The sequence below is a fragment of the Lepidochelys kempii genome, chromosome 1 (genome assembly GCF_965140265.1).
Source record: "Lepidochelys kempii isolate rLepKem1 chromosome 1, rLepKem1.hap2, whole genome shotgun sequence".
NCBI lineage: Eukaryota > Metazoa > Chordata > Testudines > Cheloniidae > Lepidochelys > Lepidochelys kempii.
The window spans coordinates 118,200,030-118,344,208 of NC_133256.1; the positions used below are offsets into that span (position 1 = coordinate 118,200,030).

Here is a 144,179-nt window from a genome sequence, read left to right on the forward strand (position 1 = left end):
TGCAAAAATCACACACCCAATTCCCACCACTGAAGTATTAGTGCAGTACACTGGGAAACTGACATACACATGATATTAGTATAGGACAGTAAGACTCACATGCAACATAAGATGAATAAAGCCCCACTTTGTCACAGCCCCTTTCCTCTCCCCCAAACTCCTTCTTAGCTGCTGTGATGGGTGTTGGCAACCATTTCCCTTTCTCTTAGTATTTTATTGTATAGAGTTGGCACTCGTTAATAGCTCTATGAGGCTTTGTGTATTTTTCTACTAGTAGGATTCCTTTTGTATCTGTGCACACTTTGGTTCCTGCCAGTTTTGGGTATCAACACCTGGGGTCAGGGATGCCTCTGTTTCACTCCTGCCAATACATGCAAGAAACCGAAGCTGGTCAGTGACTTGCCTCAAAGGGCCTAGAAGCTCACATCAGAGAGGTGCCAAATCTGCAGGGACTTTAACCCCAGAACTAAAATCAGGAAGGTCAGACTGAAGCTCCTTTGTATGAAGGTGGCTCTGCACCCACCCTGGGAGCCTTCCTATTCGAGGCAGGCCCCATCCCCCGCTATTTTGGTGGGGCACGCTGCCGCTGTCATTCTGTGTTGATCTGCTCTGGTACTGAAGCGGCAGCACTGGATATAGAGTCGCATTGCCTAAGAGATCAAGGTCCCTGCCCCTGAAATCCACCAGTCAAGCTGGGAAGGAGGGTGGGGTGCTAGGGCTCTCCCCTGTGCCGATACTGCCTGGGGGAGGGGAGGAGGGCATCAACCCCCATTGCTGTTGAACCTGACCTCTACGATGCTCTCATCTTTGGCTCAGCAAGAGCAGCTCTTGATGTACATCTCTTGCTGCAGTCAATACCTGGCATGTGAGCTGAGTGCCGGCTTTGCCAGCAGCCCAAGCAATATCTCGCCCAGTATGGACAGATACGCTCTAGCACAGATTTGCCAGCTGCTAGCATTCAGCACATGGTACCTCAGATGGTCTTCACCTGTTAGTCTGCTAGGAGGGAGCTGAGAGGGGGAAGAAATTGGGCTCCAGTGCCATATCTATAGCTGTATTGGAACCTGTGGGGGTTTCTCCCTGTCTCCAGATTGCCTCTGCACCCACCCCACTACATCCTCTAGTAGACATCACCAACTGCAGGGCAAGAGTTGCAGGAAGCCCAGTACTGCACATGGGTTGTCTACCTCAGTGAATCCCCTATTGAGCAAACTGGGGGAAACGCCAGCTCAGCCATCCTTAGTTCCACCGCCTCAGTGCCGGACAAGGGTGGGCAAACTTTATGGCCTGTAGGCCACAAAAATTGTGTGGTGGGCCATGAATACTCACAGAATTGGGGGTAGGGGTGTGGGAGGGCATGAGGGCCAGAAATAAGGCGTTCAGGGTGTGGGAGGGGGCTCCAGGTTAGGCTGGAGATGAGGGGGTTGGGGCGCAGGAGATGGCTCCGGGCTGGGACCAATGGGTTCAGAGGATAGGAGGGGGATCAGGCAGGCTGTTTTGGGGGAGGGGGGCTTTGGGGATGAGGGGCCTGGAGTACAATAGGGGTCTCTGGGGTGGGTGGCAGGGGGAGCAGGGCATGGGGGGTGGGGCTCAGGGCTGCATGCTCTGGGCAGTGCTTACCGCAAGCAGCTCCCGGAAGCATGTCCCCCACTCTGGCTCCAAAGTGTGACCAGGTGGCTCCATGTGCTGTCCCAGCTGGCAGGAGCTGAGGGCCAGATGTGGCCCACCGGCCATAGTTGGCCCACCCCTGCAGTAGGGGGTTGGTGTTTCCTCATCTCCCCCAGATGACTACAGGGTCCATGAAGACATCTTAAAGAGGGCAGCTTATTAGCTAGGTGGAACTAATTCAGTCAAGTTTATACAGATTGGTTGAGAGCTTCCGCTCTGTGGGGGCCATCTCCAGTGACACTCCTCATAATTGAGGCTAGACTCAAGCCAAAAGAAGTATTGTGGCAAATGCCAGCTTCCCTGCCTCCTACAACTGAATGGACGGAGTGGAGGTATATCTCCCTGTACGGGTTTTTTTTTTTTTTTTAAAACCATCTTGGGGTTCTTGTAGGTGCCAGAGTCAGCAGGTATCAACACCTAAATCAAAAGATGCAAAGCACAATCGTATTGGCAGGAAAGTTTATTCAACAGCTGAACTACAACTCTGGATTTCTCATCAGCAGGCATTGGGGAGACGTTAGTTCATCCTCTGTGACCATGTTTTTAAATTTGCAGACAAGCTGCAAGAGGCCATCCTGTAGTCTATGAGGGAAAGTTGGTAGCCAGGACCTTACCTCAGGTTGTACTGGACATGGCAGATTCTGCTGCATGAGCCACAGCATCAGCCATTGCACTGCATAGGTGATTATGGCTCCAGTTACCAGGTCTTCCTCAAGAGGTCCAACAGACCATTCAGGAGCTTCCTTTTGAAGGATCGACTTTTTGCAGAAGTCTGATAAGCTTCACAGTCTTAGGAAGTCTAGGGCTACACTCAAGTCTTTGGGTATTTACAGTCCTCTTCCAAAGAAGCAGCAGATCTGAACACAGTAGTACCCCCATTAGCCGCCTTTTACACCTCAACACCATGACTAATCAAGAAGGAAAGGGAAAAACTACAGGAAGGCATCACATCTGATTCACTCTTCAGCCACTGTGAGCTTATACAGATGCCCTGGGAACACCAAGCAGCCAGTTTGATGCTCTCCTCGAGGCCATAGTACCAGTTTGTCACCATCTCTTGGCCATTTTTTCCTACTTCCCAAGTGCTTGGACCCACAGCACTACTGCCAAGCATGGTGGAATTGGGATACATGCTTAAGTTTATTTCTAACTCCCCTTCCTTTCCCCTCCATTTTTAGGGACTATACTCACAAGTTCTTGCTCCTTCAGAAGGAGCAATATCACCTTCTATAGGGGAGTCATAGAGAAATTTCCTCCTTGACAGAAGAAAGGGGTTTTATTCTCGCTAAAAGCAAAAGGCAGTCACGTACATAAAGAAAATAAAGTGGCACTGGCTACCATTAGCCCTAGAGCCTGCCACCTGGTATGCTGCCCTTGACTTAAAGGACAAGTATTTGCCTGTGGTAATACACCAAAGCCACAGGCAAGTCCTCATATTTATGGTCGATTCCCTCCTACTATCAGTTTGGAGTCCTGCCATTTGGCTGACCTGTGCTCCTATGTTCTGACAAAGCTCATGGTGGTGGGGCTGCACTGCTGAGGAAATGAGGCATTCAAGCGTCTACATACCTCAACAGCTGGTTGGTGAGAGGCCAATCCAAGAGCCAGGTGCTGTCCAGTGTGGCCAAGAGCCAATCAGCCTTTGGTGCACTGGGATTGCTGATCAGTGAAGCCAAGTCACACCTCTCAGACTAGAGTTTATAGGAGCGGTCTCGGACTTTATGCCAGCCAGGGCTATCCTTCATCAAAACAGGTCCAGGTATTGCTGGCTGTTTCGTTAGCCATGCAGGCTCATCCTAGCACAACAGCACAGCTTGGCTCAGGGGCACATGGCGCATGTACTTAACACGGCTAGTCATGTTCGGCTGCATCTCAACAATGGCTGAGCTCAGCGTACAGCCCGATTCATCATGCCCTGGATACGCTGGTGCGAGGGCCCCCAGGAGTCTTAGGCCTCGTCGACGCTGGCAAGCTTCCGGGCCATAAAGCAGCTTTCTGTGCCGTCACTCCTGAGGCGTCCACACTGCCAAGCCACTTAGTGCGCAGAAACTGCACAGTTGCAGTGCTTTAAAAAACAAACACACCCCACCGAGAGGCGTACGGGCTTTCTGCTACATTAGGAGAGTGTTAGCATTTTATTTGGATAGGACTAAACCCTTTACATTATCCTCACAATTGTTTTTGATGGATGAAGTTGACTTTCATGAATTTCATTGTGGATTTCCTCTTGTATAGGTGTGCGCGCTACTACTCCCTAGCCAATTTAACTCTGCTGACCAAGGTGCTAGCTCATTTAAAAAGATCACAGCTTCTGCAGCCTTTCTGGCTCAAGCACCTTATACCAGACCCCTGTAGAGCTACAACTTGATCTTCAGGACCTACTTTTGCTTCTCATTATGCCATCTCCCAACAATCTAGAAGGGATGCCAGCTCTGCATGGGTGTTCTTTCCATCTTTATTCAGATAGAGGCCAATCCCACCCAAGGCGACTCACATGCAGGTCAGTCCAGAAGTGGAATGGACGTAGAATAGAATATCAGAGTTGGAAGGGACCTCAGGAGGTCATCTAGTCCAACCCCCTGCTCAAAGCAGGACCAATCCCCCATTTTGCCCCAGAACCTCCTAAATGGCCCCCTCAAGGATTGAACTCTCAACCTTGGGTTTAGCAGGCCAGTGCTCAAACCACTGAGCTACCCTCCCCCCATATGCAACCACTCAAAATAAAAATGGTTACTAACCTGTAACTGTGTTTTGGGCTGTTGCACGTGTCCATTCAATGACGCACCCTCCTTCCTACGCATATCTAAGGCTGTCTGGTAAGAAGAAACAGAGGGATCCACTCCTTCACAGCATTGCAGAGCAGTACCAGGTGCATTCACTGCCCTTACAGGTACCACTGAGGGAAAAATCTCCTATGCTAGGGTACTAGGCATGCGCACACCCCAAGAGTGGAATGGACAGGCAGCAACACATCTCAAAGAACCAGGCTTACAGAACAGATTAGTAACAGGCTCCTCTTCCTCCCCCATGTACAGGTCAGTCTATTCTCATCTTTATGAAAAGACACCCGACGTCATCAATTGAGAACGCCTGGATTGAGGGGTGGATAGATCTTTAATTTTACCAAGCTCAGACCATAATGAAACATAGCCCTTTCCAGAAGTGAGCTTGAAAGTCCTGAAAGTCTTTTTTGTTGGTGTTGTTGCACTTTTAATTATTAAAAGGTGCTTGCTTCTGGGTCCACTCATCAAGAATGCATTTTTGTTCAAGCCGCCATAGTCCAAAATAATCCGTCAGGGAACAGTAGTTAAACCAAGATGCCCTGTAATGGGAGTTCCTCCAACCCCTAAAAAAAAAAAAAAAAAAAAGGCAGGGGGCGGGGGCGGGAAGAGGGCAATCCAGCCAGAGCTCGCTATCTTCATAAGACAGCTACGCTAGCAAAAATAATACAAGAGTGGCTTATAATACTTTGATCCAAAATTGCAGTTAAAAAGCAAAAGATGGCTTTGAACTACGTTACTGCCACCAGAATTCGTTTATCCAGGTTAACAGTTGATTACATAGCACCTTTCCTCTGAACCGTGAATTTCAAACAGGAATGTGGGATTCCATATTTCAAGTTAGTTTTAGGGATGTGCAAGTCACATTCTCATGTTTGCTTTATTTCCATTTATAAGCTTTTAACTGATCGGAGTGTTTCTGACACCACACAAAGGCTATATACTCAGCAACAGCTGAAAAAGAAATTCTAGCTGATCTAGGCTGGATCTAACAATCTGAGCTGAGTGTCCTTTTTAAGGGGGAAAAAATCAAGGCTACCCACAATACAGACTTATTTCCATCTACCACACAGTCAAAATTAGCTGGCCCGTTTTGCACTGGGTGAATCTGCCATCAAGTGCCCAGCTGTTGAACCAGTCAATAACTTTGCTGCAATACCTAAAAGTTTGGCTCAGCCGCTGGAGATAAAGCACGTTTGCTTTGTCTGCCTATCAGAACATGTTATGCCTACTTAGCACCATTCTGAATAATGGCAAGACAACAGAATTTCTATTCAAACTTATTTCTACCAGAGCTCCTCTGGCATTACAGCACACTGTGTGGTGCTTTTAATATCGGAGTCCCAAACCTAAACCATGAATGTGTTATTGGACCACAATTTTTTCTTCTTGGCTGGTAGGGGTTGGCAGCACAGCAGGAGAGAGGGGTTTGGTGGTTTCCCTCTTTAAAACGATGGACCTGTAAAATTCTGTTACCTTATCTGCTGGTACTACAGATGTAAACTTCACTTTTACAGAACAGCCTATCAGATGCTTTATTTATTGAAACGAGTTATAACAAAAGGGCTAATGTGTCCATTTCCTTTATTTGTGGCTCTGCTTTGTAATGATTACAGATTAAGTTGACTTTCATGAACTGTACAAGCAATTAAAGGTGGCCAACTATGTTTTACATCATTGTTTCACACAAAGCAAATACAGAAATATCTGATTACCTAATCTTCTATTTTAAAAAATTCCTATAGGCACAAAGCAGAAGAATGGGGGTGGAGGGGAAGAAATCAAGGGGGGAGAGAGGTATGCATAAATAAAGAAGTATTTCTTACATCAAACATGTCCGAGAACCAAAGTCTGCAAAAGCTTGGTTAATCAAATACTGCAGTACTGATATCAATATAAAAGTGAAAGCTTTAGATCTGTAATAAAAATTCAATTTTTATTTATTTGTTGATTAGGAGGGTGGGGAAGGGCAAACTTTAAAACAGCAGCCACGAAAAGGGAAGGGCCGTGGGAGAGGTGAACAGGCACAGTGGAACCGTGGGGACATGTAAATTGACCACTGTCAAACCAGTGTAAGTTTCTTGGTTTCTCATGGAAAACATTTTATCCACATATTTTCCTCCCAAACATAAGTCCAACAGTCTCTTCAATACTCTGACTTTGTTGGCGATTTTTAGAACAGGAATAGTGAGTAATATTCCAGCCTGCCCATTGCTTTTTAAAAAAAAAACAAAAAACCAAAAACCTAAATTATTTCAAACACTTTCTTCAGTTCTACAATAAGCTGCCAGTCAGACTTCTGCATTTCATCTCTGAACCAGTTCTTCAGGGCATCAATGGACTGACGACTAATCTGCAAATACACAACATATGAATATTAGAAACAAGTGTTTTAATGAAATTATTCCCCAAATATATTGAAGGTAGTGTGGTTTAGTGTGAGGAAATCAGGGGTTTAATACCAACTTTGCCCCGACCTGCTATCTACCTGGACAATCCACTTTGCCTATCTTATCTAGATTGTAAACTCTTTGGAGCAAAGACTGTCTCACTACATTTGCATAGTGCCTAAACCAATGGGGCTTTGTACTTACTGTAATACAAATAAAGTAGTTTTAAAAATCTGAGATTAGAGTAAATGAATCATCAGTGTTTATATCTTGCCCCCCGTAACAGACAAACTGCAGCGGCTAGATTTTAACGTCCTGTAAAGTCTTGAGGCATGGCAGTTCTGTCCAGAGTGCTAACTGGGCAAAGTTGTACACAGAAAGGGACGCACTACAGAACGCTGTATATATTCATTCACCACACTGAACAGACTCCCCTACAGTCCTTTGCCCTTGGCTAACTTACTTCCTCAGTCTCAGAAGGAAGGGTGATGCAAGATGTACTTAGTTCCAGTGTTTCATCCCTTTGGTGATGAAAGTTTGCCTTCTTAATAGCACGACTGCAAGGGTCAATGTCAGCGCCACTAACATCGGTCAGGAAATGCAGATTTCCGCAAGAAGGGGAGCTGTACTACCCGTGCCATGCAATGTGTGCACTCCACTAGCCCGGGGGTACAGTGCTGAGAATTTTAGAATTCCTCAGGCTTTCCCGTCCAACCTCCACTTCAAGTCACGTTACCAACATGCCACCAGCCTTTTTTAAAAAAAAAAGGGGGGGGGGGCAAATCTCTGCTAGGAAAATTTTACCTTACTGACTAGGATATCTGTCGCTTCAAAGTGTCGTCCATACATTTTAGGCGATTCACCAGGAATAGGTTCTATCTTCACACAGACTTCTTGGCCTTTTTTTGCAACATCCACTTGTTTGTGGTTCACTTCGATACTTGTAACTATTCCAATTTCAACAAACTGTAACACAACGTAGAAGCTGTTACACATCCCAAAGGAACTTCTGTCCACACGGCTTTCCCCAAATCCCACCTCCATTCTGGGGCTTCTCACAGATGCACTGAATACAGAAAAGGTACTTTCAAGACTGCTACTGTAATACGTCCCTCCAGCAGCTCTTTCAGAGTTTTACTACCGTGAGATAGCAACACATATTTACATTCATCTTCTGAACACCTGAAGTATCAAAGACCGGATTTTAAAACGGATTTGGAAGACGTAACTTAGTTGCTTAAGAAAAAAAAAGAGTAAGGGGGAGTTTACTTTCTCCCCCTGCTAGCTGCCAAGAACTCAACTGTGGTGACTACAATGTAATGCTGCACCACAGGAACGGCGCTGGGGGAGCACTCCAGTCATGCAGCCTCTCAACCTGCTGCTTAGCCTCATGCTGTTTGTTTTCTCCGCTACAACCCAAGGGTACATCATCCAGCACAGGCACATATGTTCACTCCAGGCCATGCTCCAACACTGGCCTATCATGAGAAAAAAGGATGATTTTAGGGGAGAGAGCAGCTCCTACAGAGATCCTGTCCTTTTGGGATGCATATATAGCAGCTTTAGCAGGAACTGAATGTTGTCCTGCCAACTTCATCGGGCCAAAAAACTCTTATTATGCTCATAGTAGAAAGATGAGAACGCTTACTTACATTTTTGCTAGGTACACACATGAGAGTCCCCTGCTTTACTTGGCCTGCTTCCACCACTACACCCATCACTATTGGGTCACGGGAGTTGAAAATAAACTGAGGGAGTATTTTCATCTTGCAAGGAAATACTGCTATATGCCTAAGAAATGACAGGGAAGAGGCATTTTGAAATAATGCATATAATGCAGTTAGTTTTGGACATTCTCTCACACACACACACACTTTAGACACATTTATAATTATTTTAGAGGAGAATATTCACTGAATGTGAACAAATTCTGAACAATTCTAGTTGAAGCAGATCATATAGGAAAGTAGCTCGGGCGAGCTTTATTTTGACTAGCTTTAACAACCATTTAAGAACAAATGAAAGTAATTACAAGAATACCAATTTAAAAAAAAAAGTAGAAGTAACATTGCAAGGGTCTCACATTTGTCACGACCCCCAGATCAAATTTACTCATTAGACAAATTAAAAACAACCCATCTTTTTAACTGTGAGCCCTGGAAACTTGATCTAAGAGGCAAGCTGGGTTCCTGCTTGTTTGCACAACACCAGCAATATGGATTCTGCAGGTCAAATGCTGCCCTCAGGTCACCTCTACAAGCTTTGGATGGGGCCATATTTGTTTAACCAAGGTCAGAAATAGTCCTAAAAACTGGAACTTGGTTAACAAGTGCATAAAATGTGCAAGAATAAAACAAAATCCAGTTCACTCAGCCATTGCTTCCCTGAATCTGCAAGACTAACCAGAAAGAATAGTTAAATTGTTTTTCTCACTTAAGCAAGCAGAAAGGATTTCAAAACCCCATACTCCTGATAGATCACCCTGCAGCCCCCTCCCCTCATTCTGGGACGGACTCAGCAGTGAGGCTATACCCTGACACAGTACAAGGGCTGGGCCTGCCCCAGAGTCCGTGCCTTTGTGCCCATGTTGCAGTGTGATCTCCCAACTCTGTACAGCCATTGGCCTGTACTCTCCACTACCATGTTGGAGCCTCCACATTTGACAAATAAAATTGGCAGAATCTTGCAGAATTTTAAAATATCGTGCACAGAATTCTTAATTTTCTGGGCAGAATTCCCTCAGGAGTAGCAGCTGAAGCAACTCACCAGGGTTAGCAGCCCTGCGACAGGCACACCAGGTGTGGGGAAGGCAGGCTAAGCCCAACAGGATCCAAGTGTGGAGGGGCTTAGCGTGGGGGACCCAGGTGTGGGTTGAGAGGGTTCTGTGGGGGGCACTCTGGGTGCGGGGGGCTCAGTGAGCTGCTCCCCATACAATGACCCCCTCCCCCTGTGTCTGAGGGATGATGGGGACAGGAAGTGAGGGGGTAGGTTGCAGAGCCAGGGGAGGTTTCTGGAGGTGGTTCTGACCCAGACCTGGGCCCTGATCCCAGCCACTCCATGCAGGGGAAGTGCACTCCTTTCCCAGCCCAGCCGGGACTAGCAGCTGAGTCCAGTGCAGATTATGAGCCACGATGAGCGGTGGGGCTGGGGATGGCTGGGAGGTTCCGGATGCAGGGACGGAGCTCGGCAGGGCAGGGGGCGAGGCTCAGCAGTATGGTCTGGGGTGGTCCAGATGCATGGGGGTTGTACAGATGGGGGCTGGATCTGGATGGGTCTGACCTGGCACCCGCGGGGGCATCCTCAGCCCCCCTTCCTGCAGTGATTTAACCCTCCGTCAGCTGCTCTGGGCACCTGAAATGACATGCCCACACTGCTGGGGAGGACAGCATGACCACTCTTGTGGCTTCCCCACCAAAGTCATTTTTCTTCAGGGAAGCAGAGAAATCTGTGTGGGACAAGATTCTGCACATGCAGTGGTGCAAAATTCTCCCAGGAGTAAACCCATCGCAGATCTGAGTAAGATGATGACGTTACTCTCTTTGTGCAGTAACGACAGTTCTTCGAGATGTGTCCCTATGGGTGCTTCACTGCAGGCGTCCTTGCCTCCCTGCGCTGCTGACTGGAGTACTTTGGAAGCAGTGTCTGTTGGGGCCGCCCATGCACTGTCTCTTCTCGTGCTGCACCACAAGGCTAGTCAGCGTTGGATGGGTACTGTCACTCTGAGTGCTTCACTGTTGGTGATTCATGAGCTGTACCCCTTCTGGAGGGCCGGGACTTCGCAGTTGGGGCAGTTACAGATGACAGAATTGTGGAGTCAAGATGGCATCGGAGGTGTTGTCCTCAGTGACTGCATAGTATTCTGCCAAAGTGTGGACTGACGCCCATGTCACCGCTCTACAGGGCTCTGAGATAGGGACACCCTTGAAGAAGGCAACACATGAGGAGATCAACTTTGTGGTGTGTACACGAACAGGGCCTGGAAGGATCATGTTGCGAGGTCTCTGGAATGACGGGATTCTGCTGGTACCAATCATTCTGGCATTGGTGGTGGTGCCAGGATGGGGGGCAGAGACCTTGTCTGCACCTGTCTTTCAAGTGCCATGTGAGCTGTCGCTGGCTGGACTCATGTACTGAGAGAGTCTTTTTTAGAACATTTACTCTTGTCCTTCAGTACCGTGTCCATCCAGTCCATGGGCCTGGCAGCGGTACCAGCAGCCACCAGTTTTCGTGAGGCATGACTGCTGCACTGAGATGGTCTCAGTGCCAATGGTGCTGAAGATGCTGGACGAGATGGTGATCACTTATGGCTATCTCGGGGCTCACTAAGGGGACTTCCAACTCTCTTCTTGGATTACTTGCAAGTGGGGTCCACAGCCTGTTTCTTCAACTCACATTACTTAGATGTGTGAGGTTGTGGGGAACACTCATGTCTACTAGGTGACTGCTATCACAGAGCTGCCTCCATGAAGATGATCTTCTGGAGGAGCTCTGTCTTTGCGGGATCCTGGATGGAGTTGTTGGCAAAGTTCGCCTATCAGCAGCTCAGAGATGCAAGCACCTCTACAGTGGATCACCCATGGGGACACTACTCAAAGAGGAAGCTCCATTTTATATAGTCACTTCAGGCTAGATTTTATGATGGTGGTTTTGTAACTGGAAGAGTCCTAGTAAATCTGCTCCTGAGTGAAAAAAGTTTCGCTGCTCTGTGCTGGGACTGTAGAATTCTTGAGGTTTCAATAAAAAAATAAATTGAAAACCCCACTAGAACGTCATGAGAAGAACTCCATGATTAACAGAAATATGCATTCAATCGTATACTTTGCATTTCATTAGGGATTACACAAGTTTGAAAGCCTCCAAATAAGGACAACTCTCACTTACTTGAACTCTTCCTGTTTCTGTTTTTTGTAGTCTTGCCTGTATTTCGTAAAGGCGTCAAATAGGTGATAAATTATTTCTGCACTAAAAATTCGGACTCCTAAACTATCAGCCATTTCCTGGGCATCTCGTTCAATCCTCACATCAAACGCCAGAATTACTGCATATCTGCAAGTTTAAAAAAAAAAAAGAGAGTCAGCTGTGAAGTAGCCTACAGAACAAGTAAAAGTTGGAAACTTTACCATACATCCTAATGAGCACAGCAGCATAAGAAAAAGTTACTTACTGAGGATCATGTTCCAGCATAACTGATGCCTTCATAACATCCTTTTTATGGACAGGACCTATGTTAATTCCAGCATACTGTTGGGAAAAAGCAATCAATGGCTACCCGTTCTTCAGTTAGATGAACACAGTTATGGTATGAAACACACTAATTTTTTGTTTTATCAAGTACTTACTGGCACTTCTGATGTCTTAAGAAATTCAAGTAGTGCCTCCAAAGAGCCTAATGTAGAGGCCTGGACATAAACACCTTTCTCTTCTAACTTGATAGCATTCAGCGTTTGCTTCAATTCATGTATTAACTCATCCTTTAAAAAGAAAAGCCAGTTTTAGCAATCTTACCAAACTACAATAGCCTGCTAAGCTTCTAAACTCCTCTATCCATCCATGGTCTTCTAAAGAACCAATCAATATGGTATCTGGACACCATGTGCCAACTTATATAATTGGCCTTCTGTTCCACCACTCCATGGTTAAAGTAACCGTCAGTATAGGGAGAAGTTTCTTCTCTCCCTCCAATATAGCTAGAAGAATTTCTGGACCATGAAGTCCTACCAAATCACTTGAAGATTTTGCAAAAAGATAGGTTTTGCATTATTATTGACAGAGCTTATCCTCTTCCAGTGGTTGCAGACATGTGTTCCACTCAGATGTGTGCACGCCCAGCGCACCAAAGCTGGAGAATTTTGCCTAGCAGTACCTTTAGGGGCAGTGCTTGCTTCCCTCCCCTCGTAAGCCCTCTACTGACTATACGATGGCAACACCACCCCAACCCCCCTCAGTTCTTTTTCACCACTCACAGCTAGCATCTGAACACTTAGTGTTCTTTCCTTCACACTTGTCTTCACAGCGTTTTGCATCTTCTTTGTATATAGTTATTGTTAGTACCCTTAATCAGTCAATAATAGGAAGCAGTTAGGTATTCTCCCCCAGTGGGATACCCTCATCAGGGTTTAAATATTGCCCTCTGCATGGGGCAGCTATCTCCAATACTGATCCCCACACCAGAAGTGTATTGTGTCTTGGGGAAGGGCACTTTAAAGAAAGGTACTCTATATGTAAGTCCTTTAAAAAGAGGACACAGGTAGCTATAGACTTAGGATTAAAACAGCACCTTCTCAAGCAGGCAACGAGGCCTGCCTCAATGCGGGTCTGCTGTGGAGAATCAGACCCCTCAATGAGTGCTGCAGCCAGTATGGACCGGTGCTTCTTGACCAAGCTTGGAGTACTCGCCCAGAAAAAATAAAGGGACTGCTCCCCTTCATCGGGACCCCTGAGAAAAAGAACCCACAAAACAGATTGTGGTTGTTTCAGAGGTCAGTGAGAGCATCTGCTCCACCTAAAAGAAGTACTGAGTAGGACCCAATCTCTGGTTCTGAGGTGGGATCAGGATGAATCTGTACCGTTGACTCCAGTTCCACCTCGGGGGCGCCCTCTGAGTCTGGTACCCTTGACAGAGATGACAGCACAGTCAGTTTCCACTCTGACAGCCTATCAGATTTGCTGTGCCTGTCTGTCCCTGTTCCACTGCTTATTCAGGATCATCCAGCTACAGTGACATCATCTGCCGAGTCCTCAGCTCTTCTGGGTTTGGTGGCAGTTTCCTGCTGAAACTGAGCGTATCATTGACATGGATAGAATCCTTGGTACCGATACAGACTATGACGCGGCCTGCATCTGCTAGCCTGGGAACAGCTTCATTTTTGACACCTATGCCCCTTTTGGGGACCAGTATGACTTCAGAGCTGATCCCAGTATTCAAAAATCCATCAACTGTTCCTTTCATACAAATGCCACTGTGGGGTTGGGCCATGGATGGTGCGGGACGCTTGGTAGCTCAGTCAGGAGTGGCCCCACCGCCACTATCAAGCTATTTAGAGGGAGCCTCACAAGTGAGCACAGAGGCGCCTTCCCCATCTGGTTCTCGAAGGTTGTTCAAACACTGCAGGAGTCCTAGTCAGGATTGGTACTGTTGCCACAGAAGAGAAAAGGGACCCTGGCCTATTTCTAACTTTCCCCCAATGCTGAATATCCTTATCCACAGTGGCTTCCCTAGAAAGTCCCTCGCTCGGTGAAGTCCCAGTCTGCTCACCCTAGAACAGGGCTGGGCAAACTTTTTGGCCCAAGGGCCACATCTGGGTATGGAAATTGTATGGTGGGCCATGAACGCTCATGAAATTGGGGGTAGGGTGGAGGGCTCCGGGTGGGGGTGCGGGCTCTGGGCGGGGCTGGAGATGAGGGGTTCGGGGTGCAGAAAGGTACTCCAGGCTGGGACTGAGGAGTTCAGAGGGCAGGAAGGGGATCAAGGCTGGGGCAGGGAGTTGGGGAATGGGAGAAGGTCAGGGGTGCAGGCTCCGGGTGGTGCTTACCTCAAGCAGCAGCATGTCCCCCCTCTGGCTCCTAAATGGAGGCGCGGCCAGGCAGCTCTGCGCGCTGCCCTGTCTGCAGGTGCCACCCCTGTAGCTTCTGGAAGCAGCAGCATATCCCGCCTCCTGTGTGAAGGCACAGCCCCGTCCGCAGGTGCCACCCTTGCAGCTCCCATTGGCTGCAGTTCCAGCCCAATGGGAGCTGCAGGGGTGGCGCTTGGGGCAGGGGCAGTGTGTGGAGCCCCCTGGCTGCCCCTATGCATAGGAGCCAGAAGGGGGACATGCCTCTGCTTCCGGGAGCCACATGGAGTCACAGCACATGCAGAGTGGGTCAAGCCCCTGACCCTGCTCCCTGGCTAGAGCGCCGGAGCAGGGCAAGCTCCAGACTGTGCTCCCCAGCGGAAGCTCAAGGGCCAGATTTAAACATCTGATGGGCCGGACGCGGCCCGTAGTTTGCCCACTCCTGCTCTAGAATGACAACACCTGTACCTCCAGTAGGCTCCCCACTGAAACTACCTGTCCTGCAGCCAACAGCAGAGGGAGCACCCTCTGCATGAGGGCACCCTGAACCTTTGGGATAGTCAGAAGTCATTCCACAAAGGATTCCATTTGCTCCAGCTACCTCGTCCTCTTCAGCACCAATGACACAGTGGTACCTTAGTCCCCATCTCCAGTACCAGAGGATTGCAGATCGCATCAGCATCTGCTTAGATGCATGGCGACGGCCTGAGGTATTCAGTTCAAGTTTATGCAGGAAAATACCCATACGTTGGTAGATATCCTCCAGTCACTGGTTTCTGGAAGAGTTGCCCTCCCGACAATGAAGCAATGTTAGAGCCTGCTAAATCTTACAGAATACCCTGGCTTTGTTAATGCCCACAGCAAAGTGCACTGACGAGAGATTATGTCCCAATGCAGGACTTCAAATCCTATTTCACCCATCCAGGTCACAATTCCCTGGTTGTGGCAGCAGCAAATGAGTGAGACTGAAGAAATACATCTATGCCTCAAGAGTCCAAAAGGCTAGATTTGATGGGGAGAGAGCTATTTGACTTCCCCCTTGCACATGCGTATTGCAAACCAGCAGACAATTACCATGTCCAAATTTGTAGAAGAGTTACCAGAATTCTCCAGGGAGAAGTTCAAGGCCTTTCTTAGGGAATGTCATTTAGTGGCCAAAACTTCTTTGCAATCAGTCCTAGATATAGCAGATGATACAGCCAAGGCCATAACCCTGGATGAAACTATGAGAAGAATCTCATGGTTACAAAACTCTGGCATAGTACCTTAGATCTGGCAAAGCATATAGTGGACTTGCCATTTGATGGTAACCTCCTACCCTCAGAGAAAACGGAGGAGACATTACCTTCTTCCAAAGACTCTTGGGGAACCCTATGCTCTTTGGGAATTTATACCCAGGTCACACAGGTGGCATTTTGGGAACCAAAAGCAATATCATTCTGAGCAATATTTCCATCAGCCTTCCTACCCTGCAAGGCAGCAAGCTTTCTCCTAAAAGGGGCATAAGTCACTGAGGAGGAAACCTTTTTGGTCTACTTTTAGTCAAATGGCCTGTCCTTTTCCTTCTTCAGCCAGATAGTCCGTTTGACCACTGTTTTGAGAGCAGCACCTCAGTTCTCAATGTCATACCTATGCCCCAGATATCGGAGGACAGGCTGTCTCACTTCTACAGTGCTTGGGAGATTACAACTATGGACAGATGAGTTCTAAGCACTGTGAAACTGGGTTATGCCATTTAGTTGCTAGCCAGCCAGCCATTCTCCCCTCCCCTCCCTCTACCCCATCCTCCAGGGACCTCTCTCACAAATCACTGCTGTTACAGCAGGTACAAATCCTGTGTACTCTAGGGAAGCTGTTCTCAAACACATTTCTCTCCCCCACCCAAAGCTTCTCAAACCTCACCCCTCTTCTCAGCCCTCACATGACTGGTTTGCTGCTCTTGATCTTCAGGACACTTATTTGCAAATGACAATCTTCCCAGGCCACAGGAAGTTCCTCAGCTTCCTGGTCACTGGCCATCACTACCAGGGCATGGTTCTCCCCTTTGGACTGTTCCAAGTGAATAACTGTTTGCATTACCACAGCTTATGAAGTTGCTCAGATGATGCCTCCACAGTCATTGCGGGCTCATTCAACAAGAGCTCAGGTGACAGGGCTGCATTTCTTCTTAGCAATGTCTCAGTAGTAGATACCAGCAGGGCTACGATGTGGTCTTCTGTACATACTTTTGCTAGACATGCTGTTATCACCATGGCATCAAGATCTGATGCCAACTTTGGGAATGCAGTTCTGCACTCACTATTTAAACAGACTCCAAGCCCATCTCCTGCTGGAACTGCTTGTGAATCACCTGAGTGGAATACATGCCTGCAACCATTCAAAGAAGAGGAGACAGTTACTTACCTGTATTGTAACTTCTACTCTTCGAGATGTGGATGCAGACATGTATTCCACAACCCATGCTCCACCCCTCTGCATCGGAGTCTCCAGCTGGGGATTTTGGTTCAAAGTAACTTAGAGGAGGTGGGGTGGTGCCTTTATATAGCCATGAGAGGGGGGAGAGCGAGCACTGCCCATACAGGTACTGCTAAGCAAAATTGTCCAGTTTTGGTGCACTGGCATGTGCATCCCTGAGTGGAATACATGTCTGCCCTCACATCTCAAGGGACAACAGTTACGATACGGACAAGTAAACTTTTCTTCAATCCATTGCTCTCTCCTTCCTAATACAGTAATAGTCTCTACTGTTGAGATTGATGAAGCTCTGGTCAGTCAATATAGGCAGAACGTGACTGTCAGATATGTGCAGTGTCTTCACTAGCGTAAGAGAACAAAGCTGCTCCTTTCTGATCAGCCACAAAAGCAGAGACCCCTAAAATCTTGTACAGTAGATATTTTTTAAATGCCCTTTGTGGTACAGTGTACTGAGCAAACAAATAACAAATTACATAAAACGGACTGGAAGAGACTAGCATACAGACCTCATTACATTCACAGCAAAATACTCACTCCTGCCAAGGCTTCCCACAATATTAAAGATGCAGTCCAGTTCCTTGACAAACACAAACTTTCTATTCCCTTAATTTTGGTAAGTGCTCAGATGGTCACCGTATGGAAGTTCTTCTATATCCATACATGCCAGTCAGAATTTTATGACTTTATGGAATATGAATTTAACATTTGTTTTTAAACTAATATTAAGTGGACAGTTCTGGCAATTGCGTGATTAAATCACTGAGGCAGTCCATTTATACCATTTGATGGGATGAAGTTTTTAAAAAGTGAATTTTTGATTCAGACAATTAAAAGCTCATCCAGAACTGTAGTACATCTATATTAGTACAAGGATATGGAACAATTAAACATGCATAGGAAAAAGTCCTCACTAAGTTACTCTTGTGTAGTACTTCTTAACAAATGCTGAAGCCAGTTCTGTAAATTCAAGTATTCTGATCTCACTAATTTAAACAAATTTATATTTTGGGCTAATCACTAATTTTAATAAAATAGGTCCAGATTACTACAGGTCCCAAAACAATAATTATACATACAAACTGGAATACTGGGTAGTTTGGTTTTTAATAACTATCTCACAAGCTCCAGTAAGCTAATTTTCTACCTGGTAATAAATGAGTCACGGAAACACTAACAAATTCCACTATACTAGAGTTCAGGTTACAGTGTTAACAGAAAACTATCACACATTACGAAATTGTTTTAGATACAACAAAAATGGCTATGTTTCCTGCATGCTGAAGTTTCAACATTTTAACAGATTAAAAATTCCAGTTTAAAAGTAAAAATGAAAATCTTTTTATCATTCAGTGGATTTCATGTTACTTGGCATTCCATTATAGAGCCTACTGGAATTGTATATGTTCAGCAAATGCCTCACCTTAAGAACTGGGATCTCATCCTCTTTATGAGCCACAAGCAGGGGCAAACCAGCCAATGTTTTCTCCAAGTCTTTCCCAAGAATCTTTACACCCTGGGCTGCCATAACTTCTTTGTGTTTTTCATACTGGTTCTGAAGAAGAAAGAAAAATGTTCATTTAAGAGTTCACATGGATGTTCCTTAGCAGCACACAGCAGAGGTTAGCTACTCAGCAGATCACCTGGTCATATGTCCCTCTTTCCCTATGCTACCAATAAAGAGACAGTCAAAGATGCCTAATTTTATGGCTGCACAAGCAAACAAGGAGGCACAGACTCTGACAATCAAGCCCTGTAGCACAAAGGCGGCTCAGGTCTGTTCCCACTTCTTCCAGTTTTTTTAACCTTCAATTCCCTGAAGCAGGGAGCGTGTGCCTCAGTCTGCATGCCCAGCTGCTCTCTCCTTAATTCTTCCTCTTGCGTCTCTCTTACACCCAGAACTAAAGAAGAGGCTCAAGAGAGAAAGAAAAGGAAACCCAGAAAAAAGCAGACAGAAAACAGAGCAGCAGAGAGTCTGTCAGCAAGTCCCCTGCTTCTGGCATACATTTAGCTTTTTTTTGTTTTTGGGGGTGGGGGAGAGAGGAGGGAGGTACAGCAGACAGCACTCTACAAAGAGTCTACAAGGGCTCTGAGGCCGGACTGCCTCTGCCCCCCACCCCCACACATTCAGCATGACTGGAGAGTAGGTGGTCTTGGAGGAGGAGAGTAGGCAGCCCTTCCTAATGGCCTCTTTCCTGATGGCAATACACCGGTATCTCCCCCTCTCTAATCTCACTGAAGCTCCAGCACTGTTCCTCCACAGCCTAGGGGAATCTTGCAGATTCCTCTCCTACCCAGACTCTCCCTACAGAAAGACATTTCACAGTTTCAGCTTGAAGATACTGTCAAGTCAGTGTCTGGATCCATTTCCTCTGGACAGTCTCTACCTTCCCTGGAGATTCCAGTATAGCTCCTTAACCCCTCAAACACCCCACCCTTTCAAGCTCTCTGGAGGCACCCAAATTCATCTCCTGTCTCAAGGGTGATGAAGTTTCTTTAAGTGACCCTAACCTGCTAAAGGAGCCCATTTCCCATTGGACCCCTCAGGAAGTGACAAGAACTAAGGAGCCCAGACTCTCAGTAAGATTCAAGCTCTTAAGCGCACTCTGAAAATGGGACAGAGGCAAAATTTTACCCTTGACTTTAAACATAAGGGAGCATGTGCACAGATGTGCCTTCAGTTCACACTCCCATTGTAAGCGGGTACCCAGCAACTGCAGATGAATCAAACAGGACCTTGCCCTGAGAATGACAAAGAGAAGCCTTAGTATCCAGTCTCTAGCCCTTACAGGCCAACAGCAGTACCACTGGACACCAAGGACAGGAAAGCTAACCTAGTACTTCATAGGGCCCCCAAGAGTTGTCATTGTCGCCATCTGCATTGCCACTCAATCCGCATGGGTGTCCAGGTGAACCTTGACAAGGTGCCCGATCTCCTTACTAGAACTAGACCCAAAAGGCCCTATTAGTGTTGTCAGATTCCACTAAGCCCTCTTCCTTCCTCTGCAGCACCATTTTCAATTCAGCCAGGATTGTGTGGTCACCACAGTAGGGCATCATCATGCAAGACCGAAAATGGAATGCCAAGGTGATTGCTAAAATCAATTTACCATCTTGCCCCATTATAGTGTCCAATTCTGTGAAGCCCCAAGGATCATAGAGCCCTGCAAGGACATACTTCCCCAACAAATGAAAAGATGGTCTTATTGTTAAGCTTTTGGGCTGGGACTTGAGATCTGAATTTTAATCTGAGAAATGTTTATGATCTCTGTTATGCAAAAGGGCAGACTAGTGAGTCATAATGGTTCCTCTGGCCTTAGGACTAGGAAATGCTCCAGACCTTACTCTACTTCAAATGAAGGCAGTAACAGAGAAAAGCTCTTCTGCTCCTCATCAGGTTCTAGCTTCTCCTCTCATAAATTAACTTTTCACTTCTGTGGCTCTCCTCCTCCTTTCAGGATGATCCAGAAGTCAATATTCTAACCTCCCTGTCTACTTCCTAGCTACACAACCCTAGTGAGATCAGGCTGGCCCAGTCTTCTATCCCTCCTCAAGCAGGCTGCAGCACTGTGCAAGGGTTTCATTCCCCTTGTCTCAGGACACCTGGCACCAAACATCATAAAGTACTGATTCATTGGTTCAGTAATTTCACTTTATATTTGAATCTTGTTTTTTTTTAAAGAAGTGTTTCTATGGGTTTTGTAAAAAGAAAAGGAGCTGTAGCTCACGAAAGCTTATGCTCAAATAAATTGGTTAGTCTCTAAGGTGCCACAAGTACTCCTTTTCTTTTTGCGAATACAGACTAACACGGCTGTTACTCTGAAACCTATGGGTTTTGTATTCATTTTACAAGATCTCTCCCTTCCATGTCTATGCATTATACATAAACCTGGATAACCAGAATAAATATACCTTGATGCTTGTTAATATACATTGGTGTGGTTATTCTTTGATCCTTGTCCTGAACCACTTCCACAATTAGACACATCTGTGGGAGTATGGATGTGTTGTAACCTGCAACTTCTTCCATTTATTCCCCCTCCTCACTTTAATTTGATCATCTTTGGATACTTGCTTCTATGATGTAAAGTGTATTGAATACTTCTCTGGGTTTCCCCCTTATTCTAATCTTTTGTTCTAATTCTTAAGACTTCCCTAAAATGCCACCTCCACATGCTGTTCCCATACCTTAACTCGTAGTTCCTTCATAGGGGGAGGTAGCAGAAGACCTCGAATCTGAGTTACTATAGGACCTTCTACTCCAGGGACAATAATGGTATCACCCTCCTTCAGACGTCCATTAATCAAAATTACATCTATGGTAGTTCCCATGCCTGGAAGTGCTTTGACCTAAGAGATATGAGAAAGAGAAAGAAAAAAAAAGTTAAACACATGCATTTCAACTCAGTTTATCAGCCACAAAAAGGAAAAAAAAAGTTTGCTAAACAAATATTCTAAAAAGCATGGACACTGACTTACCTCCATAACCTGAGCTCTCAGTTCCTCACATTGGGCCAGTCTCTTATTCAGCATGGTTTGCGTCAAATCAACAAGAAGAGCTATCAGACTCCCCATGCCATCCCCAGTGTGAGCAGAGGTAGGTACCAGAGAAACAAAAGTGCGGGGATCCTTATTCTCAAAAAACAAAGCAGCATTCAAGCCCTAGAACCAGGAACAGTACAGTTGCATGGAAAATTACCACATCAACACTAACAGCATGTAACATCACATTTTTCAAATCCTGAATTCAAGTCCTAGCTCCATTTCAGTAACATCTTAATAATGCAACCTCAAATTTCACACTTTAAAGCACAAAAAAGAGGGCAACAGACAACAGCTCAAAATATGAGTAAACCCTATAAATCTAGTTACTATATTTTAGCTTATAGGCAGTTTCTGTGCGACCAGAGAGAGGCTGTGAAAACTAAGTATTGCTGGAACACAATCACACTAGTTTGAAGAAAAAAGGGATGAGATGGTTTCTCTCAGGTGATTCAAATGAGGGGAGAATGTGTAAAAAACCCAGTCTGTTTTTGCTGGCGCTACTGATGCTGCATTCTCAACAAAGTGACCCAGGACTGGAATGGGGGTAGAGAAAGCTGTCTCTCACCAAAATAAAGCAGATTTTCTACTTTAGTTTCAATTTATGTAAAATGATTAACACACTGATAAAGGGTCAGAAAATACAGTGTGATATTCATACCATAAGAAATCTCTCTTTGGCTTTCAAAAGTTGTCCACCTATTTTCACTTCTGTTAACAGAAAAAAGTTAATAATCCAACCTACCTGTTGTGCAAATTCCACAATGATAGCTTTTGCACGTTCCTCAAATTCATCTTTTGTGTTTTTCTTCTGTTTCTTTAACGTGGTAGCTACATCTGTATCAGGGCTTTTTTTCCAGTCATATAACCTATCAATCTTGAAAATACAATTTTAATACCGTTATGTCATGCTTTGCTCTGTTCAGAAGTGCATTCCTGGGATATGCCTACAGAAGTCAACTGTCATTTATGACCTGCCTCACATATGAATAACTTATAAGAAATATTTAAGTTATAAGTATTAATCACCATAGTATCTAGATGCCAATTTATCCTAGTGACCATGTGTATGGTTCAAATATAAAAAGATTTCCTACATACATATATCCTGTATTGTAATGGAAAAAACAAACAGTACTGGAGAATATTTCCTGAGTGCAATAATTACTTTTTTTTAAAACCTCAGACTGTTGAATTGTGTCTTTTGATACATGTGCAAAGTGTTTTTTATACTGAAGAGGTAGTTTAATTACATGTATTGCATCAAGTTTAAGACAAAACAAGTGGGAAAAGATTTTAGTCTTCCTAGTTCCCGAGAACATGACTCTCTCAAGTCATGAGTTTTTTTTTTTAAATAAAATAATGTTCTTGGTGTTTATATACAGTAAAGAAAGGATACACAAAGCCCTTGCTGAAAGGATATTTAACTGTTTATAAAGCTTATGGGTGAGGTTGGAATTCCTTTCCTGCAACAGCACAACAGAAATTAAGTCAATATCAACAGCAATTTGTTTTTTTAAAGAAGGTGTGTTTAGAATGGGTGTCAAAAACAATAAAAAGACATTACAGAATGTATGGTAATTCCCAAAGTACGTTTTAAAGTAGGTCACGTTTAGTGCAAGGCATTATGGTCATTTCATTCAAATCCCTACTTAAAACTTGCTTCTTTCACAATGCTCATAAAAGGTACATAAATTAAGACCTTTTTAACTGGGCCATAAAGTAGTACACATACCTACACTGTGTAACATGATTTTATTGCTGTGACTGTCATCTTCATCACTCCTTACCTTTCTTAACCCTCGCACATTGCATCACATCTAAAAGTTAGACTATGGAGCTCACTGAGACAAGGTCTATGTCCGGAGGCACTTTACAGAACAGACACAACATGGAGGTGTTTAAAAAGTAAAACAATAAGATTTGAGGGCCTCTGTAATTAAGGTTTAAGACACTTTCAAGGTCAAACTGCCCCTCCCTCCCCCCACCAGTAGACAAGAGTCCTTTAAGTAATTGCACAAAGGTTTCTCAACTCCCTGCCACCCTTAATTCTGAATATTTACTAAATACTTTGAAAGTGTAATGCAGTTCTTTTGCAATATGCATTAACACCCATTAAAAAGAAAAATAAGACTGCTGGTGTGTCACATAACATATGGCAAAGCTATCTGAACACAACTTAGTTTTCTTAGCACCATTTATATAACCCACTTTAAAATGTACATGATCGCTGTAACATCAGGATTTCTGTAGTGTCTTAGTTTTTCCTTTCATACAAATATTTCATTGAAACTTACAAAATAAAGATTAAAAATATTTTACTATGTAAGAAATCAAAATGCCTATCAGCATACCTGAAAATGCTGGCCAACTACTCAATTTTAAAAAAGACAAACTAATTACACATATTTTTCCTCTACACTTTGTCACCTAATGTTGTAGTACTTGAAACCAGTCCTTACAATGTATTTAAATTTGCTCAGTGCTCTGCTAGGACACTGAAACCTGTCTCAAACAACTAACATCTGTTGTTAGTTTAGAACAGTGGTCTCCAAACCTTTTGGCTCGCACACCCCAGGGTGAAGACCGGAAGACCTGCCGCACCGCCAACGGAACAGGCCCAAAAGACCCGTCGCAGGGGGTCCACCTGAGGGGAACACCAGCAGTGGACATGCAGAGCTGCCGCCGAAGAAAAAAAGGCAGAGTGTTCCTGCTGCCGCGCACCCCCTGGGATCATCTCGCACAAGGGGTGCGTGCACCTCAGTTTGGAGACCAGTGGTTTAGAAGACCCACCTCAGAAGATGCCATTGGTTGGCTAAACTACTATGCACACACTAAATAAATAGTTAAAAGGGGAGCAGAATCGTACTACACCTTTGAATTTTACAACGTAAAAAAGAAAAAGGTATCACCCAACAAATTCATTTAAGTATATTACAGAATGATTGAAGAACAACTTCCAGTAATGTGAACCACACAGAAGAGCTATGAGATTAACTGAATAATAAACATTTCTTTAAGGAGACTCCTTAAACTGCTCTGCAAAGTCTATCATATACTTAATCTCAGTTTCATTTACAGAAAAAGATGCAAGTCAACAGAAAGACAACTAAGAACCATGGCTTCAGCTCTTACAATGGGTTGATGGCACTGTTCATAAACACAATTCAATTAACAGACAAAATAGTACAGTACATATTTGATACTGAATTTTCTAAATACATCTTTGAAAGGCCATCTTACCTTGTTGAGCGCTACAATAAAGGGACATTTCTTGGATTTCAGCAGGTTTATCGATTCAATTGTCTGGGGCTCCAAACCATGCATAATATCAACTACTAGAATAGCAATATCACAAAGTGAGCTTCCTCGATTTCTTAGGTTGCTGTGGCATTGGGAAAGAAAGAATGTCATTCATACAGTAATCTGAATATTCCATAATGTTTTTTTATTAGAAATGGGTTTTTTTTGTTTTTTTTACATCAGGGTCAACTGATGTTTGCCCAGCAAAAAGTGAAAATCTTGTGATTTGCATTAAGATACTGCCACATTACTCACTCTTCCCAAGAGACAGGAAAACTGATTAAATGACATGCCAGCTATATACTATTAATAGAAGATCACTTCCAAAAATGTATGAGAGTGTTTCTATAAGTCCAAGTCCATTAACAAAAGAACACATTTGTGAAAGACTTTGTAGGCAAACCTCTTAGGAGGTGTAATACTCAACCAGCAAACATTAGGTATCACACTGTTTCTAACTTGCCCTTTCTGAGAAAGATTATTAAGAAGGTGATGAAAATTGCTCTAAAGGTCCTAAATCAGATCACTGTAATTCAGTTTTGAATCTAAGTATGGACAGAGACTGCACTGATCGTACTCCTTAATGCCCTAGCAATAAACAAAGTTCGGGTAATCCATGCAGATTTATTATATCTTCAGTCTCTAACCATGTTAACCAAGAGGTCAACGCCTCCTACTTCCCTCAGAAAGTTAACACACTGCACAATTAACTTAGCCACATGTCGACACTGTTTACTCATGTTCCTGAGTTTATAACTGAGGTTATGTTATACACTGTGTTATCTGGCAGAAGGAAGTTTGTTATGAAGATGCCGAATTTGTCATCATCTACAGGAATGGGCTGCGTCAGTATTAGAGTACAGCTAAAAGGTGTCTTATAACCTGGCATTTCATTGCCTGTAAGGGTGTTGTTGGAGAATGTCACATTTAACCAACCGTAATTCCTTTTATGTTAAGTTTTCATTAGGATCCTGAATTAATAAGTAAAATGTATAGGAGACTTAAGAAAGTTAGCTTTCATAATCTCCAATGTCCAGACTCATTTAGGCTCTATAACAAGCCAAAATTTAGGTCATTGACTACTTATCTAGAGACTAAGATGGGAAAAGACTTTTCCCTAAGCACTTAAGTTACATTTCACAGATAAGCACGGTTTTCTCCCAGTTAAGTTTTTATATTCACTATCCAAAGTGAAAGATTGCCTTTACATGCTCTTCTAGATATAACAGTTTGACCACGGATGGGAAAATTATATACACCTTTCATCCACAAGTGATTAGCTAGATACAAAATGCAAATGTAAATCAAGCATACCCACAATACAAATGTAAATCAAGCATATCCCTTGTCAGATACAAAAATGATTTTTTTTTAGAAGTTTAAAGATATACAGTAAATAGCAGATTCATCCTAAATTCTATAACTCAGTTAAGTACCTATGCCTATATTAACAGGCAAGTCTTACGATCAGTTATTAACAAGACCCTTCACATCACAACAATAAAAAAAAGTTACCTGAAAGACTCATGTCCTGGAGTATCAATTATCAGCATTCCTGGAATTTTTATGTTCTCTCTGTCAAACTAACATTTTCAAATATTAGCCATCTTGAGAAAATTATGTAAGAAAATAAACTTAAATTTAGAGCCTCAGCAGTAGTCATAAATTTCAAATATCCAACTAAGTATTTTAGGAAGGACCAACACCCTTACCCTAACAACAGCTCTTAAGAATGCCATCACACCACAATAAAAGCACAGCCAGTTAGGTAAGGGATGCTCAAAATGACGACACGACATGAGGAGGGGTTACTTGCCTTGTACAGTAACTAGAGGTCTTTGAGAGGTGTCCTATTCTGTGTGCCTACTTCAGGGTGCGTGTGCACAATGCACTCTTACCAGAGATTGTGTCAGCAGGTCCGTGCCTGTGCCCTAGATAGCCTCATGCTCTGGTACAAGGGTACATGGTGGGCAGAGGGGGGCAGATCTGCTGCCACTAAAGTTCCTTCTGAACCACAAAAGCCCAGCAAGAAGACTATGGCAGAAGGGAAGGAGGGTAGCTAATGGAGTGCCCATAGGGACACACATCTCAAAGAACTCCAGTCACTCTACAAGGGAAGTAACCTTCCCTTCTTCAAGTAGCGTCCCTATGGATGCTCCACTTCAGGAGATTCCCGAACAGTACCTCAGTTACAGAGGAAGGTACCAAGGAGGCATATCCAGTACAGACGATAAAACAGCACCACCAAAAGGTGTACTAGCACTGGAAGCAAGCATAAAAGCGCAGTGCTGGGAAAATTTGTGCAGCAAAGACCAGGTGGCTGCTCTGCCGATGTCTGAGACAGGTATATTTTCAGTAGGGTCACAGAGGTAGACTGAGCCCTGGTGGAATGGGCAATCAACGTAGAAGAGGGACAAGTCCTTGCAGTTTTATAACAGGTTAAGATGCTTCTTGAAACCCATTTGGACAGTCTTTGGGTAGAGATTGGGGGCCCTTTCATTCATTCCACAACAGATATAAAAAGCCTAGGAGAAGTCCTAAAGGACTTAGTTCTGTCAAGGTAAAAGGTGACAGCCCTTCTTACATCCAGTCTATGGAGGCTCGTTTCATCTCTTGAAGAGTGACGCTTGGGCTAAAACACTGGTAGAATCTCCTGATTAAATGTGGAATTCTCAAAGAACATTAGACAAGAAGTGACGATGTTAACATAGTGTCACTTTATCATGACAGATCATCATGTACAGTGGGTCAGCCATCAGGGTTCCTACCCTTCTGGCTCAAATGAATATGAGGAACAAGGTCTCGAGGGACAAATGGAGGAGGGAACAGTGCCCCATATGTTCAAATGGAGGCTAAGTTGAGGTCCTACGGTGAAGCTGGCTCCTTGACAGGAGGGAAAAGATTGAACAGGCCTATAATAAATCTGGTGGTGGAAGGGTGAGTGAAGACTGATAACCCCTCGATGAGGGACAATGAAAATCAGCGATGGCAGCTTGGTGAACCTCAATTAAACTCGGCAACAATTCCTGTGGTTTTAAAATTTAACAGGCAATCAAGAATGCGTGCCAGGCAGGACACGAAAGTAGGTATACAAAGTGGCTGTACCAAGCTAGGAAGTGTTTCCACTTCTGCAAGTTTTCCTTGTTGAGGGTTTTAAGCTATTAAGCAGTACTGTTTATCACTGAGGAGCGGTCTTGTTCTATACCAGAGAGCCATTTAGCAGGCTGTTCTTGAGGTGAAGTGCCAAGAGGTTGGAGAGGGTGATGGATCTTGACTCCTCAGTGAGAAGATCTGCTGCTACCAGGAGGGGGAGAAGCAGCTGTCAAGACATGCACACATGCTCTGGTAACCACACCTCTCTCTGCCACAGCAGTGCTATGAGGATGGCTACTAATTTCTCCTGTTTCAATTTGTTTAGGACCTTGAGCAGTAATGGCCTTGAGGGATAAGTGTATAGCAACATTCGAGGCCAAGGGATGACTAGAGCATCTCCTGTTGATTTGCGGCTGTGCCCTCCTCTTGAACAGAATCATCTACACTTTGTATTGGATGGTGTCGCAGAGATAGCCATCTCCAGATCAATCAAGGTAAAACATATCCTTCAGAATATGTTGCTGTTCAGCTCCCACTCAGGACGGAGATGAAATGCCAGCAGAGGGAGTCCGCCACTGCATTCTGCAGTCCTGGTAGATAAACTGCTGATATCTATTTGTGGTTGATATACAGCAATTATATTCTGATGGGGCAGCCCCTGATGTGGGTCAGGAAGTGCTGGCAAGCATAACAGACCACTCTGAGCTTGATAAGATGAAGGATCACTTCCTTCAGAGTTCATTTGTCCTGAGCTGTGAAGTTCTGAAAGTGCACATCATTGGGAGGCATCTGTAGTGATGATCCTCATGGGATGAGGATGCAAGAACATAAAGTCCCATACACACCTTTTGTGGATCCTTCCACCAATTCAGAGAATCGAGGACCCTTCGAGGTACGGACACCCATTTGGACAGACTGTGCATGGTGTAGACCAGGGACAGGCAAACTTTTTGGCCTGAGGGCCACATCAGGTTTCCAAAATTGTATGGAGGGCCGGTTAGGGGAGGCTGTGTCCCCCCAACAGCCAGGCGTGACCCAGCCCCCGCCTCCTATCTGACCCTCCCGCTTCTTGCCCCCTGATGGATCCCCTGGGACTCCTGCCCCATCCAATCCCCCCCACCATTCCTGACTGTCCTCCCCAGGACCCCTGCCCCATCCAACCCCCCTGTTCCCCATCCTCTGACCTCCCCGACCCCACCTTTGAACTCCCCTGTCTTCTATCCAACCCGCCCCCCGCTCCCTTACGGCGCTGCCTGGAGCGCTGACGGCTGGCAGCACTACAACCATGCTGCCCAGAGCCACAGGTCAGGCTGCAGCTCTGCAACTGCGCTGCCCGGCTGCCCAGAGCATTGCGCCGGCAGCACGGCACGCTGAGGCTGCGGGGAAGGGGGGAGGGAGGGGCCAGGAGATACAGCCTCCTGGGCCAGGAGCTCAGGGGCCGGGCAGGAGGGTCCCGCAGACTGGATGTGGCCCGCGGGCCGTAGTTTGCCCACCTCTGGTGTAGCCCATTCTCAATCAGGTTCAAAGACACCAGGAGTGTAGTCCTGCTAAGAGTGCCACAAAACGTACAGACTGCCATATGGCTCAGGAGTTGGAGGAAAGCCCTTGCTGCGGTTTGTGGGCTCTGTTGTATTTAATCCAGCGTTGTGTTTAAACTGAATTGTTTGGCAACGCCAATTAAAGGAGTAAACTGTTGTATATACACTGACCCCTTACAGGGGCAATTGACCTCTAGTATCTCAACTGTCCAGTGGAGTGCTGGACAGTGCAGAACACACATTTTGGCAGGGTGGGGGTGGGGGAGGAGAGTGGGACTGGGAGTGTGTTGCGGTCACCCTGCAAGTGGCAAGCAAAGCTAGTGGAAGCCAGAGTGTTGACTAGAGCATGCTGGCAGCTAAACACAGACATTCACCTTGTTACTAGCATGCTGTTTGGCTGTTGGTGAGGAGCCCAAGTTGGGAGTTACAGCAGCAAAGCATTATGAGGCACACAAGGTTACAGAGCAGGTGGTGACAACCCCAGAATCTGACAGAAGCATAATAGTCTTGTCCAGGAGGGAGAAAGGTGATGCTGCTTCTTCTCCTGATGGCTCCTGTTCATCTGATTCCTCCTACAGAACAGGATCCTAGGACAGCAGTTGTTGCTTTTGACGTGTCCTCTTACATGATGGGACCCTGTAGAGCTGGTCGCTATAAAGGACCAATAAGAACATTGAAGAGGGACATAAGGGAAGGGGACAGGATCCCAGGCTTGTTCTTGCCAGGTTTGCTGGGTATATGTCCAGCAGGGAGTATCTTCATCAGGCTGCACTGCAATGAGGAAGGCTGAAATGGGAAAACAGAAGGGCTTGTATAGACACCTCATAATCAGATGAGTTGTCATGTACCAAGTCCATTGGAGGGGCAAGTGGTGCTGGTACCGGCAGTCGAGTGGGTCTAATGGGAGACCAGAGGGGATCTAACAACTACACAGGAACTGGAGGTTGAATCTGCTTGGTAGTGAGATGGTACCAGAGAATGTGTCAATCAGAAATGCCTCTCAGTAACCACAACGGGTTTGTGTGGAATCAGACTGCATTGATCCCTGATGGTAGGTCAAATCAGTACAAGAGAAGGTCTCTTGATACCCTTGAACAACGGTGACTCAGGTTCTTCCAGGATCCAAAGATCCTTGTGGAAAAAGGAGTCTGGACAGTACTGGGTATTCCAGAGAAGGACCCCAAGCATTAGTACATTGGGTGATACTGGAGATGGTACTGAAGTACAATCTGTGTGCTCTTCTCTGCTGGCTAGGGAAGGTGGTACCAATGACATTTGTGGCTTAACCTTAGAGTCACTGTGCTTCAGAAGCACTGGGTGCAGTGCTGACTTCAGTGCCACTGCAGTTTAACAGACAGCTTCTCGGTACATGGCATGGTTCTCTCGTTGATGATGAATCAGGGGTCAGTGGTACCCTTGTCAGGACACAAGGTCTCCCAAGATCCAGACCGAAAGGGTAACTTTCCCCTTCTCTTATCCTATTCCTCAGAACAGTCTGCATGCTTCTTATGGATCCCTCGGGTCTTTGCTTACCACAGCAGCAGTGATTCAGCTGCAGGGGCTCTATGAGCAACTGAATCCAATTTACAGAGAGGTGACTTCAACCCCCTACGTCTCAGGGAACACTCCATTAACAGGAGTTTTACCTTGTCCCTCAGTTTTTCAGATGTAATTTTAAGTGGATTTTATATGGGGGGGCGGGGTGTGTGTGAAGGGAGAGCTCAAGTGTCCATCACTGTTGGGGAAAAAGACCTGTGACAGGTCTGACAGGGTTGGAAGCCAAGGATTTTGGGCATAATCCCTTACTTGAAGCTTTGGTTTAAGGTCTGAGTTTTAAAGGCCCAGAGCAGAACAAAACAAAAAAACAAAAAAGAGAAAGGGTAACCCCCACTCCCCAAAAAGCACAAAATGTGCTAAGTAACAGAAAAAGAAATACAAGATCTAAAATAATAAGAAAAAATAAGCAAAAGAGGTGGCAAACCACGCAGCTAGCTAAGGGACGCTGATGTTCCATCTAGAGCAGTGGTTCTTAACCTGGGGTGCACACATGTCTATGAGACATGCCAGATTTTTTTAGAAGGTAAATCATTGAAAACACAAATTAAGCACAGGCACGTAAGTACAACTACTTTGTTTCATCAAACCTATGTATTTAACATTATACATTTTTTAACGATTACTGTAATATACAAACAAAAATATATCTAGGTTTAAAGAACTGACCTACTTCAACCATTTTTGAGAAGGGGTGCGAGAACATACTTTGAGAACCAAAGGGGCGCAGGCTGTAGTAAAGGTTAAGAACCACTGATCTAGAGCCATAGGTGGCTGAGAAGGAACTGAAATTGTGGTAGGTCTGCCCTTCCCCCCACATATGCTCATATCAGAAAATGAGGATGTCTCGGGCACAGACAAAGACTCTGCTGATGAAAACTCCAATCTTGAAGTGGAACACCCATAAGGACACAATTTGAAGGAAAACTAAACTTTCAGAAACTATATTTGATGTAGCAAATCTTCCAGCTTTTTAGAAACCAGTATATTGCTTTGACAAGATATATGAAGTCAGGATTTCTACTGAATTAAACCCAGCTAAAGGGAACAAACTGACAGCTTTTGCCATCTCAACCATCTTGTACTTCCTACGTCAGAGAAACAAAGTTCCAGTAGATTGTTTAAATGCTTTCAAGAATAGTTTTGTATAAAACAACTTTTCTAAAAGTGATTTAATTTGCTGTTGGAGATTTCAAGAACAGTTCTCTTGCAACTTATGCTTGTTCTTCATACTGGACAAAATGTACTAGGAGTGCATTTTTTAATATTAAAAAACAGGCAGTTGAGTGGTTTTCTAGATAAAAATCAAACTGCAATATTTCATTTACGGGGAAAACTAATGTCCCTTGGAAAGTGACCTTCAATGGCAACACCAGTTTTCTAATATTGTGGATTTAAAAGTAAAGCTTGTTGCCCATTGTTAAACTTACCTTGTGAGTACATGCACTGAAATTAAACAGAAACCATTTTAAAGCTCATTGAAGAAATGTAATAAAAATATGGGTATATTTTAACTTCCAAGAGTATTCCCAATTTCTACCCAAATATCAGATTTTTGTCAACATAGTCAACATATAATGCATAAATGCACTTTCTAGAATGGAGAAGAGACAGTAGGAGGAGGGGTTTTTTTGTTTTTTTTTAAAGATGGTAATTATAAATTGTCTGGCAATGCTGTTACTCTAATTTCTGAATTAAAGTATCTCTTTCAAAAATAGTGAGAAGAATAAATTCAACCCAAATAACCAATATGTCAACTAGGTTTTTACATACACAAAAGCAGAAACAATTCTTAGAAAATATCCCACCACAACATCTAGTAAGTAAGCAGATCGCTTTATGAACTTTTGGACCTCAATCTAAGGTCTTTAAAGTGCTGTTACTTACATTTTTCACCATCTTAGCTTGTTCATTAATGGCTTCTAGAGGAACGTTAGTTGCTCCAATCTGCTGAGTGATACCACCTGCTTCACCATCTTGTACATGAGTATGACGGAGCTATAAAACCAAAGCAATAAAGGGAGTACTGAATACACAGGGAAAACAATGGAAATGGGAACCTGCTTACAGAAGGGAATTTAAAATCATATCCTGGAAGTGTCATTAATTATTTCCTTTGGGGGGGGAGAGAGAATGTGTTTAAACTATGTCTATTTAAGAGTAACAGCTGTGTTAGTCTGTATTCGCAGAAAGAAAAGGAGTACTTGTGGCACCTTAGAGACTAACCAATTTATTTGAGCATAATAAATATATTCAAAGAAAGCTTATGCTCAAATAAATTGGTTAGTCTCTAAGGTGCCACAAGTACTCCTTTTCTTTTTATGTCTATTTAGGAAGTTGTAACACGTGTAAGAACATAAGGATGGCCACACTGAGTCAGATAAATGGTCCATCTAGTCCAGTATCTTGACTTCCGACAGTGGCCAGTGCCAGAGGAAGTGCTTCAGAGGAAATTAACAAAATAGGAAATCATCAAGTGATCCATCCCGTCATCCACTCCGAGCTTCTGGCAGTCAGAGGTTTAGGAAGACCCAGACCATGGGGTTGCATCTCTGACCATTTTGGCTAATAGCCATTGATGGACCTATCCTCCATGAACTTCTCATTCTTTTTTGAACCCAGTTATACTTTTGGCCTTCACAAACAAGTTCCACGTACTGACTGTGAAGTACTTCCGTATGTTTGTTTTAAACCTGATGCCTATTAATTTAATCTGATGACCCCTGGCTCTTATGTGATATGAAGAGGCAAATAATTCCTTATTCACTTTTTCCACACCATTCGTGTTTTTATAGACTCTCTCTTTTCTAAACTGAGCAGTCCCAGTCTTTTTAATCTCTCCTCATGTGGAAGCTGTTCCATACCCTTAATTCTTTTTGTTGCCCTTCTCTGTACCTTTTCCAATTCTAATATATCTTTTTTGAAATGGGGCTACCACAACTGCACACAGTACTGAAGGTGTGGTGGTACCATGGATTTATATAGGGGCATGATTATATTCTGTTTTATTACCTATCCCTTTCCTAATAGTTCCTAACATTGCTTGCTTTTTTTAATGCCACTGCACATTGAGCAGATGTTTTCAGACAACTATTCATGATTACCCCAAAAATCTCTTTCTTGAGTGGTAACAGCTAATTTAGAAAACATTTAGCATGAATAGCTGGGATTATTTTTTCCAATGTGCATTGCGTTACACTTATCAGCATTGAATTTCATTCGCCATTTTCCTTTCCAATCACCCAGTTTTGTGAGATCCCTTTGTAACTCTTCAAAATCTGCTTTGGAGTTAACTATCTTGAGTAATTTTGCATCTCATCTGCAAATTTTGCCACCTCACTATTTACCCCCTTTTCCAGATCATTTATGAACACACTGAACAGCACAGGTCGCAGTACAGATCCTTGGAGGACCTGCAATTTACATCTCTCCGTTGTGAAAAATGATCACTTATTTCTACTCGTTTCCTGTCTTTTAACAAGTTACTGATCCATGACAGGATCTTCCCTCTTAGCCCAGGACTGCTTATTTTGCTTAAGAGCCTTTGGTGAGGGACCTTTTCAAAGGCTCTCTGGAAGTCCAAGTACACTATATCCACTGGATCACCCTTGTCCACATGCTTGTTGACCCCCTTACAGATTTCTAATAAGATTGGTGAGGCATGATTCCCCTTTACAAAAGCTGTGTTGACTCTTCCCCAACATATTGTGTTCATCTGTGTGTCTGATAATTCTGTTTTTCACTATAGTTTCAACCAATTTGCCTGGTACTGAAGTTAGGCTTACTGGCCTGCAATTGCCAGGATCACTTCTGGAACCTTTAAAAAAAAACAAAACAAAACAACCAACATTACATTAGCTACGATCCAAGAAATCTGGTACAGAGGCCGATTAAAGCAATAGGTTATATATCACAGTTCTGCAGTTTCCTATGTGAGATCCTTCAGAACTTTGGGGTGAATACCATCTGGATTCTGGTGACTTAATACTGTTTATCAATTTGTTATTCTAAAACCTATTGGACACCTCAATCTGGGACAATGCCTCAGATTTGTGACAAAAAGAATGGCTCACATGTGGGAATCTCCCTCACATCCTCTACAGTGAAGCCCAATGCAAAGAATTCATTTAACTTCTCTGCAACAGCTTTGTCTTCTCTGAATGCACCTTTAGCACCTTGATCATCTAGTGGCCCTACTGGTGTTCGGCAGGGTTCCTACTTCTGATCTACTTCATAAATTGCTGCTAGTCTTTGTGTCTTTTGCTAGTTGCTCTTCAAATTTTCTTGCCCTGCCTAATTATATTTTCACACTTTACTTGCCAAAGTTTATGCTCCTTTATTTTCTACACTAGGATTCGACTTTAAATTTTTAAAGGATGCCTTTTTGCTGCTGTTATTTAGCCATAGTGGCATTTTTTGGGTTCTCACACTCTTTTTATTATTTTATTTGGGGTATATATTTAGTTTGAGCCTTGACTGTGGTGTTTTTAAAAACTGACAGGTTTCAGAGTAACAGCCGTGTTAGTCTGTCTTTGCAAAAAGAAAAGGAGTACTTGTGGCACTTTAGAGACTAAATAAATTGGTTAGTCTCTAAGGTGCCACAAGTACTCCTTTTCTTTTTTTAAAAATTGTTTTCTGTACAGCTTGCATTGTATTGCATTTCACTCTTGTGACTGTTCATTTCCATTTAACTAGCTTCCTTGTTTTTGTGAAGTGCCCCTTTTTGAAGTTAAATGCTACTGTGGTGGGTTTCTTTGACATTTCCCCCCTGCAAGGATGTCAAAGTAATTACATTATGATCACTATTACTGAGTGGTTCAGATATATACACTCTTGGATCAGAGCCTAACCATGTAATGATTATTGTATAGTCTCTGAAATTTACAACAGTAACCTTTTGTTTAGAGGAACATTATACAGTAATATAATCCTGGGCCCTCTAATAGGGCGTTGCCATATTATAGAATGAGTATATTTACAATAATCATGACAAGTCATTTCTTGTGATTTTATTGAACGGAGTGGAATCTCTGATTACACATTTAACAAACCAGGCATGTCCATCAAATGCGAATATTAAAAAAAAATTGACAAGTGTGGTGGATTTTTTTTTGCAGGTGAAAGTTTTACTGGGTACATTAATTTTTCCATAACCACCAACCTCCCTCCCGAGTTGGACTACTTTTATTTTTCCAGCAGAAGGCTATCAGAAGTCTAGCTGCTAACTAGCAGACAGATTAATTCTTCATTTCGTTTTGTGTGATCATTTCTGCTAGGAAGCCCCAGCAGAATTCCAAAAGGATCATCTGACAATAAATATCAAATAATTTGTAATATTTGGTTAGGAATTGCAGCATCCCAGTGCTCTAATGACTGACCATAAAAGCATAAAATCTCCTCTTCACCACAATTTTTCCAACATTTATCTCTATTCATTCTCTCTATTTTTTAACCTGACTGGTATAAAATACCACTGAAACATCATCTTAACTAAGTTTTCCCTTTATTGCACTCTATATCGAGGTTGCTGGTACTCTTCCAGAGCAAACCCCATTCCTCTGGGGTAATCTGTCTATCCAGGTCCCTTTCTCAGCGTGTCATATATGAACTTTTTTGGTTAGGAAAGTTATCTTGAATTGTATTTTTATAAGCATTATAGGATTACAATAAGTTATTTCAAGCAGTAGTAGTTACATTACACTATGACAAATAAGCTATCACAGAAACTTGATAATGAAGATCCATCCCACTGCATCTTACCTTATCTAGAATTTTGGTCTTTCCTGTGTCTACGTGCCCAAGTACACAGATTACCGGTGCTCTTAGCTTTTCAGTGTTTACATTTTTGTTATTTTCAATACGCCGTTTCTAATAGGAGAATAAGACATGTTCAAAAGTAGAGATTAACATTTAAAGTATTACAAAAAGCAAGTGGAGATTTACCTAATGTTGTCAGCAGCACCTTAAGGGAAAAGCTGGCTGGGGTTTTGCACTCCCTCTCCAAGGTTTACTAAATACAACACTTCCATGACCATTCAATTTCCAGGGAGGGTTGGGGGGTATGCAGATTATATGGACAGAAATTTTTCTAGTCCAAGTACAAATTTCATGGTATGCATCTGGATTCAATACATGTTGGGCTCGGTTGTTTATCTCCAAGCAGAACATTTGAGGTCCTGAGATTTGCAATAAGGTTAGCTCGTCCTTTTGCCCAGCTTTTTGGTGCAGTTTAAAGATCAGAATTAAAGGTTAGCATCTTGGGAATCCAGGTCTAATTAAATTGACTGAGCTGTCTCAGTTAGATGGCTTTCATCAGATTGGTAACACTCTCAGTTCGCAATTTAAAAAGCAACAGTTTCAAGTAAGAATAACTAGTATGATAACTTATTTCATCTGCTAAAGTATGGGTTTGTTGGAGATGTATAGCAAAAGGTGTGCTTTGGGACAGGTAATAAGGCTTGTAGGTTGTTTTACTATGCATACATTTCAAAATTTCCTTACCTGTTGAAACCAATTCCTAGGCATGCATTAATGAAAGTTAGAGTTTCTAAATGTGCAATATGCCGAAGAAGGGGAAAAAGAGCCAATGCGAAATGTCAGTAATTGGAGAAAAAACAAAACAAAAAAACAAACACAAACTAATAGCGTTGAAATGCTTCATTAAAATTCTAATAGCATTTACAAAGGATGGAGCAGACAGTGATGATGCCACATACTTCCACCCTTTAAGGATGCTTTCCTCTGAAAAAAGGGTACTTTTTAGCCTTATAGAATGCAAGGAGTATAGCTTCTGTCTGCTCATACAACCCCTGTACTGTGGTTTTAAGTCAAGATAGATCTAAGTCTGCTAAATGCATTCATAAAAAAGAAGCTGTATTAAGTACGGTTACTTTTTGCATAAAAATTATTTGTAAGTCTGTAGAGCACTGACAATAAGTTCATTGCAGACCACTATGGACACTTGCACGAATATATTGTTTGCAGTGTTGTTATAGCCATGTCTGTCTCAGGATATGAGAGACAAGGTGAGTGAGGTAATATCCTTTATAGGACCAACTTCTGTTGGCGAAAGAGACAAGCTTTCGAGTTTACACAGACCTGAAAAAGAGCTCTGTAAACTCAAAAGCTTGTCTCTTTCACCAATAGAAGTGGTCCTATAAAAGATATTACTTTACCCACTCAGATTAAAAATAATACTGTGTCATAACTGCTAAGCTAATTTAGTCAAGTATGGTTGAACGTCCACTAAAATCCAAGAGTTTTCATGCCACACAGATAAGCTTCTCAAGACAAAGTGTGTCTAGATACCTCAATTCTCCGCTTAGCTTTATCGTAAACAAGCTCTTCTTTTGTACGATCATCATCAGAATCGTATTCCGAATCGGAGCTTATTTCTTTGCTTGGCTTTTTCTCTACCAATTGTTTTCCAACAGCTTGAGACTCCGTTTCTCTCTCATCTGAAGTCTTTTCATCTTCACTTCCCTCACTTTCTCCCTCTTCAGACTCTTCACTCTCTTCCTCCTCCTCCTCCTCCTCCTCTTCCTCATCTTCCTCTTCCACTTCATTGTGTTCCTTGACTTCAATGTGGACAGGTTTTCCCTCTGGCAAGAGGAGAGATAAAACTGAAGTAAAATACTCTGTCAAGATCACATCCCCAAAAACCACCATAAAGAGAAGTAGTAACTGAGATCAGGTTTCATTGTATAAACAGAACATGGACTAATTTTGGTTTAATCCATGTGAAGGAATAAGTCAGCTGCACTAAGTATGGGAATAAACTTCTAAATTTAGAGCCAGTCAAAGCAGCATATGTGAAAAATCAAAACAAAGCACTGCAATACAGTCAGTGCACCCACCAAGAATGATCCCTACTGACCTAAGGAGCCCTTTCCCAAATATCTGGAGGAATAAGATAGCTCAATTCAATTACATACCACGCACTTCACTTATAAATACACATACAGTCAATGCAGACAAGAACTACTCCTGGGGCAATTCCGCACCACTGTGCATGCGTAGAATTTATGTGTGTCCCCCCCCACAGATTTCTTTGCTTCCCTGCAGAAAAATGACTGACCGAGAAGCAAAGGGAAGCCACAAGAGTGGTCACACGACCCTCCCCAGCAGTATGTTTTGGGTGCCCGGGGCAGCTGGCAGAGAGGTAAGTCAGTCACTGAGGGGTGGGGGTGAGACTGGGGAAAACCAGTGGCTCCTACCCTGCGTCGGGCTCAGCTGCTAGTTCTGGCGGGGCAGAATGTGACTTCCTCTTTTCCTGCACAGCGTCTGAGTCTGAGTCAGACCCACCCCCGGACTTCTCCCCCAGCTGCAGGAAGCTCCGCAAACTTCCCCCTCCCCTGTTTTCTGCACCCATTGTTTCTCAACTGCAGGAGGAGGGATCCCTGTACAGAGAGCTACTCCCCCATTCACCCAACCCCCGTGCATCTAGACCCCCCTCATACCCAGACCCTCCTGCCGAGCCTCACCCCCTGGCATTTAGAACCTCCCCCTGGATCAGCCCCATTCCCCCTACACCTAGACACCCCATCAATCCTCCCATACCCTAATCCCCACCCCACCGAGCCCCAAACAGCTGCACTTGGATCCACACCCTATTGAGCCCCTCTTCCCGAGCATCTGGACCTCCCTACTGAGCCCCCCACCCCCTACTGAGCCCCAACCACCTTCATTTGGATCCCCTATAGAGTGCCATTACTGTTACACCCAGAATCCCCCAACAAGCCCCCAAGCACCCAGATCCCTCCTGTACCCTGATCCCCCACTGAGCTGCCCGCACCCAGATTGCCCCACACAGAACCCTCTCAATTCACACCTGGATCCCCCCCACACAAAGCCCCTCCACACTTGGATCCTGCCTTGCTGAGCCTTCCTGTCCACACCTGGCTTGGAGAGGCAGGGCCCTGGGGTGTTTCTGGAGCAGGCCTGGTTCTTGCGCTGTGTCAAGGTTGGAACTGCACAGTGATCTCCCACCTTTGTGCAGCCTGTGCTCCCCAATGCCATGCTGGAGTCTCCACATTTGACAAATTTCCCACAATTTTAAAATACTGTGTGCAGAATTTTTAATTTTTTGGCGCAGAATGTCCTCAGGAGTAAAGAACTAACACTCCAAATCTAACAAGTTCCATTTGGAGTCAATCAATTTTTCATTAGAAAGATGCTTTTGAAAGTTTCTATAACTCAAGGAATTTGTAATTAGTGTAGAAGGGACTACATCTTTATAAACATTGTCAAGACTGTAAAACATTTTAAAGATAGTTTAAAGAAAACATATATTTTCCAGTAGAATGCCCCAGTAAAGGGAGGTTTCTTATCAGTTACAATTTCTTTGAAAGACACTTATGTGTATTCATACTTGTGGAATATGGAACTCCCCCTTGGAGATGAACTACAGAGCTCTCTTCAAAAGCTGTGTCTGCTGAAGGGGTGTGTAAGTGTACTCGTGACACTGACATTTGAAGTCTGAGGCCGTATAAGGGAGTGCACCCCCAACCCTCTTAGTTCCTTCGCTTAAACCAGAGTCCTAAGTACATAAAGAAATCTCAGACAGAGGAGGTGGTAGGCAGGAAGTGTGGATACACAGAGGAGACTTAGAGCAACTGTTACTAGCAAGCAACCTCTTTCTTCAGGGTCCTCTGAGCTTTCCTACTCATGAGAGAAAAGCAAATAGTACTGACCAGAAGGAATCTGGGTGAGGAGTTTATCCCAAGCTATGCACTGTTGAACCATTCTCCCAAACAGACCACTGGATCATGAAGTATAAAGAGCAGTGCCTGGAGGTGGGACGCACCAAATTTTACATTGCTCTACGTAACTCCACTAGGGAATTGTGCTTAACATATTCCACACAAGCTGCAGTGTCTCTAGTCAAATAAGTCCTCAACCCTGTAAGATACTGGTCCTTTGAGTTCCATATAACCCAGATAATCTGTGTAGAAACAGGCTCTCCCTGACAGTTTTACCCACATGCCTGTCTAATGGGTTTTGTTTACCTGAGGGAAAAGACAAAGGGCTCTTTTTTCATATAAAGTAGGACAATTTATTTCCCCTCAGCGGGCACAGGGTCGGTTCATGAGCCACAAATAGCTCTTTAATGTGGCTCTTGGTAGCACATGATATTAAACCACTGTGATTTAACTATTAACCAGTCTATGTTATTACCCAATCAGGATGCTTTTACTATGTTATTAACCAACTGTAATTGATAAAATAGCCAACTCGGTCAGTCATTTTGCAAACGTAAATGTTTTCCCTGTCATACTGTTTAAATATGACTATATAGTACTATAGTCAATGAAACAATGAATTCACACTACTGTGGCTCTTTTGGGTAATGCTGATTGCTAATTTGGCTCCTGAACCTCTGAGTATCATTGGTCTAAGAACACAAGAGGAAAACATACTGGCTAAGGTGGAAGCCAGATATCACTTAAGATAGGAAGCTATCATGGAGGTCTAAGCACTACTTTCTTTGGGCACTACTGCACAGGGAGGAGTAATCACTAGAGTTCAACTCTTCTCACTGATGTGGTTGCTCTAAGGAATGCTGTTTTCTAAAGGAACATCCCTGAGAGATTCAAAGGGAGACGCCTCCCCCCTGCCCAACTTGGTGAGCAATAAATTGAAATCTAAGGAATGTGAATGTTTCTCTTGCTGGGGAAGTTATTAGTAAATCCTTTAAAAATCTGGCTACTGTAGGGTGGGAATATACTATTTTATCTCCACTGGCTGGCAACTGGCTAAGAAAACAGTAAAGTGGACTTTCAGAGAGACTAACAAGACCTTGGGACTGGAGGTACAACAAACAGTCCAGTACCACAAGGATGCCTGCCTTTGATGGAGTACGACTCTTACTGCTAAGACCACATCTTTAGGGGCTAACCGAAGGATTTAGGTATCACAGCTGAGAGGCAGGGGCTCCCCTTCTGCTCTCTCCAGTGAAAGAACTGGGATAGTTGGGGCTATGCTCCCTTTGTGCCCTCAGATGGTAAATATCATCATCAGGCACTTAAACACCCCAGCCTACCTCACCCGCAACAGATGCGGCTTTGAAGAGGGTCCCACAACTTGTTGCCAAGGGGTGCCACAGCCCCCAAAAGAAAACAAGAATTAATAGCTGTGGTTTGACTGGGACTGCTTTGGATGCTGGGAATTGTTTCCCAGTATAAAGCCTCTGCCAATGTCCCCAGGACTGGGCAGCTGAAGGCAACTCAGTAATTGCTGCATATATCACTTCTCCAGCTGCTCAGGTAACATGTGAACAGCTCGTTGCTATCCTGCTGACTGCCCACAAATATGCCAGTTCAATGCACCAAGCCAGCCACTTCATAGCGATTCTCAGTGGGAGCTCAAGATAGCTACTTCCACTGAAGCACAGAGCCCCAATGTAGGTTCCCAGGAAGATGTACTCTACACTGGTGAAAAGGTAGCCAGGTGGGGAGAATTCTGTATTTGGCAGAATCCTTCCTTCTAGATGGGAAACAAGAGAGCAATGCTACAGGGCAGAGCAAGACAGACATGATTCTTTCATTATTTATCCACAGTGGAACAGCTTCAATAGGAGAGTGAGGGAGATTCACATCAGAATCCCATAGCTCAGGGGTAAGGGCACTCACTCACCTGAGAGGTGTCAGATACCAGTTCAAATCCCTTCTCCTGCTCAGGCAGAAGGGGAACTTGAACTGGGGGTGTCTCATGCCCCAGGTGAGCACACTAACCACTAGGCTAAAAATTCTGAAGGTCATCCTCCTCCTCTCCCATTCCTGGCCTTCTTGCAAAAACAGTGTAAGCGCCTAACACCAAGAGAGGGTCTGCAACTGAGAATCTCAAGCAAAGGGAGGCACCTCCCTGAAGCCTGGACTTAGGACCCTATCTCCGAGAGGGGGCAGGGTTTAGTACACATCCCTAAGCTTGGCACCTCCCACTGGGTACCTCAGACAAGGAGCCACCAAGCTTTTGTGAATCCCATTGTGAGGTACCTGTCCATCCCCATTCATTGTATAGGGACCCTAGGCACCAAACTCACTCAGGGTTTGTGAATCACAGTTATTTTCCAGGCACAAAGACAATCAGTGTCCCCACATTTAAGTTGCTTTGTGAATCTAGACCTAAATCCCCTCACCACCACCACACACACCAATGTCTATGAAGACATTAACTGGACAGGATTTTGAATAATTTCTAAAAGTTGTCAATCATGATAAAAATCTTAAACTCACACCCTATCCACAGTTGCTTTATCTTTCATCTCCTTTTCTCCTGGCGTGGGGGAGGGAAGGACAGGAGGAAGAGAGACTAAGGTTGCACCCCATTATGCTTTATGGAAATATGCTTATGATTGTAAATAGGACATAACTGGAATATGTTTTATGCTAGATATGTCATGTAACATATCTCTGCAAAGGTTATGATCTACTGGATATATTCATCCTATTTGGATGCATTCATGCATCATTTTTGTATTCAAAGTTCTGAATATTGGCTATGTACTTGTTTGATTTTAAGTAGCCTCAGTGAAGCAGCAGTTGGTCAGCTTCTTAAGACTATTCTCAGTAAGTGCCCAATCAAGAAACACTTAAGCTAACAATGAACTCTGGGAGACACCAATCCACATCTGAGCTTTCTTGGGAATGTGTCATCCTGTAAGGAACTGAGTCGTGCATGGACATGTGACTTGCCCAGGTGACTCCAAAAACTCCATCTTGGAGCTGGATTCTGCATAGAAGAGGGGAAGGAGTTTCCACCCACAAGAGAGAGACTATATAAGTCCCTGGGGAAACCCCTCCATTTTGTCTTCAGCTGGCACAAAAAGATAGCCTCTCCACCCCAAGGAGATGCCTGAAAGAAACTGGAACAAAGGACAGTAACTACAGGGTTGTGAGTGATTGCTGGACCCAGACTAGGAGGAAGCCTAGTCTGTAAAAGAGCCTTATTTGAACATCTGAAGGTGAGATTTACCTGCATTTAGTTTTTTCTTATTATGCTTAGACTTATGTGTTTTATTTTATTTTGTTTGGTAATTTACCTTGTTCTGTCGGTTATTACTTGGAACCACTTAAATACTACTTTTTGTATTTAATAAAATCACTTTTTACTTATTAACCAACCCAGAGTATGTACTAATACCTGGGGGGTGGGGGGGGCAAACAACTGTGCATCTCTCTATCAATGTTACAGAGGGCAATCAGTTTATGAGTTTATATAAAGGTAAAGCTTATACAAGGTAAAACAGATTTAATTGCGGTTTGGACCCCATGGGGCGCTGGGTATCTGAGTGCTGGAGCCAGGAGCACTTCTTAAGCTGTTTTCAGTTAAGCCTGCAGCTTGTTGGAGATGTGGTTCAGACCTGGATCTGTCTGTGCAGCAGGCAAGCATGTCTGGCTCAAACAAGGCAAGGTACTGAAGTCCCAAGCTGGCAGGGAAAACAGGCTCAGAGGTAGTCTAGGCACATCAGGTGGCAGTTCCAAAGGGGTTTTTGTGATCCAATCCATCACAGAGACAATTCTCCGACTAGAGATCGGTAGATGGATCTGATGGTCATAATAACCAGCACATACTGTTAACTAACCATGTTAAACTTGTCCTGGATATAAAAATATTACCAAACCTCTATTTACTCTCACACACACACCTTTTTCTCTCTCTTCATCACTGACCATTGCTTCCCAGTCATCCAAACCTGCATCTGCCATTTCTTCTTCCTCCTTTTCTTCTGAAACTGAAAGAATTCCATATATGAATAAATCTTCACTAGGTTTACAATATCCATGTTATATAGAAGTGCAAGAAATATCAGATGACCAAAGTGAAATATTTGAGAGACTTCTTTTTCTTATGGCAAAATGGCAACTGAATCTTTTAAGCTCACAAAGATAGCATTACATAACTAGCATTGCAGTGTAGCTCTAGAATAGTCTAGTGTCACTGAGCTCCCCAGAGAATTCATTATGGGTTAAAGGGGAAAAAATAGACAATAAGACATGCTGGTCTATGTAGAAGTCCTCAGTAACATATTATGCCCCCAAGAAATAAATCCACTCTCCTTTTGTGAGATCATACAATCCAACATTTTGGGTAATAGATCCATCCTACTAATGCGTTTGTGATAGTCCTTATCTATTCAACAAAGCTTACTTACATCTCAGAGGACTCATCTCTAAAGGCCTCTGCTCTTTGGACAAGATTTGTTAGTTTAGTATTTGGCTGCTGTATCACATGCACCTGTGTCAAGAACTGCATGTCCTTAATAGAATAGTCCCCAATCCATAATTATCCACATGCAAGACATTCCTGGGGGAATTCTATGCCACTGCGCGTGTGCAGAATTCATGTCCCCTGCAGATTTCTTTGCTTCCCTGCAGAAAAATGGCTGTCTGTCAGGGAAGCAAAGGAAAACTGCAAAAGCAGTCATGCATCACTCCCTAGCAGCACAGGTACATCATTTCAGGCACCCAGAGCAGCTAGCAGAGAGGTAAATCACCACAGGGCTAGGGACACCACAGCCAGTATCTCCTACCCTGAGCTGGGATCAGCTGCTAGTCCCAGCTGGAGGCAGGAGAGGATGGAACTTCCTCTTCCCCTGCAAGAAGTTGCTGGGGCTGTCTCAGACCCATGCCCAGAAACCTCCTCCAGCTGCAGGAAGCTCAGCATCCTCTCCGCATCGCTCCTCAGCTGTGGAGGGAGGAATCACTGTACAGGGAGCTGCTCCCCCATCCACCCAATCTCCCATATCCAGACACCCTTGCCAAGCCTCACCTGGTACATCCAGAACCCCCATAGCCCTCCATACCTGAACCCCACCCCACTGAACCTCAACCCCTACCTCCAGACCCCCACCCCTGCACCCAGATGACCTCCCACTGAGCTCCCTGCACTCAAACCCCCACCCTGATACCCCAACCCTGCACCACCCTGAGCCCCCACATCCAGACCCCCATGTCACTAACCCCCACCAAGCTGCACCCAGACCCCCACCCCACCAAGCCTCACTTCCCCAGCAACCAGACCCCCGCTGAGCCCCAACCACCTTCACCTGGAAGCCCCTGCAGAGTCCCATTGCCCCTGCACCTGGGAAACCCCCTCCCCCCCCCCACGAGCATCTGTGCATCCAGATCTCCCCACACCTAGACTCCCACTGAGCTGGCTGCACACAGAGTCCTCTCAACCCACACTGGATCTCCCCCACACTGAGCCCCTCCACACTTAGATCCTGTCTGCCCTACACCTGGTGTGCCTGGTACAGAGGGGCAGGGCCCCAGGGTGTTTCTGGGGCAAACCCAGGCCTTGTGCTGAATCAGGGTTGGGTGCAGCCACACCACTGAGTCAGTGTCCCGGAGGTAGGAGCTACAGGGTGATCTCCCACCTTTCTGCAGCAAGTGGCCTGTCTCCCCAATACCATGCTGGAGCCTCAGCATTTATTTATTAACAAATAAAACTTGCAGAATTTTAAAATATTGTGCACAGAATTTTTATTTTTTTGGTGCAGAATGCCCAAAGAGAGGTACCAAAGAAAAGAAAAAGAAGGTTTTGGTCCCATGGTGAGTTTTGGGTTTGATTTTTCTTCTTGCGGGGGGGGAAATGCCTATTTAGATTTAAAATGGTAAAAGAAGAGATGCTTATTCAAAGTTCTGTACATCTTAAGACATTAGTTATACAACATAACAAAACCCCAGTAATATTAAAATAATCATTCCAACAGGAAATCAGCCAGACAGACACCTATAGCGATTCCTTCCCACCTTTTATTGTTATGGTAAGCTTACTTTAAGCCCTTTCCAAAAACCCTATTAAATAGACTTTTTTTTGTAGAGTGTTGTAAGGTCACCAAATTTGGGCTATTAGAAAGACATCATGGGGCTTGGGGTTTTTTGTTTTTTTTGATGTGGTGTTGTAGCTGTGTCAGTCCCAGGATGTTATTTCCTGGAACTAATACAGCTGTAACACCACTGAACACATCGAATTTGGACTATTTCAGAGCAAGAGGAGAAGCACATTTCAGAGTCTTGGAGCCCTAAAAGCCACCCCTTTTCTTTTGTGGTGAATGGGATACAGCTCAGTCTACAATTGGAGAGGGGGCAGTGAAGAAAAAAAAAAATCTCTCTGAAACTTACTCTATTCCAGATGTATAATGCACACAACATTTAAGTCAAGCTCTCACAAAGCTGAAAGTTTCTATCAGTGCCAGCCCTGTTTCAAACAAATGTATTGTTTGAACCCGAACCTCCTTTTCAAGAACCAAGGGCTTAATAAGAAACAAATATTTTTCCCAGAAGAGTACAGCTGCTCAGGTTTCTGTACAATCATAAGCAATGAAGTAGTAGCAGCACACTTAGGTGGATCTACTGGGGAGAATACTGACATTTTGGAAGAATTTCAAGAGCACATGTATCTATTGTGGAGTGGTTATAGAGCTCCTGGTCATCCACAGTTAGCAGAGAGGACCAGGATGTATTGCAGTGGGGAGCTTAATAAATGTAAGAGAACTTCCTCAGTGGGAAGTTCCATCTACTGCAAGCACGGGCCTCTGTGTTTGTTTCTTCACAACACATGGTGTCAGAACGAGGTGACTCTCTCTCCAGGAGGAGTAAAAAAAAGAAAAGACCCCCAGACTGTCAGAATGATGAGTGAATGGAGAAAGTGGAAAATCAGGGAAGAGACCTATGAAAGCTACAGCAGGAAGGAAGCAAAGCCCTGTCTCAGCGCAACAATGGAGTCCATAGCAGAAATGGCTCTGTTAAAGAAGTTTGATTTTGGCAACTCAGGCACTAGCCTTGTTAGATCAGGAAACTGGAACAATTCCAGATGGCTTTTGGCTTAACAGAGAAAGCATAAGAATACCAAGTAAACACCCTGATATTTGCCTTGGGTTGTGCTGCTGATGGTATCCTATATGTTCTACCTCCCACTGATGAGGAAAAGAAATACTTCAAAGTGTCTTCATGGGCAGACAACAGAATATATGAAAGGGCCAAATTTAATAGGAGGTGCCAGGAAGAAGGGGGAAAACAGCTGAGATTTATTACTGCAGTTCATAGTCTTGCTCCGGTGGAAAAGGAAGCTCTAGCAGCCATTGGGCCTGTGAACAGCTCAGTCCATATCTGTTTGGCTTGAATTTTAACGTAGAAACAGCCCACATTATTGGGTTCAAAATCAACAGGATGACCTTCCCGCTTTGATTCAAAGATTTCTACTACAGCTGATGTGATTTGTCTCCCCAACACTGACTGCATACCAGGGAAAGCACTGCAGCATATACTCTGTCTAGAGCCCAAACTGAGCAGTGTAACCTTTTGTAACCTTTAACAGCTTAATATTGGGAACATTTTAGCATAAAGATAATGGTGCAATAAAACTCAATTTAGTTTTGAGGTTCAAGGTTCTAGGTCAGTTACAGAAAATTTATTCAGTAAAGGACTACTAGGTGTCACTTTGAATGATACAATCAAACTTTATTAAAAGAAAAAATGGTTAAGCAAATAGGCATGCAGTTATTACTTACATAATACTACAATTATACTTACGATTAAAGATGAAGTGTATCAATGGGGTGATCAACCTATTGATAACAGAGTGAAGTATAGCCTTATAACCCTGGAAACTAATGGGCCTTTTTAAAAAAATATAAATTGGAGCTTTCCTGCAATTTAGCAACACTGCTCCTTTATATTCCATTATACTACTAATTAACATTAAACTGCCTTTACCATAATTGTATTTCTACCACCTTCTTACTGGCTCTTTACATATTAAGCCAGCTATAACCAAAACAGAACATTAACATAACCCTGGGTCATGTCCTTGCTAACTCTTATTTTCCAACAACACACTGTCTCCAACTTATCTTTAACTTCTCACACTAACAACTTCAATTTCTGATACTCCTCTAACAATTATGTTTGGGGCCTAAAATCACCTAACTTCTTATTTCTTAATTTGAACCACCTTCTAGGCTACAGCAGCCACCAAGAAGAAGAAGAAACAACAGCTTCAGAGAAAGATGTCAAAGTCTACATTGACCTTGTTCTGGCAGCAATTCCAGCACCTGCCAGCCAACTTTAGCAAAACAGAGATGAACCATTGAAGGATGAGACTTGCCAAAAAAAAAAAAAAGGGGGGGGGGGTGTTTGAAGGAGTCAACTTCCAACAGACCTAACACCATATTGGCAGGATGTAAAGGAACTTCACACATGGCTAATGGCCTGCTTCTGAAAGGACAGAGTATTCTTAGCACTATGGTACTTCAGAAAGGGATGCTCCAAAATCCATGGGGGAGAGCAAGGTATAAACAAGTGCAGGACACAAGCAAAACCATCTGTATAGAGACCTGGTCTGAACAGGGAAATTCAGACCTTTGTAGATGGCTGCGAGATGCGTAAAAAGGGGAAAAATGAAACAAAAAACACCATGCCAGAACCATTACTCTCTACTAAGACCTATGACAGACCTTGGCAGCAGATAACCACAGATTTGTTTTTCAGGAAAAAGACATACATATATGTTTGATTTGGCTATACTTATCCAGACCTCATCAGCACAGATCATCCAAAAACTAAAATCAGCTTCTGTACGACAGGGAATACCTGAAGTCCTCATGTCTGATAATGGGCCTCAATTTACCTCTGAAGCCTTCCTAGCATGAGGACTTGGATTTTGATCATCATACAGGTAGTCCACATTAGCCCCCAGAGTAACAGGGGATGGAGAAAGCAGTTAAATCAACTTCTGCAAAAATCAGTGGACCCATATAAAGCACTCCTGGCGAGTCAACAAAACTTGTATCTGAACTTTCTCCTACAGAACTTCTGATGGGAAAAGGACTAAGGGCACCTTTACCTGTGGCACCAATGCAGCTTAAACTTAAGTGACCCAACCTGAAGGAATTTGAAAATAGGAAGCTGAAATTGAAGTTTTGTTACTGCTGAATTTTTATGTTTGGCACAAAAACAAAAAAGAACTACCTGAACTGAGACCAGGGAACAAAGTTTGGCTCAAAAACTCCCTGATATTTGGAATTGTTCAGAACTTGTCAGAAACTCTAAGATCCCAAAGGGTGGAGACTCCAAAGAGACTTCTCCAGAGATATCGGATTCATGTTCAATATTGCCCAACATGACAAAGGATCTGGGACCTGCAATTACTCTGTCAGGATGCGTGTCTCCTCCATAGGGGGACTCCATGCACAAACTCAAAAGATCAGAGAACATGGTCTGGAAGACTGATCGGACTCTTTCAAACACTTGATCTTTAGAATACTCCAAGAGTACTGAAATGCAATTCATAGGTGGACACAGTAATATAAATAGTTTTAAGGAATTTGAAATTTATTGTGAATTGTGTGTATTTACATTGGTTTATAATTCAGTTTTAAATTTTATTATAAAAAAGGGAGATGTGGAGTGGTTATAGAATTCCTGGTCCTCCATAGCAAGGACTATGGACCAGGATGTACTGCAGCAGTAAGTTTAAAAAAATGTAGCAAGCTGCTTGAAGCATAGCTCTTTGTTTATTGTCCTCACTCTTATTACTCATCACAAATGTTAAGGTGGATCACTTAGTAAAGGACAATCACGAGTTTAATACTTCCCATTACAAAGGCCACATCTTAAAAGCTTTGTTTTCTGCACATCAGTGGAGTACATTCCTGCCCTACAGCTGTTTAGTTTCCCAAGCCAATCCATACAAACTGCTCAGCATTTGTGAAAACAAACCCTTTGGAATCTAGTCCTCCTTACAATGAGAGGATCAAAAAAACCTCTGACTCCAACTCTCCCAGTAGTGCAGGTGAGAGGTTTCTGAAGTTTCTAATTGAGAATATTTTAAAATGACTATGCCGGCAACATATGCTTTATTAATTGTTTAATATTACTACCAACCTGGTTCTGAAAGAGGAATTTCTTCTTGTACTGGTGTAACTGGTTCGACAACTTCTTCAGTTTGGGAAGACACCTCCATGGTTTCTGAGATTGCAAGGAAATCAACAAAATCACTGCTATATTGTCTGAGAATAATGCCTAGGGGGATACTATCTACTTGGTTAGATACATTTTACCACTGGATTCCATTTTAAAGTCAAACTAATACCAAGAAAACAAATCACTACTATATTTTAGAAAGATCAAACCAAAATGCATGAACCTGTTGATCTAAAAGGTTAAACAAACAGCTCCCAAAGCTATGCTTTCTCAAACAACATAAACAGGCTTGAAAGTGGACAGATGTTGGGTCAATTATTGGCTAAACAGGATTACCACCCATTCAAAAAAATAAAGATTCATCTCAGAGCTACCTGCATTGGCAGAAAGATGTGATAATACAAATAAGTTTTCAGATCTCTCTCCATTCCTCAACCAAAAAAGGGGAAAATAAATCATTACTAAACAGTAATTTAAATTGGTGGTTACTTTCACAATTATCAAAGTACGATCCTTCTCACAAAGGAAAAGGAGCTACTTACAGTTCAGCAGGATTAAAAGAAAAGACCAAAAAAACCAAAAGAATGTTATAGATGTTAAAGGTGTATCCATATTTCACTTAAAACTCTTTTTGGCATATAATTGATATTATGCTGAAAAAGCTGTAACAATCGTAACCACAGGAGAACTGTAAAGCAGGAATGTCAAACACTTAGCTACATGCAATCCATTAGATATCTATATCCAACTGCTCTGACAGACTCCAATGTTTCAGAATGTGATCACCCACCCTCATTATGTTTATTTTATGGCAATTAGTTGGAAAGACTCTGTGTGTGTCTGTCTGTCCGGGGGGGGGGGAGGGAAGGGAATCAAATGTACAATCGATACAGCACTGTCTTTGAAAAAGCTCACAGAGGGCATCAACCCCCTTTCACCTTCAATAAGGGGTGGAGTGGGGGTGGGGGCTTTAACCGAAGTAATTCTAAAAGTAAATGCGTGTTGTGTCGTTTGAGTGAGGTGCATTACTGAGAGTGCTCATATTATATTAAAACCCCTCTCCACATTACAGGTTTTCAAAAGTGAATACATTGACTTTTAATAGCATACTATATTACTCTTTTTCATTTTTGACTATACTTTTGTATTGTTGTATGAAAAGGTTTCAGTGATGCGGCCCTCAGGCCAATGTACTAGTCCTCATGTGGCTCTTGGTGATTTGAGTTTGAGATCCCTGCTTTACAGGTTCATTGATAAAAGGGCACAAAAATCAAATAGTCTTATTTTTTTAGGATAAAGCTTTACTGCTTTTTCACTTCAGAAATATCAGTAAGTTTAGAACACTATAATCCCTGATGTTTAAAAAGTTAAAAAACCTCAAGCCATAACACCATGCCACCATCTACTGAGCCTTCATGATGTATATGGAGGACATGAGCCTTTTGTTGCTTTGCAATACACCTTTTTGTTACCTATATTGTTAGTGAACAAGAAAATGAAGCTGTATTAAGGTGAATGATCAAGAGTAATAGCAAAAAAGAAACTATGAAAAGTCAGGTTTCAGAGTAACAGCCGTGTTAGTCTGTATTCGCAAAAAGAAAAGGAGGACTTGTGGCACCTTAGAGACTAACCAATTTATTAGAGCATAAGCTTTCGTGAGCTACAGCTCACTTCTTCAGATGCATATCGTGGAAACTGCAGCAGGCTTTATATATACACAGAGAATATGAAACAATACCTATTCCCACCCCACTGTCCTGCTGGTAATAGCTTATCTAAAGTGATTTCCAGCACAAATCCAGGTTTTCTCACCCTCCACCCCCCCACACAAATTCACTCTCCTGCTGGTGATAGCCCATCCAAAGTGACAACTCTTTACACAATGTGCATGACAATTAAGCTGGGCTATTTCCTGCATAAATCCAGGTTCTCACATAAATCAGTTTATTCTATTATATGAAGAATTTTTTGCTGAAGTAAAATACACTCACCTTCTTTGTTTTCCTGTTGCTGTTGCTTCTTTTTCTTCTTGTCTTCATAAATTGGCCTCTTCTTTGGCACAGAATCTTTTGATGGCACTTCAACACCTGCAAAATGAGAATTAGAACCATTCAAGGAAGACAATGAACAGAACTAACCTTGGTCACCTGTAGTGACCAAGTTGGCAAACTAAAAGAAAGATAAGATGTGGTTTAAATTAAAGACCAAAGTTTTCCATAACTGCACAAACTTAGGCTAAGTGCATATTCAGACACTTAAGTGGCCCGATTTGCAAGAAAATGCCAACAACATGCATCTTCATGAGGCATTTGTGGGGGCTCAACCTCTGGAAAAAAGGGGTCAGGCCACTTATGCTTAGGCATTGAACATTAGGTACCCGGGTTTGAAACTTTTGACTGAGGTTTACATTTGGTCCCACAAACATATACATTTAAAATTTAGCAGCGATAAGGTATCATCAGTAAAGGATCCTCTATTCTGGAATTCACTTCCAAGTGGCCTGACAGCAAACCTTGTTTTAGGGTCTTTAGGCTTCTTACCTGCCATCTCTCTTTTCTTAAGCTTTTAAAGAAGGCTAAATAGGTAGTATTTTGCCTGCTGGTAAAAGTATTGTGCTTCTGAAGTTACATAATTGTGTGCCAAGTAAAAAATGAAGATCAGTGCCTTCATTTTCTACCTCATCAGAAAGATGGGACCTCCAGTGGCACTCCTCCCTCATTTGCTTTAAAATAACTTTCTAGCATGAGAGTAGAAAGTTGACCTAGTGCAAGAGGGAAGGATTGCCACTGAAATACCAAAAGTATTTGCTCCAACACCCTAGGTTCCTCTTAAATACCTTCCACACAATTACCACCAAGACCAAGACCTGCAAAGTTTGAGATCTGACAAGATTACACAGAGGTGTATAATTTTGCAATGAATCAGCAGGATTCCAGAGAAAGCTAGTTATAAACTACAGCAGTAAATGTACAGAAACCATGGGCCTTAATGAGGTTTTTTTATTTAAAAAAATTCCAACAACTTTTGTCAGAGTGCCTAAACAGTTTGGATCCTGACTATTTGAGAGCACCTCTCTTTCACCAAGATAGCACATAGTTATGCTCAGTGGAGGCACTCAAGCTAGTTTCTTCCAGATTTAAAAGGCAAGAGACCCAAGACCTCGCCTCTGGAATTCACTTCCTACTTTACTCTGCCAGGAACCAAAATTACTTACTTTCAATACATACTGCAAGACTCATCTAATTTTTCTGGCCTTATGAGATTGGGATGTCCAAGTAGTAATTCTTCATAGGCATTTATTTTTGGTGGAAACTGATACATAGATTAAGGTGGCAAATATAATATATTAGCCAATTTTCCCTTCAGGTTTTATGGTTATATTTAATAACTCTATAAGCACAGAGCTACTCTGATAACTATTGTTAAGGATATGATTCTCTCACAGAGATCACAGATTCCATGACTTTCCGCGACCTCCATGACTTCTTCCAGGAACACTGCCTGCTGCAGCCAGCCCCAGGGAGCCGCAGCCAGTGGAGATGGGAGGCCACCCAAACAACTGGCCCACAGCCAGCCCCGGGCCAGCTGGAGCAGCAGCCAGGGTTGGGTCAACCCCCACCCCAGGGCTGAAGCAGCAGTAGTCGGTCTCTGCTGCAGGAGCAATGGAGGAGCTGGAGAAGCTGCAAGCCTCGGCAGTGCTCTGTTTGTGGTACCCCCACCCCAGGGCATTTTTGGTAAATCAGGGAAAGATTGTGGGCTTCCATGAATTCCACAACCGGTCGCTGAGTTTTACTAAAAATACCCATGACAGAATCTTAATTTTAACTATTAATAAATCTGAAATAAAAATATTGCTTTCCTTGGCCACAGAAACACACTAATTTTCACATGACATTTTTGGGTATATTCTGCTTGAAGCAACTAGATAACAGAAGAAAGAATCTGCAAAGTTTTCCTTGAGCAGTAAGTGCACAAAAAGAGCTTAGATTTTACAAAACTACTTACCTTGAGCTTGGAGTAGTTTAAGAGTAGCCTCTGCTCTGGCTCTAGCTTCTCGCTGGGATTTAGTTAAAAGCTTTCCCTCCTTTTTCAAACGCTCTTTTCTCTCTTTCTCTTTTTGCTTCTTCCTTTCTTTTCTTTCTTGTTCCAATCGTTCCTATGAAAGTAAACAATGATACAGAAAAATATCACTATGCATTTTTGTGATTTATGGCATTAGTTATCAAACTACAAGGATTTATTACAATTTATAGCTGACAAGAAGGGGGACCTTCCACTACTTTCAGTGAGTTTTCACTGTATATATAGTAAGGGCCTAATCCTGCAACAGACTGAGTGGGGGTGCACCACTTCCCTAACCCTCACCCATCTGAACACATGCAGTACCTCCTCTTTACGCTTAGCTTCTAGCTCCTCAAGTCGTTTTAAGCGCTCTTCCTCCTCTCTCTTTGCCCTTTCTTCCTCCTCTTTCATCCTAGCCAAGGCTTCTTGCATAGCTTTAACTGTAGCTTTACTGGGACCTTTTTTCTTCTCTTTCTCTTCTTTCTCAACCTTCTTTTTCTTCTTGTCTTTTTTCTTTTTGTCCCCCTCATCATCAGCTACATAAGAAAAAGACAGATATTCAGGGGTGTCAGAAATTCAATTTAAAAAGACTCCAGATAGTTTAGTATTTAAAATACTATGTTTTGCTTAATTCCAGATCTGAGAAACATTGCTGATTCTGATTTCATACTGAAAAAGAAAAAAATTGACTCTTAAATCATAGCGATAAGACTCTGAAGTGTTCATGTAATAGATGTCTAAGAATCAAGCAGTGAAAAATTATGTTTGCACTACAGAGCTATAAATATATAGCGCAGTGAGAATTCACCATGTGGCACTTGCTTTCCATATACCTGGACAACGTACAGACCAGGAAAAATGCCCATGGGTGAACCACATACAATAAAATAAAATATATATATAGCTATTAAATATCTTTAATATTATTGACTTTGGAAAACGCTGCAATCACAATCACTGGTTTATCTCACTAATTATTAAAGAGAAAAAAAGAGTCTGATTGCATCGAATATTACTCTCCTAAAATTACCAACCTTCTGCCACTGTGGGAGCCTCTCCCTTTTCCCCTGCTGCAGCAGCTGGAATAGCTTCAGGAGAAGCTGCCTCTTCAGCTCTCTTTGGAATCTCCTTCTGCTTTACCTGTTCTTTACCAGCTTCCAACTCTTCTTTTTCCTTCTGTTTTTTCAGTTTGGCTTTTTCCTCCTCACGTTTTTTTCTCTCACGCTCTTTTTTTTCTGCCTTCTTCTGAGCCACTGTTTTTATTTTGAATGAAGGCTCCTCTTCCTCATCCCCACTTTCAGCATTAGGAGCAGGCTTTCCCTTTTGATTTTTCTTTTGACCCTTTTTAGATTGGGAGAAATCGTCTGATTCATCAGCACTCTCAGCAGAGGACACTGCTCGTGTACTCTCTTTACTTTTCTTAATGTTAGCTTCATCCTCTTCTGAAAGGTCCAGATTTTTATTTGATTTTTCAGTTCTTCCTTTGCCTTTTTTAAGCAATATCTCACAATCATCGTTATCGCTGCCAGAGTGAGTTTCAGTTTTTGGTTTCTGAGTCTTTTTAGATTTTGTATCCTTACCCTCCATTTCTTCACTGTCATCATCGTCAAAACTGATTTTTTTACTCTTCCCTCTCTTTTTTTTGTCTTGTTTTGAGAAGCCGATTTCTTGGTCGTCATTCTCTGGCTGGTAATCAAACAAACATGTTTAATTTTTTCATGGAAAATTAAATGTTTTCAACTGCAAAATTCGGCAATTATATACGACTCCTCTTATTGAGGATAGAGTTTGAGTAGTAGTGAAGGGATACCTGAAGTAACTAAAGACAGCCCACAATAAAGAATGCTCTACTTATTCCATCACATTTTTCTAATGCTTATCTGGGTGCAAAAGTGGTTTAAGCTAAAAGTTATCATTGTTTGCCTCTAACGCAGAAGAGTAGTTAAAAGCAATCATTACTTTTAAATATTAGTCAATTTTCATTTAGGTCTTCCTACTATACAGCAGCACCAAAACTTATGTAATCTGCGAGTAAAGGATTTGAGTACCCAAAAACTGCCCTTTTCAAAACGCTATTTGTCAATAACCCCTCAACTTTCACCTTTGCTGAAGCAGGTTCTCTGTCAACCTTCCCTCCTTGTACCTCTACAGACAGTTCTTCCAGCTCCTTTAGGATATCATCTTCACTAAAGAAAAAGTTAAAATCACGTAAGTATGTGTTTATTTGTAATTGAATACAATAATGAAAGGGACAAAATGATTTACTCAAATTCTTGTTTCTTCTTTTCTTTTTTCTTTTTGCCTTTAGATTTTTGTGGTTCCTGCTCCTTGGCAGCACCTGCTCCCTCTATTTCAGCAGCAAGAGCATCAAGGTCAATATCATCTTTGGCACTAAACAAAGATAAAATAGCTTTACTAGAAGCTCAAATTAAAAAGGAAGTTACCTAAAGGAGTTTAAGTTACCAACATGAGTACATTTAACAATTTCCACAGACACTTCAGAATGAAGCTTAAATTTTATGTATTTTTCATCTCACAGTAAATTTAAAAGAAGACATTTAGGCTCCCATCCATCTTAAAATTAAACGATATGGGAACGGTTTTGTAATGCAGTTCCACAAGTCAACTAAAATTTCCCTAAATGTACATATCAGGCCTGTGCTACAATGCAAAGTCACTGCATCCCAACCAGTATCATTGTGCACTGTCAAAATGTGAAGATTGAGTTTAGCAATCCCAAACCATAGTAACTTCAATTCTCTTCTCCCCTCCTGAGGATATATGTATACACACACACAAAATATCACAGAAGAGTGGGGGGGATCTGTATCATGCATGTTCATATGACCGTAGTTTTTTAAAGAAACAAACTCTGTAAAAATTATGTATAATAACCAAATTCCAAAACTAATTTCTAACAAATTCAAAAGAAAGCCTACCCAAAGCTATAGACACTAGTTACCATGAAGGAAAAAAAATTTGTAGGACGCAGATACAAGTGATAAAGTTTCTCCTTTAGCATTTACATCACCAAAGCATAACATAAGTCAGCGGTTCTCAAACTTATTTGATCATGCCCCCCTTCTGTGTCCCCCAGCTCTGAAGGCAGTGCTACTATCAGTGAAGTAGTAAGGGCGACAACACTATACCATGCCACCCTTACTTCTCCACTTCTGCCAGCAGCAGCACTGCCTTCAGACACAGACCTGGGCATCCAGCCAGCAGCCGCCGCTGCAGTTCTTTAGCCCCCCAGCAAGTTCTTTAAAATCTTTTTTTAAAACCTCCTAAAGCTTCTCATGCCCTCCAGAATACATTCCATGAACCCTTGGATGCCCCCCAGTTTGAGAATTTCTGACATAGCATGCTTTCCTTCAAGATATGTCCACAGGTTCATCCTTACTCAAATCAGAAGTCACAGGAAGAAAAGGCCCTTTAAATCATATAGCCCATCTTTCTGCCAGTGCCACGCAGTTCCCTATACCATATTCTACAGTGTTTTGCTCAGCCTAATTTTGGGAGTCCCAATCAAAGAGGTTTCCAACACTTCGAGAATTATTCCCACTCTAACGATTCATACAGTCATGAATTTTTTTCTTGATATGGGTCTTAAACTTGCCTCCTAATTCAATCCCATTACCTCTTGTGCCACTCTAAATAATTCCTCTAAATTCTGGGTACCTTTCTGTAACCATACAAATTTAGTTCTTCTGGTCTTTAAACTCCACCCCTCCAGCCACAATAATTATTTTTGTTCATTTCTTCTATTGACAAGTTTGAGGGAGACCTTTCTAAAAAGTATCACGTCCAGAAATGAATGTTCTATGTGCAGTTACTCCAGAGCCTCAGAGAGAGGAAATACTATTACCTTAATTTCCTGCTCCATGACCTGAAGCATTTGGGTATTCAACTCAAGACTCCCTTAGCTTACCATTTTCTCTTTTTGGCAGTGTATTACTTTGCAAGTTCATGTCTAATCTGCTACTCATGCCTCTTCTAGCCGTCAGAATCTTTACCTGAAGAGGCAGAATTTGCCATCAGTACCACATACATCTCCCTCACATATCAGTTCCAAATGCAACTATCTCACAATTACATTCTGAAATGTCTCCCTGCTATTTGATGGATTCATGAATACTGCTGAAATCTGATCCACAAAGTGTCTGACTCTGTATCTAAAGAAATATCACAAAAGAATATGCACTTCTTTGAAATTCAGATTTTCCAAGACAGCAGCAAATGTCTGAATTAATAATTGCCAAGTATTACTATTGCTAAGCTCAATCATTTAAAAAAAACACACACACTAAAACCCATCAAATTATGAGATTTTAAAAATACAGTATGAGTCCTTTTTGTTTGCCACCGGGTGTTTCAGCCAAGTTTTCAGGCTTTTCTAAGAAATCATGAGGACGTTAAGACAATGAACAAAACTATATAAAGATAGATTTTAAGTGATTATAAGTAGCAGGCGTAGAGATCAATGCTGGTTACTTAAGAAAATAAAATGTGCAGCCCAAGTTCTACAAACGAAACAGGATTTGAATCAAGCAGTGTCTCACCCTGACAGACAGTATAGTTCCTCAATACACAGGGTAGGACCCTTTTTCCAGCCTGGGACCCCCTTCCCCTGTTCAAAGTCTGTCTTCCAGATGTTTCTCCAGGTGTTGAGTTGGGGCGGAGGGGGAGGGGGAGAAGAGAGACCAAGTGATGATGTCACTTCCAGTCTTATATTTTCTTCCAGCTTGCTGGAAAGATCTTTTGCTGTGACATGGGGATGAGGAAAGTAGCGTTGGAACAGGGGAGCCAAGGCCCTCCCACTTTTTGCTGGCCATTAGGACAAGTAATGACGGGCAGGAACCCAGAGAGAAGGGATGGTGTGAGGGCGGAGCTACAGTTCAGGCACCTGTTGGACCCCCCCACACACACACACACACTTTTAGGGAGCTTCTAACGCTCCTGGATCAGGCAGTCCCCATTGCTCAAGTCTCCATTGTATACGTACTCTCACTGTGAAGTTTCTGGGATGGGCGTTGAGAGAGTGGATTCCCTATAATGGGCCATCAGCACATCTGGCTGGTCCTTTGCTGGACAGAAAGGTTGACTGTGGGCGTCTCCCAACCTCACTACATATTTTAACAACACACACTGCAAAAACTTCATACCTTGACATACAGTGATAGCACATAATATCCAACTGGATATTAACGTTGAACTGATCAAGACTTTCAAAATGATACCTCACAGTGCATACTTTGTACAAAACTATCATAATTATATGACAGTGGTGAACATGGGTATCCCAGGGTGCTACCTGAGGTACAGAGTGGCACAGTGGTATTAAATTTATACAGAGAAACAGAAGTAGTGCTGGCTGATTGAAATAGGTCTGACAGAGAACGTTTCTGACAGAGAGTAAAAGGCGGGAGCACAGAAAATACAGAAAGGGCTCCCAATCTTTCCTTTCATATGAGCCCACACTCAACCAGTTGACGCATCCCAGAATTCTTTGAGACAGTTGTCTAAAGAGGCATAATAAGAAATGACTATTGTTTCTCACTTGGTATTTTTGACAGGGGAAGTGAGCCTGGCCCTCCAGACATTTGCTCGCAACCCTCTTGGGAACTGCAATCTGTAAATTTAGAACTTCTGTGCTGGTCCATGAATTTCTCTTTACTATGCCTTCACAGTTTGGCTACACCAGGGGTGGCCAACCTGTGGCTCTGGAGCCACATGCGGCTCTTCAGAAGTTAACATGCGGCTCCTTGTTTAGGTACTGACTCTGGCGCTGGAGCTACAGGCGCCAACTTTCCAATGTGCCGGGAGGTGCTCACTGCTCAATCCCTGGCTCTGCCACAGGTCCTGGCCCCACTCCACCCCTTCCTACTCCCTCCCCTGAGCCTGCTGTGCCCTCGCTCTTCCTGTCTCCTCTCTCCCCCAGAGCCTCCAGCATGCAACAAAACAACTGATCGGGAGATGTGGGGAGGGAAGGGGAGGTGCTGATCAACAGTGCTTCCAGTGGGTGGGAGGCGCTGGTAGCGGGGGGGTGGGGGATGCTGACATATTACTGTGGCTCTTTGGCAATGTACATTGGTCAATTCTGGCTCTCTCTCAGGCTCAGGTTGATCTGGGCTACACATAGGGAAATTAAAGACCTCAACCTTAAGAAACAAATTCAGTTTTGGAAAAAATTAACCTCTTAACTATTCAAGATTCCCTTCTTTGCCAAAATTGTTGTGAGCTTCTAGGAAATTCAGTAGCTTTCAGACTAAAAAGGAATTGAGAAAGTATGCTGAACATAGTCCTACAGACTCCTGCGATAATACGTTTGCTCCCTTAGCATAGACGCTATTATGCGTATTTTAAATCAGCATTGCTCTTAAATTCAAACAAATTACAGTATGTTAAAATTAAAACATCACAACCTTTATTCTCTCTCACACACACGCTTTCTTTAGGCAAACTGTTCAGTGAAGGAGGTAATTCCTCACTCTTCATTAAAGGGCCTAATCCTGAAAGGAACAGAGAATGCTCAGTTCCCCACACAGGATCCTCAGGTCTTTACATGATTAGGCCATATACTTCTCTGTGCTAACTTGTGATCATCATCAGATGCAAAGCTATGATGTCTAGAGTGGAGACATCAATTCAGTTATAAACCAGTGCTCTATGATGTACTCTTTGATACACTAAGTATCACAAATGCTCAAAATTTAAGCCATCCACGACTGGAATCTTCTCGAACTCCTTAGTCTCTGAGCCAAAAAAACCAATACATAAAAACCCAAGGGAAGTGAGAAACTATAAAGCCCAGCATTACTGCAGATGGGATACTTTATGTACTTCCATATTTTAAAGTGTTTGAATTACTTACAATTTTAATTAAATCTGAACTTCTGGGCTTTTGAACAGTTGTCTGTTTGGAGTTTATTGATTACAAAAACATAGCAGTTAAAATTTCGACCCTTAAACATACACAACTTTGAAGTGTTTGGTGATTTCTTTAGGATTTAGTAAAAATTTAACACTGGATCAGGGAAAGAAGAAGATTGAGGGGGTACAGTCTCCTTTCTCCTGGCAGCTTCCGACGATCCCATACATCTCCTAAGGTTCACTGGAGGAGAATCTATCTACTGCTGACCTCAGGAGGTGCACAAGAGGTGTACATGGGCAAGCACATCAGTTCCTACTGAACTTTATTAGACAGCCCCCAGACTGCACCCCCTGCCAGTCTCATGGGTCTCCAACCCCCCTGTGGGCCTCCATTTATAAGCCCTAGGAGCATCAAAGCCCATCAATTCCAGCCACCACAACAAGCCTTGGGAGACATTTTGGGAGCCTCTTGGACCCTCCCCTCAAACCCTATAGCCTCTGAATACATATTATGGCCCCTCCTTCCTCTCCATCACCCAAATTCCTACACAGCTTAGAGGACTCTGCAGTCTCATATACAACAGTAAGCTTGTTTGTTTCTAAAACCTCCTAAGGCTCAAGAAAGGCTCAAAGAGACAAATTGGTTAGTCTCTAAGGTGCCACAAGTACGCCTTTTCTTTTTGCGAATACAGATTAACATGGCTGTTACTCTGAAACCTAAGGCTCATAGGATTAGCCTCCAGCGATCCTCTTAAAACTCATAGTAGGTGGTGGGCCCCCATTCAAACTACAGTTTACATGATGGGCTGCCCAGAAGACAGTAAGCTTTAAGAGGCTCACAGAGGACTTACTGTTCCTCCAGATCTCAGGAAGTTCAAAGAAAATAAAGGAGAGTAAAGCCTCAGAGCTATCACACACAAACATTCCCCAACTTCCTTAGGTCCTCTGAACTAGGCCTCACTTCGTACCTGATTTGGGGAGTGCACGGGTGCAGAAGCACAGATGTGGGGACAGAAAGAGGAGTTTTGCTGGTACACAAAAGAACAGGGAACATTTACTTCTCCCCCACCCAGGCTCTGCACAGGAAACTTAGCAATGGAACCTCTTTCCCCGCTGGCTTCTTCTAATTCCCAGCTCTGGTTTTGGTGCTGAGAATGAACCAGAGTTCTCTCATTCCCCAATCCTGATATTATTTAAAGTGTTAACTTATAGTCTGGACACCTAACCTTTACTTCTATACACTACAGACATAACCTACCACTTTTTAAAGTATTTACTGGATTCAGGCAAATGGATTTTTTTTTGCCAGGGCAAAACTCAGATACAAAGGAAAAAATAAAAAACTCAGTTACACAAACTAAACTATGAAGCAGCTACTATTACCTCACAATCAGCTTGCAAAGATTTAATGTTATATCTTAGTTAGAAAATCATTTTTGTTTATAGTTAGTACACTCTGAAATAAAAATAGCAAATTGTTAGTCCAGTTAGCTTCAAAAAGCTAAGTGATATAATTCTCAAAGGCTTCCTGCTCCAAACTCCCACTTAGTATAATGTATTAAAATAGAAACTGCAACACAAAATGTTCCAAAATTATGTAAGTGTAATGTGTTTATTAATTTCCCCAAAACCTTGCATACAGGAATCAAAGCATTACTCACCAGTCTGGAAAGTATTTCAAGTTGAAAAGTAAGTAAAGATACAGCACCTATCTCTGCTCAACCAGCTACAGAAGAGCTATCCAATAGTTCTTCTACTTATAAGACTCCAAGCAGTTGCAAGCTATTGAGTCAGAAAAGAGGAAAATCCCTAGTGATAAGCATGTGACCTGAGGAAACCTATCCCAGCGGCTTGTCTTGTTAGGGAGGGCAGGAGATAAATTGGTTTAAAAATTAAGTATTGGTATGGACTTAGTTCCACAAAACAAAAAAAACACATACTTTATGAGAATTCCTTTTCTGATGCAACATCTTGCAACAACTGGAATCTTGAAGTTCCATGTTAAAGTCATTAAGAAACCATAGTTCATCACAATTCAGATTCATGAAATCCATAAATGATGTTCAAGCATATTTATCTCAATCTTTTTTCAATAAGATTCTATATAATATTTTGGCTGCAGACACACAATGACAGCACTGCAGCAGTGTTACACTTTGTTGATGTTTGGAAGGGCGTATCTTTGTAAAAGCTAGAAAGTTAGGGGGAAGGAGGTTGTTTTGTTTTTTAAATAGAAGTCTAGGATTCTGCAGAGGTTGGTAGGTATAGAATTCCACTAGGAAAAGCAAAGTTTAAGCCATTTTTAAAACAAGATGTACACTTATAAATCAAAAGTGACAAGGTAAAAAGCAAAACATGTTTTCCTAGCCCAAAATGTTGTGAAATAATTTCACACTCATATCTCTCTTTTTAAACCAACTGAAATTAAATATTTTTGGATGTTATTCTACATTTTCAAATATATTTATTTCAATTGCAACACAGAATACAAAGTGTACAGTGTTCATTTTATATTATTACAAACATTTGCACTGTAAAAATGACAAAAAACTATTTTTCAATTCACCTCATACAATACCGAAATGCAATCTCTTTATCATGAAAGTGCAACTAACAAATATAGGGGTTTTTAATGTAACTGCACTCAAAAACAAAACAAAGTAAAACTTCAGAGCCTACAAGTCCACTCAGTCCCACTTCTTGTTCAGCCAATCGCTAGAACACACACTTGTTTACTTTTTCCAGGAGATAACGCTGCCTGCTTCTTGTTTACAATGTCACCTGATAGTGAGAACAGGTGTTCTCATGGCACTGTTGTAGCCAGCGTCGCCAGATATTTATGTGCCAGATGCGTTAAAGATTCATATGTCCCTTCATGCTCCAACCACCATTCCAGAGGACATGCTTCCATGCTGATGACTTCTCATTAAAAAAAATAATACATTACATTTGTGACTGAACTTCTTGGGAGAGAATTGTATGTACCCTTCTCTGTTTTGTAGGCTCTAAAGTTTTACATTGCATTCAAAAACAAAACAATTTTTTGGTACATAATTCTATATTTGTAAGTTCAACTTTCATGATAAGGAGATTGTATTACAGTACTTGTATGAGGTGAATTGTAAAATATTCTCTTAAAGAAAAGGAGGACTTGTGGCACCTTGGAGACTAACAAATTTATTTGAGCATAAGCTTTCGTGAGCTACAGCTCACTTCATCTTGTTTTTTATAGCACATTTGTAATAAAAATATAAAGTGAGCACAGTACACTGTGTTCTGTGTTGCAATTAAAATCAATATATTTGAAAATGTAGAAAACATCTAAAAATATTTAAATAAATGGTATTTTATTATTGTTTAACAGTGCAATTAATTATGATTCCTAAACCTGAAGACTGAAACTCAGATTATGTAACAGACATCTTGGACAGATTTGTTCCCTGAGTCAGCAAGTATTAAATTAAACAGAAAAAAGAAAAAGCTATTCAGCCATGCATGAACTGAGCAACTTAATTAATGGAAATACACCAGAGTAATGTACTTTTTCAAATCCAGCATCCCAAGACAGGGATACAATTCCAATTTCTACATCGATAAGCAGAGTCAACAGGAAACATGATCTATCATCCACTGAAACTGAAGCAAAGGCTTACAAGGTAACAAAGACGCATAGGTTCAAGATGACAAGTGTTTTCTGCATCAACCAGCCATTCACCAAGAGTCTGGGAAATACAAACATGACCACTGAGATGTGCCTTCTGCTTTAAAGGTGCTACAGGTAACAAGCTATACATTTGACTGCAGCCAAAATGAACAGTTCTTGCTCAAAGGACTTTCCAGTTAAAAAAAAAAAAATGTAAAATGTAATGTGTAAAATGACAGCAACTTTACAAAGCCTCCCAGTTTTTAAAACTAGAGGAGTACAATAAACCAACAGAACAAGAAAGTTGCATCACTACAACATAATACACTCACTGCTCATGTTTCTAAAAGGAAGTGTTTATGAGATTAATTTTGCTGAAGCAACTCTCATGATATGTCAATTTCAGTTACACCAGCACTGCTCCAAGTGAATTAAAGGGACACCAGCAACTTAGGTCACTTCTATTTTTTTGGACCTGCCATTTTACTGTTAATATCCCAATGACTACAAATGAAAGTTTTCCAGGAATACTCAGAAAGAGGAAAAACAATGTACTTCATGCATTTGACTTCACCATTTTCCTGAATAGTAAGTGTCCCTGGTTTGTTTGTGGGGGTCTTTACACCCAAAACAGGAAAGAGAAAAGCATTTAAAAATTGTAAATTGATTGAAAGACTACTGAAATTGACAGGAGTGCATGTATTACCAGAGACTACTTTTAGCTCTTTAAAACTGACGAGATTTCAAGTTGATGGTATCTCCTCAAGGAAGTAACCATAGAATAACTAATTTTCTGATGCACAGCATATGAAAGCTTTTGCCCATAAGAAGTTTGAAATTAATCAAACTTTTTAGAGTGTGCAGATTGCACATCAATTTCTTGTTTCATACCATCTTTAAGTGGGGCTTTAAGGGGAAAATGCCTGTGTTATGTGACTAAATGGGACTTACTAGCTAGCTCTGGAATGCCATTCAAGACATTCAGATGTTGTCCTTGGTCCAAGTCTCTTTCTACTCAGATAGACAAGGGTTAGAAACACTAAGGAAGCAATACTTTGTTTCCAGAGTAAGAAAGCTATTTTCAACACTAATGCAACCCCTTCCTGCAACATTAAATGTAATCTGAAAAAATTTGGCTGTTATATACCCACACACAGAATGTAAACATCGCCTAGGTGGTCTTTTCCTTCTTATTTCTCATATTAGAAATCCAGGTCTTTTTCATTCAGTTTATCCTGGAAAACCATGGTTGACAGAAGTAGTAAAACCTGTCAACCAACTAACTAGGAAGTAAAACCTGATTGAGAAAGGATGAACATTTTGTTCAAGCTCTTTAAAAAGATATTTCATTTGTGCCCAGACTCATTTGACAAACAGCTGGAAGAATAGGTCTAGCTACCACACCAACACTTCTATCCCTTCAGTTTAAGGCTCAGAGAGCGCCTAATTGTCTGTGGATCATATAAGCAAAACCTGATGAAAAAAATGAGTTAAGAACTTGTATTCGAGCATTGTGGGTTTTCTTGGTTTTTTTAAAAGCAGGAACTCTTTCTGTGAGACATCCTACGACAAAGATGCACAAGCCTTCCCCTCTCCCCAACCCTCTTTCACATATCACATTTAAAAGTATGATGGTGCAAAAGTTCTAGCCAGACAAAGTTAAAAATGAAAGAACTGACAGAAAAACTAGATACCAAGCTACAACAATGCAAACTCTCCTTTTAACAGTTACAGTGGACAGAGGATAGAGCTGCGAAAGCATCTGACTGCATGTTAGGAATGTTAACAATAAGGCTTCATTTGTTGCAAGCAGGGTGAACATAAACCAATGTGTTTTTTTTTAAATGGAGTTTATTTAAAATGATAATATCTTAAAATATTTAAATAAATATGCTGAATCCATGAGTCCCTATCAAAAACTGTGAGTTAAAGGCAGCTTTTCTATATAAAGAATAGGGGGGAAACATCTAACTTTTCAGGTTAAGATTTAGAAACGTAGCATAATAGGTCACATGACATATTAAGGGCTTGTTTTGTTTAATAAAAATGCATTTTAAATGGTGGTTGGTATGTTTAATTAAATTCCAGTTACCATCTCAATGCAGCTGGGCACAAATCATGACCAAAAATGTTAAATTATTAGTAAATAAGCAACAGTCACCATTTTCTAAGACACTTAAAGTGTAGAATTATTTAATAAGAATCTGAAAATATTAAGTGATATAATTGCTTAAAATGTATATAGTTATAGCATACCTTTCAACAGGTAGTTGAAAGCAGCTATCAAATCCCCCCTCATTCTTCTCTTCTGCAGACTAAACAATCCCAGTTCCCTCAGCCTCTCCTCATAAGTCATGCGTTCCAGACCCCTAATCATTTTTGTTGCCCTTCACTGGACTCTTTCCAATTTTTCCACATCCTTATGTTAGTGTGGGGCCCAATTGGACACAGTACTCCAGATGAGGCCTCACCAATGTTGAATAGAGGGGAACGATCACGTCCCTCGATCTGCTTGCTATGCCCCTACTTATACATCCCAAAATGCCATTAGCCTTCTTGGCAACAAGGGCACACTGTTGACTCATATCCAGATTCTCGTCCACTGTAACCCCTAGGTCCTTTTCTGCAGAACTGCTGCCGAGCCATTTGGTCCCTAGTCTGTAGCGGTGCATGGGGTTCTTCCGTCCTAAGTGCAGGACTCTGTACTTGTCCTTGTTGAACCTCATCAGATTTCTTCTGGCCCAATCCTCCAATTTATCTACCTCTCCTTCCAGTTTAGTGTCATCTGCAAACTTGCTCAGGGTGCAATCCATACCATCCTCCAGAACGTTAATGAAGATATTGAACAAAATCGGCCAGAGGACCGACCCTTGGGGCACTCCACTTGATACCGGCTGCCAACTAGACATGGAGCCATTGATCACTACCCGTTGAGCCCAACAATCTAGCCAGCTTTCTATCCACCTTCTAGTCCATTCATCCAGCCCATACTTCTTTAACTTGCTGGCAAGAATACTGTGGGAGACCGTGTCAAAAGCTTTACTAAAGTCAAGGAACAACATGTCCACCGCTTTCCCCTCATCCACAGAGCCAGTTATCTTGTCATAGAAGGCAATTAGATTAGTCAGGCATGACTTGACCTTGGTGAATCCATGCTGACTGTTCCTAATCACTTTCCTCTCCTCTAAGTGCTTCAGAATTGATTCCTTGAGGACCTGCTCCATGATTTTTCCAGGGACTGAGGTGAGGCTGACTGGCCTGTAGTTCCCAGGATCTTCCTCCTTCCCTTTTTTAAAGATGGGCACTACATTAGCCTTTTTCCAGTCATCTGAGACTTCCCCGGATCGCCATGAGTTTTCAAAGATAATGGCCAATGGCTCTGCAATCGCATCCGCCAACTCCTTTAGCACTCTCAGATGCAGCGCATCCGGCCCCATGGACTTGTGTTCGTCCAACTTTTCTAAATAGTCCCAAACCACTTCTTTCTCCACAGAGGGCTGGTCACTTCCTCCCCATGCTGTGCTGCCCAGTGCAGTAGTCTGGGAGCTGACCGTGTTTGTGAAGACAGAGGCAAAAAAAAGCATTGAGTACATTAGCTTTTTCCACATCCTCTGTCACTAGGTTGCCTCCCTCATTCAGTAAGGTGCCCACACTTTCCTTGACTTGCTTCTTGTTGCTAACATATCTGAAGAAACCCTTCTTGTTACTCTTAACATCTCTTGCTAGCTGCAACTCCAGGTGTGATTTGGCCTTCCTGATTTCACTCCTGCATGTCCGAGCAATATTTTTTTTACTCTTCCCTGGTCATTTGTCTAATCTTCCACTTCTTGGAAGCTTCTTTTTTATGTTCAAGATCAGCAAGGATTTCACTGTTAAGCCAAGCTGGTCGCCTGCCATATTTACTATTCTTTCTACACATCGGTACACCCCAGGTAACACACAGAAACAGATAAGATTTAAACTGAAAGAGAAACCCCACTACTTAAGTTATTCTATAAATAAAAGCAATCCAGCTATTAGTATAAATATCTGAAGACCAATCATAGTAGCCAGGCACAGACACTAGTCTTTCCAATCCACAGATGGCACTGTTATTTCTTTAAAGGGACCCACCAAACCACCCACAAAAGGTAATTTTTATGACACTAGGAAAGAAAAATGATTCATTTACAGCAAAGGTAGCCCTGTTCACCTCAGACTGTGTCAATAACCCTTATGAACAAAGCCTATTAATAGCACAATTAATCTCTACTTTAGAGTTCTGTACTGGCAGGAACCACCAATATCAAAACGCCTCCCACATTAGATTTCCAAAAGCAAAGTGTTCAGCAGACTTTAGGGAGCCTTCAGCTCTACTCCCTGCTGCAGTTATAAGAAGCTCTGCTTGGGGTATTATTTTGCAGGGAAAAGGTGGATGGGGCAGTTGTTGGAAATATATTGGTAACATAGAAAGCTTACTAACTAAAAGGAAAGGTGATAGTATGCTTCAAATTATTATAAACTTCTCAGTGGTTTTTCTGCTGCATCAGAAAGACTGACACCAAAAAAAGAAGCACAAGAGGAAAAACTAGTTAGTACATGACACTAGCAATTTAACTTGCAGAAAACCAAGCAATACACAGAACTATGTTAGTTGTACTATAACTCTTAATTTATCTAGTGTTCATTCTTGGCTGCAGAATCATCCGTTTGGCACTTATGACTTCTAAAGCAATATGCATGAATGATCACAGGAGTATGCCTATGCAACAGACTGCAAGGCCAAAGGGTACCAAAATAAGAGTGAGAATAAATACAGCCAAAGATTAAATACTTGGAAGTAAAAAGAACTGGTAAGGAAGGAAGGAACATAAGAAAAAGAGACTTACAAGGAGAAAGATAGAAAATATGGAAGGCCCAGGACACCTGAGGGAGAGAATGAGAACCAAGATGGGAAACGGTTTTGTAACATAATACCACATGCCTATATGGAAGTCTGCAGCAACAGCGTGTGGTGTGAATTCAAAGCAAAATGGCAAGAGCCCTATATTTTCCCACAACCACCCCTCTCCCCACTCAAACTTTCCATGCAAGAAAATCCTGCACAATAGGTTCACACCTGTGCTGCTAGAGTTCTATCCCATAGCCAAGGCCCTCTGTATCCTACAACCAGGGAACTAAATTCTGCATCGAGGCATCTCTGTTGCACTCTCATGCAGGAGACTGAAAATTTTTTACATTTACATTTTTAAAGAAATTGAGTTCTCTTATTGAAAGAGTATCAGTACAACACAACCACTAAAACTTCAGGAAGTCACTAGTTAAGGCAGCCTCCACATGCCTTAACACCCAAATATCATATCTGAACGCACTCACTCTTCACCCGAAAAACTCCACTGATCACAATGCATACAAAGTTCTTTTACACCAATCTTAACTCCAAGCAAACTGGATAAATATATTCTCTATAGACATATTCACAGAAAAAATACCTATAATCAGCTATTTGTATCTGGAAGTATGGTGCTCAGAATTAAGATTTATGCATAAGTGTGATGCAGAGAAATTTGATGTATTCACTGGTTATATGGTGAAAGTAAATCTATATAGAAAATCAGTGTTGAAAAGAATGTTTACGAGAGATGTGGGCAAATTGGAGAGAATCCAGAGAAGAGCAATACAAGATGGAAAGGTTAAAAAAACTGGACATGTTTAGTCTTGAGAAAAGAGGACTGATGGGGGACCTGATGACCTCTTCAAACATGTTAAGAGCCGTTCTAAAGAGGATGATGATCAATTGTTCTCTAAAGGTAGGACAAGTAGTAATGGGCTTAATCTACAGCAAAGGAGATTTAGGTTAGATATTAGGAAAAACTTGCAACGATAAAGGATAAACACTGGAATAGCCTTCCAAGGAAGACTGTGGAATGCCCATGACTGAAGGTTCTCAAGAGCTGCCTCGACAAAACACCTGACAGGGATGGTCTAGATTTACTTGGTACTGCCTCAGTGCAGAGTGGACTGGTCTTGAATACATCTCAAGATCCCTTCCAGCCCTACATTTCTATGATTCTATTATTGTTATCCACATGAATAACTTAATTTTGATATTACTATCCTTTCTAGGTCTTCTTGCAGAGTTTCAATGCTCCCATTCTTCACATAGCTGTCCTCTTCTGCAACAACCCCGCACAGAGCCTTCCTCAAGCTTCCCTCCCTACTAGTGTTCCTCCCACTGAATTCGGCTCCTGAGATGCACTAACCAGCATGCTCCCCTAACACACACGTATTGCTATCTGCTGCACTAAGAAGTCACAGCAGTAGCACCAAGCCCCACTTCTTTCCCTGCCTCCACAGTCCCAACCAACCTCTATTCCATCTCAAAGCCCCATCTTACTCCCATTCCCGCAATACCCCTACCCAGCCTGCCTCCCCAGTATGTTTTTGCTGAGCACAGCTGGTGAGTCAGGCTGCTGACAAGAGATACTACAAAGCAGCATATATGGTGCTTCCCACTCTTCCATGGTGAGCAACAGCTAAACTATAAATATTTTCATTAAAAGCCAACTCCCTACCCAGAAGGAGAAGGCAGATTATAAACTGTTTTAGAGACAAGGATAGAAAGCCTTAAATCACTAACATTCTTCATAGCATTTAGGATACAGCATACGTTTTTACTAATAAATGCTTAAAAGTAGAGGAAGAAATCCAGTAAAATTCAGAGTTTTTTTAAAATGACTAGCAATTTACAGCTGATTTCATTAAAAAACAGATCATACATCAAAGGCATCTGAACCTAGGAATATGATACATAACACGGCTGTATCTCAATGTCTATTTTGGGGTCAAGTAAAGAAGAGAATGTTGAAGAATCAGCTTCAGCAAAATGAAAAAAACACATGCGTGCTCATGTATTTTTATTTCCTTTTGGTTTGTACTATGGAAAAAAATACTTGTTTATCTCCTGTCAGCACTAATTACGCAGGGCCTATGATCAATTAAAGTAGAATGAGGTCTTGGTTTTGCTAAGGAGTATAAGAAATATACCTATTCTTGATGAAAGGTATAAAGCATGCTGCACACAACAGTGATCTTTCTGGTAAATTTAACAGCTTTCATGGAAGTCTATTCCTTCACCAAAAAGATGTTGACTGGCATGCGGCATTCAAGAAGGCATGAACAAGGCAGACAGTCAGAGGATCCTCAGGACCCTAATATTTTGTGACCATGGAATCATCTGTCACATGTATGAAGTGTGGAAGTGTTCTGTATGGAACCAGCAATATAATTTAGAACATCTTTAAGGTTTAAAATTGAAGCAAAAAGTGACTTTCAACACAGCTGAAGTCTGTGCTTGCACAATGTCATCCAGCCATTCATTCTAGCTAACAGCGTAAAATACAGATGTTTAGAAATAGGACTACAGTTGAGAAAAGATCATTAAAAAATTAACATGATTATCTCTTCACCAACCACTTAAGCACTTTGAAGTGACAAAAATCCTCCTTTCCCACCTTTATAACTTCTACTTTACTGGAGTATATTCAACACCTCAATAGTTTTGATAAACCCAAAGAGCCTTTCACCTATAGACATTTCTTCCCACTCCGTGCTACAAACTCCAAGGCAGGTAACATTTCAGCTAAACATCCCAAGCGTTTGTGGGATCTGATACAGCATATATTGAAAAATATTTATCCCAATATATCCAGATGACTAGTGAAGCTTTGGGGATGCAGCATACGAGTGTTGATCTCTCCACCGATTTTCATTTCCAATTTGGCTTCAGTGCTCTGCTCCGCTTACAGACAAGGCTCGTGGATTTGGGAGGCAGACGTCCCTCCCAGAATAAAACCAGGGGGGAAAAGACAACACCCACACGCGTTTGGGCTGACACGCCAGCACTAGTTACTCACAACGCCAGGCTGCCCCGGGAAGGAACTAGCAGGGGGCGGCAGCGCCAGCTACACAGTGCTGGGACGGTCGCCCCCGCTACTCCCCCCAGCTACGGAGGCCAAGACACCGCGTCCGCGGTGGGAGAGGGCTGGTGTCCGAGGAGCGCGGAGCTGCCGCGACTCGCCCGCGGCAGCCGGGGTCCCCCGAACAGCGGGCCGGGAAAGGGGGGGGGGTATCCCCGGCCCCGCAGCTGGACCCTGAGGGTGGGAGGGCCCCGCGCTGTCACTCCCCGGCCCCGAGCCCGCTCCGGGGAGGACCTGGCCCGCTACCTGTCCTCGCTCTTGTTCTTCTGCTTCTTGCCCATGGCGGCGCTGGCGGGGCCGCCTGGTCACCGCTCGCCTCCGTCCGCGTCCGCCTCAGCACGGTCCGGCCGGCCACATCCACACGCACCGGGGTGCATATGGTGAGAGGCCGCAGTGCGCACGCGCTTTCACCCCGGGACCCGGCGCGACGGCGGCCTACGGAGAGGGCGCGAGACAAGGGCGCAGGAGGGACCCGCCGGCGCTGAGCCAGGCGCTCACTGCTGCGCCGGCGCCCCCTCTGGCTGGAGGGCGAACAGCGGCAACAGGCGACACCCTCCCCTCTCACTGCCAGGCCAGCCCCAGACTCGCCCCCTTTACTGCCCCCTGCTGCCCAGCCCTAGGCTCGCGCCCTTACTGCACCCAGCTGTCAAGTGCCAGAGGAGGAAATTTCCCACCCACTCTCTCCTCGGGCATGGGGATGGGCGCTGTACAGAACAGAAAACAAGGGATGCTCTAATTCACTGGTTTCAGAGTGGTAGTCATATTAGTTTGTATCAGCAAAAAGAACCAGGAGTATTTGTGGCACCTTAGAGACTAACAAATTTATCTGAGCATAAGCTTTTGTGGGCTAAAACCCACTTCATCGGATGCATGCAGTGGAAAATACAGTAGGAAGATAGATAGATATAGATATATATATACACACACACAGAGAACATGAAAAAATGGATGTTGCCATACACACTATAATGAGAGTAATCAAATAAGCATGGAGAAATAGTTTTACTTTGTGTAATGACCCATCCACTCCCAGTCTTTATTCAAGCCTAATTTAATGGTGTCCAGTTTGCAAATTAATTCCAATTCAGCAGTCTCTCGTTGGAGTCTGATATATGCCATCATGTGCCAGCAATGCCCTTCTGCCATGTACATTAGCCAAACCGGACAGTCTCTACGTAAAAGAATAAATGGACACAAATCAGACGTCAAGAATTATAAACATTCCAAAACCAATCGGAGAACACTTCAATCTCCCTGGTCACTCGATTACAGACCTAAAAGTCACAATATTACAACAACAAAACTTCAAAACCAGACTCCAACGAGAGACTGCTGAATTGGAATTAATTTGCAAACTGGACACCATTAAATTAGGCTTGAATAAAGATTGGGAGTGGATGGGTCATTACACAAAGTAAAACTATTTCCCCATGCTTATTTCCACCCCCTCCCCACTGTTACTCTTACCTTCTTGTCAACTGTTGGAAATGGGCCATCCTGATTATCACTACAAAAGTTTTTTTTCTCCTACTGATAATAGCTCACCTTAATTGATCACTCTCATTATAGTGTGTATGGCAACATCCATTTTTTCATGTTTTCTGTGTGTATATATATATATCTTCCTACTGTATTTTCCACTGCATGCATCCGATGAAGTGGGTTTTAGCCCACGAAAGCTTATGCTCAAATAAATGTGTTAGTCTCTAAGGTGCCACAAGTAGTCCTCGTTCTAATTCACTGGTGTGGCCCAGTGAACAGAACAAGGTCAGACTATGGGATTCACAGACCTGCCACCTGACTTGGGTAAATTGTTTTCCCTCACTGCACCTCACCTCCCCCTCTGTAAAACGAGCACAACAGCAGCATCCTACATCCCAGGGATATTGAAAGAATTCATATTTGTAAAGCACTTTGAGATTACTGGACAGCCAACAGCAAGTGCCAAATCTTCTTCTTAGGTACCTACAGTGTGTGCAGGGCCAATATAAACAATGAAGAAGACACAGACCATAAAGCTTCTTCTCTAAATCCAACACAGAACACACAGAGCAGACATTTATCATACATTTGAGAGAGGTTTTGGGGGTGTTTTTGAATCATCACTGAAAAGTTTTTGGAGAGAAGCACGTTTTAAAAGGATAGTCAACCAGATGATCAGACAATGAAAAAATAAGTATTACAAATAGTTTCAGGTGCTATGCCTGTCCCCAAGGTTTCCTGTCAATTTTTGTGGTATTACAATCATGTTTTCTAAAATTACAAAAAAAAAAAATCTCCCTTTCTGCTCTGTGAACAACTCAAACACCAGCAGAAACTGAATAACTAAAGCCCCTATTTTGCAATGTACTCTATGCAAGCAACCCCATGTCCACACAGGGCTCTAATGATTCCAGTAGGGCTTTGCAGCAGTGCAAGGGTCAACCCCACAGAGCTCATTGCAGGATCATAGTATAACAGACGGTTCTGTACATGCAGAGTAAAGACTGAAACTCGCTCTATGCAAGGTGGCGATAAATGCACAGAGTAAACTGAAAAATTTCCCCCCAACAATCTTTTATTTATAGTAATCTTAGATTTAAAAAAAAAATACTATTTTTAAGTTGCCGGTGATCCTTTAAAGCAGAATATAAAGAAATATCACATAGTGTAAAACAAAAGAGAAGATGTTTCAAGAATAAAAGAAAGCACATTGTTATCAAAAGGAAAGACAGTGGAGGGGCATTTTAATACCTGGGACTGAGGAACCATGTACAGAGGCTTTATCCTGGATTGTGCAGGGTGGTTATGGAAGCTTGGGAAATGTGGGGAGTTTAGGTTGGAAGCACTTGTCAATGGGAGGGTTTGGCACATGAAAGTGCTTTCAGGGGAGACACCCTTAGGAAGGTACAGGAGAAGGTGGGTGCTATCTGAAAAATCTGATTTGAGGCATTTGTTACTGGACACATTTGCTGGATCTTCACCTCATCCTCCATACCCTCAATTCTTCTTTCCCCTTGTACTGCATCTCTGTCCTTTCCTTTGCAATGGAATCTCTGAATATACAAGGTTACCTTGCAGTTAAGTTGTATATAACAGAGCCCAAATTCCAATATTGTGTAATTTGGCCCCAGACTACATTGCATGTCAGATAAGGCATAATTCAGAGGGAAGAAACTGTGCTAGGGATCAACACAAAGGCAGCTGACCCACAGCTCACCTTTGAAGAGATAAACAGAAACGGCTGCACCAACCGATGGGGAAAAAAGGTAGGTTTGCCTGCCAGCTGGCCTATGATACTAAAACTGCTTACAATACCATAGTAAATCAGGAAGTTTGATCAGTGTAGGCAGTACAAGCGCACTGTGGAACTGCTGGAATATTGCTCAACTTTTGGAAAACGTTTGTAGGTTCCACTCTATGTTAGCTTCATTCAAGGAATTAGGGAGGGTTTAAAGAAGGAAAAGACAAAGGTTATCAAGAAAATTTCTTGGCAAAAGTATAGGAAAAAGGCCTGTGGTTCTGGCAGCATTTACTTGCATACCCAGTGTAAGCAGTGTCAGGATGAGCTCCACCCTGACATCTGGTGGTGAGGTGTGGCAAGTTGTGGAAAAGAACTTCAGGGGCCGATCTCATTTGCATAGGCACACCCACCACGCCTAGAATGAGACCATAGCTGCCCAAATGGTCACTTTGGCTGCTGTGGGATCCCCAGTGTCTCTGTTATTGGGGCAGGAAGAATAAATTGTTATTACCCTGATTATGGGAACTGTGCTTGGAACTGTACGTGGCCTTTTGTTACGATGGAGGGATTCACCATCATCTAAGTAGCACTCGCTAGGCAAGGGTCATGGGTTCCAAAAATGTGTGAATGGAGAGAGGCTGGGGACAAGTATTAATACTTGGTGGCATGGGCCCCTTGGTGAGGGCCTTACATGCTAATTGCACTTCCTCCTCTCTCCACTGTGGAATATCAGAGCTAATTTTGATTTCATTAGAAGTCTAGTTATAGGCTGCTGAGCTCACTTTGGGCTGACAGTGCACCAGCACTGGGGCTCCCCTATTATAAGCTGAATTCACCTAAGCGCTGAAATCACTGAGTGTTGTGTTAAGTAGTGGGGGAGCCTGAAGATATATTGTGGAGCAGTTTGCGGGACGGCTGGCGAAGCAGTTCGACACGGAGCAGTGTGTGGATGGCAGGAGCTGCTTGTGGGCCGTGGAGCTGAGCGAAGGAGTTCGTGGGGCGGCTGGCGGAGCGCAGCTGAGCGAAGGAGTTCGTGGGGCGGCTGGTGGAGCGGAGTGCAGCTGCGCGAAGGAGTTTTGTGGGGCGGCTGGCGGAGCGGAGCGCCGCTATGGGGCGGTCAGCTTCAGATCACGTAAGGTGCCTCTTACCCCCGTCCCATTTCCACCCAGGTTGGGAGGTAAAGCTCCGCCGATAAACTTTCGAACTCTGGGGCTGCCCTGACCAGGGACAGAGACTTTTGGGGCATTGGACTTTTGGGGTTGCTGGACTCAAGAACCAAAGGGAAAAGGGCATGCCCCAATTTGCCTGGGGTGGGGTTGTTTTTGCTCATGGGTTGTGTTATGAATCCGGTTGGTGGTGTTTCCCCAACATAATGCCACATTGTTTCTCTCTGTTATTAAAAGACTTTTGCTACACTCAAACTATGTGCTTGCGAGAGGGGAAGTATTGCCTCTTGGAGGCGCCCAGCGGGGGTGGTATATATTTGTCCCAGGTCACTGGGTGGGGGCTCGAGCCGGTTTGCATTGTGTTATTGGAATGGAACCCCTAGATATTGAACCCGGCCCTTGTTGCTGCCAACTCTGACGGGCAGAAGGGTTACACCAGTAACACCAATCAAATGACAAACACGCTAGTAGGATTGATCAAGCCTTTTCTTCATTACACAGAAATGTAAAAGAATGTAAATCCTAGATGATACCAGAATTTAAATCAAACTCTGATGCTCTTATTAGTAGCACCCACTTTTAAACAGTAACTAGTAGCTGAAAGCCTCTGCTGGCACACAGGTGTAATTTGTCAAGTGTGTAAATAAGGTAAAATGGCTGAGAATTTAAAAGTTGGATGGTAAGACACCACAAATCCCAATGATGATTGAACCTGCTGATATGCTGAACAAAAAAAGTTCTCAACCATACTTGTAGTTCTTTCCATTGCTTCACTCTTCACACACAACAGATATTCTAGGCTTCAGAGTGATGTCTGGGGTTATGATGTGTTCTGGTTGTGTTCACTTATGTCTGTGGGGTTTGTGTTGGGGGATTCTGCATTGAATTGTGAAGGTGGTAAATGAGGGGTGTGCTGCTGTGAAGGCCTGTGTGTGTTTGGGGTTATTATATACAGTGGCTGTGTTGTGTGAGTGGCTGTGCTGATTTGTGTCTGTGTGGTTATGCTAGGAGAGTAGCATAGATTTGTGCAGGTGGTGAATGAGGGGTGCGTGCTGCAGTGTGGCAGTTGGGCACCTGGGTGTGACAGTTGGGCCAAGTAATCCATCATTGTACCTTATCCCTTACATAACCTATAAAATTGTTGCCTGCAAATTAGCTATAGAATAAGGGTGGTCATTGGTTGAGTTACCTCTGACATTGGAACAGCCTAGGACTCTTGGCATGACATATACATGACTAATTGACTGTAGCTGTACACCACACAGGTATAATTCATTAAGTCAAAATGGCTGAGAACTTAAAAACTGGATAGTAACAAACTGTGAAACCCAGTGATGATTCATTCTGGTGGTATTCTGAACAAAGACAGAGCTCAACATGCTTGTAGCTGCTTCTGTCACTTAACACTGACTGTACAGACATAATAAGCTTCAGAGTGACTCCCACAGTGTGACATTCCTGGAATCTTATTATATAGTGTCAGTATTTAAGGATTACAGACACCACTCCTTCTGGTTGCCCTAGCCATTACTATCATTACCCTGTGTCAAAAATATTACCACTGTGGTTAAAGAAAAGAATGAAAGGATTGTTTCAGAATGTAGCATTTGGAGTCACAAAAATACAACAGACAGACACTAACGAATGGGTAGGTTATAGTGATAAGGTTCACAATTCCCAATCAGCCTACTCCTGGCCACCATAATGGGACAATGTCTGTCTATAGATAAGTGCGATATAGCAGTAAAATGATGGTCTATTGGAAGGATCACACAACAGGAAGTTGTAAAAAATGCCTGAATGCTACACGTTTAACATTTCCAAAACAGGATAAAAAAAATCTAGATGACAAAAAAGAGAAATTACTATATATGCCTTTTATATAACTTGTTCCTTCACATTTAGAAAAACATCCCATCTTGATTTTAGAATAGTCAGTGACGTACTGAAGTCATGTGGTAGAAGCGATGATCTGTTGTGACTACTCTGCTCACCTGAAAGCATCACTTACCATGCTGCCCCAATTCCCCCCAGGATTTTAGAAACAGCCTAGTGTGACCCTTATTGTCTCAAAGGTTTTTGCCTAGGCGTCATACATGATGCCTGAGGAAAGACTTGCCCCATGTCTGATGTCAAGAGACGCCCTCATTACAACACAGGCCTAATGAACAGCCTGGAGAGCCAGGAACGGCTCCTCCTGACACCAGAAGCCCAAGGCCACAGAGCCGCACTCCCACCCTCCCACAGAAAGAGGCCATGGGCAGATGCATCACCCAGCTACGCGGAACCTGCTCTAACTGCAGTCCTTGCACACCCAGTGCTGCACACTCATCCCCCAGACCAGATGGGAGCTCCTGCCCTGTTCCTCAGGGAGGCTCCCCAGCCCCAGCCCCACCCTGAAGGAATAGAGCAGAACCCCACAGCGCCCACAGACAGCAGGCCGGCAGTCTGCAACAGGCATCGCATGGCGCACTGTTCTGCTCTGCACCTGCGTATGTCTCGTGAGGGTGAAGACGAGAAATTCTCCTTGGCTGCCCAGTAATCTCAAAGTGCTTTATAAACATGAATTCTCTCAATACCCCGGGGACGTAGGATGCCGCTGTTGTGCCTGTTTTACAGAGGGGGGAGGTGAGGGGCAGTGAGGGGAAACGATTTGCCCACGGCAGGTAGCAGTTCAGTGGCAGGACTGTGAATCCCATAGTCTGACTCCCTGTTCTGTGCTCTAACCACTGGGTGACACCAGTGAATCAGAGCATGCCTTGTTTTCTGCTGTGTACAGCGCCCACCCCTGTGCCCGAGGAGGGAGTGGGTGGGAAATTTCCACCTCTGGCCCTGGCAGCAGGGTGCAGTGAGGGGGCGAGCCTAGGGCTGGGCAGTAAGGCGGGGGCAATAAAGGGAGGAGTCTGGGGCTGGCCTGGCAATGAGAGCGGAGGGTGTCGCCTGTTGCCGCTGTTCGCCCTCCAGCCAGAGGGGGCGCCGGGGGCAGCAGTGAGCGCCTCGCTCAGCGCCGGCGGGTCCCTCCTGCGCCCTTGTCTCGCGCCCTCTCCGTAGGCGGCTGTCGCGCTGGCGTGAAGGCGCGTGCGCACTGCGGCCTCTCCCCTCACCACCATCCTCCCTAGTGTGAGGCGGCTCGAGGACCATCGGAGCCGCCAGGCACGAGCTGGGGTAGCGAGACGCGCGGACGAGGGGAGCGGGCGCCGCCGCCGCCGCCAGTCTTGCGGCGCGGGGACTGCGAGCGGCCCGTCCTGTCCGGCAGCGTTTCCCTTGCCGACCCAGGGACCCGGCTGCGGGCTCCTTTCGGGGGGGGCGGGGGGGCCTGGGATTGACACCGGCCGTTTGCCTGGGGCGGGGAGGGTTGGAGCCGGTGAATGTAGCTGTTGCAGCTGGCGCGAGCCGCGCATGCGTAATACGTCGAGTTTAGCTGCTGCATCCCTTGACCCCGGGTGTGGCACCTGGCCGGGGCAGACTCAGCCGTGCCTCTGCCTGGCTCGGGGCCCTGTCGCCCTACAGCCAGGCTGTGCTGGTGCCCCCTCTCCCCCAGCCCCGCGCCGCAATAGGCCGGAGTTGTGAGGGGTAGCAGCTGGAGGGGGCGTGCCTGTCACACGTTTAAAGAACAGGAGGACTTGTGGCACCTTAGAGGCTAACAGATTTATTCGATACGATGTGTGTAATGACCCAGCTACTCCCAGGCTCCATTCAAACCCCATTCAGTTAATGGTATCTAGTTTGCATATTAATTCAAGCTCAGCAGTTTCTCATTGGAGTCTGTTTCTAAAGCTTTTCTGTTGCAAAATTGCCACCCGTCAGGCACCCACCTTGTCACCTCCTCTGGTGGGAAGTGGAGCTGCTGATGCTCGTTTTGGAACCTGCTCTCGGCCCACATGGGCAGAGTGTTTCGGAAAAGCAGTTTCACTTCATTTTGCTAGGTGGAATCAAGCTGTATGGGACGTAAGGCAGCCAGCTTATTTTGTAGCACGAATAGGTGGCTACTGGCTTGCAGGCTGTTCAGGTCCTGAGCTGAATGGTCTTGTTCTCGCCCTGCTGTGTAAGCCTGTTACAAAACCACCACACAGCACTACATAACTAGAAGTAAAGTAAATATGGAGCATTATGTGGGAAACTTAGTGAGTTCCTGCAGCTCTTTTTCCTCCTTATTCCTGATATGATGTGTGTCTGAAATTCAACACAAGGAGGATCTCCTCAGAGAAAGATTGAGCCTATGCTTCTGCCCAGAGCAGTCAGTTTCTCACTCACATGACAGGTGGCAGATGCCTGTTCAGATCTCTTCTCATAGGGCAGAGGGGAGACTTGAACAAGGGCTCTCTCACATCCTGGGTGAGTATCCTATCCACTCTGCTAAAGATCATGAGGGAGATCCACCTCCCACTCTTCCCCGGGCTGTTTTGTGGCATTAGGCAGCCTCTGCACATGCTTACCAGTTCAGGACCTATGGGTGAGATAGGTTCTCCTCTGCCTATCTCCCCTGGTTTGTGGATCCAGCTAGGCCTTAGGCATGAGATAGGTAGGTAGCCAGACACCTACAGGGAGACAGCAGTGCACATGGCGACAGGCAGAAACATATGTAGGGAATTTCCACCCTGAAAACTTAGTCACTGAGTGAGTTTAGGTACCTGCAGAGTTAGGCGGAAATGAGGTGTTGTGGATCACAGTGATGCCTAAAACTCACACTGACGTGCCCTTTGTGAACCTGGGCTTCCCTCTCCAAGCTGAATGTGCTATTTTAGCAGCTGGCCTAGGGAGTCAGAGAACAGGATATGACTGGAATCTTTGTTCTTGTGTGTGTACGGTGTAAGTATTGTCTACAGAGTTGTAAATCCCCATGAAGAAAACAGCTGTCTGCATATTAGTTCCTAATGGGATAGGCACTGTCTCTCTTTTCTCCACCCCCAGTTTTGCTACACAGCACGCTATGGATAAGAGACTGGCCTGATCAGGATATGAACTAAAGGCTTAAAATAAGTATTGTTTTATGATATTCATCTCTACTTTCATGTATTGTATTTTGCAGCTATAAGGAGTGTACTGAATGTCCAGAAGAATGGCTGCTGATACTTCTGTTGAAATGTTTTCAAAAGTTCTGGAAAATCAAATGCTTCAGACTACTAAAGTAGTAGAAGAACAGCTGGATGCTGAGATTCAGAAATTGGACCAGATGGATGAAGATGAATTGGAACGCCTTAAAGAAAGGAGGCTTGAAGCACTAAAGAAATCCCAGCAGCAGAAACAAGTAATTTTCTGGCAGCATTTTAGATTCTGAACGTCAAAGAATGCTTTATGCACTATAGCAAAGACCGCCATAGTTGATTCTGTTGGTGTTTGATAGAAAATCTGAGGGGTGGGTGGGTGTTGAATAACAGTACACTTGCTGTGTGGGCTGAAATTTGGCATAGAATCATAGAATACAACAGGTCTAACACACTTGAATTTTTAGGCCTTGATTTAGAACAGTTTGGTTATATCAAAATTATACATACGTGTATTTTTAAAAAAAATTCTGGATTAAGAGAAGGGTAAGCGAATAAACTGATATTTGGATTTGATTGTTAATATTCAGGTGATTGAGACCTCAGATATTACTGACTGAAAACACCAGTAATGCACACATGCCAACAGGCCTTAGGGATCCCCTTCCTCCAAACTTCTAAACATCTGAAGTCTTCTTGTGGTAGTATGCAAGTCCCTCCCTCCCTGTTTTTTGAGGCATTTTACAAAAGGAATGGTGCATGTCCTCTCCCAGCTCTTTAGAGGGCTGGTCACCTATCCTGCTTCTGCAAAGGGGCTTCTCACAATCCAGTAAGACTTTGGGATGTATATGAAGAAAACTTATTTGCTCATGACTTTTTGCATGGGCAGAAAATGATCCTACCTTGCTGTTGCAACCATCTCATTAAGCTACTGATCTTGATGTTTCCCAAAAATCTTTTACAACATAGTTTGGGTTTTCTTAACAACTGGTGTGGAACTTGAGCTGCAAATAGGGAAGTCCTTTGGGTTTCCCTACCTAGTACAGTCAAGCCTCAAAAATTATGAAACTGGGCAGTGATCTGAGGTGGAAAGAGGGCATTCCGGTTGTGAAGGGAACGGTAGTGGCCAATATCAGGTTTTGAGATGTAGATGCAGCTGGATATCTGTCATTGTTAGGCTGGAATGCTGAGGGATATGGAATCTTAATAGTTCTGACTCAAGGTAGACCTGAACATATTTTTTGATAACGTAACATCTCTCTCTCTGTTGCTGATTTTCCTTGAACAGTTTAGTTTGTTGTTGACTCTGTCTTCTTCTTTGTATTGATTAAATAAAATCAAAATAATTAGTCTATACTAGGCACCATGAGCATGGACGACATTCAGGATATTCATGACATCTTTTTAATTCAGTTCACTCCTTCCTAGGGTAACATGCTTTTTTTGCACTGGTATCTTGTTAAAATTGCTTTGTTTTAACTTTAAAAAATAGGCAACTTGAGATTTAGCTTTGGAAAAGCAAGTACTGCTTGTAAATATCTAGCTTACTCCATCCTTCTCCATTCAGTGCAAAGTAATTTTTATTATAAAGGACTACACTTTCAAAATTGCAGGCACACATCTGCACACCTAATCATGCAATTACTGCAACTGCACGTCCAATTATAACTTTTCCCTTGTGAAATTGTAACTCTGTATTCAGTAAGTGTAAACAAGCATGCATTTTTGTGTGTATAATTGCGTGCATGTTGTTCTGGAAAACTGGCTTATGTTGGGGTATTTGGACTGAAACTAGATGTTGAGGAACTTTTCGTTTGTATACAATTGGCATTTTAAAGATTATCTAAATACTTAATGTATCTGTTGTAAAGCCACCTCTGGTGACCTTTATAATGTTGAGATGCTAATGCATATTTCACAAGTTTTACAAATGTATTGATCTGCATTTTCTATATAGGGACAACTGAAAGTAAATCAGTTTTAAAGTGTACTGTTTCATGCTTTCAGTGATATTTTTTGTTTAATGATTATAGGTGCCATGCTTTGATTGTTTTTTTTCAGTATACAGTTACTTTAAGAAGAGGGCAGTCAGTATTGCAATTTTGAGGCTCCCAAAATTATTGAAAGAATTTCGGGGTTTATATCCTCTCTTGAATACTGGTGCTTTAATCTCTTTGTAGGAGGTTATACTATGGAAGTGTATCGTATTCTGTACAAGGACTACAGCTCTCACCAAAGCAGTGATAACTTCTCCTCTTCTACCCCACAAAAAAATATTTGGGCAGGTTAACCCAGCAGCCATGTCCAGACCAGTGGTTTTTCATCCATTGTGCAGGGGGAGAAGAGGGAAAAGTAGTTTCTTTTCCTGTCTAGCTGCTATAGTTTGACTTCCAACTGTTTCCCAGTAAAACCCTTCTGGCCCTTCCCCTCTTTTTTTAAGGATTCTCATCTTTTATTTAAGCTTTCAGATGGCAGTCTTTTTTATTTAATATAAACATTTTTATAACATGTCATGTTAGGGATTTCTCTAAAACTAATATTGTTCTCAGAATAGATTAAATACAATTAAGAAACACTGTACTAACTTTTTACTTTCTGATCATAGGAATGGCTCTCAAAAGGACATGGAGAATATAGAGAAATCCCAAGTGAGAGAGACTTTTTCCGAGAAGTCAAAGAGAGTAAAAATGTGGTTTGCCATTTCTATAAAGATACAACCTTCAGGTACAGTAAATACCTTATTTTAAAGAGACTCTTGTGATGCTAAGAATGTGTAAAAGTAAATAAACTATTCCAAAAGCAGCAAGTGGAACTGAATGTAGAGGTTTTAAAATCAACAGGTCTGTCAAATCTCACTGAGCTGGGGGGCCTGCAATCAGTCATGTTTCTACTAAGACTAAATAAGCATCCTAAACTCTTAACATGGGACTTGTTTTAGAACACCATCTGATTATGTTGACCAGCTTGGTAAACTGATACCTGAAAATATTCACTACAGTCTGTGGACAGGATTTCTAGGAGAGCATTTTGCTTCACATCATCGTAGTTGCTTAGCTTTGAGGCAGGAGGTTCATTAATATTGAGCTGAGCAGCTATGCTGGGAAACAGACTAGAGTAAGGGGACGTTTCTGTTTTATTTCTATAAAATTCATTTTGAAATAATGGGTTTATTCCTAGAAAAGGGTCATTGGAAAACTTGGTAGCAGAGGAAAAAATTTGGTGTTGATTGTTAATCACTGAACAAATCTCACTAAATTGCTTCTTAAAAACGTGGGCCTGATCTTGTTCCTGCTGAAGTTCAATAGCAAAATTCCCAAATACTTCAGTGTGAGCAAGAACACACCCTCATGAAAGATGAGAGCGTTCCCTATGAACTGCTAGTAGCCAGAGGCTTCAAGGAAGGAATGTGTTATCCAAAGTTCCACCACCACAATGTCAAAGTAACTCAAATCAATTATTTTGATAATCTTGAAATCCAGATAATGTAAGTTGAAGTTCTTGAATATTTTTCCCTTAATGTAAAACCAAAAGTAACAAGTTATGTCTGTAATGTTGATTCTTCAACTATGACCTTAATAATCAAGAATTCAGCACTGAAGTAGACTTAAATGATTTATGGCCTTTGTGATACCTAACTCATGAGTATTTGAATTTTTTTTTCACAGATGCATGATATTAGACAAGCATTTGGCAGCACTTTCAAAAAAACACATTGAAACAAAATTCCTAAAATTAAATGCTGAAAAATCTCCATTCCTGTGTGAGAGATTAGGCATCAAAGTAATTCCCACTCTAGCACTAGTAAAAGATGGAAAAACGCAAGATTTTATTGTTGGCTTTACTGATCTTGGTAATACGGATGACTTCACCACAGAAACCTTAGAATGGAGATTAGGCTGTTCAGACATAATTAATTACAGGTAATTAATATATTTGGTTTTTAAAGTTAATGTGTGAGGGTTATATTTACAGATTCATTTTTTTGCATAAAGGTTCTGTTGATCTTGTTGTTTAGTGTGCCCAAGACCAAAGTGAGCTAATAATCCAGCTGTTACAGCAATAAACTTTTGGCAAGGAAAACCAAGGGAAGTGCCTCTTGAGAAAGTATTGGGAAAACTTTTTTTTTTACTCAAGAGTAGTGAAAACAAAGCTCTGGTCTTTGGGCTTTAAGATAACCGGTTCCCACCCACTCTCTTTACAGCTGCTTCTTCATGGGTCAGCTGAAGGCCCAGTCTTTCCTCCCAAACTAATTCAGTCTTTACAGGATATCTTCACATTTGCACTGTTCATCTGGGTATGGGGCATGTGCCTGTCCAAGGTGATAGCAAAATGTAGTTTAAATACAATTTGACTTTAAAAAGTCTCTTACTGAAAAAAGTGCAAATGATTTCTATTATGTTGCATTTGCAAAGAACTGTCACACAGCCTTGTGTCTTGTGATCATTAATGGAAAAACATGGATAGTAAAAACCAGGGATAGAGTTTGGATATTGTGGGATCTGCAATCTGAATTTACTGATTTATGTGGTTAAAAGGTAAACCTTGATAACGTACCTTCTTTTGCTTTTAATATTCTTTACTTTTTTAAAGCCAAGTTATTAAAAATAGGGAAGGTTTTCCATTAAACTCATCTGCTTTTATTTGAATGTTAAATCTCCAAATTGTAGAATGTATTTTCATTCCAAACGGGGTGCTTCTTTCTTAAAGTAGAATGAGAACAGTATATTGTAGTCTCATGGGAGCTAAGCGATAGTTAACACACTCCTAGTCTAAGTATTGCATTTTTTCAGTGCCTTTATAGAACTCTGTTTTCATCTGGGCACTTCGTTAATCTGTAAGAGTGTCTGGGGGAACGTCCGCTTCCTCTTTCCTTTTCCCTTTCTTCCACACCAGTAGCAAGCAAGCAGAGAGGGGTTGGCCAAAGAGAATATACTAGTAGGATCCAACAAATGAGGAACAAGTGGACTTGCTGGATTGTAACTTATATGGGAAAACCTATTCTGTGAATGGTATAGGGTCTTGAATCTAGTAAATATTGATGGGCTGGCCCATTCCTCATGTGGTAAAACTTGGAGGAGGGGATGAGGTGGGAGGAAACCTGTATTAGGTTCTCCTTACAGAGTTTCTCCCATCTAGGTCTATTAGCCCTCCCTCTGTAAAATGAGCCGCAAACCCTGCAGATAACTAGGGGTACACTGTAGGCTACAGCCATCTGCATGGAGCAGAGGTGGGCAAACTACGGCCCATGAGCCACATCCGGCCCCGGGGACCGTCCTGCCCAGCCCTTGAGCTCCCAGCCAGGGAGGCTAGCCCCTGGCTGCTCCCCCACTGTCCCTCCTCCCCCACAGCTACGCTGCCACGCGGGCAGCACTCTGGGCAGTGGGGCTGTGCGCTCCTGCAGGGCAGTGTGTCTGGCTCCAGCCAAGCGGCACGGCTGCCAGACATGCTGCTCTGAGCAGCATGGTAAGGGGGGCGGGGGTTGGTTAAGGGGCAGGGGGTCCCGGAGGGCAGTCAGAGAAGAGGGGACGGAGGTTCTGGGGGGGTGGGGGTGGTCAGGGGATGGGGAGCAGAGGGGGTTGGATAGGCGTGGAAGTCCCGGGGGGGGCTGTGAGGGGGTGGGGGTGTAGATAGGTTTCAGGGCAGTTGGGGGGTGGAGGTTGGATAGGGGGTGGGGTTCTGGGGGAGCAGTTGGGGCGGGGGGGTCTCGGGAGGGGGCGTTCGGGGGACAAGGAGCAGGGTGGGTTGGATGGGTCGGGGGTTCTGAGGTGGGCAGTCGGGGGCGGGAAGTGGGAGGGGTCGGATAGGTGGCAGGGCCAGGCTGTTCGGGGCAGTACAGCCTTTTCTACCCGGCCCTCCATACAGTTTTGCAACCCTGATGTGGCCCTCGGGCCAAAAAGTTTGCCCATCCCTAGTGTGGAGGCTCTGTACGTCTACACTACTCTGGAATCCTAGTCTCCTATGTCCTGCTCTCTGGGCTCCCGACTAGTTCTCTTCAAGAACCTTGCTTTAGAGGAGGCAGCTGCATAAGCAAGATAGTACAACCTTGCTGTCTTAGTCTTACTTTCTCTGTCAATCTCTGGATTTAGTGTGGAAGGGGAGATTAAGGGTATAGAAAGAACATGCTCCTCCTACCCACTATTGATCCCAACCCCTTTTTCTTTAAACAGATTTGTCGAACTAACAGCTTCTCCTGGTCTGTGCTGGTGTCAATATTTTTTTTTACCTTTTCACTTTAAACAGCAAAATTTTATTTCTTTCTAGTGGAAACTTGATGGACCCACCTTTTCAGAGCCAAAAGAAATTTGGAACCAGTGTCACAAAGCTGGACAAGAGAACCATCAGAGGAAAAAAATATGATTCAGATTCTGATGATGACTAAAAGCTCAGCTATAAATCTTTGTATATCATTTTTTGTTTAAGCTTGGTACATTTCTAGGAATGTTTTTATAAAGTCTGTTGATTTCAGTATGTTTGCACATAGTACTCCATTTTTCTGTACGATTTTATAAACTGATTCACATTCGAAGAAATTCCAACTATTTGTTTGTCTTTGGAAGTAGGTTGAAAATCTGAGCCCCTTTGAACCAGATATCATCTGGGAACTGACCATAAATTTAATCTGTTATTTCAAAACATTTCCATAATCTACATCTCCGTATTTTATACCATTTATCATATTTTCAATAAAGGAAACTTAAAGAGGCAAGAATTGCAAATAACTGTTACTGGAATAGTGCATCTTAAAGCATTGCTTTATCTTATAGTGCCCTAGTGTAGCATTGACTAACTTAACTACATTGGACTATAAATTGTAAAACAGTCTTAGCGTTTGTAAATTTTCAAGTCGACTGTCAAAAGAAATTCCCATTTACCAAGTACGTACACCGCATGTTGCAGCTGAGCCAGCATGTAATAGCACACAACAAGTGTACTGAAAACACCCTTGCTTGCAGGGTTATGTAATATAAATTCTGTGGTTGTGAATTTTAGAGCAGATGCTTGTACAAGAGATTAGGCAGGATAAGAACATCAGAAGGGACAATGTTTGTTTTTAGATTTGAGGCAGTACATTATATTTTATTGCACTGTTGCTCTTCAGTAATAGGTAAGGCCTTATCTGAATCGCGAGATGATCTTCAAATAATTGCGGTCGAGTTACAGACAAGACATGGAAAATTGCAGAAAAGTAGTAATGGACCTTTTTTAATAGCGGTAATTTGGAAAAGCCAGAGTAGACCTATTTGCTGGAACAATATAAACACTCAATTATTATATATGCCTGCAAATTTTGCACCTATATTACATTCATTTAAAAAAAAAAAAAGTAACCAGTACAATATAAAATTCAGAAGACTAAAAGTCTTAACACAACTGCAGAAATCAAGTCATCACTTTAGCCATTTACATATGACAGGCATTGAATGTGAGTGCAAAACGCCCTGCTACAGTGGTCTCCTTCGTGCCCTGTCTGCTTTGTGAAGACTTGTCCATACCGAGATACTGTACACTCAGCATCCACAGAATTAGGCAAGATCAATAGTGATTGCTTTGCTGTCTCTGCTAACTCTGGAAAACACTGTAGAACTGAAGATCATTTAATGTATTAATGGGGGGAAAAGCATGTGTTGCAAACCTCAAATGTTTGCAAAATTGTGGACTGTGCAAAGTAAGCTAATTTTAAAACAAAATTGCAGTGGAAGCCTAATACTCGAAAGCTGCAATTTCCACAATAGCTCAAGTGAAGTAGGATTTTAGTAATAGATGTATTTTTTCAGAAGAGGTCGCTCTCTCATTGAAGCTCTGAGGCTAGCATGGAGTTCAGTTTATCTAGCTGAAGAGTGGATGGGTTTCTTCTTCAGTTTTTATAAACACTAGTTCTTAATTGCAGAGCAATGCAGTCCTCTTGGGGAATAAGCGTATGGCACTTTCAGCTCCTTTTTGGCCTAACAAGCAAGGTGAAGACTGGAAATCTAATCAGTCTCACAGCTTAGTAGTGAAGAAGACTTGCCAATGGGCCAGCCCAGCAATATATTTCTCTCAAGTCTGTAAATCTCAATTATATTTTGTTTCAATTCATGTACATTGAAATAAAGTTATTTGAATTCGGATGCTGATGGTGGTGGTTCCTTCTAAAAGTAGTTTAGCATGACTGTAATGCTTTTTACCCATAGAGCTGTCAGCAAGTCACACATTTTAAGTTTCTTGACTTCTTAAGAACAGATGCTAGTTAAAATTTCAGCTTAACAGCAGGGGAACAGTTATCTTGTTGCAATAACAATAAACCCACTTCAGACCAATGCAAGTGCTAGATATTCATGTCTCTGTTGGGGGGAGAGAAGTGCCAAAACAGGCACTTTTTCCATGCATTAAAATCTCATATCAGTACACAGTGTTTTGTGGTGTGATCTCAAAGTATAGTTGCAGTAATCATCCTGTTCTTACATCCAGTTTTGCTGAAATAGATGAATGAATGTAATGGTTCACTAGTCGTTTCATATGCCACAACAATAATCAAACATCTGTATGCTGAGTTCTGCTTGCTTTGAGCAGACTGGGAAAACATGTAACTATTAGCCATCACCCCAAACACTATATCCTCTGTACAGGCCTTAGGAAAAGTAAAACTATTGCCATTGTTGAAATCTTGGCATTTATGGTTATTTATTCAGTTTGTCTCACTTTCAGACTATCATAGCCTCATTACAATATGCACATTAGTTTGAATCTGATATGCAGTTATGTATTTTAGGTGTACACCTTCAGGACTGTGCTTCCTGTATGTTCCTTCTTAAAATACAGACTAAAATTGGTAAACAAAACCAAAAGTAGGCTAGCCCATTTTGTAAGATGCATGTGATTTCATCCCCTTAAAGAAGTACTCTGAGTAAACATGGAATTTAAGGTCTGTTTCAAACAATGGTGCTAGAGGGCTTATTCCTTTGATTCTGTCTTTTATACCTCTATAACTAAGAAAGCAGAAGGAGACTCCGCTGGTTGGAAGGCATGAGATGCACTGTCCTGAGATTGGGGGTTCCACGACCACCACTTCTAAGAGAAGGAGGCGGGTGGTGGTGGTCGGGGACTCTCTCCTCTGGGGGACTGAGTCATCTATCTGCCGCCCTGACCGGGAAAACCGAGAAGTCTGCTGCTTGCCAGGGGCTAAGATTCGTGATGTGACAGAGAGACTGCCAAGACTCATCAAGCCCTCGGATCGCTACCCCTTCCTGCTTCTCCACGTGGGCACCAATGATACTGCCAAGAATGACCTTGAGCGGATCACTGAGGACTACGTGGCTCTGGGAAGAAGGATAAAGGAGTTTGAGGCGCAAGTGGTGTTCTCGTCCATCCTCCCCGTGGAAGGAAAAGGCCTGGGTAGGGACCGTCGAATCGTGGAAGTCAACGAATGGCTACGCAGGTGGTGTCGGAGAGAAGGCTTTGGATTCTTTGACCATAGGATGGTGTTCCATGAAGGAGGAGTGCTGGGCAGAGATGGGCTCCACCTTACGAAGAGAGGGAAGAGCATCTCTGCGAGCAGGCGGCTAACCTAGTGAGGAGGGCTTTAAACTAGGTTCACCAGGGGAAGGAGACCAAAGCCCTGAGGTAAGTGGGAAAGAGGGATACTGGGAGGAAGCACAGGCAGGAACATCAGTGAGAGGAGGGCTCCTGCCTCATACTGAGAATGAGGGGCGATCAGCAGGTTATCTCAAGTGTTTATATACGAATGCACAAAGCCTTGGAAACAAGCAGGGAGAACTGGAGGTCCTGGTGATGTCAAGGAATTATGATGTGATTGGAATAACAGAGACTTGGTGGGATAACTCACATGACTGGAGTACTGTCATGGATGGTTATAAACTGTTCAGGAAGGACAGGCAGGGCAGAAAAGGTGGGGGAGTAGCACTGTATGTAAGGGAGCAGTATGACTGCTCAGAGCTCCGGTACGAAACTGCAGAAAAACCTGAGTGTCTCTGGATTAAGTTTAGAAGTGTGAGCAACAAGAGTGATGTAGTGGTGGGAGTCTGCTACAGACCACCGGACCGGGGGGATGAGGTGGATGAGGCTTTCTTCCGGCAACTCGCAGAAGCTACTAGATCGCACGCCCTGGTTCTCATGGGTGACTTTAATTTTCCTGATATCTGCTGGGAGAGCAATAAAGCGGTGCATAGACAATCCAGGAAGTTTTTGGAAAGCATAGGGGACAATTTCCTGGTGCAAGTGCTAGAGGAGCCAACTGGGGGGGAGCTTTTCTTGACCTGCTCCTCACAAACCGGGAAGAATTAGTGGGGGAAGCAAAAGTGGATGGGAATCTGGGAGGCAGTGACCATGAGTTGGTTGAGTTCAGGATCCTGACACAGGGAAGAAAGGTAAGCAGCAGGATATGGACCCTGGACTTCAGGAAAGCAGACTTCGACTCCCTCAGGGAACGGATGGGTAGGATCCTCTGGGGGACTAACATGAAGGGGAAAGGAGTCCAGGAGAGCTGGCTGTATTTCAAGGAATCCCTGTTGAGGTTACAGGGACGAACCATCCCGATGAGTCGAAAGAATAGTAAATATGGCAGGCGACCAGCTTGGCTTAACGGTGAAATCCTAGCAGATCTTAAACATAAAAAAGAAGCTTACAAGAAGTGGAAGGTTGGACATATGACCAGGGAAGAGTATAAAAATATTGCTCGGGCATGTAGGAATGAAATCAGGAGGGTCAAATCGCACCTGGAGCTGCAGCTAGCAAGAGATGTCAAGAGTAACAAGAAGGGTTTCTTCAGGTATGTTGTCAACAAGAAGAAAGCCAAGGAAAGTGTGGGCCCCTTACTGAATGAGGGAGGCAACCTAGTGACAGAGGATGTGGAAAGAGCTAATGTACGCAATGCTTTTTTTGCCTCTGTCTTCACTAACAAGGTCAGCTCCCAGACTGCTGCGCTGGGCATCACAGCATGGGGAGTAGACGGCCAGCCCTCTGTGGAGAAAGAGGTGGTTAGGGACTATTTAGAAAAGCTGGACGTGCACAAGTCCATGGGGCCGGACGAGTTGCATCCGAGAGTGCTAAAGGAATTGGCGGCTGTGATTGCAGAGCCATTGGCCATTATCTTTGAAAACTCGTGGCAAACGGGGGAAGTCCCAGATGACTGGAAAAAGGCTAATGTAGTGCCAATCTTTAAAAAAGGGAAGAAGGAGGATCCTGGGAACTACAGGCCAGTCAGCCTCACCTCAGTCCCTGAAAAATCATGGAGCAGGTCCTCAAAGAATCAATCCTGAAGCACTTACATGGGAGGAAAGTGATCAGGAACAGTCAGCATGGATTCACCAAGGGAAGGTCATGCCTGACTAATCTAATCACCTTCTATGATGAGATTACTGGTTCTGTGGATGAAGGGAAAGCAGTGGATGTATTGTTTCTTGACTTTAGCAAAGCTTTTGACACGGTCTCCCACAGTATTCTTGTCAGCAAGTTAAAGAAGTATGGGCTGGATGAATGCACTATAAGGTGGGTAGAAAGTTGGCTAGATTGTCGGGCTCAACAGGTAGTGATCAATGGCTCCATGTCTAGTTGGCAGCCGGTGTCAAGTGGAGTGCCCCAGGGGTCGGTCCTGGGGCCGGTTTTATTCAATATCTTCATAAATGATCTGGAGGATGGTGTGGATTGCACTCTCAGCAAATTTGCGGATGATACTAAACTAGGAGGAGTGGTAGATATGCTGGAGGGCAGGGATAGGCTACAGAGGGACCTAGACAAATTGGAGGATTGGGCCAAAAGAAATCTGATGAGGTTCAATAAGGATAAGTGCAGGGTCCTGCACTTAGGACAGAAGAACCCAATGAACCGCTACAGACTAGGGACCGAATGGCTAGGCAGCAGTTCTGCGGAAAAGGACCGAGGGGTGACAGTGGACGAGAAGCTGGATATGAGTCAGCAGTGTGCCCTTGTTGCCAAGAAGGCCAATGGCATTTTGGGATGTATAAGTAGGGGCATAGCGAGCAGATCGAGGGACGTGATCGTTCCCCTCTATTCGACATTGGTGAGGCCTCATCTGGAGTACTGTGTCCAGTTTTGGGCCCCACACTACAAGAAGGATGTGGATAAATTGGAGAGAGTCCAGCGAAGGGCAACAAAAATGATTAGGGGTCTGGAACGCATGACTTATGAGGAGAGGCTGAGGGAACTGGGATTGTTTAGTCTGCAGAAGAGAAGAATGAGGGGGGATTTGATAGCTGCTTTCAACTACCTGAGAGGTGGTTCCAGAGAGGATGGATCTAGACTATTCTCAGCGGTAGAAGAGGACAGGACAAGGAGTAATGGTCTCAAGTTGCAGTGGGGGAGGTTTAGGTTGGATATTAGGAAAAACTTTTTCACTAGGAGGGTGGTGAAACACTGGAATGCGTTACCTAGGGAGGTGGTAGAATCTCCTTCCTTCGAAGTTTTTAAGGTCAGGCTTGACAAAGCCCTGGCTGGGATGATTTAATTGGGGATTGGTCCTGCTTTGAGCAGGGAGTTGGACTAGATGACCTTCTGAGGTCCCTTCCAACTCTGATATTCTATGATTCTATGAATTAGCTAAATGATAAACATATACCTAAATCTTAAAGTATAGGCCTTTACAGACAGACCTGAATGTCTATATCCTAACATTCCTCCCCCTTTTTTCTTTTGGGATCCTCCTGCCCAGGTATCCCTGGAAAAGCATAGGATATATGGCGACACACTTCCTGATAGGGCCAGGCATCAAGGTGGAAGGTGTCGATATTCCATCTGTCCCACTGCCCCTTGTGTAGTACTGTGCCCTGCACCTTCTCTTGAAAGGGCATACCACACCTATTCCAATTAGTGTTACAGACTTCCCATTACAGAGGGTCCGAGAAGGTTGGGTCTGGATTGTCTAGTACACTGGTGGAGAGGGCTTACTACATTACTTAAAGGCTATAATTAGTGGCTGTTCTCTAGGAGGTTGTGCCTCCCTTGATCATTTCCATATGCAACATAACACAAATACAGTTAACAAAACATCAGCTGCTATGATAATCCACAACACCACCACTAGTCCTGACGACTGCAGTATGGTCCAACAGCTTGGCCACCACCAAAAACACTGCTTCGCCTCCTTTGATAGGGTTAAAATTTTGTCAGCACCATCCCGTAGTGTGTATTGTAAGTGTGTCCAACTGTTGGCACTTGCAGCAAGTTGCTCTTGTAATCTTTGTGTACTCTTGTCCATACTGTGGGTCCATTGAATATCCGCAGTGAAATCTGGTATTGTCCAAACCAATTCAACTACTTGGTATGGCATGGGGTAGTAGGTGCTGGTTCAACTGTTTAAGTCCACTGATCCTTTGGTGCACCATAGTCCAGGTGGCAGTGTATAGAAGTTCATAATTTGGTCATATACTGGAAGGATTTTGCCACCTGGTGTTATATTGCAGGACTGCATACATTCCCAACAGAATACACCGTACTTCATATTCATTATCCTTAAATGCCCCCCTCTTGCAATAGGCCATTGATCCTGCTCCTCCATAGTCATAGGAGAGGGGCACATCCATATACCTCCTCTAGATATACTACTGCTTAATGTGATGACAGTCCAATTTACCCCATTCCACCCCCCCCCCCATTTCCTAGTGGCTCCCAACTTGCTCCCCCTTCCCTAGTGGCTCCCAACTTGCTCCCTCTTCCCTAGTTACTCCCATAGGGTTCAAGGGGACCACCTTATTTGCATTTTCTTCCCATGATATCATAGTAACAATTACACAAGAACTGTCCCCACAAGTCAGGGATGTTATTTTCCAGGTAGATGGGTATGTTTTTGCAATTGTGGATAAATATGGGCTAGCCTCCCAATTTAATACTGAGGCCATTGTTCTGACCAAGCATCTCTTATAATATCCATTATTAACTGAGCATTATGAATACCTACACACACTTCTCCCCATGTTAATCTCCTGAAGCCATCCCCCACCCATGTCACCAGGTCCCCTGCCCAATGAGTTAACTGCAAGTTTACCTTTACTGCTGTCTTCCACCCTGTGGCAATTGCTGATAGTTGCTGTGACATTAATTCATTAATTTGTTGTTGAAATCTCGCATTTTGGCTTACTAATTGTTTGGTTACCCACTCGTCCCCCAGATTCCATGTACCCAGCATCGTGTTCCCCGCTGCCCACAATCCCCTTTCTAGCAACGATTCCAGGTGTGTCCCCTCACCCACCAATTGAATTGTTGTTTCAATCCTTTTAGGTACATACTACAATTAGGATGGATTTGGTCCACCCACCAAGCCTTGGGGCATCCAACCCCTAGAATAGAGTGAAAGGACACGCTAAAAAGTGCTGGCTGCACCTGCTTCCACAATGGCTCCCATATATTTGCTCATCGGGGAATATTCTCAGCTCTAGGCTGTGGCTACTTTAAATTTGGATTCTTCTAACTTGGCATCCATATCACCTGTAGACTTACATTCTGTAAAATGGTTAACTCATCATACCGCCAGCTTCCCAAAGGGGATTTTACACCCAATGTAATATGTACATAACAATCACACCTTCGGGGATTATTTTCCATGGAAGTACCATTGTGGTTACATATGGTAACATCACACCCTAAATGTGGGGCCCTGTTTTCCCAAGAGGGTTCATTTGCTCCAGGAGACCAGAGGGTTATATTCTTTGGACTCTCTGTAACAAACCACATAGCTGGGTAACTGTGTTTTCCACTCTCATTAACCATGGAAGCACCCAGGGAGTACCATGCAATATTTCTTGATAAATTTGATATTCTCCACTGTGTTGGGATTCCCCCATCTAATCCATAAACCATATACTAACGCTGCCAAATTCCTGTTGGAGTATTAGTGGAACATCTTTCTGTGGGGAGATTATCTTAGCCCTGGTCTACACTGGGGTGGGGGAGGGAATCAATCTAAGTTATGCAACTTCAGCTACGTGAATAACTTCACCGCGGTGAGTGGACTGCTGACGCTCCCCCGTCGACCCTGCCTGTGCCTCTCATGGCGGTGGAATACAGGAGTTGATGGGAGAGTGCGCGGGGATCGATCGTTGCATGCTGATCCGGTGGGTAGTGTAGACATACCCATAGTCTTCATTAGCTTTATTACCACAGGTTGCATGTGTAGCCATCATGTGTTCCCTCCTTTTGACACTTCACATTGTGGGAGCTGAACAGAATTTGTAAATGTGACAATTGTGATTAGCACTAGTAATTGTTCCATCCAGTGCCGGGGAATTTTCATTCTTTTCTCCTTTTTGAATTAACCTGTAATACACACATAACAAAATTTACACATCCTTTCCCAATACCCTGTTTGTACCTTTTTATTTGCATGCAGTGAACCAACTCCTGTCCTCCATTCTCTGTACCCAATAATAGCAGACTGGGCCCTTTTCAAGGACAAAATAGAGGCCCTTCCATTTAGGAGCTGGGAATGGATGGTGTTGACCTGGAATCTTGAACATCACTAGATCTCCCACCGTGGGTAGATCATGCTCCCCGGGCAGGTCATACCAGGCTTGCTGCTCCTTGCTCGTCTTGCCAGGTCACTGCCTGCTGTACTTGTTTTACATGGTCAATTAGAGTTCAAATCCATTCTTATGTTAAGCTGTGTGTAGTGACTTCCCCAGGTACTGGGATAAGTAGATTTTCCCACAGTTCCCTGGGCCTTCCCGTGAGAGCCTCATATGGAGAAAATCCTGTGCCCTTTGATTCTCGGGCCCTTATTCTCATTAAGACAAAGGGCAGTAACTGTGACAGTCCAAACAATGTTCCAGACGTAATTTTAAATCAGCTGCCATTCCTGGCCACCAGCACAACCTTTTTAAAGTTCCCAGTGCCTCCTCAAACCCGGGGTGTCCCCCTGCCAAGCTCCCATGCACCCAGCTTAAGAAAGCCACAACTTCCCTGAGGGTCCGACTTCCCTGAGGGCACAACATTACCGGTCCCTCAGTTGTTAAGACACACCAAATCCCTTCCATTAGTTCCATCTTTGGCACATGCCTGTCCCCAAGTTTCACGATGCCTTCCAGTCCTGGGTCAGATTCCTGCAACTCTCGAATTCGCCCTCCCCGATCTGTATCCACCCCGCTTCTTGTTAACACTGTGACAGGCACACTCTCTTCTGGCTCCCAGGGCCATGGGGGTGCCTCTGTTGCAGCCCGCTTGGCCTCTACATCGGCCAGATTATTTCCTTTGCTTAGGGGTCCTGTTTTCTTGTGTGCCTTCACCTTTACCACACTGTTCCGTGTAAAACAGTGACTGAGCTCCTCCACTCGCTTCCACCAGGTAGCATGCTTGATTGTGGAGCCATCTGTTGCCCTGAAATGATTATTCGCCCACCATCACAGCATTAATGTGACCCTACGAAATACATAATCTGAATCTACTACCACCCAACATTCTGGCTCAAATTTGGGATCCACTTCATTTAACACAGTTAACAAGACAGCCAGTTCTGCCTCCTGAGCTGACTTTGCTTCTAGTAAGAAGCCAGTGGTGCTGACTGTCTCATTTCCTCCGATTCCCACAACAGCTGATCCTGCACTTTTCCATCCCCCTGATACCTACAACTTCCATCCAAAAACCATATCCGTGTCCCCACCTTTACCTGATGTCCACCTTTACCGAAACACCTGATGTTGGGTTTTACGTGGGCTGGCTTCACACTGGTGTGGGGTGCCAGCCAGATGTAATCCAGCGACCCAGACTATGGGTTCCTTTAACACTTCTGCTTTAATGTTTTCTGCTTGTAGAGCCAGCAACCATTTGGCAATACACTGCCCACTCACTTGTCCCTGTAAGATTGTATGCATGTTTAACAGCCGCAGGGGTTCATGAGATCGGACTATTACTTTCTGCATTCCCATGAGGTATTTTAATTTCCTTATCCCCCAGGTATTTGAATTTCCCTATCTCTTCCCCCCCCACACACAATAGCACCTTTTCACACCATCCACACTTCAGTTCCACAGCACTCAAAAGTCGAGAGGCAAAAGCCACAGGTCAGTCCTTTGCTCCATACTCCTGTGTTAACGTACAACCAATGGTAGTGTCAGATACCAAAGGGTACAGATAAAAGAGTTTCTCCCCATCCAGGGAGGCCAGCACTGGAGCACTGGCAAGGTTTTCCTTTAGCACTCTCATGGCCTCAGTACACTCTTCTGACCACTCCCAAGGTGAGGCTCGGGTTAGGTCAAATAGAGGCTGGGCTATTTCTGCATAATTGGCCACAAAATCCCTGCAAAATCCAGTTAGACCCAGAAAACTTTGCAAGCTTTTAACATCTGTAGGCAGTGGCAGGGACTGGATCAATTGAACCCGTCCCTTATCGATTTCCCTTCCCATCTGGGACACTTTCACTCCTAAGTAGGTCACTCTTGTCTGTCCCATCTGAGCCTTTTTCCCATTGACCTTCAGCCCTGCTCTTGCCAAAGCTTGCAGGACCTGCTCGGTTAGTTTCCTGTCTTCCTCCTCTGTCTCTGACATTAGCAACAGGTCCTCTACATATTGTATGCACCTTGCTAAATCCACCCCCCTCCAGAGCCTGTCTCATGTATCTGTGAAAAATTGCAGGGGAGTCCCGATATCCCTGGGGTAGGACTGTCCAGCAGAATTGTCTGCCCTCCCATGTGAATGCAGTTTTATACTGACATGAGATAGCTAGGTTTCAGAGTAGCAGCCGTGTTAGTCTGTATTCGCAAAAAGAAAAGGAATACTTGTGGCACCTTAGAGACTAACCAATTTCACTTCATCGGATGCATGCTGTAGCTCACGAAAGCTTATGCTCAAATAAATTGGTTAGTCTCTAAGGTGCCACAAGTCCTCCTTTTCTTTTTGAGATAGCTAGTGGCAGAGACCAAAACCCATTAGCTATGTCCAAAACAGTGAAAATTCGGAATTGGGGTCCAGTATGGGCTAGCATTTCAGGGTACACTGCCACTACTGAGGCTGGGGAATTGGCCAGAGCATTTAGTGCCCTGTAATCCACAGTGAGGCGCCAGGCACCATTTGGCTTTCTCACGGGCCACCCAGCAGCATTACAAGGGGACTCAACCGCTCTCATCAATCCCCTCTGTTCCAATTCCCCAATAGTTGCCCCCACCTCTGCCAATGCCTCCCGAGGAATAAGATACTGTTTCTGTGGGGGAAGGTCCCCTCCCTCCAGCAGTACCTCCATGCTGCCCCTGCCAAAATCCAGATTATCCTTAGACTGCACAGGACTGTGTTCCCACCCAGCCGGGGGTGGTGGGAGGGCATGTGCCGCTTTAATGGTCATAGTGGCTATCCCCACAGGAATGGTATAGCCCTGACCGTCCTGCGTCTGCCCCAGTAAACACACCCAACTGGCTAAATCCAGTACAAATCCCAGTTTGTGTAAATCTCCTGCCCCCAACAGATTAAGCACCTCATTACAACCCCACATAATCTCCCCTTCCCCCCAGATTCCTTTGATCTGTCCCCACCTCAGGGTTGCCCCTACAATTGTCACAGTTCCTTCTGAGGGCCTCCTCTACCCCCATGTGGTTCAACTGATGGCTGCTCCAGTGTCTCTAAAAAAATTCCTCATGGAACTCCCTTCAATTGCCCCCTGGAGCATGGGACAACCAGATGCATCCTGTCCTAAACTGAGAACATGGACAGGATGCCTCCCAGGGCACTCCTATGTCGCAGCACCCACCTCTGTACCTTCCAATGGTCAGGGCCAAATTAACTTTTTGTGGGCCCAGCTCCAAACATATTTGTGGGCCCCCCGGGGAATGATTATAAAAGGGGCTGGGGGCAAAAGCACAGTGGGGCGGGAGTTAGGGATGGTCCCTGGAGCATGGGAGAGTCCAGGGGTACCCTCCCCACATAGAGCAGGTACCTACCTTCTCCCTGGTTCTAGCCCATTCTCTTCATCTCTCTCTGCACTGAGCTGCCCCTCCTCTAGTGTGACCAAGTGGGACTGTTCTTAATGTTTTCTCTGAATACTCTGTGGGTGCCTCAGTTTCCCCTATGAATTTCTTAAGTATCTAGGTGGTGGGATAAAGGTGTGTGATTGTTGCAGAGCCCTAGGAAGGTGTGATGCTTTCTGCACAGTGTATGGCTGCCACCCAGTCTCCTGGCAACTGATGGTCTGGGCCTCTCCCCTGCAAGGTGCCAACTGAAGGTGTTGGAAAACAGAGATCAGGTGGCCTCCTGCCCTGGGAAAGAGACAAAGGACAGAGGAGGGGCTGGAGGGGGTTGCAGTTTGGAGCTGGCTGGGGAAACGGACGGCGGTCCAGCATTGGTGTCTGGGCTCCCTACCCCACAAGAAGTACTCGACTGAGGGGTCCTGTTTTCCATACCGATAAGCTCTGCTTTGACTGTGTTCCTGTCGTCTAATAAACCTTCTGTTTCACTGGCTGGCTGAGAGTCACGGTGAATCGCAGGAAGTGGGGGGTGCAGGACCCTGACTCCCCCACACTCAGTGACATCCAGCAGCAGCAGGACAGGTTCTCTTCCAGCCCTCTGGGGTGGGTGTTGGGAGTGGGAGGAGCGGAGGCTAATGTGGTTACTCCTATAATCGGACTTTTAGTTTCCAGTCAGCCTGCTAACCGGACACCCAGGTCCCATTTCTACTGGAGTTTCCAGTCTAAAACTGGATACCTGGAAACAGGGGTGCCAGAAAAGCCTGAGTGGGGGAGGAGGAGCAAGCAATCATTTTTAAAAGTGAGAGGGCTAAGACTTAAGCAGTGGGAAGCAAGGAGTGGGTGGGCTAGGGAGTGGAGAGGAGCTAATGGGCAGGGCCATGTCTGCTCTACTGCCACCCAGGTAGGTTGGAGACTGTGGGGATCAGCTGACACAGTATCCCCAGCCCAGGTGATGTGACAGCCAGTGGTGGATTGAGAATTAGTGGGGCCCCCTGGCCCTGTGCTCAGCTTCATTTTTGGGCCCCCCCCCCTTGGGACCCAGCCAAGAAAACGAACATTCTCTCTTATCTCCCCCGACCCCATTTTTCATTCTTTTTTCTTCATCCTCCTCCTATAAGTAATAGCAAGTAAATGAAAATAAAGTGAGGTACCTTGATTGTTGTAGTCCAACTTATTTTTCCACAGACCACTTGAAAACCGTGGAGGGCCTCGACAGACCACTTAATGATCTTTCCAAATATTGTAAAAAAAAGTTGGGGTGCAGGGTCTGGCTAGGAGTTAGGGTGAGGGAGGGGACTCAGGGTTGTGGCAGGAGGTTGGGGTGTGGAGCGCTTACCTGGGGCAGCTCCTGTTTGGTGCAAGGGGTTCAGGTGGGAATGTGGTGGGGGTGCAGGAGCTCCCATTTGGTACTCAGGATGGGGGTGGGGATGTGGGGGGGTTCAGGAGTCAGGGCATAGGGTGGAGGGGTCTGGGTATGTGGGGGATGCAGGAATCAGGGCAGAGGGCTGGGGAGGTGTATGGGGGTGCAGGGGTCAGGGCAGGGGGCTGGGGAAGTGTGAGGGGGTGCAGGGCGCTGGGGAGGTGTATGGGGGGTGCAGGGTGAGGGCAGAGGGCTGTGGAGGTATATGGGGGTGCAGGAGTCAGGGCATGGGGCTGAGGAGGTGTATGGGGGGGTGCAGGGGTCAGGGCAGGGGGCTGGGGAAGTGTAGGGGTGGGCAGGGGTCCGGGTGGGCAGGGGGCTGGGGATGTGTGAAGGGTTGCAGGGGTCCGGGTGGGTAGGGGGCTGAGGGGGTTGTAGGAGTCAGGGCAGAGGACTGGGGTCCTGGGGGTGCTCACAGCAGGGGTTGGAAGTGGTATGCCCCGATTTCAGCCCCTTCCCCAAGGCCCCGCCTCTGTCTCTTCTCCTCCTCCTCCTCCCCGGATGGAGGAGCGCTCTGAGGCTCCACTCTTCCCCATCCTTCCTGCACGGCAAACAGCTGATCCGGGGCCAAGAGCTGGAGAGGGAGGGGAGGGGAGGGAATCTAGCATGCTGGGGAAAGAGGCCGGCGAGGAGCTTGGCTGCTGGCAGAGTCTGCCCTGCTGCAGGAGGAGTTGGCCACATGAAGCTTCTGCCCCACGGGGGTGGCAGGGCAGAGAAGCGCAGGCCGGGCCCCTTTGCACTGTGGGCCCCATGCCATGGTAAATCAGGTATTGCCACTGGTTCACAGGGGATCCAGGCACTGAACACATGCCTCTCCCCAAGCAAAATTGTGTGCCTGGCATTTCAGGCAATCTCAGTCCCCTGGTCTCTGGGGCCACTTTCCCCCTGATCTGGTAAGGTCCTGGGAAGTCAGTTTAGCCTGCAGTCTCTGAATCTGTTGTTCTATAGCTGCCCCCTCGTCCCTGACTACCTGCCCAAAGCCAGAACCTCTCCCTCAACAAAAACAACAAGGAGGCCGGTGGCACCTTAAAGACTAACAGATTTATTTGAGCATAAGCTTTCGTGGGTAAAAACCCCACTTCTTCAGATGCAACTGAAGAAATGCGGTTTTTACCCACAAATAAATTTGTTAGTCTTTAAGGTGCCACCGGACTCCTTGTTGTATTTGTGGATACAGACTAACATGGCTACCCCCTGATACTTGTCTCCCTCTACAATCTCCCCTCTGGGCTGACCCACCCCTTTCCACCATATACTGATCTTCCGCAGTAATAGCATGGACTGACTCTCGCCACGATGCATCTGCCTCCACACATTTGCCTGTTCAAGAAACTGGGATAGCTGATTGGGAGCAAGTTCAGGGTGCTGCAACCTTAAATGCCCCACGAACTGCGCATCACTCAGCTCCAACCATTTCTCCAGCAATTCTACATCCCTACCCCGCTCTACATCCCCACCAGGTCCTGATGCCCCGGTCTGGGGTATCACCCATGGACCATCCAAGGGATGCACCCAGCACCGGGCCCATGGCTGTGTTGCTGGCACCCAGTGCCGAGAGGCTGAACAACAGCTTGAGTGGTTCGTTACCCGGTGTGCTACACCCAATAATCACAACGGGGTGGAGAAGCAGAAAAGTTTATTTGAAGCTTTAAATAGGTACAGGGAGATTAGAATTTCAAATTCTGTACACAGAGCAGGAAGTTACACAGGCTTTTATATATATATATATATATATATATTTTTAGCATATTTATTTAATAGCAAGCTGCCCCAAATATTTATATAGCCAGCCAATTTAGTTTTCAGCTAGTTTCCTGATTTTTTGTATTATTTGTTAAACTATACATAAAGCTGCTTTATTTAGCATTGTTTTTTTATATTTTTTTTGTTTGGCCTTGCTTAGTTTCAGGCAGTCTGACTCTGCAACATACTGTTGCAGATTCTCGGCATAACTGCTGTGTGTGCCTCCAGGTGGGGGGGGGGCAAGCACACTTGGGCCTAGCACGCAGAGCTGCTGCGAGTGCCTCCAGGCAGGAGGGGGGGCCAAGGACACCGGGGCCTAGTGCGAGGGGGCTTCATTGACACTTGTGGTCTTTTATTCCCTTGAGTTACCTAGTGGCCATGCCCCAGTGTCCCCAACAACTCCCCGCTTTGAGAACACTTAACAGCCTTGGCTTTGAGTTTTTTTACTTGGGCTACTTATTTTTTTATAATATGACTTTGCATAAGCACTTTGTGATAGCCCTGAAGAGAATAACTTATTAACTTTTGCAAAAGGGCCCTGACACATGATATCGCACAGCATAATACCAGTAATACAAGCAATACAGGAAAGAGAAGTTTTAATAGCAGGCTAAATAAACCACCAAGCCAAGACGACAAACCCCAGCCTGAAAACAAGGTTTGCAACCAATCGTTTTTTGGGGCAGTATAGGCAACCTGTGCTTCGGCTTGGGCATGGGCCTCAGCCTGTATTACCTTTTTATAGATTTTATAACTGCTATTATTTACATATACACAACATCGGGGCCCGATGAGGGCACAAACCCCTCCTTGGGATGCCAAGAGATAGTCCAAAGCCAGCCTGTTTTGGAGGGAAAACGTCCTGAGCTGCTGTACCTTTTTATTTAATGTTTTTACTGCTGACTTTAAATTATTAACCGAGTCCTTTAACTTTAAGGCCACTTTTTTAAGTACCATCTGCAGCCTTACAGTATAGCGGCCTATGCATGCCATGGCTGGCCCAGTAAACAGTGGCGCTATTCCCAGTACAGAGCACCCTACCAGCTTCTTGGTTGCGAGGGGATTCTTCATATTTCCCTCTAATGCTTTAGTCAGTCGCCGCAGGGTCTTTTTTTGTGACTTAATAGAGGTGTCTTGGGCATTTCTAATTTTTTCTTTGGGCAGTGTGGCAGTTATGGAAAGATGAGGAACTTCATGAGCTATATAACAGCTACCTGTCCAGTTGGCTGGCAGCACCTTGTAAGCCTTTTGGCCACATACAAAATAGTGACCCTGTAGGGCCCAGTAAGGACTGTTTCTTAAGGGGATTCCTGGGATATTTAAGGCTGCTTTTTCAAACAGTTTATATGCCCCTAGGGGGGCATTCTATTTTTCTGATTAGGTACAAGTGGGGGCATTTCTAATTGTGCCGTTTAAATTACACTCGCCATAGGGACCACTACAAACCCACCATTGGCTTGCTACATTGGAGATATTAACTGGACAGCAAGTTACATTTCCAAACCCCTTTTTTGTGGTAAGATTATTTGTAAGAGTTTTCCTAAAAGGGGAGGAACCATTACACCCACACTGTTGGCCTCCCCTGTTGGTTTTTATTTAATACCCATTAGCCCACTGTGTAATAACACAGGAGCTTTTTCCCACAGGATGCCCATAGGGATCAGATTGGTTTCAGGTAAAACATAACACTCCCTCAGTGAGTACTGCAACTGAATACTCCTGGTCCTGATAGGTGGCTTGCTGCAAAGAGGTCTTGTTCCAGAATGGTGAGTCCGTTCTTTCCTGCTCTTTGGTGGTGGCTAATTCTGCTAGGGTCAAGGGCAACATGTCAAGGGGCATTTTCATTTTGGGGGACAGTGGAGTTGGAGCACATCCCCAGCAATCAGTCTAGTTTGTTAAATTAGCAACATGGTGCGCAAGCAAAACAAAGGAGTTATGCTCCCAATATGCACCGTTTGGAAATACCAATACAGAGAATAACAATGTTATCCAATTAATTATTACCAGAGTTTTTCCAACCCAGGGTCTCCAGTACCTGGGTGGGCCCATTTTAGCATTAAGGTGCCCGCTATTTGTGTTTTTTAAACAGTAGCTTTAGCCCGAGATCGTCACTAGATGAGGAGTCAGCAGGTTGGACGGTCCACTGTTCTGCTGACGAGGGGACGGGTACTGCCTTCAGACGAGAGTGATGGATCCAGTTCTTGTGTCCCTCGATCTTTGCCGCTGTATGGGAGATCAGCAGGACGGTATAGGGTCCTTTCCACTTTTCCTGGAGAGGCTCGTCTTTCCAGGTGCGAACAAGCACAGAGTCACCGGGCTGTAAGGAGTGGACGGGAGAGTCCAAGGGGAGAGGCTGGGAATCCTTGGTATACCTGTGAAGAGACAAAAGAACAGCAGACAGGGAACACATATACTGTGACAAAAAACCATTACCCAACTTCCATTCCCCTGACAGAACCGGGGTGCCATTCATGGGCCATGCCCTTCCAAACATAATTTCGAAGGGACTGAGCCCCAATCTACCCTTTGGGAGAATGCGGATACGGAGTAGGACGAGGGGCAAAGCATCAGGCCATCGCAGTGAGGCTTCTTGGCACACTTTTGAGAGATGCCGTTTAAGGGTCTGATTGGTACTCTCCACTACCCCACTGGCTTGCGGTCTCCAGGGCGTATGGAGTTTCCAGGGGATCTGTAAGGCATGTGAGATGCTTTGAATGATTTTTGACGTGAAGTGTGTCCCATTGTCAGATTCCATCCACAGGGGGAGTCCAAAGCGAGGAATGATCTCCTTAACAAACTTGAGGGCCACTGTCCTGGCAGTGCAGTTACGGCATGGGAAGGCTTCTGGCCATCCGCTGAACCGATCCACTATAACAAGGAGATATTTGAACCCTTGGGTCCGGGGAAACTCAGTAAAGTTTATTTGCCACACTTGTCCGGGGCCCGGAGTGGGTTCTAGGGCAGCTGGTGGCACAGGATGTCCCGGTCGGGGGTTATTTTTTTGGCAGACTAAGCAGTTTGCTTGTACCTGGGCAGCCAGGGGTCGGAGTCCGGAAGTGATAAAGTATTTTTTTATTTGCTGGATAAGTGCTTCCCTGCCAGCATGAGTGGTTTGATGTAGTTTCTGCAGCACTGGCCGGATTAGGCCCTTTGGTAAGAGGACCTTCCCTTCTGGGAAATGGAGCCATCCCTCCTTTTCCTGGAGACCGAGTTTGTCAGTTAGCTGTCTTTCCTCCCCAGAGTACTGAGGGGTTGGAAGCTCCCCTACTGATGGGATAAGGGCATGCATATGGGCGTTCTCAGCCTGAGGGGATGACAGGGTGGCAGCATGCTTAGCCACTCTATCTGCCCGGGCGTTACCTCTGGCCACATCTTGATTCTTCCTTTGATGGGCTTTACAGTGTACCACCGCCACTTCCGAGGGGAGTTGTACGGCTTCTAGGAGCCGGAGGATTTGGGGCCCGTACTTGACTGGGGAGCCTTGGGCTGTCAGCATTCCCCTTTGCTTCCATAGGCCAGCATGAGCATGCAGCACACCAAAAGCATACTTTGAATTAGTAAAAATGTTGACCCACTTTCCTTTTGACAGTTCAAGTGCACGGGTCAGGGCTATTAGTTTGGCAAGCTGGGCAGAGGTCCCAGCAGGAAACCTTCAGCTTCCACAGTGTCATGGAGGGTCACAACAGCATAACCCGCCCTCCTTTGCCCATCTATTACAGTACTGCTACCATCAGTGTACCACTCATAATTTGCATTTGGGAGAGGTACATCCTTTAAATCCGGACGGCTGGAGTACTGGACATCTATGATTTCTAAACAGTCATGTTTTTGTTCCTCTGTTTCTGGCAAGAGGGTGGCTGGGTTAAGGGAGGGGCAAGGCTGTAAGGTGACTTCAGATTTCTCTAACAGCTTAGCCTGGTACCGAGCAATCCGAGCCTGGGTGAGCCAAAGCCCTCCCTTTGCATCCAATAAGGCTCGGACCATATGGGGAGTATAGATTTGCATAACCCCTTCCAATGTTAGCTTCTCGGCTTCCTCAAGCAATAGGGCAGTAGCTGCGACCGCCCGTAAACATGCCGGCCAACCCTTTGCAACCTGATTCAATTGCTTAGAAAAATAAGCCACAGGACGCTTCCATGCTTCTAACAGCTGTGTAAGCACTCCTAGGGCCACCAACCTTCGTTTATGTACATACAACTGAAACGGCTTAGAGAGATCTGGCAGGCCCAGAGCCGGGGCTTCCATCAGTTTTTTTTTTAGGATTTTAAATGCCCTATTAGCCTCTGGGGTCCAATAGAAGGGGTCATGATCCGCTCCTTTTACACAGTTGTACAGGGGTTTAGCCCACAGTCCAAACTTTGGGATTCATATTCTGCAAAAGCCTGCCATACCCAGAAATGCCCTGAGCCGCTTATGGTTACTTAGGGTAGGAACTTGACAGATAGCTTCCTTTCTTTCGCTTGAAAGCTGACGCTCCCCTCGCTGTATGTGAAACCCGAGGTACCGTACCTCTGGGAGGGCAATTTGAGCCTTACTCCGTGCTACACGATATTCCCGGAGTCCAATAAAATTCAGGAGGCTCACGGTGGCTTTAAGGCAGGGTTTTTGGCCCACAGTGGCAATTAACAAATTATTTACATACTGCAGAAGGAGAGCCTCCTTATTATTTCACTCCTGTAGGTCCCTGGCCAGAGCCTGGCCAAAAAGGGTGGGAGAGTTTTTAAATCCCTGGGCCAACACTGTCCAGCAAAGTTGCTTTTTAACCCTTTTTTGGTCCTCCCACTCGAAGGAGAAGATCTCCTGTGATGGGGTGGCAACTGGGATGGTAAAGAAAGCATCTTGCAGATCAAGGACTGAAAAATGGGTATACTGTCCCCCTATAGAAGCCAATAAGGTGTACGGGTTAGGGACGAGAGGGTGCAGAGTCTTAACCCGTTCATTGCCTGCCCTTAGGTCCTGTACCAGCCGATACGTGCCATCAGGCTTCTGTACGGGTAGAATGGGAGTGTTCCAGGCTGACTGACATTCCCGGAGAATACCATACATTAGGAATCGATCTATAGTTTTCTGTAAACCTTTTTTGGCTTCCCTTTTGATTGGATACTGTTTTACTTGCACTGGGCCTTTCCCTGGTATGAGCTGAATAGTAATAGGGGTCTGGTGAGTGGCCTTTTCTGGAATCCCTGATGCCCACACGAGGGGGTACACCTGGTCTTCCCACGGGCTCCATTCTGGGGCTTGCATGGCTGAGGGCTCAACTGCAAGGGTCATGATCCAGGCATTCTCAGGGGGTAAGGTAAAGGTTATTTCGTCCTCAGTAAAATGCAGGGTGGCACCGAGGCGACAAAGTAGATTCCGTCCCAGCAGAGGTGTTGGACACTCAGGGAGGTATACCAGCTTGTGGGATATAGTCCTGTCTCCCAAAGCACATTCCGCTGGGGCATACACTGGGCACCTGGTGTCCCTGCCTGTGGCTCCCACCACAGTAAGGGAATCTGCTACTGGCAACTGAAGAGGCTGATTTACGGCAGTTCAGGCCGCTCCAGAGTCCACTAAAAAATCTATTTCTGAGCTTCCCACCCGCATCTTTACTCGGGGTTCCGGGGGTAGGGTGGTCCGTCTCCCCTGACACCCCTATTCCTGCTTCACCATCGCCATCATAGGGGCACCTCCCTTTTCTTTCCTCTTTGGGCACTTATTTTTCCAGTGTCCCTCCTGTTGACACAGGGCACACTGGTTGCGACCCAGTCGTCTCTCCTGCAGGCCCGGATGGTCGCGTCCACGGCCCCTTCCTCCCCGGCCACTTCTCTTAGTGCCGGCTTGTACCGCTGTTACCATTAATTTTACTTGCTTTTTTTTTTTTTCTGTCTCTCTCAGACTATAAGCTCGGTTTGCAGTCTCTAAAATTTGTGCCATGGTCATACCCATTAAATCCTCCTTTTTTTGTAACTTTCTCTTAATATCAGGGGCTGCTCTGCTTGTAAAAATTCCCTTAATAATTGACTCAGTTGCCTGATCATTGGGGTCTGCATTAGTGTTCTGTCGAATGGTGTCCCGAATACGCTGTAGAAAGGCCCCTGGGCTTTCTTTTAAATTCTGCATTACTTTATATGGCTTTGCCCAATTATTATGTCGGACAGCCGAGTGACGGAGTCCATGTAAAAGCAACTCCTTATAGGAGGTAAGGCGGGTCATATCCCCATGATCATTTGGATCCCACCTGGGGTCTGCTCGGGGGACTTGTGCATCCGGGTCAGGGACATTGATACGATCCTGGTCGTACCGTCTCTGCGCCTCCTCCCTTGCCTTGGACACAACCTGTTGTCTTTCAACCTCAGACAATAGGGTTCGCAGGAGGACGTTACAATCATCCCAGTCCGGCTTGTGACTACTGAGGCACCCCTCAAAGACTGATATAAACCTGCTTGGGTTGGTGGAAAACTTTCCTGCCTGTGCTCTGAAAGCAGCCAAATCCACAGGATTAAAGGGCACATGAGTATAAACCTGCATAGTTGTGGCAGGACGCCTGTCTGATCCAGACCGGGCGACTTTAGTTTTGGTGATTAAGGGGTATAGGCCAACCATTGGGGACTTACAAGGTGTGGGTGTAGGGGCCGAAGGGGACACCGGCTCTGCCATTACAGTGGGGGTGGGGGTCTGGGGACTAACATTAGCTGCTACCGAACCAGTCGGAGTCAGATTACAGTGCTGTAAAATATCTGGTCGAGTACATAAAGTCAGAAACAAATGCGCATACATATGTTCATTCCATTTCCTTGTTCTTTGACAGAACAGGAGTGTTGGATCGTGTTGTAATTAATTGACCCTCCTGGTGGCCACCACTCCTGGTCCTCTAGCTGATATTGAGGCCAGTCAACTGTACAGAATCGTTTTAATTGGCTCTTAGTCATTGGATCCGCACCAAATACCTTCCAGTTTGCTAGAATGCACTCTAGGGGCGTACACCGTGCCCTAACCTCTGAGCTCTGTCCCTGTCCCATACCTACAGGGTAACTCTGGGCGTCCCCAGGTTCCAACAGAGCATATAATCCGGATTTTAAAAGGTTCCTACCTTATCCAAGGGACCGGTTCTTCACCGTGGCCTGCAGCTGCTCCTCCCACACTGGTCTAAGGGACCGGTTCTTCACCGCCATCCAGAACTGCTTCTCCACTATATGAGTGAGTTGCACCGTTGTGCCCTCCGGGGTCGATCAAATCGTGTCTCCTCCGAGGCCCCCGATGAACTCACCGGTGCGCGCTGGGCGTCGGTTCTCGCCGCAATCCTCGACCTCCAGGAAGGGTCTGGGCAAGGCTAAATTGCAGCCTCGTTGCCCACCCAGGGACGCCAAAAGCTGTTGCTGGCACCCAGTGCCGAGAGGCTGAACAACAGCTTGAGTGGTTCGTTACCCGGTGTGCTACACCCAATAATCACAACGGCGTGGAGAAGCAGAAAAGTTTATTTGAAGCTTCAAAATAGGTACAGGGAGATTTGAATTTCAAATCCTGTACACAGAGCAGGAAGTTACACAGGCTTTTATACATTCTTTTTTTTAGCATACTTATTCAATAGCAAGCTGCCCCAAATATCCATATAGCCAGCCAATCCAGTTCCCAGCTAGTTCCCTGATTCTCTGTATCATTTGTTAAACTATACATAAAGCTGCTTTATTCAGCATTGTATTTTTATATCTCCCCTGTTTGGCATTGCTTAGTTTCAGGCAGTCTGACTCTGCAACATACTGTTGCAGATTCTCAGCATAACTGCTGTGTGTGCCTCCAGGTGGGGGGGGCCAAGGACACTTGGGCCTAGCACGCAGAGCTGCTGCGAGTGCCTCCAGGCAGGAGGGGGGGCCAAGGACACCGGGGCCTAGTGCGAAGGGGCTTCATTGACACTTGTGGTCTTCCATCCCCTCGAGTTACCTAGTGGCCATGCCCCAGTGTCCCCAACACCTGTATGCGATTAAGTGTATCCAGCCCTGTTTCCCCAGGGATTCCCTTCCTCTTATTCATCCCCGCAGTATGAGAGTACACCCCAAACAAATGTTTTGCCACCTGTCCGGGGATTAGAAATGGGTGTGCCAGTCCTGCTGTTGGGAACACTGGGGCATGGCCACTAGGTAACTCGAGGGGATGGAAGACCACAAGTGTCGATGAAGCCCCCTCGCACTAGGCCCCTGCGTCCTTGCCCCACCCACTCCTGCCTGGAGGCACTCGCAGCAGCTCTGCGTGCTAGGCCCAAGTGTCCTTGGCCCCCCCGCCTGGAGGCACACACAGCAGTTATGCTGAGAATCTGCAACAGTATGTTGCAGAGTCAGACTGCCTGAAACTAAGCAAGGCCAAACAGGGGAGATATGGAAGAACAATGCTGAATAAAGCAGCTTTATGTATAGTTTAACAAATGATACAGAGAATCAGGGAACTAGCTGGGAACTGGATTGGCTGGCTATATGGATACTTGGAGCAGCTTGCTATTGGATAAGTATGCTGGGAAAAAGGATGTATAAAAGCCTGTGTAACTTCCTGCTCTGTTGTGCAGGATTTGAGATTTTATTCTCCCTGTACCTTTTTGAAGCTTCAAATAAACTTTTCTGCTTCTCCACCCCGTTGTGATTATTGGGTGTAGCACACCGGGTAAGGAACCAACTCAAGCTGTTGTTCAGCCTCTCGGCACTGGGTGCCGGCAACACTGCCACATCGATTTCCAAGGTGCTCAGTCCCAAAAGACTATGTCATATGATCACCTGGTCCTCACGAGTTAGACCCTCCATCTCCCTGCCCACCTCCACTAGTCACAGCACAAACTGGTCCCAATCATCCCAGGGTACCTTTCCCAAACGGCCCAGTACTGTCTCCCGGTCCTTCAGGGACAAGGGGCGGATTTCTGCCTGTTCTACTACTTGTGGGGCATGGTCTCCCCACCCCACAACTGGGGCCACTATTCCTGCCTTCTGCAGTTGCTCCCGGATAGCTTCTCTGGCAGGGGCTGTAACTGTGGGTTGCCGGCTCACAATGTCCACTGGCAGTGGTGGGTACAGTGTTTTTTCAGGGTAGGGTGGTGGAGGTGTCTCCTTCAGTTCCATAAGTGAGGCAGATGGTTTGGGGTCCCCAAGTTCATTGTCCCCATGTTTACATTGATACAATTCCCCCTCTAAATCTCCTACTCTCCTGAGCAGTTCATCCCTCTCTCACGGGATTGCCTCACAAGACTCCTCTGTCTGTGCAGCATCCCATGCCTTCAAATCCGCTACCTCTACTGCTAACACAGATTTTTCTGTTAAAATCCGTTGCTGATCCACAATCCCCTCCAAATCCTTAATGTGTTGGAGAAGATCGCCTTCCCTTTTTACCCAGTAGGCCATCCCAGTGCACAAACCTTGTAATACCATTCCCTTTTTCCTACACTCCTTTCCCTTGGGCTCTCCCAAAACCTCCCCCATCTCCTTCTCAATCTCATCCCAGGTGGACCCCGGCACTTGGTATGGGCCCTGATTATTCCTTATCCATTTGATCAAAAAATCCATTACTCCAGCTTGCCAGAACCCGCAACTACCATCACGAGAGTTCGCCATACCCCCTCCAAGCGGCTGCGCAGACTGTTGGGGAGGGGCACTTACAGGCTGCCACTCACTTATCCGATGCGATGTATCTGAGTCAGCAGTGGAAGTGCCTACATCATAGAAAGCTCAAATGAAAATATACTCTTACAGGGGATGATTTATAAATTTAAAAACCCCAAATGAATTGGACAAATACATTTTAAAAAGATTTAAACAATTTTGTATCTTTAAAATAACTTGAGAGAATACAAAATTAGCAAGGAACCAAAAATAACCCACTTTGTCTCAAATGGTATTGGAAATACACAAGGAAACTTTCTCTATCCCTCCCTTGGAAAAGTTCCTTCTCACAATTTTCCCTACAGGTAGGAATGAAGCTTGGGGTTGGAGGATGGAGGAGAAAAAGTAATTACTGACACTTTCAATTTTCCTCTACACCGGTAAGTAAGGTAGTCTGACACATGAAAGTTGATGGAGAAAAACAGTCTTCAGAGCAATATAGCCTGCACTAAGCCCTGGCTCCTCCAAGGAACTGGGAGGAACTACAGTTCTGTATTATTGCATATTCACATAGCCCTGGTCTACACTAGGGCTTTAGGTCGAATTTAGCAGCGTTAAATTGATGTAAACCTGCACCCGTCCACACAATGAAGCCCTTTATTTCGACTTAAAGGGCTCTTAAAATCGATTTCCTTACTCCACCCCTGACAAGTGGATTAGCGCTTAAATCGACGTTGCCGGCTCGAATTTGGGGTACTGTGGACTCAATTCGATGGTATTGGCCTCCAGGAGCTATCCCAGAGTGCTCCATTCTGACCGCTCTGGACAGCACTCTCAACTCAGATGCACTGGCCAGGTAGACAGGAAAAGAACCGCGAACTTTTGAATCTCATTTCCTGTTTGGCCAGCGTGGCAAGCTGCAGGTGACCATGCAGAGCTCATCAGCACAGGTGACCATGATGGAGTCCCAGAATCGCAAAAGAGCTCCAGCATGGACCGAACGGGAGGTACGGGATCTGATCGCTGTTTGGGGAGAGGAATCCGTGCTATCAGAACTCCGTTCCAGTTTTCAAAATGCCAAAACCTTTGTCAAAATCTCCCAGGGCATGAAGGACAGAGGCCATAACAGGGACCCGAAGCAGTGCCGCGTGAAACTGAAGGAGCTGAGGCAAGCCTACCAGAAAACCAGAGAGGCGAACGGCCGCTCCGGGTCAGAGCCCCAAACATGCCGCTTCCATGATGAGCTGCATGCCGTTTTAGGGGGTTCAGCCACCACTACCCCAGCCGTGTTGTTTGACTCCTTCAATGGAGATGGAGGCAATACGGAAGCAGGTTTTGGGGACGAAGAAGATGATGAGGAGGAGGAGGTTGTAGATAGCTCACAGCAAGCAAGCGGAGAAACCGGTTTTCCTGACAGCCAGGAACTGTTTCTCACCCTGGACATGGAGCCAGTACCCCCCGAACCCACCCAAGGCTGCCTCCTGGACCCAGCAGGCGGAGAAGGGACCTCTGGTGAGTGTACCTTTTAAAATACTATACATGGTTTAAAAGCAAGCATGTGAAAGGATTACTTTGCCCTGGCATTCGCGGTTCTCCTAGATGTAGTCCTAAAGCCTTTGCAAAAGGTTTCTGGGGAGGGCAGCCTTATTGCGTCCTTCATGGTAGGACACTTTACCACTCCAGGCCAGTAACACGTACTCGGGAATCATTGTAGAACAAAGCATTGCAGTGTATGTTTGCTGGCATTCAAACAACATCCGTTCTATATCTCTCTGTGTTATCCTCAGGAGAGTGAGATATAATTCATGGTCACCTGGTTGAAATAGAGTGCTTTTCTTCAGGGGACACTCAGAGGAGCCCATTCCTGCTGGGCTGTTTGCCTGTGGCTAAACAGAACTGTTCCCCGCTGTTAGCCACAGGGAGGGGGGAAGGTTGAGGGGGTAGTCACGCGATGGGGGGAGGCAAAATGCGACCTTGTAACGAAAGCACATGTGCTATGTATGTAATGTTAACAGCAAGGTTTACCCTGAAAGAGTGTAGCCACTGTTTTATAAAATGTGTCTTTTTAAATACCGCTGTCCCTTTTTTTTTCTCCACCAGCTGCATGTGTTTCAATGATCACAGGATCTTCTCCTTCCCAGAGGCTAGTGAAGCTTAGAAAGAAAAAAAAAACGCACTTGCGATGAAATGTTCTCCGAGCTCATGCTGTCCTCCCACACTGACAGAGCACAGATGAATGCGTGGAGGCAAATAATGTCAGAGTGCAGGAAAGCACAAAATGACTGGGAGGAGAGGTGGCGGGATGAAGACAGGGCTGAAGCTCAAATGTGGCGGCAGCGTGATGAGAGGAGGCAGGATTCAATGCTGAGGCTGCTGCAGGACCAAACCAGTATGCTCCAGTGTATGGTTGAGCTGCAGCAAAGGCACCTGGAGCACAGACTGCCACTGCAGCCCCTCTGTAACCAACCGCCCTCCTCCCCAGGTTCCATAGCCTCCACACCCAGACGCCCAAGAATGCGGTGGGGGGGCCTCCGGCCAACCAGCCACTCCACCACAGAGGATTGCCCCAAAAAAAGAAGGCTGTCATTCAATAAATTATAAAATTGTAAACTTTTAAAGTGCTGTGCTTAAAGTGCTGTGTGGCATTTTCCTTCCCTCCTCCACCACCCCTCCTGGGCTACCTTGGCAGTTATCCCCCTATTTGTGTGATGAATGAATAAAGAATGCATGAATGTGAAGCAACAATGACTTTATTGCCTCTGCAAGCGGTGATTGAAGGGAGGAGGGGCGGGTGGTTAGCTTACAGGGAAGTAGAGTGAACCAAGGGGCGGGGGGTTTCATCAAGAAGAAACAAACAGAACTTTCACACCGTAGCCTGGCCAGTCATGAAACTGGTTTTCAAAGCTTCTCTGATGTGTACCGCGCCCTCCTGTGCTCTTCTAACCGCCCTGGTGTCTGGCTGCGCGTAACCAGCAGCCAGGCGATTTGCCTCAACCTCCCACCCCGCCATAAACGTCTCCCCCTTACTCTCACAGATATTGTGGAGCACACAGCAAGCAGTAATAACAGTGGGAATATTGGTTTCGCTGAGGTCTAAGCGAGTCAGTAAACTGCGCCAGTGCGCCTTTAAACGTCCAAATGCACATTCTACCACCATTCTGCACTTGCTCAGCCTGTAGTTGAACAGCTCCTGACTACTGTCCAGGCTGCCTGTGTACAGCTTCATGAGCCATGGCATTAAGGGGTAGGCTGGGTCCCCAAGGATACATATAGGCATTTCAACATCCCCAACAGTTATTTTCTGGTCTGGGAATAAAGTCCCTTTCTGCAGCTTTTGAAACAGACCAGAGTTCCTGAAGATGCGAGCGTCATGCACCTTTCCCAGCCATCCTACGTTGATGTTGGTGAAACGTCCCTTGTGATCCACCAGAGCTTGCAGCACTATTGAAAAGTACCACTTGCGGTTTATGTACTTGGCGGCTTGGTGCTCCGGTGCCAAGATAGGGATATGGGTTCCGTCTATGGCCCCACCACAGTTAGGGAATCCCATTGCAGCAAAGCCATCCACTATGACCTGCACATTTCCCAGGGTCACTACCCTTGATATCAGCAGATCTTTGATTGCGTGGGCTACTTGCATCACAGCAGCCCCCACAGTAGATTTGCCCACTCCAAATTGATTCCCAACTGACCGGTAGCTGTCTGGCGTTGCAAGCTTCCACAGGGCTATCGCCACTCGCTTCTCAACTGTGAAGGCTGCTCTCATCTTGGTATTCTTGTGCCTCAGGGCAGGGGAAAGCAAGTCACAAAGTTCCATGAAAGTGCCCTTACGCATGCGAAAGTTTTGCAGCCACTGGGAATCGTCCCAGACCTGCAACACTATGCGGTCCCACCAGTCTGTGCTTGTTTCCCGAGCCCAGAATCGGCGTTCCACAGCATGAACCTGCCCCATTAGCACCATGATGCATGCATTGGCAGGGCCCAGGCTTTCAGAGAAATCTGTGTCCATGTCCTGATCACTCACGTGACCGCGCTGACGTTGCCTCCTCGCCTGGTATCGCTTTGCCAGGTTCCGGTGCTGCATATACTGCTGGATAATGCGTGTGGTGTTTAATGTGCTCCTAATTGCCAAAGTGAGCTGAGCGGCCTCCATGCTTGCCTTGGTATGGCGTCCGCACAGAAAAAAGGCGCGGAACGATTGTCTGACATTGCTCTGACGGAGGGAGGGGCGACTGACGACACGGCTTACAGGGTTGGCTTCAGGGAGCTAAAATCAACAAAGGGGGTGTCTTTACATCAAGGAGTATTTCAGGCAGGACTTCACGGAGGGTTCCAATAAGAAATGGTGCACCTAAGTTATCGTTGTTATTGGAACAAGGAGGTTAGCCTGGCCTCTGATTGATACATGGCTAGATTTACCTCGCTGCACCTTCTCTGTGAGTGACTGCAGTGTGACCTAGAGGAATGAGTCCCCTAGACAGGGGAGGAGGCAAATGAGTACAAAACAAATCTGGTCTCTTTCTTGTTTTGATCCACTCCATCTATCTTTTACATCTTTGGCTGGCAGCAGACGGTGCAGAAGGACTGCATGCCATCCACATCTCATGGCTGCTCGGCAGAAGATGGTACAGTACAACTGCTAGCCATCCTCATCTCTTGCCTGCCTGGCAGAAGATGGTACAGTACGACTGCTAGCAATCCGTATCGCCTGCCCGCTCACCATAAGACGGTTCAATAGGACTGACTGCAGGACTAAAGAGAATGACCTGGTCAAGTCACTCCAAATTTAGTCCCTGCGCCCATGTCTGTCCAGGCGCTCCCAGCCGACGTGGCCAGGAGCACCTCGGACATGACGATGACGGCTACCAGTCGTACTGCACCGTCTGCTGCCACAAGGCAAGGGGTTGCTGCTACTGTGTAGCAATGCCGTACCGCGTCTGCCAGCACCCAGGAGTCATAGGGTGACGGTTACCTGAGCGGGCTCCATGCTTGCCGTGGTATGGCGTCTGCACAGGTAACTCAGGAAAAAAGGCGCGAAATGATTGTCTGCCCTTGCTTTCACGGAGGGAGAGAGGGAACGGGGGCCTGACGATATGTACCCAGAACCACCCGCGACAATGTTTTAGCCCCATCAGGCATTGGGATCTCAACCCAGAATTCCAATGGGCAGCGGAGACTGCGGGAACTGTGGGATAGCTATCCACAGTGCAACGCTCCGGAAGTCAACTCTAGCCTCGGTACTGTGGAAGCGCTCTGCCGAGTTAATGCACTTAATGCACTTAGAGCATTTTCTGTGGGGACACACACACTCGAATATATAAAACTGATTTCTAAAAAACCGACTTCTATAAATTCGACCTTATTCCGTAGTGTAGACATACCCATAGTGTCTAAAAGTGACTACATAGGTGTGAGAATTTTTTTTAAGGTGAACCTTGGTCTGAACTCAAATATGTCTGCTTATTCTGCTCTTTCATCAGACAAATCTGGCAGGCCTGTCTCCTTTCCAGGATCTGTTGTGCTTGCTTTGAGGTAAGATGGTGCTGCACTATCAGGGCTATGAGCCCTGTAGTTTAAAGAAAGCGTCTCTAGGGATTAGAGCTTATTTTTAGGATGCTTTAGCTCTTTTCCCACTTCTGAAGGTTTCTCCACCTGCCCCAGTGGAAATGGTATCCAGGGCACTCACTCTTAAAAGATAAACTAACTAAAAAAGATGAGGAGGCTGGCATAGCTCAGTCAAATGTGGCTGCTGCTGCTTCTTTACATGCATGTCCCAACTAACTGCTTTTTGCATCTATGACCCTCTTCACCTGCCCAGCAGAAAAAATGAGATTAGGGAAATGAGGATTTCATATGCCTTAGCCTGAAGGAATATCTGAACATCCAAATTTCTCTCCAGAGCAGCATTCTGATACCATACCAGGTCCTACCTTGTTCTTTAAGAGGCTTTTTTATTTTTTTGTTGGATGTGGGTGGCCTAATCAAATGTCCATTTAGCTGAGAGCCTATCCCAGTATACTGTTATGGTCTAATGAACTCCAATTTCTGCAGCAGTCTTTGGAATTATCTGCAGATACACTTTCATTAACTTATCTCAGCTCTGGAGCTGATAACAAAAGGTTGAAGTAACAAATATAACCTAAATAGAGCTGGCCAGAATAGACCTTCAAAGAAGCACTCTGCTTAGATTGGGTGGATTTTATTGCAAGCATGTCTACATTTACAGATGTGCAAGACTAAGCTGGTGAAGGTGAGACAGCCAGTAAAGCTATTGCTTTGAAAGAGCCCACACAGAGCATCCTCTAGGTCAGTGGTTCCCCAACTTGTTCCGCCGCTTGTGCGGGGAAAGCCCCTGGCGGGCCCGATTTGTTTACCTGCTGCGTCCGCAGGTTCGGCCAATCGCGGCTCCCAGTGGCCGTGGTTCGCTGCTCCTGGCCAATGGGAGCCGCTGGAAGTGGTGCGGGCCAAGGAATGTACTGGCTGCCACTTCCAGCAGCTCCCATTGGCCTGGAGCAGCAAACCGCAAACTACCACCCGTCTAGGTGATAGTATGGTTGCATGACTCTACTCCTGAGACTTTCTACCCTGAATTATGATTGCTAACTGACTTTTCTCAGGTGTTTTTTGAGAATGTTTTAACTCACCTATTTAATGAGCCCCATGGCTTGCAATAAATAGGTGCTTTCCCGAGAACAACATGTGTATGAAAATCAGATTCTTGTAAAACACGCAAGCAAAATAAACTCCCTCCCAGTCTTCCCTCCTTATTAATTACATGTTAATTATATAGTGTGCTGCCCTAGAAAAAAATTGAGATTATTTCCTTTATGTGGTTTCTAAAGCGTGGACAATCTTTTAAATGCAACTTTTATAATAATGGTTTGTATCCTTCATCTAAGCATGACAAAGTTCTTAAACATACCATTAATTAATACTGTAACCTTGCAGTGACATATGCTGCAGTTCTGTCATTTAAAACACAATATAAGGTCATTTGGTAATTACATGTTTGCCAATGGCAAACTATTACTTGCTACAGCTGCAGCACATGCTCTATAATATAATTCAGGGCATATTACTTAGTAAACTGATGATTTGTAAATGGGTGTTTCCTCTTTGGCCACATAACTGCAGAAATCATAAACTCAAGAACACAATCTGAGCAATGTGCCACAAAAAAAATAATATTTTCTTGACTGTTTTTAAATATAGAAACTAGTAAGTGAAGCAAAGCATTTTCTGGCCTATTTTATTGCTTATATTGATTTTTTTCACATGAATACATAACATTATAATACATAATTCAGTGTTTTCTTTCATTAGAAACAGAACACTTGGCATATGTGAAAACAAAGATATTGTGTGCCCAGTGGCCTTCAAATCTATGAATCTGAGTGAGCAGCATGGGTTGCTTAACCAGGTCGGTAGACACTCAGATTCTCACTTGTCTCTTGGAGCTGTGAAAGAGCAAGGCCCTGGTTGACACTTGATCTTAAAAACCTCTCTAGTGACTGTTCCACTCCAGATTGTAGACAGCATGATATTCCTTCCATCACATGAGCTGATAGAATGTTTATGCTCACCTGGTGGCATGACCAGTCTACTCTCACTAGACTAGGAGGACTTGCGGCACCTTAGAGACTAACCAATTTATTTGAGCATAAGCTTTCGTGAGCTACAGCTCACTTCATCAGATGCATCCGATGAAGTGAGCTGTAGCTCATGAAAGCTTATTCTCAAATAAATTGGTTAGTCTCTAAGGTGCCACAAGTACTCCTGTTCTTTTTGCGAATACAGACTAACACAGCTGCTACTCTGAAACCTCTCACTAGACTGTTTACCAAAATTAGATGCCCCCAGGCTTAAAACAACCACAAATGGCAGTTCCTTGAAAGGAAGAGCACACCTGGGGGCTCCCCTTACATTGTGCTCTCTTTAAAGAGGCCTAGTTGCTTTCAACCCCACCCCCTCAGTGTTTTTGAGGATGTCCCCATCTCTAGATGCCAAACTGCTCTCCGCACACCTATTCCAAGGGAAGGCATGGTCACAAGCAGCCAGCACTGCAAGAAAAGCTCCTGCTTCCTTTATTGCTATCACTGGGTTGTGCCTTACTTTAGTCTAGGACCTGACATACACTAATAAATATTAGATTTGCAAATATTTTAGCAGTGATTCTATATTTACTTTCAGATCATGGATGAGATATCGAATCGTACTGGGCCCAGAACTGATCTCTGAGGAACCCCATAGACACACCTCTATTTGATGATGATTCCCCATTGACAGCTACATTTTTAGATCTATTAGTTAGCCAGTTTTTAATCAATGTAAGATACACTTTGTTGATATTGAATAGTGCTAGCTTTTTAATCACAATGTCATGCAGTACTAAGTCAAATGTCTTCCAAAAGTCTACGTTTATTACATCTATGCAGTTACCTTTATCAACCAAACTTGCAATCTCCTTACATAATGAAATCAAGTTTGTTTGACAAGAGCTATTTTGCATAATTATTGGTATTAATTATATTTCTATTCTTTAATTCCTTGTTGATTGGATCCTGTATCAGCTTTTCCATTATTTTTTCCTGGGATTGACGTCAGGCTAACTGATATGTAGTTAGCCAGGTAATCGCACTTGCCCTTTTTGAATTTTGACACAACATTAGCACTCTTCCAGTCTTCTGGAATTTCCCCCGTGTTCTAAGATTTATTGAAAAGTAACATCAGTGGACCAGAGACCTCCTCAGCTGTGTGGTCTAGGGATGTACAGCAGGAAAAGAATAGCATTCTGATTCAATTGTGGCCTTTCCTACTGACTCACTGCTATACTTTGTGCAAGTCACTTATTGTGCATCAGCTGTGTAAAAAGGATATAATACTTATTTACTTCTCTGGGTTATTCTGAGGCTTAATAAAATAATGAAGGGCGGCACTTTGAGAGCCTTGGATGAAAGGCATTATATGAGTTCAAAGTATTACTACTGTTATAGTATTTAAACTTCACAGGAAATGACATCACACTAAGTAGAACTCAACATTCCCAAAGCCAGAGGGTGGGGAACCTTAGTATATATAAAGCTCTTTAAGTGATCAGTCTTGCAGGACAAGGCAGACTGAAGACAGGTGAGTCTGAACTCATTGATATTGTACTCACTCGGAACGGGAGGAATCCTCAATTTTACTCATAGAAACATTCTATTTATAGTAATCTAGTGACTGCCAATGTGTGTTTGTTTATGGATAATGAAGCAAATCGATGGACTTTTTAAATGGTTTATATAAAATAAATCTTTGAGGAAAAAAATAAGTTATGTTAAAATGTGACTATATGACCAGTTCCTGTTCATGGAAAAAACAATATGTACCAAAAAGGCTGCTCATTATTGGCCTGATCTATGAAAATGTTTGCTACTGATTTAATGGGTACAGGGACAGACTATAAAGGTCTGATCCTTCAAATACAGGGCTTATTATGCTGAAGTCCATGTGACAGTAAGCCCCGACCTAAGTAGTAAGTGTGTGCTAGACTGGGTAAAAAGTCAATGAGCCTGTTTTTGGATGTGGTTTGAGTAAAATTTGCCATTTGTGTGGGTGAACTTTTTCTTAGTAACATTGGAAACTTTCTTGAATTCTTCATGTTTGCAGAGTTTGATTAATTTTCAGACGGTCTTGGATGCCTAAGAAGAACCATCCCCATGCTGCTAACACTGATGTTTCTGGGCCTTGCTGCCCTTGTTGGTGAGTTTTGGGGTTATTTCTATTTCACGAGTCAAAAGCAACACTGGCAAGAGATTATTGTAGGGCTGAGGGAATGCAATCAGATCTGAGTTCTCCTATTATATAGAGTTGTAAAATCTACCATATGGGTAACTCTTCTTTTGGGTATGAGGCCTCTTGCCCTCCACGTAAGCCTATTAAACTATAAATGATAAAGTATAGGTCAGATAGCAGAATAGGATCACAAAAACAACTTATGTTTATTCTTAACTAAGGTCATAAATGCCCTTGGTTGGCTGATGGGTTCAGTTAATTTCTCACTTTCTAGAAAGTGGAACAATTTGGCAAGGCCAGGGCTAGCGGTGCGAGCCGAGGGACATACTGGCTGCTGCTTCCAGTAGCTCACATTGGCCTGGAGAACTGCAGCCACCGGCAGCCCTGATCGGCCGAACCTGCAGACCCGGCAGGTAAACAAACCGGCCCGGCCCACCAGGGGCTTTCCCTGCACAAGCGGCGGAACAAATTTGGGAACCACTGATTTAGATAATGGCATAGAGAGTACACTTATAAAGTTTGTGGACGATACCAACCTGGGAGGGGTTGCAAGTGCTTTGGAGGATAGGATAAAATTCAAAATGATCTGGACAAACTGGAGAAATGGTCTGAAGTAAATAGGATGAAATTCAATAAGGACAAATGCAAAGCAGTCCACTTAGGAAGGAACAATCAGTTGCACATGTACAAAATGGGAAGTGACTGCCTAGGAAGGAGTACTGCGGAAAGGGATCTGGGGGTCATAATGGACCACAAGCTAAATATGAGTCAACAGTGTAACACTGTTGCAAAAAAAGTGAACATCATTCTGGGATGTATTAGCAGGAGTGTTGTAAGCAAGACATGAGAAGTAATTCTTCTGCTCTACTCCGTGCTGATTAGGCCTCAACTGAAGTATTGTGTCCAGTTCTGGGCGCCACATTTCAGGAAAGATGTAGACAAATTGGAGAAAGTGCAGAGAAGAGCAACAAAAATGATTAAAGGTCTAGAAAACATGACCTATGAGGGAAGATTGAAAAAACTGGGTTTGTTTAGTGTGGAAAAGAGAAGACTGAGGTGGGACACGATGACAGTTTTCAAGTATGTAAAAGGTTGTTATAAGGAGGAAGGAGAAGAATTATTCTTCTTAACCTCTGAGGATAGTACAAGAAGCAATGGGCTTAAATTGCAGCAAGGGAAGTTTAGGTTGGACATTAGGAAAAACTTCCTGACTGTATGGGTAGTTAAGCACTGGAATAAATTGCCTAGGGAAGTTGTGGAATCTCCATCATTGGAGATTTTTAAGAGCAGGTTAGACAAACATCTCTCAGGAATGGTCTAGATAGTACTTAGTCCTGCCATGAGTGCAGGGGACTGGAGTAGATGACCTCTCGAGGTCCCTTCCAGTCCTATGATTCTATGATCCTCAGCTGGTAAAAATTGTCCTGGCTCCACTGACTTCAATATGTAATATTAGAAAAAGGCAATTAATGGATATTAGATTTTGTTGATGGTGCCATTGATGCCGATGCTGCTAATAGTGCTATTAATATAAATGAGTATAATACAACAGAAATGTCAGCGTGGAGGTGTCCTTTCTGCATAAGTTTAATTCATGCTTGCAACAGTCTGAGCAATACAGTCTTACGATCTTATTTTATTTTAAATATCTCCCTTTAACTTTTTAGCTCCTTCTGTAAGTTATGGATGTTATGGTGATTTACGTACTATGGAAACCCCTGTGATTTCCTGTGGAGCTGTACAAACCCCAACTTGTGGTAGGTATCATTCACTGCTTGATTGGCAGTATTTCAATGCACACACTTCTGTTTGTGCTCAGAAGTACAGGGCTAACTGGAGGGTAGACAGTGATACTGAGTCTATAAAACTAGATGAGGAGAAGTGCCAAGTGTTAAGGCCTACTGTTTTCAAATGACAGCCTTTCTTAGCTATGTCTTCTGTATCTGTCTCTGAGGAACCCCCCTTTTAAGGTCTCACATTTACAGCAATCAGCCTCTGAACAAAGAGAAGCAGACATGATCCCTTTCCAGTCAACATTGCTCCTTAATCAGCTAGGCTTTCAGTGGCATTATCTCCACACAGGTACTGAGCACGCACTTTCCTCAGCACTCCCAGACCCCTCCTGGACTGGGAAACAAGACACCTGGAATCAGACTTGAGTCTTGACATGCTGAACAAACTGGCCAGTTGTGACATGCCAAATCAATATTTTGTGGGACAAATCAAAGGAGGATGACCCTGGAGCTGTGGTGATCCTACCCCTCCTTTGAGTGCCCCATTTTAGGAATTCCCTCCCAATTTCCTGTACATTTTTTTTGAGGAGATTAAGTTTTGTGGGTGAGAAACCTTTTCACACTTGCACGCCTGTTTGGAAAAAAAGATGTCTTAGAGAAGGAAAAGGAAATACCAGCATTTTATTGCAACATGTAGAAAACATCTGCTATTTTGCTATGAGTGAAATCCTAGCCCCACTGAGAGTCAATGGCAAAAGTCCCATTGACTTCAACGGAGCCAGTATTTCTCCTTATGTAATATCTTGAAGATCTGAAGATAAACTTGGAAGATTAAGACTGAAGTGCATTGGGTGATGGGCCCTGTTTAAAGCTAGTCAGGTTTCAATGGGGAGGTTCCCACTCTTTGCTTTCATTCCATTTCCCATTCATGATCTAACTCTACTACCATCAGGCTGGGTAGGTACTTGGAAAGGAGGCCTACAAGGAACATTATGGCAGGAAAATGATTCAGTAGGTAGCACTCTTCCCTCAGAGTCAGTAATGATCCAGTTGATCCAGAGTTTATTAAGAGGCTGGAGGTAACTTTTTGGGGATGAGATGTAAAACAGAGTTCCCTTCCACCTTTAGTCATGAAAGATCCCAGAGAACTTTTGTAAGAAGAGGGCTGCTAAACCCATTGTCTTGATCAAACTCCAAATTGGATAATTCCATTTTGTATTGCTAAATTCTCCTTTGCCATTTTGGCTGGATACAGTATTCTCCACTTTCTGACTTGTGTTGTTGCCTTATGCTCTTAAACAATCACTTCACTTCTGAGTAGAGGAGGCTGTATTTTACTGATGTGTGAAGTGATTCCTATGTGTAGTGTAAAAAAAAAAAACTTTTGGGGCTGAAAACTGCTACATAGTGTAAGTTATGTTAAATACATATGTAATCAACTGTTTTAAAACTTACTTGCTGGGGGATTTAACAGTTAATGTAGCTTGCTGGGTTGCTTTTTTAAAATACAAATCATTTAACATATTTATCTTCATGGTGTTTCTCTTTCTTATAAATTTATGGATAGTTTTTCAAAAGTACTCTAGTACCTGTGACCTGTAGGTGCTTAGCATCTCTGAAAATCAGGGTTGTCAAATTTTTACTGAAAGGGAAGCATGAAAAAGACTGGATCAGGAAAATGTTAAGGAGGAAAGAGATGTCAAAGGCTTCCTAAGAATTGCAGGGGCTGCCCCCAACCCTTTTGTTACTGATTCAGAGATATATAAAGATATATAGTTATTGCCTTCTGGATTTCAAAAACTATCAACCATATTCAGAAATCAATAGGATTGCATTGGCTTTTCAAATATGTTGAGCCACATTAAATGGCTGCATTTTTCTAAACAGCAAATGATGGCTTTGGAATGACAACTTATATGTAAAGTGATGTTTTTTAAATTACATGCAGAAACCACATTCACCTTTGTATTTGCTACAGGGGTCCATGCTGCAGAAAAGATGGCTGAAATAGACATAGTACGTCTAAGGAGATACGAAGTCCCTATTAAGAGAGTTGCCAGAAATCTGTGCATAGATCCAGCACTCATTGCTGCAATCATCTCTGTGGAGAGTCGTGCTGGAGCTATTCTAGTCGATGGCTGGAACCGTGAAAGAAACCGATATGGCTTGATGCAGGTATGGAAGGAAGACCAGGAAAAATAAAAATCCCAAGTACTGAAATAGAAATATTATGCACTAAGGCTTTACTTTAGCAAATTACTTTATACTTTATTTAGTAAGTACTTTTTACATTCGGGACAGCACTTATGTACATACTTAAGTCTATTCCTGTTCAGGAAAACACCACCGCATGCGCTTGAATGTCATCCTGAAGAAGGATACATCCTTAAATTGGGGGCTAAAAATGTAAAGAACAGAAAACAAAAGTGGTGGTTTTGTTTCTAAGGAGACTGAATTTTTTGTCTGAATCTTCTAGGTTCATACACACTACAATTCAATTCCTGGAGCCTGGGATAGTGAAGAACATATAACTCAAGGTGCAACTATTCTAATTACTGAAATTAAGGCATTACAGACAAAGTACCCTACCTGGTCCTGGCAACAATATCTCAGAGGTACAGTATGTGCTGTAAAGTTAAAGGGACACTATCAAGATAAAACATTATATATTAAAAAGTTGCTTTAACTACTTTATTAAGATTTGAACAGCTGAGATTTTTAAAGATGAAGTTAATGTAAGTCTGATTTACTTTTCACCATGCTTTTTGTTGACAGTTTTGTTTATGGCTATATTTTCTGGTTCTCATGCACGGTACAATGCTATTGTGCTGGGGCTCCCAAGACTGTAGTAGATTGTTTACATGGAAACAAACATTTCCTTTTTACTGCCATTTAAATCTCAAGAACATTTCTATTCATATTTAATCATAACACCCTCTCCTTAAAAATATGATTTATTATATGTATTACAGTCCCACATGGAGGCCTCAGTCAAGAAAGAGGCCCCACTGTTCCGGGCACAGCACAAAAACAGCCCCAACGAGCCTACAATCTAAAACGACAAGCCAGAAGAAGGGAAGGAGGGAAAAGAGAGGCACAGAACAGTGAAATAACTTGCCCAGTGTCTCAGAGCAGGCCAGTGACAAAGCCAGCAATAGCACTTGACTCTCATTGCAGTGTCCTCGCCCGTGGAGCACAGAGCCTCCACCGAAATCCATAACCTACATTTGGATCCTCAAATACTTGACAGCTTTCCTGTAGCACAGCTGAGTGGGAAACTAGAACACTTTGGGGGCTGAATAGCTGATCCTGGGATTCTGGCATTCTGCCGTGGCATGGCACGTTGGCTTGGGGAGGAGGACAGAGAATGTTATGCAGGACTAACCCATTTCAGGGCTGGATGAAGAGTACCAGCTAGGGGCTTCATCCAGCTTCCACTGAACTCAATGACAATAATTCACTGACTTCTATGGGATCAGGCCTTAGCTGACTAGGGTATGGCTGCACTTCAAAGAAAAAGTCACATCACTGAGTCTCAGAGCCCAGGTCAATTGACTTGGGCTTGCAAAGCTCGGGGTGTGGGTCTAAAACCAGCACATGTTCCCACCCTCCCCACCTCACTGGATTTCAGAGACCAGGCTCCAGCCTGAGCCCAAGTGTCTACACTGCTATTTTTTGCTCTGTAGCATGATCCCCATGAGCTCAAGTCAGTTGACCCAGGCTCTGAGGCTTGCTGCTGCGGGTCTTTTTTTGCTGTGTAGACATACCCACTGGATCTGATACAAGACAGTGGAAAAACCTCACCATTGAGTTCAGAGGAACTGAATCAGGATTTAAGTCTCTCCTCATCTGTCTGTCTTGGAAGTGAACTTTTTGGTTGTTAAATGGATGGGAGGGGTCATGTGTTGGGGATTAAGGGCCCTGGAACTGAAACAGGGGCTCAGATCCTTTTTCTGCTTGTCTTTTTAGATTGTAGGCTCGTTGGGGCTGTTTTTGTGCTGTGCCTGGCACAGTGGGGCCCCTTTCTTGATCGAGACCTCCAGGAGGGAGTGTAATACAAATAATAAATCATTTTAAGGCAAGGGTTTTACATGATTAAATATGAACAGAAATGTTCTTGTGATATCTAAATGTCAATAAAAAGGAAAGGAGGTAGGTAGGTAGGAGATGTAGTTAAATTGTGAACACAAGATTGGGAGTGGGGGAGCTTGTAATGAACAGGTACGTCATCACTCTGGTTACTCCAGGTGTATGTTGTATCTTTTTACTTCATCCTTCACCTGTCCTTGCCTTTTTAGATTATACATGTTTTTAAGGCAAAGACCGTGTACCCATCTGCATTCAGAGAGCATCTAGCACGTTTTGGATGCTATTGCAATATAAATAATAAATAAACAAATAATAAGTTGTTTGCAAATTCCCTATTAAGAATCAAGTACTCAGTAAATGCAGCTACGCAACAGCACAATTTATCATTTCCCAAAAGACTTTATAGGTTCAATTAGATGGATTTTCGCTGAAGCCACAGCTTCTGGCTGAGATTTATTCGTTTTTAATTCTGTATTAACTACTTTGTGTCTCATTGCAGGTGGGATTTGTGCCTATCATGACAGGGTTAGGAACATCCAGGTCTATGACGGAATGGACAGCTGCAATTCGAGCAATGATTATGTTAATAATGTTATTATTCGAGCCAAATATCTGCAGAATAATGGATTCCGAGTTTTAGTGTAATACTGGCTTCAGCCTCTTTTCAGCTAAATCATAAGACTCCTTCCAGTGACAGGTTTAGTTATCTATGTAAGGTCAAAATGAGCCTTACGTGGCCATATCCAAAGGGGAATCTCTCTGGGTAGCCCAGGAGTCATGCAGAGCCTCTCTGGGTCACACCAGCTCAAAAGCAAGGGCCTCCCATTTAGTGAGTTTCCTGTGAACTACATGACAGTGACACTGATTAGTAGTACAAAGCTAACATCTTTGGACTTAACATTGGTGCAGTTCGATTGGTGCCTTCCAGCTTTGAAACGTGGATGATTCAATATCTGCCTCACTATCATGAAAACAAAACCAAAGAAAAACTCTAGTAGCCCTTATTTTTAATTGGCAAGTTAATAGCTGATGATTATTCTGTTTGAAAGTCTATTTTTCATTGTGGCTAGATTTGGATATGTAAATTTACTGACCAAATGAATAAAGGGAAATGACATATTAAACTGTTTTTGGCAAATGAAACAAGACTCCCAAGAGGTCATCTTTTCAGTTTCATGAGCAAAGGAGGACAGCAAAAAATGATTTTTTTTTGTTTAACTAGGACCAGCAGGGTTATAGTCCTGGGTTTGGCAGGTGACAAAGCGACCGATTAAGAAATTAATTTGTTGACCTTGCCATGGGGGGTGGACTCTTTAAAGCACAGACCATAGCACTGACAAATAAGGACTTGCCAGACAGCTCGCTATGATCTAGGCATGAAAGCGCTACATAGGAGCTAAGGATTATGGGTATTATTTTGATTGCTTAGTAACAAGTTATAATCTCCAGTACAATGTAGCATTGGAAGACTGGAGAACCGGTTGTGTGTTTCACTGTGATAGTTCAGGTTTTTGATGTGTCCATTGTGGGGAGGTAGTAATGTTGGACTGAAAATCAGTGCGAGGGACTTGGAAGTGTTAGTGGGGTTGAGTATTGGGATTGTAATGGGCTAATGCTTGGAAATTGGAACTTGGTTGGGTGCAAAATGTCACTTTAACATGATTTCCTTGTTTTTAGCGTTTGTGTGCAGAGTTGGATTGGCCCATGGGAGTAATGGGAAATCTCTCAGGAGGCCTCTGCCCCCCAGCAAAAGTCTGAGGGAATAATACAAAGCTTTCTTCTGTGTATTCAGTGAGAGGCCTATCTGTCAGCCCTCTCCTTTCCCCAGGGATCCGCTACACCTGCTTCTTTGCCTGAGAGCAGTAGCTACCACCTCCTTCTGATTTTGCCAACACCGTAGCATTCCACAATGCACTGTAGGCGCTAGTACCAAGACAGAGTTATCTGTACTTAAGTTACTCCTCTCACATTGGCTGAACTAAAGTGAGAGCAGCCACAATGCAAAATACTCAAATTACTGTATCCATCCTGGTACTGCACTCACGCAAGTAAGGCAGTAACAAGGTATACAGGCCCTTTAAGCATAGAAGGGGCCAGAAGACCTTGCTCCAGGAACATTGGTACACAAACAAAGGCTCAGGAAATGGCTGAAGCCCAAATAGAGGAAGAGGTTCCAGGGAATTAATAGTAGGATGGGAAATACTCAGGACACCATCCCTTTAAGTGCCCGGGACCAGGAGTCTAGTAGCGTAGCGTAGGGCAAGGCATCTCTCTCCCTGCGCCAACTGGGAGGAGCTCTCTGTAGGAGGGCAATATCTATAATGCCTTCACCCTCAGAACAGGGAGAGGCCGACAGGAGAAGGAAGCCAGACCCAAAATGCGGAGCTCCCACTAGGAAGAGCAGGGAGTGGCAGCTGGTAAAGTTTTGAGGTTCAACCCAGACCAGTAAGGGGCTGTGTCACCACCTGCCCTACAACTCTGGGTACTTTAAATGTTACGCTGCTCTAGCTCACCGCCCCGACACCAACAGCCCGCCTCCCGTCATGCGGGCCACGCCCTGGCTTCCACTACCCAGTGACTGTTTGCAGAGTAACCCCAACACCCCCATCCAGTCCCACATTTGCCCAAAACCATTTCCTGCAGTGTCCAGCCCTCTCCTGGCACACTCACAGAAGTTGTATGGTCACTGCCCCTTTAAAGAGACAGAAACAGCAGCTTGTTATCTTGACTGGAGTTAACAGTCGCTTCAGTTCACCCAAAGCACTGGGTTGGTTTAGATCAAAAGTAAAACAAGTTTATTTAGTCAAAAAGAGAGCAATTTTAGGCGAGTTCAAGCATCAGGGATAAAGACAGAAAGGGTTATAAAGAAACAAAAATAAAAATATGCTTTCTAATGGCTAGGACCTAACTTAACCAGCTACAGTCTTTGTTCAAGCAGATGGAACTGCATTCCTGGTCTGAAGAAAAAGCCTAACTCCCCCTAGCGTGCCTGTTTCAAACACATTTTCGTCATAATTCCAGCACCTCTGTATAATCCTTTGTGGGTTACCTGTACATATATCACACCAGAATATTATTGATCAGTGAGGTATTAGTTCTCCAATGACACATCACATGACACCTTTTAGATGCAGATTACAGCAGAACCTCAAAGATACGAACACCAGAGTTACGGACTAGAAACCGTGTGGAACTGGAATTAAACAACTGGGCAGCAGTGGAGAAAAAGAAGAAGTAAATACTGTGTTGTGCCTCACCATGCAGGGGGCAGCCACTTACAGGTAAGAGGCAAAGACGCTGAGGTTCACGGCACAGCTGTGAGCCCCTGCTGCCAGCCCAAGTTAGCAGGTTCAGTGCTGGGGTCTGAGCCGCTTTCCTGTAAGCCCCGGGTGCTGTTTTCAATACCCTCCCCCCGTCCTTCTTCAGCCAGGATGGGGACAAGCTTACAAGCTCAGTCTGAGCCCGGAAAAGAAGCTGCCATAGCCTGAGCTGCTGATGTTGCAAGGAAGCTGCTGGTGCTGGAGAGAGACAGGAGCTTGGCTTGGAGTGTGAACTGCTGGAGCTGGAGCTGCTGCCGGCATGCTGCGCTCTGGAGGAGCATCTCAGTTTTAAAGGGCCACAGCCTGCACCATGCACCCACTAATGTGGGCCAAGCTTTGCCCCTGGATGCGCTCCTGGGTCCTGCCAGCACCTCTGGGAGTGTGAGAGGTGGGGGAGGGAAGGGCGCTGGCAGGGGGCTGGTGGCTGCTCCCTGACATGTGCTGCTTCTGCAGTATGTCAGGCAGTGCACAGAGCAGGACAAGCCCTGGGGAGAGGCAGCAGAGGGCTTGGGCCTGTAGCACCAAGGATGAGGGGCAGGACCGCCTGCTCAGCTCAGAGGCAAGAAACAGGAATAGGACAGAGAGCTGCTTGCAAACCAGACAGTGCCTCCAGGTTCCTTAGTGCCAGGTGCTGCCTTTGCAAAGATCTCTCCCAGCCTCAGCTGGAAGACACTGACTGTAGAGCAAAGGGGTAGTATTGGGAGAACATCTGACTCCTTTGACATTTTTACCCTTAGTTCTTGTCCTGTATTTAGATGTAAGGAAGGAAGCTTCTTGGGAAGTTTAATGTGACATGTTATTGGCCTTGCAGTAAAAGCATATTTGAGAGCTCTTTCACTGGCCTCTGAAATGATTTCCAGTACTGTACTGTATGACTGAGCAAAATGACAAGCAGCGGGAAGCGTAAATGTGTCACACTTTCAATTGACACAAAGCTAGAAATATTTAAAAACCTTGATGATAGTAAAAAACAACAAGGAGTCCTTGCGGCACCTTAGAGAATAACAAATTTATCTGGGCATAAGCTTTCATGGGCTAAAACCCACTTCATAAGATGCATGGAGTGGAACATACAGTAGGGAGGTATAAATACACAGCATAGGCAACTCCCATCTTTTCGTATTGTGTTTTTTTTCTTTAACTTTTCTTCCTCAAAGACAGAACACATTAAGTTCCATGGATCTTAATATTCCAAGAAGATTTGATTACTGTTTTTTTGCTAACCCTCCCTCCTGGGTTTTAATATAATCGAGTACAAAGGCCTCAAGGGGTGTCCATGGGGCTATTGGGGCAAATGCCTGAATTGGCACCTGACTCTGTTCCATAACCCCTTTAGTAGTTCCCGCTTCGGAAGGCGTCCCATCCTTGCTCCCTATGCCACAAAATATCATATGGGGATTTTCCCTACTGAGAAGTGCTTGTGGTGCTTACTTCCCCTTCAGCTGTTAGCAGCCAGAGCACACTGAGAGGAGGGGCGGTGACCTAGGTTACCCCACACACTTTTCCTTAATCCTCCATCGGTAGTGCAGTCCAGAGGAGTCCAAAGTTTGGGGAGCTTATTAATGACTGTTAACCGTCTGACTCACTCTGCCACACCTGATAGGGTCTCTATCCATACGGTTCCCTCACACACAAGTGCTATTATCTATTTGGAACTACTTTAATAATTTCCCCTTTCAATTTTTCCTGAACTCAGTTCTTACAACATTACATAAATGGACAAGCAAAACCACACAATAATGCAATAACAAGCATAAGCGAAAAAAGAAAGCTCCCTCTTCTAGTTACTGTGAGCATAACGCACTCTTTTGCCTACATGAAATGATTTTTCATCAATTAATTACACCCATAATGTTTAAAGCAGTCTTTATCTCCATTGTCTTTTCTGTGTTCTCTAGAGCGTCAAACACCATTCTGTAGCCTTTTATTTTATTTAGAATAGATTTAAGGATGCTATCTTACACCACCATGGATTCAGCTTAATTCTCTACATTTTCAAGCTCAACAGAGTGAAAGTCACCTCTGTTACTTGTTTCAGATTTAGAGCCTCTAGGAACCCATGAAGACCAAGGATAGAGGCACATTCATTCACAAATACAAATTCTAGTCTGTCTTACAAGTTTATTACAATTACAAACAAGGTTATGATTATCCAAGCATATATCAATCCCACAAGCTCGCCTACACAAGTTACAAATATAGTCATACTCACAGCCTCAAAAATATTCTTAGGCCATGTCTATACTTATGTCTAGATCGGCAGAGCACTCTGCTGTTGACTTCTGTACTCCACCTCCCCAGAATATGTAAGGTAAGTCAGCAGGAGAGCATCTCATGTTGACACAGCACGGTGTAGACATCGCTGTAAGTGAACCTAAGTTAGGTCGACTTCAGTAGCGTAACTTACGTCGACTTACAGCTGTAGTGTAGACCAGCCCTTATGGTCTGATGGATTCTTCAACAATTGATCATCAGCAGAGGAATGGTTCCTGCTGGGGTTTTCCTGTAGGTCCCAATTTTATCCCATCTGGAAGCCCCCTTTTATATTGTAATTTTGACTACACCTAACACTCTACACATGTGCATGAAAGCGTCAACCCTCTTTTCCCTTACCTGTATTTCTGCACTCCAAGAATATTGGGAGGCCCTGTTTTTCATAGGTTATTTGTAGTACATTGCGGTCAATTTCTGCAACATTACCTGATGGCACATCTTTCCAGTAGTCTTGTGATCTTGTGACATAAGTAGGTGACCCAAAAATGACCCTATGTCAAGTATTTGTTAAGCCATGGCCTAGTATGGCTAAAGCCAAAATCTTATAGGCCTGAGCCTGTAAGTCTTGGGTATCATCCCTGCTTTACTTAGATACCTAATGCATATTTATCACTCCTAAAGGCTTATCAATCTTATACTTCTATGATCATACAACTTAAATCTATTCAGCATACAACGCTTATGTATGACTTGACATATCAGTTAATCAGAACATCACCCAAGAATACATGAAAATAAAATGAACTAATTGGCTACACCATTTGGGGTGCAGTGTGTAGAATACCCTTCATGTTATATTGTGCAGTGCACAGCATACCCCAATATGTGAGGAGAAGGAAAAGTACTTTGCCCAAGAGTGGGTTGTAGATTGCGCTGGGATACATGCCCTGTACTGGCAGCCTGGTCTACCAAGGAACCTGTCTAGAGCCCTTAACCCATCCATCATGAAATTGGGCTCTGTGTTTGGAGAAGTGCTGATCACTCTTATGGAGTTACCAGACTTGGAATTATTGTCCTTGGCCTTCCACTACTGACTCTTAATATTCTTGACCTTCTCCTGCCACAAAGATCCCATCTGATGGTGCCCTTGCTCTGCATGCTTCTTGGAGATGTCGTCACAGAACGATGAATTCCAGGTCTCGCTCTCAAAATCATCTTCTTGCTGGCCTCACACCAGAGGGCCCCCAGAACCTGGGTGTCAGCCTCTGGTTAGCTGGCAGCATGCTAGCAAGAGGTCTTCTTGGATGCCATTTCAATCAGAGAGAGTTATGTACCAGAGTTGGAGACATGCTGTTGTTTATACTGAAAGCTACATGTGAATGTGGGTTTCAAACACGGAACCTGCCTAGATGAACAGCGCAGTGTGGGGAAGAGGATTATGGGAAGGCATTGTAAGACTTGTGGCACTCGTTATGGCAGCCTGCATCAACCCTACAGACTTGCTCAGACAGGTTGGGCTTACTCGAGCTTTAGCCTACGCCACTCTTAGGTAAGCCAGCTTGAGTTAAAAGAATCACCAAACCTGAGAGAGTGGTTTTTGTGTGTCGGCAGGTCGAGACATTTGAAGCAACACTTGAGTTAACTGGAAGTGAAAACAAAGCCCAATGGCGGCAGATACTGACTTTAGTAGGAAAGAGGCAACTTGCGGGAGGCACTGTAATAAAACGAGAGCTAAGAGGCCTATTTCTGCAAGTTTTAAAGAGACAGACTTTGGAAATCTGACCCTGGTCTTTCCAAAGCCTCTCATCTCCTTTTCTGGGAAGCCTGCCAGTTTGTATTCTTGTGAGGAAAGTACATTTGTACAATCATCATTTTGTTAATGAAGTGTATTGTGCAGGAGTAACCTGGAGTCCAAGTTTTATGCAAAGCCACTAACCTCTTGGCAGGGAGGTTGTGAAATTAAAGACGAAGCCTAATGCTCGCAGAATAATGAATAATTATTTATTCTTGCAAGTACAAATCAGAAATTCCCTGGCCTGATGATTCCTGGCAACGCTCCACAAACAGAAATATTTTATCCTTGAGTGTGTGAATGCATCCCACACAGTGTGATCAAGAGTCTGGGTGTATGATTATTGTTTGAACAATAGACAAACCAAATTTCAGAAGAACCCAGAAGTGTAGAACATCACTTCATATGCAGATGTGTCAGTCATCCAATAGTTACTAGCATGGTAAATTAGTATGTATAATGAAAGTGTTGTCAGTGACGGGGGACACTCAATCCTGCATATCCTCATGAAAGGTGGAAAAAAATACCCATTAACTGTTATATCCAAGCCAGGGATCAGTGAACAGATAGGGCCACAAGAGAGGTCAATACCACCATAAATGAAGGTCACAGGCCCCTCGTACACAAGGCAAACACCGCATAGCGTGTAACATGGCATACCAGCCTTTTAGGCCTGGTAAGGGAAGCCTCTGGGGCCAGCACTATCCTGTGCCAGATTTGTACCTAGTGCACAAACCTTGGATCATCAAACACAGCTAGCTAGAGAGGAAATGGTTTCAGGAAGACAGTGGGGTGTTTAACCCACACTCTCATTCACCAGCCGATTCCCACCTCACTGCTCTAAACCCTGCGACTCCTGTCATATTGGTGGCAGCAAGAATCACTGCAGCTTCCAGGGGCTGAAACAAGAGTCCCCCGTCCACAGCAGGTGATACTGTACCCTGCAGTACAGCCATGCTACACAGTGTTTGCAGTATGGCTCACAGCTGTGGGCTATTTGATGGGGCTTTCACCACGTAAAGGTGATTAAAGCAAATGCACTATGCCCTACGTTCATCTTGATGGCATGTCTCTGGATGTAATGAGATAACTTTTGAGCACCACATCTGATCACCTCCAAAATTCCAGGGAATGTTCTAGGCATCAATAGACAGAGCTAGGGATGTAACATTTCCAGAAATTTTGAAGGCAGGGGAAAAAATACCCTTTTCCCCTATGAAAATGGAAATTCTGGAAAAAATTGAAATATCTGTAGTAGGTACTTGCTTATCAAAGCTAAACTTTATTTACTCCTTTAATAATCAGAAATGTATTCTGTATAATTTAGCTAGCACATAAAGAAAGTACTGTTTGGAATACTAATGAGATAGATATGTACAGATTCTTTAGTGTTAATCCGAATACTAAGGGCGAATATAGCTAGTATTAGGTCTGGAGCTGCAGTTTCACATTAAGGTATTTAAGTGCTTCTTTGTAACCTCTTGGCACATAGGAAACAAATATAAAATGTTGAAAGTAGAAAGCAACACTATTGTTATAAACTAAAAGGAAGGTTATATCCTTTGGGCTCAGAATTAGTATGTGAATAGACCTGACCTGACATTGTCATGCTGATATAGACAAAACTCATGTTTTATTCATTTTGCATAATTATTAGTTATTATTACAAAGCATTTTGAAGGGCGGATGGGCAGCAGTTTATTTTAAACATCCCTCTAAAACTTTTTCACTGTTCGTTCTGAGAGAAAATATTTCATAGAACCGTTTCTTTTCAATTTTCCCTCAAATTTCCGATTTCTCCATACTGGGCCTCAGGAAAAAAAAAAAGTTTTTCCCACAAGTTCCAAGCCATTTGCCCTTAACGTTGCTCCTTACTCTCAATGCTGAGACTTACCTAACAGTTCTGGGGTGGACGCTGAGCCAGCCGAGGGAGTCAGAGGTAGAGGAGAGAAAAGGAGACGTCTTCATTCCTTCCAAGCATGTTGCCTCACCAAACCTGCTTTATGGTTAGGGGGAGAAAGAGAAGTAGAGAAGATACCAGCCATACACCTGTCCCTTTCCATCCAGGGGCATTAATGGAATTAAGTCTCCTTCACTGAAGGCTGAGGGTAGTGAAAATGAGGGACACAGAGCCATGGCATGAAGGGAAGAGGAGAATGTGGGGGGCAAATACAGCCCCTGGCATGAAGGGGGAGTTTGCAAGGAGTCCCTAAAATAGAGAGAGATGGGAGGGTGCATATGCAGTGATGTAGTGAGTGTGTACTACAGGACCACCTCTGTGCCCAATAAGTAGAGGATATGTGTTGTAACAGTCACCAGGTCCAGTGTTGTTCTTTAGTTCAAGCTTTGGTAGCTTATGCTTTTAGCTCTTGAAGTTCCCAGTTCAGCCCCTGGGATGTCAGCCAAGAAGGCAGCCATCTCACACCCAGCTTGTGGGGCAAACAGAGGAATGCAAGGAGCCTCTGGTATGGGCAATGAGCTTGGACAACAGCAGCAATGAAGTGCGCCATCCTCTAGTGATTAGATTCCCCTGCCTGGAAGGGGAAATGCTTTTTGTTTGTTTGTTGCCACAGTCCCGCCTGAGGGGGTTTGTGACACCACAACAAAACTGGGCAATACATTCCTGGAGAGAGGATGAATGCCTCATCTTTGCTTTGGATTTTGTCACAGACTGGAGGGAGAGAAAACTAATGAAAAGTAGAACACATGGGAAGGGGAATTTGTTTCTTTTGAAATCTGAATCTTGCCACAAAGCGGAACTGAGGTTATACCTTTCCAAAGACAAACTCTCATAATGACAGATGCTGGTTTGTTTTAATTATAATCTTGAAATGTGTATCTCATCTGATATGGTTGTTTTGAATAAAGAGTGAAGGAACCTCCTAGTGTATATAAAGCTCTTCAAAACAACCACCTTCTAGGAGAAGAGAAACTGAAGACAGGTGAGTGAAATACCAAGATCATTCAGAGTGGGACCTAGTCTCAATTCTGCTCATGAGTAAAATCCTATGGGTGGTAATGGAAGGGCAATTCCTTACTCATTGAATTCAATGAAAGCTCTGCTTGAGAAAAGACTCCAGAATTTGTCCTTTAGTGATTGTGTCTCTGCTGTACAGTGACGTCAAGATAAGAGGCATCTGCTTATTATTCAGATTACTTTTTAGAAAACTAGAGCCATAGAGCAGCTACAAGGGGGTTTGGGTACGCCCTGTGCCCTGCTCAAAGAAATAATGAATTTAGTAAACATCTGCACAGAGTGTGTAGGGTACCTTGGCATAGAATAAAAGTACATATATAGCAGCAGTAGGTCATACTAAACACTATTAATAATATGAAGTCCAGATCAAATATTACCAGGATTTGTATTTGGAAATAAGCTGTTAAGATGTTCCATGAAAGACAATATATGAATGTCAACAAAACTGCATTATTGCAGCTTGATTCAGAATGTATTCTCTTGGCTGTCTTCTACTGTGTATCTCAGTGTTTGCAAATTCAGTAAAGAACAATGCCCCAACATTTAAAAAAAATCACTAAAATCCATGACATCATGAAAATGCCTAAAGTGCCTGCATTGTACACTCAAAGATACGGGCCTGCAATTTTCTCCCCATTGCTCCCGAGAGATGTGCTGAAATAAACCTTTCTGCATTATTCCAGAATGGAATGTAGTCTTATTGCATGGCAGAAATTACTATTTCCCATCTTCAGGGTTTAAAAAACAACAACAACGAAAACCTAACAGTGGCCAAAAGTGAATGAGGGTATGTCTACACTACGAAATTAGGTCGAATTTATAGAAGTCGGTTTTTTAGAAATCGGTTTTATATATTCGAGTGTGTGTGTCCCCACAGAAAATGCTCTAAGTGCATTAAGTGCATTAACTCGGCGGAGCGCTTCCACAGTACCGAGGCAAGCGTCGACTTCCGGAGCGTTGCACTGTGGGTAGCTATCCCACAGTTCCCGCAGTCTCCGCTGCCCATTGGAATTCTGGGTTGAGATCCCAATGCCTGATGGGGCTAAAACATTGTCGCGGGTGGTTCTGGGTACATATCGTCAGGCCCCCGTTCCCTCCCTCCCCCCGTGAAAGCAAGGGCAGACAATCATTTTGCGCCTTTTTTCCTGAGTTACCTGTGCAGACGCCATACCACGGCAAGCATGGAGCCCGCTCAGGTAACCGTCACCCTATGTCTCCTGGGTGCTGGCAGACGCGGTACGGCATTGCTACACAGTAGCAGCAACCCCTTGCCTTGTGGCAGCAGACGGTACAGTACGACTGGTAGCCGTCATCGTCATGTCTGAGGTGCTCCTGGTCGCCTCTGTGAGGTCGATCAGGAGCGCCTGGGCAGACATGGGCGCAGGGACTAAATTTGGAGTGACTTGAGCAGGTCATTCTCTTTAGTCCTGCAGTCAGTCCTATTGAACCGTCTTATGGTGAGCGGGCAGGCGATACGGACTGCTAGCAGTCGTACTGTACCATCTTCTGCCGAGCAGCCATGAGATGTGGATGGCATGCAGTCCTTCTGCACCGTCTGCTGCCAGCCAAAGATGTAAAAGATAGATGGAGTGGATCAAAACAAGAAATAGACCAGATTTGTTTTGTACTCATTTGCTTCCCCCCCTCCCCTGTCTAGGGGACTCATTCTTCTAGATCACACTGCAGTCACTTACAGAGAAGGTGCAGCGAGGTAAATCTAGCCATGTATCAATCAGAGGCCAGGCTAACCTTCTTGTTCCAATAACGACAATAACTTAGGTGCACCATTTCTTATTGGAACCCTTCGTGAAGTCCTGCCTGAAATACTCCTTGATGTAAAGCCACCCCCTTTGTTGATTTTAGCTCCCTGAAGCCAACCCTGTAAGCGCCCCTCCCAGCGTCAGAGCAATGGCAAACAATCGGGCATCTGAGAGTGCTGTCCAGAGCACTCACAATGGAGCACTCTGATGGGGCTAAAACATTGTCGCGGGTGGTTCTGGGTACGTGTCGTCAGGCCCCCGTTCCCTCCCTCCCTCCGTGAAAGCAAGGGCAGACAATCGTTTCGCGCCTTTTTTCATGAGTTACCTGTGCAGACACCATACCACGGCAAGCATGGAGCCAGCTCAGGTAACCGTCACCCTATGTCTCCTGGGTGCTGGCAGACGCGGTATGGCTTTGCTGCACAGTAGCAGCAACCCATTGCCTTCTGGCAGCAGACGGTGCAATACGATTGGTAGTTGTCCTCGTCGTGTCCGAGGTGCTCCTGGCCACGTCGGCTGGGAGCGCCTGGGCAGACATGGGCGCAGGGACTAAATTTGGAGTGACTTGACCAGGTCATTCTCTTTAGTCCTGCAGTCCTATTGAACCGTCTTATGGTGAGCGGGCAGGCGATATGGACTGCTAGCAGTCGTATTGTACCATCTTATGCCAGGCAGGCAAGAGATGAAGATGGCTAGCAGTCGTACTGTACCATCTTCTGCCAAGCAGCCATGAGATGTGGATGGCATGCAGTCCTTCTGCACCGTCTGCTGCCAGCCAAAGATGTAAAAGATAGATGGAGTGGGTCAGAACAAGAAATAGACCAGATTTGTTTTGTACTCATTTTCCTCCTCCCCTGTCTAGATCACACTGCAGTCACTCACAGAGAAGGTGCAGCGAGGTAAATCTAGCCATGTATCAATCAGAGGCCAGGCTAACCTCCTTGTTCCAATAACAACGATAACTTAGGTGCACCATTTCTTATTGGAACCCTCCGTGCAGTCCTGCCTGAAATACTCCTTGATGTACAGGCACACCCTTTGTTGATTTTAGCTCCCTGAAGCCAACCCTGTAAGCCGTGTCGTCAGTCGCCCCTCCCTCCGTCAGAGCAACGGCAGACAATCGTTCCGCGCCTTTTTTCTGTGCGGACGCCATACCAAGGCAAGCATGGAGGCCGCTGAGCTCATTTTGGCAATTAGGAGCACATTAACCACCACACGCATATATGCAGCACCAGAACATGGCAACGCGATACCGGGCGAGGAGGCGACGTCAGCGCGGTCCCATGAGTGATCAGGACATGGATACAGATTTCTCTGAAAGCATGGGCCCTGACAATGCATGCATCATGGTGCTAATGGGGCAGGTTCATGCTGTGGAACGCCGATTCTGGGCTCGGGAAACAAGCACAGACTGGTGGGACCGCATAGTGTTGCAGGTCTGGGACGATTCCCAGTGGCTGCGAAACTTTCGCATGCGTAAGGGCACTTTCATGGAACTTTGTGACTTGCTTTCCCCTGCCCTGAAGCGCATGAATACCAGGATGAGAGCAGCCCTCACAGTTGAGAAGCGAGTGGCGATAGCCCTGTGGAAGCTTGCAACGCCAGACAGCTACCGGTCAGTTGGGAATCAATTTGGAGTGGGCAAATCTACTGTGGGGGCTGCTGTTATGCAAGTAGCTCACGCAATCAAAGATCTGCTGATATCAAGGGTAGTGACCCTGGGAAATGTGCAGGTCATAGTGGATGGCTTTGCTGCAATGGGATTCCCTAACTGTGGTGGGGCTATAGACGGAACCCATATCCCTATCTTGGCACCGGAGCACCAAGCCGCCGAGTACATAAACCGCAAGGGGTACTTTTCGATAGTGCTGCAAGCTCTGGTGGATCACAAGGGACGTTTCACCAACATCAGCGTGGGATGGCCGGGAAAGGTGCATGATGCTCGCATCTTCAGGAACTCTGGTCTGTTTCAAAAGCTGCAGGAAGGGACTTTATTCCCAGATCAGAAAATAACTGTTGGGGATGTTGAAATGCCTATATGTATCCTTGGGGACCCAGCCTACCCCTTAATGCCATGGCTCATGAAGCCGTACACAGGCAGCCTGGACAGTAGTCGAGCTGTTCAACTACAGGCTGAGCAAGTGCAGAATGGTGGCAGAATGTGCATTTGGACGTTTAAAGGCGC

At 44.3% G+C, this 144,179-nt stretch overlaps 3 protein-coding genes across 7 annotated transcripts; 2 read left to right on the top strand and 1 right to left on the bottom strand.

Annotated features, from left to right (window-relative positions):
• Nucleotides 1–6,015: 6,015 nt before the first annotated feature.
• EIF5B (eukaryotic translation initiation factor 5B) lies at nucleotides 6,016–73,823 on the bottom strand. 2 transcript variants are annotated; one of them, XM_073352304.1, is made up of 24 exons: nucleotides 73,595–73,823; nucleotides 57,143–57,268; nucleotides 56,979–57,063; nucleotides 55,912–56,563; nucleotides 55,202–55,413; nucleotides 54,821–54,971; nucleotides 52,807–52,902; nucleotides 50,777–50,860; nucleotides 44,536–44,622; nucleotides 38,199–38,491; nucleotides 36,651–36,758; nucleotides 32,778–32,888; nucleotides 26,221–26,288; nucleotides 24,646–24,787; nucleotides 22,148–22,279; nucleotides 21,340–21,522; nucleotides 21,049–21,210; nucleotides 18,284–18,415; nucleotides 12,178–12,309; nucleotides 12,003–12,079; nucleotides 11,720–11,884; nucleotides 8,491–8,629; nucleotides 7,643–7,804; nucleotides 6,016–6,801 (listed from the first exon to the last, which is right to left on the bottom strand). In XM_073352304.1, the coding sequence occupies exons 1-24, from the start codon at nucleotides 73,627–73,629 to the stop codon at nucleotides 6,694–6,696; spliced, it is 3,642 nt and encodes a 1,213-aa protein (XP_073208405.1). In that variant the 5' UTR covers nucleotides 73,630–73,823; the 3' UTR covers nucleotides 6,016–6,693. The 2 variants fall into 2 exon arrangements, with proteins under 2 accessions (XP_073208405.1, XP_073208409.1); XM_073352308.1 differs by lacking the exon at nucleotides 21,340–21,522.
• Nucleotides 73,824–80,790: 6,967 nt separating this feature from the next.
• TXNDC9 (thioredoxin domain containing 9) lies at nucleotides 80,791–90,830 on the top strand. 4 transcript variants are annotated; one of them, XM_073352340.1, is made up of 5 exons: nucleotides 80,791–80,890; nucleotides 82,767–82,985; nucleotides 85,328–85,446; nucleotides 86,388–86,642; nucleotides 88,984–90,830. In XM_073352340.1, the coding sequence occupies exons 2-5, from the start codon at nucleotides 82,785–82,787 to the stop codon at nucleotides 89,099–89,101; spliced, it is 693 nt and encodes a 230-aa protein (XP_073208441.1). In that variant the 5' UTR covers nucleotides 80,791–80,890; nucleotides 82,767–82,784; the 3' UTR covers nucleotides 89,102–90,830. The 4 variants fall into 4 exon arrangements, with proteins under 4 accessions (XP_073208441.1, XP_073208420.1, XP_073208451.1 ...); XM_073352319.1 differs by having other exon boundaries at nucleotides 80,794–80,902; XM_073352350.1 differs by lacking the exon at nucleotides 80,791–80,890 and adding an exon at nucleotides 81,052–82,072.
• A 37,010-nt stretch (nucleotides 90,831–127,840) lies between these two features.
• On the top strand, nucleotides 127,841–130,576 carry LOC140898439 (lysozyme g-like). Its single transcript, XM_073312658.1, has 3 exons — nucleotides 127,841–128,017; nucleotides 128,319–128,457; nucleotides 130,431–130,576. Exons 1-3 carry the CDS (start codon nucleotides 127,841–127,843, stop codon nucleotides 130,574–130,576), a joined length of 462 nt encoding a protein of 153 aa, XP_073168759.1.
• Nucleotides 130,577–144,179: the final 13,603 nt, after the last annotated feature.

Bases quoted from the DNA above. Each gene is read 5' to 3' on its own strand.
- EIF5B (XM_073352304.1), bottom strand. From the start codon at position 73,629: ATGGGCAAGAAGCAGAAGAACAAGAGCGAGGACAG. The intron at 57,064-57,142 runs GTAAATCATTTT...CTTTTTCTTTAG, and splicing joins AAGAAGAAACAAGAATTTGA to TGAAGATGATATCCTAAAGG. The intron at 6,802-7,642 runs GTAAAATTTTCC...GTGTATTTGCAG, and splicing joins CAGATATCCTAGTCAGTAAG to ATTAGTCGTCAGTCCATTGA.
- TXNDC9 (XM_073352340.1), top strand. From the start codon at position 82,785: ATGTCCAGAAGAATGGCTGCTGATACTTCTGTTGAAATGTTTTCAAAA. The intron at 82,986-85,327 runs GTAATTTTCTGG...TTCTGATCATAG, and splicing joins AATCCCAGCAGCAGAAACAA to GAATGGCTCTCAAAAGGACA. The intron at 86,643-88,983 runs GTAATTAATATA...ATTTCTTTCTAG, and splicing joins TCAGACATAATTAATTACAG to TGGAAACTTGATGGACCCAC.
- LOC140898439 (XM_073312658.1), top strand. From the start codon at position 127,841: ATGGCTGAAATAGACATAGTACGTCTAAGGAGATACGAAGTCCCTATT. The intron at 128,018-128,318 runs GTATGGAAGGAA...TGAATCTTCTAG, and splicing joins ACCGATATGGCTTGATGCAG to GTTCATACACACTACAATTC. The intron at 128,458-130,430 runs GTACAGTATGTG...GTCTCATTGCAG, and splicing joins CTGGCAACAATATCTCAGAG to GTGGGATTTGTGCCTATCAT.